At 45.9% G+C, this 141,489-nt stretch overlaps 6 protein-coding genes across 8 annotated transcripts; 4 read left to right on the forward strand and 2 right to left on the reverse strand.

Moving 5' to 3' along the window:
* The first annotated feature begins 10,962 nt into the window (after positions 1–10,962).
* On the forward strand, positions 10,963–24,855 carry FOSL1 (FOS like 1, AP-1 transcription factor subunit). The gene is made up of 4 exons (XM_032233825.1): positions 10,963–11,092; positions 18,636–18,881; positions 20,481–20,588; positions 21,873–24,855. The coding sequence occupies exons 1-4, from the start codon at positions 10,991–10,993 to the stop codon at positions 22,365–22,367; spliced, it is 951 nt and encodes a 316-aa protein (XP_032089716.1). The 5' UTR covers positions 10,963–10,990; the 3' UTR covers positions 22,368–24,855.
* A 4,435-nt stretch (positions 24,856–29,290) lies between these two features.
* On the reverse strand, positions 29,291–32,318 carry CCDC85B (coiled-coil domain containing 85B). The gene has a single exon (XM_032233746.1). The coding sequence runs from the start codon at positions 32,114–32,116 to the stop codon at positions 31,448–31,450; it is 669 nt and encodes a 222-aa protein (XP_032089637.1). The 5' UTR covers positions 32,117–32,318; the 3' UTR covers positions 29,291–31,447.
* Positions 32,319–37,892: 5,574 nt separating this feature from the next.
* Positions 37,893–55,276, forward strand: FIBP (FGF1 intracellular binding protein). 2 transcript variants are annotated; one of them, XM_032234096.1, is made up of 11 exons: positions 37,893–37,945; positions 39,319–39,465; positions 41,394–41,592; positions 44,916–45,042; positions 45,339–45,439; positions 47,655–47,788; positions 48,468–48,576; positions 50,072–50,135; positions 51,740–51,826; positions 53,374–53,471; positions 54,923–55,276. In XM_032234096.1, exons 2-11 carry the CDS (start codon positions 39,381–39,383, stop codon positions 55,014–55,016), a joined length of 1,098 nt encoding a protein of 365 aa, XP_032089987.1. In that variant the 5' UTR covers positions 37,893–37,945; positions 39,319–39,380; the 3' UTR covers positions 55,017–55,276. The 2 variants fall into 2 exon arrangements, with proteins under 2 accessions (XP_032089987.1, XP_032089988.1); XM_032234097.1 differs by having other exon boundaries at positions 54,947–55,276.
* EFEMP2 (EGF containing fibulin extracellular matrix protein 2) lies at positions 53,388–75,233 on the forward strand. Of its 2 annotated transcripts, none has more exons than XM_032234094.1 (12): positions 53,388–53,471; positions 61,842–61,927; positions 62,959–63,007; positions 63,974–64,207; positions 65,285–65,407; positions 66,381–66,497; positions 66,595–66,714; positions 67,662–67,781; positions 70,421–70,547; positions 72,018–72,213; positions 73,473–73,680; positions 74,864–75,233. In XM_032234094.1, exons 2-11 carry the CDS (start codon positions 61,850–61,852, stop codon positions 73,632–73,634), a joined length of 1,326 nt encoding a protein of 441 aa, XP_032089985.1. In that variant the 5' UTR covers positions 53,388–53,471; positions 61,842–61,849; the 3' UTR covers positions 73,635–73,680; positions 74,864–75,233. The 2 variants fall into 2 exon arrangements, with proteins under 2 accessions (XP_032089985.1, XP_032089984.1); XM_032234093.1 differs by lacking the exon at positions 53,388–53,471 and adding an exon at positions 57,719–57,857.
* Positions 75,234–77,799: 2,566 nt separating this feature from the next.
* Positions 77,800–97,320, reverse strand: MUS81 (MUS81 structure-specific endonuclease subunit). The gene is given in 17 exon segments (XM_032234461.1): positions 77,800–78,313; positions 79,403–79,486; positions 81,039–81,142; positions 82,482–82,604; positions 83,747–83,842; positions 84,038–84,154; positions 85,859–85,971; positions 86,091–86,218; positions 87,723–87,827; positions 89,387–89,578; positions 90,785–90,873; positions 91,658–91,738; positions 93,222–93,233; positions 93,235–93,321; positions 93,513–93,643; positions 94,696–94,867; positions 96,467–97,320. Coding segments are annotated over 17 exon segments (1,815 nt in total). The 5' UTR covers positions 96,581–97,320; the 3' UTR covers positions 77,800–78,246.
* Positions 97,321–111,705: 14,385 nt separating this feature from the next.
* On the forward strand, positions 111,706–121,613 carry CFL1 (cofilin 1). The gene is given in 6 exon segments (XM_032234147.1): positions 111,706–111,890; positions 116,443–116,750; positions 118,480–118,555; positions 121,130–121,138; positions 121,193–121,261; positions 121,263–121,613. Coding segments are annotated over 6 exon segments (501 nt in total). The 5' UTR covers positions 111,706–111,887; the 3' UTR covers positions 121,299–121,613.
* Positions 121,614–141,489: the final 19,876 nt, after the last annotated feature.

Genomic DNA, 141,489 nt, shown 5'->3' on the forward strand with positions numbered 1-141,489 from the left:
AAGGAGAGAGATGACACAAGAAGCAAAGGGAGGGAAGAAGTGTTAAAGGAATAAAACACTGAAAGAATAAAGGATTAAAAAAAGGAAAAGGAAAATCATTAGCTCTCTCTGCTCAGTCCTTAGATGTTTCATAAAATCATCCCAAATAGAGTGTGGAGTTTCTCTCTGCATTAACTTCCTTTAACAGAAGCTCCAGACAGAAATTCCACCTAGCTCTTTAATCTACAACACCCCCTCCTCCCTGCTCTTTGTGGATCCACTTGCTCTCTTCGATCTGTTGCGAGTGAAGACCGTAGCCAAGCCCCGTCCCCAACACTCCTTGGCATGTCATTGCCTCCTTCCTAGGGCTGAGAGAGCGCGGCTGGCCCAGGATCAACCCAGCCACCTCCCTGCGTAAAGTGGGACTAGAACTCACGCCTTGTTTTTTACCCTTCCCCTAACCTGCACTAAAACCACAGTTAAGCACCACGAACCCAATGAGGAAGGGTCTCAGGACCCTCCCCCGGGGACAATGAAGCATCTTCAAGCGTGCTCGGCACGCTTCGCGGTTCCACCCCCGGCCAAAAACGCAGGGTTTTCATAACACGGCTGATGAAAGAGGGAAGCAAAAGCGTTGACTCACTTTCCCCCCATTTCCTCTACGGCTGGTGGGTGGGCAGCGGGGGGGGGGGAGGAAGGAAATTAAGGCACCGATTGGCAAGTCCTGTTTCCCCCCCTCCACACACACACACCCCGTTTTGTGCACTTGTGGGTGATTCAGACGCCAAGAATGGCATCTCTCTGATTCTCTTGCCAAAAGGATGAACAACTAAGTAGAAATGCAGAATGAATCACTAGCAAAAGTTGGTGGTCGGGAAATGGGGGGGGGGGATTGGATGCCTTGGTGAAGTCCAATTGGGGGGGGGCTCTCTGCCCCATTTATTCGGCTTTCCTGGGCGTTGGAAGCTGGAAATTTGAACCTGGAAATTCCAGAGAAATAGCAATAGCAGTTAGACTTATATACCGCTTCATAGGGCTTTCAGCCCTCTCTAAGCGGTTTACAGAGTCAGCATATCGCCCCCAACAACAATCCGGGTCCTCATTTTACCCACCTCGGAAGGATGGGAGGCTGAGTCAACCCTGAGCTGGTGAGATTTGAACAGCCGAACTGCAGAACTGCAGTCAGCTGAAGTAGCCTGCAGTGCATCCTCCGACTTTGAAGGGGAGGGGGCATGACCAGAGCCTTCCGATATTTGGGGGGGCTGCCCCAAAGAAGTTGGGGTTCACCCTCTTCTCCAAAGCACCTGAAGGCAGGACATGAAGCAACGGATGGAAACTAACCAAGGAAAGAAGCAACCTGGAATGAAGGAGGAATTTCCCGACAGCAAGGACAATTAACCGTTGGAACTGCTTGCCACAAGAAGCTGTAGGCACTCCAAAACTGGAGGTTTTTGAGAAGGGATTGGCCAATGAGCGGTGAAATCACTTGGCTTTTGGCAATTTCACACGGGCAACGCCTGTTTGATTAGCTTTGTGTGTCTGTGTGTGTTTTGTGACTTAGAAGCCAGTTAGAACTAAGGAGAAATTTCCTGACAGTGAGAACAATTAATCAATGGAACAACTACCTACCTATGATATATTGGAGACTGCAGGAACTAGATATATTTAGTACATCATTTTTAAAAAAATAACAATAATACAAGGCCAGGCAGCGAACAAAAATTCCTCTTTAAGCAACTTCCAGATTAACTGTGGAACTCTCTGCCACAAGACACAAACTTTGCATATCCGTACATCCAGTACTCTAGGTACCTTTAAAGAAAAAAAAACACCTTTTGCTGGGCTCAGGAAAAAAACTCACTGAAGGTGTTAACTCTTCCCTGGAAGGATTACTCACCTTTATAACATGGAGCCTCCCCAACCAGGAGCAGGCTACCTGCCAGGAACATCTAAGTAGTTTGTTGTTGGAGGATTAGATGAAAGGCATATCCAAGGCTGTTTCTGTAAATAATTTATTAGGAAAGCTGAACTGGGAGGAAGTTTAGAAGTGGGAGGAAGGATAACCCCAGCGATCTCCCCCCCCACACACACACACAAAAGTCAACAAGGTTGAATCATTTTGTGTGGATAGGAAGAACACTGACATAAGTCACCCTGTGTCTAATTTTGTTTGAGTTGAGTAGCGACAACTCCTCCTGGGGAGGAAAGCGATGGCGAATCTAGACAGCATCCTAAAAAGCAGAGACATCACCCTGCCAATCAAAAGTGCCTCTAGTCAAGGAGATGGTTTCCCCAGTTGCCATGGACAGCTGTGAAGGTTGGAGCATAAGGAAGGCTGAGGGCCAAAGAATGGAGGTCTTTGAACTCTGGTGCTGGAGAAGACTCCTGCATTGAGTCCCTTGGACTGCAAGGCCATCCAACCGGTCAGTCCTAGAGGAGATCAACCCTGACTGCTCTTTAGAAGGCCAGATCCTGAAGAGGAAACTCAAAGACTTTGGCCACCTGATGAGAAGGAAGAAGGACTCCCTGGAGAAGAGCCTCATGCTGGGGATGATGGAGGACAGAAGAAGAAGAAGGGGACTTCTATCTACCTATCTGTCTATCTGCCTGCCTGCCTGCCTGCCTGCCTGCCTGCCTGCCTACCTACCTACCTATCTATCTCCTGAGAATCCCTTGGACTGCAAGGCCATCCAACCGGTCAGTCCTAGAGGAGATCAACCCTGGCTGCTCTTTAGAAGGCCAGATCCTGAAGAGGAAACTCAAAGGCTTTGGCCACCTGATGAGAAGGAAGAAGGACTCCCTGGAGAAGAGCCTCATGCTGGGAACGCTGGAGGGCAAAAGAAGAAGAAGGGGACGGCAGAGAAGGAGGGGGCTGGATGGAGTCCCCGAAGCAGTCGGCCTGAGCTTCAATGGACTCCAGAGGATGGGAGAGGACAGGAAGGCCTGGAGGAACATGGTCCATGGGGTCGTGATGCGTCGGACACGACTTCACAACTAAGAACAACAAAATGACAACTTGGCCAACTGGATTGATGGAGCAAAATTGTGTAGTGGCAAAACCCAGCAGCAGGTGAGTGTGTAATCCCAGGTACGGGGCATCTGTGGTCCCCCAGGTGCCAATCCTGCTCTCTCCTCCCTCTCTTCCCCCCTCTCCGATGGGTGCTGGGAATTGTAGCTGCAGCTCTACAGGTATTCCTTAATTTACACCAGTTCATTTAATCGACATCTTCATTTAACCATCCCCATATTCGCTAGGGATTCGAACCGCTGAACTGCCGACCTTTCTGATTGACAAGCTCAGCATCTTAGCCACTGAGCCACCGCCTCCCTGGTACTGTTCAAGTAAGTCCTTGACTTACAATGATTTGTACAGCGACTGAAGTTACATCATCACTAAAAAAAAAGGGGGGGGAAATTATTACCATTCTTCACACTTATAATATTTGCAGAATCCCCAGAGTCAGTTGCTCAAACTTTGGATCCGACCAGCGAAGTCAATGGGAGAAATCCGATTCACTTAAGGACCCTGCGACTGACTTAGCGGCCGTAGCAATTTGCTTAACGGCGGTGGCAAAAAGGCCCTCAAATTGGACCCAGCTCATTTAACAACCGTCTCATTTAGCAATGGACATTCTGGTTGTAAGTTAAGGGCTGCCTGTACTTCAATGAATCAGGGCAGCGTCTGCAGGAAAATTACCTTGCTATTCTAGATTTTTTTAAAAAAATGTTTCAGCCTAAATCAGTGGTTCCCAAACTTGGCAACTTTAAGACTTGTGGACTTCAACTCCCAGAATTCTCCAGCCAGCTCCCACAACACTGTCAAGCTGGCTGGAGAATTCTGGGAGTTGAAGTCCACAAGTCTTAAAGTTGCCAAGTTTGGGAACCACTGGCCTAGATCAAAAAGTTTCAACCAGGGATCCAGTTGCTCTGGCTCGTAAACCCTGATTTTCATTTAAAATGTTCTTTCGGCGCCAACTCAAGAAGCTCAAACTGTCCAAGGAGCTGCTGGTTCAGTTCTACAGAGGAAGGATGGAGTCTGTCCTCTGCACCTCCATCACTGTCTGGTTTGGCTCTGCAACCCAACAAGGCAGACGGAGACTTCAGAGGAGAATCAGAACTGCAGAAAAAACCGTGGCTACCAACCTGTCTTCCATTGAGGATTTGCACACTGCAGGAGTCAAAAAGAGGGCTGGGAAAATATCTACAGACCCCTCGCATCCTGGACATCAATTGTTTCAACTCCTATCCTCAAAACGATGCTAGAACAAATAGACACAAGGACAGTTTTCCCCCGAACGCCATCACTCTGCTAAACAACTAATTCCCACAACACTGTCAAACTATTCACTAAGTCTGCATTATTATTACTACTATTCTTCTCATCCTTCCTATCGCTCATCTCCTCTCTCTTATGACTGCATGGCTGTAACTTTGTTGCTTGTATCCTTATGATTCATATTGATATTGATTATTTCCTGATTGCTTATTTGTACCCTGTGACTCTCATTAAGTGTTGTACCTTATGATTCTTGACGGAATGTGTCTTGTCTTTCTACGTACACTGAGACCAGATGCTCTAAAGACAAATTCCTTGTGTGTCCAATCACACTTGGCCAATAAAGAATTCTATTCTATTCTATTCAGAATTCTCCTATTCTATTCTATTCTATTCTGTTCAACATTCTCTTATTCTATTCAGAATTCTTCTATTCTATTCAACATTCTATTATTCTATTCTATTCTATTCTATTCTGTTCTATTCAGAATTCTTCTATTCTATTCTATTCAACATTCTCCTATTCTATTCTATTCAACATTTTCCTATTCTATTCTATTCAGAATTCTTCTATTCTATTCTATTCAACATTCTATTATTCTATTCTATTCTATTCTATTCAGTATTCTCATATTCAACATTCTCTTATTCTATTCTATTCAGAATTATTCTATTCAACATTCTATTCTATTGTATTCAGTATTCTCATATTCTATTCTATTCTGTTCAACATTCTATTATTCTATTCTATTTTATTCAACATTGTATTATTTTATTCTAGTCTATTCAGAATTGTTCTATTCTATTCAGCATTCTATTATTCTATTCTATTCAGAATTATTCTATTCTATTCAGCATTCTCTTATTCTATTCTATTTTTATTCAACATTCTATTATTCTATTCAGGATTATTCTATTTTATTCTATACTTATTTATATTCTGTTCTATTCTATTCAGAATTATCTTATTCTATTCTATTCTACTATTCAGAATTATCTTATTCTATTTTACATTCTATTCTATTCTGTTCTATTCTATTCTATTCTATTCTAAAACCATAGGAAACCAGCATGAACGGAAAGTGCCAGCTGAATGCCGGGCTACCCTTTTCTGCTCGGAGGTCAGTGCCCACTTCCCTATTTTTCGTCCTTGGCTGACCTCCTGTTCCCACTTCTGGTTTTGGTTACAGGAGGAAAGAGACACAATTTCTGTAAGAGAAGATGGCTTGGATTGGATCCAAGCAACATACTTTGCAGTGTGAGTGAAGTGACTCCAAGAAGAAAGGATGGATGACTCAGCTCTGAAGTTAAGCGAAAACGCTGCCCCAACCTAGCTTCTGAGTTTGGCCCATCATCCTGGCCTCTCTCCACACGTGAGCCCTTACGATTTCCCCAAAGCCAGCGGCCCTTCGGAGTCAGAATTTCTCCATCTCTGCAACTTTAACATGGGTGGACTTCAACTCCCAGAATTCCCCAGCCGCACTACCGTGGGTGACAGGATAGCAGTCATCCAATGTTTGTGAGGCTGCCCCAAAGAAGAAGGGGTCCAAAGCACCTGAAGGCAGGACAAGAAGCAATGGGTGGAAACTAATCGAGGGGAGAAGCAACCTAAAAAATAAGAAGAAATTTCCGGACTGTGAGAACAATTAACCAGTGTAATAACTTACTTCCAGAAGTTATAAATGCTTCAACACTGGAAGTTTTTAAGAAGAGATTGGACAAACATTTGTCTGAAATGGCATAGGGTCTCCTGCTTGAGCAGAGGGTTGGATGAGAAGACCCCCAAGGTTCCTTCCAACTCTGTCCTTCCTTCCTTCCTTCCTTCCTTCCTTCCTTCCTTCCTTCCTTCCTTCCTTCCTTCCTTCCTTCCTTCCTTCCTTCCTTCCTTCCCTTCTTTCCAAAAAGGAAGGTTTTTAAGAAGAAACTGGAGAACCATTTGTCTGAAATGGTAGAGGGTCTCCTGCTTGAGCAGAGGGTGGGCCTAGAACAAGGGTCACCAACCTTTTGGACCTCGGGGACCACTAAATTCATAATTTTAAATCCGGTGGACCATTCATATGATTTTTTTTTAAGATAAATACTATTTAGTGCAATATAAAAAATGCAAATAATTGTTCTGCAGACCACCATAATTTTCTCGCAGACCACCAGTGGAACTGGACAACCACTTGTCTGAAATGGTAGTGGGTCTCCTGCTTGAGCAGCGGGTTGGACTAGATGACCTCCAAGGTCCCTTCCAACTCTGTCCTTCCTTCTTTCTCCTTCCTTCCTTCTTTCTCCTTCCTTCCTTTCTTCCTTCTCATCTCTTCTTTCTTTCTCCTTCCATCCTTCCTTCCTTCTTTCTCCTCCCTTCCATTCTTCCTTCCTTCCTTCTTTCTCCTTCCATCCTTCATTCCTTCTTTCTCCTCCCTTCCTTCCATCCTACCTTCCTTCTTTCTCCTCCCTTCCTTCCTTCCATCCTTCCTTCCTTCCTTCTCCTTCCATCCCTCCTTCTTTCTCCCTTCCTTCCATCCTTCCTTTCTCCTTCCCTCCCTCCAAAAAAGAAGGTTTTTAAGAAGAAACTCGAGAGCCGTTTGTGTGGAACAGTAGAGGGTGTCCTTGGTTGAGCAGGGGGGATTGGACTAGATGACCTCCAAGGTCCCTTCCAACTCTGTCTTTCCTTCCTTCTTTCTGCTTCCTTCTTTCTCCTTCTTTCCATCCTTCCTTCCTTTTCATTCCTTTCTTTCTCCTTCCTTCCCTCCCTCCCTCCCTTCCTTCTAGATGACCTCCAAGGTCCCTTCCAACTCTGTCTTTCCTTCCTTCTTTCTCCTTCCTTCTTTCTCCTTCCTTCCTTCCATCCTTCCTTCTTCCATCCTTCCTTCCTTTTCATTCCTTTCTTTCTCCTTCCTTCCTTCCCTCCCTCCCTCCCTTCCTTCCAAAAAAGAAGGTTTTTAAGAAGAAACCGTTTGTGTGGAACGGTAGAGGGCCTCCTTGGTTGAGCAGGGGGGATTGGACTAGATGACCTCCAAGGTCCCTTCCAACTCTTGTTCTTCTGTATTCAGAGCTCAATCACAGGGAGAAGCCGAAGCTGGCTGAGTCCTAGGTCCTTTCCCCTAGGTGAATCACCAAAATCCTATATGGCTGTGTCACATCCTGCCGGATCTTAAGAGAGAAAAAAGTTTTGGTTAACCCTTTACAGTTCAGAAGCAAATCCAGGGGAGTTTGGATGGAGGGGAAATTAGCCTTGGACGGGTGATAGAAAACCTAATGCAGCCCCTTAACTCCCCCCCCCACTTCCCCATTAAATGCAACCAGGGGATTCAAATTTTACAATTTCAATTCTGGATCTTTTTTTTCCCCTCTTTGAGACCCAGCCTCAGTTTCCCCACCTGTATAATGGGAGCAAACTTGGTCATTCCATTCCAGAGTAAAGAACGGATTGTGAATGAGCTAAAAGTTGTATTTTTTTAAAAAAATAAAATGAGATTACTCCCCTTCAAAGGGTGGTTTTCTTTTTAACAGATCAGTTTCCCCTTGTGAGAAGGAAGCCTTCAAAAGTTCTGGGGGTGAAACTGAAAAAAAAAAATCTTTATAAGAAAAAAAATTTTCCCCCCACCTCGGTCTGAATTTCAAATAATTTTACAGAAGGAGAGCCCCCCCCCCACACCTTAACTAACTTTTCTCATCTGCAAGGATGGGGGGATTGTCCTATCATCCACACCTGTCCGCCTATCGGTCAGGGGCTGATGGGTGTTGGAGTCCCGCCGCTTCCAAAGGACCCATGGTTTTCTCCTTTTTTTTTCTTATTTCAAAGTCCAGAGAACCTACGTTACTTTCTATTTCTCCTTCTTCTCTTTGAAGCAGTTTCCTTTTGAACTGCTTTCTATTCCTCATTCAGCCCTGTCAAAATCTGAATGCGAATCTAAAAAAGAGGAAAGTTTGCAGCTCACATGCTCACCTCACCCTTGGGGTTGAAACCCCTTCCTATGCTCAGAGGAGAGCTTGAAAAATAGTATCTTGATCTAAGCAAATAGGGGGGGGGGGAACAAGCCCAAATAACAGAATAACAAGGATTGGAAGGGACCTTGGAGGTCTTCTAGTCCAACCCCCTGCTCAAGCAGGAGAGCCACTACCATTTCAGAAAAATAGTTGTCCAGTTTTTTTCTTAAAAACCTTCTTTTTTGGAAGGAAGGAAGGAAGGAAGGAAGGAAGGAAGGAATAACAGAGCTGGAAGGGACCTTGGAGATCTTCTAGTCCAACCCCCTGCTCAAGCAGGAGACCCACTACCATTTCAGAAAAATAGTTGTCCAGTTTTTTCTTAAAAACCTTTTTTGGAAAGAAGGAAGGAAGGAAGGAAGGAAGGAAGCAAGCAAGCAAGCAAGCAAGCAAGCAAGCAAGGAAGGAAGGAAGGAAGGAAGGAAGGAAGGAAGGAAGGAAGGAAGGAAGGAAGGAAGGAAGGAATTACAGAGTTGGAAGGGACCTTGGAGGTCTTCTAGTTCAACCCCTTGCTCAAGCAGGAGACCCACTACCATTTCAGACAAATGGTTCTCCAGTCTCTTTTTGAAAACTTCCAGTGTTGGAGCACCCACAACTTCTGGTGGCAAGCCGTTCCACGGGTTAATTGTTCTCACAGTCAGGAAATTCCTCCTTAGGTCTACCTTTCCTCTCTCTTCTCTCCCCAATTTCCACCCGTGGCTTCTTGTCCTGCCTTCTTGTGCTTCGGACATTCAAACACTGCTCTCCCGTCACCCCCTGGTCCACCTTCTCATTAGCCAAGGCATGCCTTAAATCCAGGTGGAAGCCAAAGGACATGTAGCAGTAGTAGTAGCAGTAGACTTATATACCGCTTCATAGGCCTTTCAGGCCTCTCTAAGCGGTTTACAGAGAGTCAGCATATTGCCCCCAACAATCCGGGTCCTCATTTTACCCACCTCGGAAGGATGGAAGGCTGAGTCAACCCTGAGCCGGTGAGATTTGAACCGCTGACCTGCTGATCTAGCAGTAGCCTGCAGTGCTGCATTTAACCACTGCGCCACCTTGGCTCTTGGGGACAAAAGGAATAGAAATAAATAGAGCTGTGCTTCTAAAGGATCTTGTGAAGGGGATGGAGACAGGTGAGACATCAGTTTTGATCTGAACTGCGAATAAATATTTGATCTTTAAAGGTGTGGGGGGGGGGAGACAGGAAACCAGGTTTGCCCCCCCCCTTTTTTTTTCTTCAATGAAACCAGAGTTCAAGACGTTTAGCTTCAGGATTGCAAACTGGCTCAATTCCCACTGGGGAGAAGTTAGGGGATTTCCCCATTTCAGGCGCCTGGGGTGGGATCTGAGTCACCTCCCGTGAAGAATGCACCGAGACCCTTTGGATGAGACAGAGAAGTTTGACACGTGCCCAACATGAAGAAGAGGAAGCAGGGGAAGGGACGTCGGAGAAAGTTGTTACCCCCATCGCTCCCTTTATTCCCAAGACCACCTGCCCCCCACTCCCCAATTTCCACTACAAGTAGTTAGTCCTCAATGTACGACCACGACTGAACCCCGAAAACTTCTGTTGTTAAGCCGGATGGTTGTAAAGCGAGGTTCGGCGGTTCGAATCCGCAGTACAGGTCCCCTGCATGAGCAGGGGGTTAGACTAGATGACCTCCAAGGTCCCTTCCAACTCTGATACTCTATTCTATTCTCTATGCTATGCTATGCTATTCTGAATCCTATTCTATTCTATTCTATTCCTTATTCTTTTCTGGCTGCCGCCGTTAAGCGAATCCCTGCGGTCGTGAAATGAGGAACCCAGTTGCAAAGCGAGTCCGGCGTTCCCCGTTGACTTTGAGGTCGCCAAAGAGGGAAATCACGCGACCGCCGGGACATTGAAACCGTCGTAAAGATGAGTCAGTTGGCCGAGCGTTTGAATTTTCATCCTGGGGATGTTGCAACGGTCCTAAGTGGGGGGGGGAAATGACTCTTTTCAGGGCGGTTGTAACTCTGAACCGGTCACTAAATGAACTGTTGTAAGTTGGGGACCACCCTATGCAAACAGCTCCATGGCCTAGAGTTGGAGCTCACAATCAGGAGGTTGTGAGTTCAATCCTAGGTAGAGGCAGATGTAGGGTTTCCTGCTTGGGCAGGGGGTTGGACTAGATGACCCCCCAAGATCCCTTTTAACTCTGTCAATCCGTTATCCTTTTCTGTTTCCAGCAAGAAGAGCAGCCTCTGGGCATGTGCAGAGTGTAGAGAGCACTCAAAGCCTCTTCCCCCACCCCCTCTCTTCTGAGCCCCCCCCAAAGCGTCCAGTTTTTGTATCCCCCCACCCCAAAAAACACGGTTGGCCAAGCCCGCACGTGCGAAGCCGGCACGAGAGGGGAATCCTTCAGGAAGAAACCAGCCCATTTAAGGGCATCTGCGTCATCGTCTCGTGATTCACGGTTCGGGAGAAACCAACCTCTTCCGCTCGTAGGGGGGGGACGCGTGTTGGGTGAAACCCTTCGGATTTCCCTCGGGAGGGCGTGGGAGGGCGTGGAAGGGCGGCTTGGATGTGAAATAGTTTTTTTCTCTCCCATGAGCTGCTCGGGACGGGGTTCCCCCCTCCGGTTCGCGGGTGAGAAAGTTTAAATCCCCTCCCTCGGCCTCCCCTCCCTTTGGAGACAAGTGGAAGAGCCCGCGCCGGGAGTCCCCATTCATAAAAAAAAAAGGCCAAGGTCGCCGCCGCTTGGCTTCTTTCGGGCATCGGAGCGTCGGCGGCGGGGCTGAGGCCGGCTAGACATGTTCAAGGGTTACGGAGGAGGAAGGCCACCTCCGCCCGCAGCTCCGCGGCCGCGTTTACCCGCCTTGCCCTCCGCAGTCCGCCCGGGATCTCAGCAGCAAGTAAGTTTCCCTTCGCTTTCGCTCTCTTTGGAACTCTGCACATGCTCTGGGGATGGAGGGGGGGGAGTCTGGACTCCGCGGTCCGGCTGGGATCGCGGCGGCAAGTAACTTTCCCCTTCCCTCCTCCCTCTCCCCCCCTCTCTCTTTTGAACTCTGCACATGCTCTGGGGATGTGGGGGGGGGAGTCTGGACTCCGCGGTCCGGCTGGGATCGCGGCGGCGAGTAACTTTCTCTTTCCCTCCTCCCTCTCCCCCCCCTCTCTCTCTTTTGAACTCTGCACATGCTCTGGGGATGGAGGGGGGGGAGTCTGGACTCCGCGGTCCGGCTGGGATCGCGGCGGCAAGTAACTTTCCCCTTCCCTCCTCCCTCTCCCCCCCTCTCTCTTTTGAACTCTGCACATGCTCTGGGGATGTGGGGGGGGGGAGTCTGGACTCCGCGGTCCGGCTGGGATCGCGGCGGCGAGTAACTTTCTCTTTCCCTCCTCCCTCTCCCCCCCCTCTCTCTCTTTTGAACTCTGCACATGCTCGGGGGTACTCTACACTTCGTAGTCTGCCGGGATGCCAACAGCAAGGACGTTTCCCCTCTCCCCCCTCTCTTTTGAACTCTGCACATGCTCTGGGGTGGGTGGGAAATCTAGACTCCGCTGTCAGCCTGGGATCGCGGCGGCAAGTAACTTTCCCCTTTCAATTTTTTTCCTTTTGAACTCTGCACATGCTCGTGGGGCGTGGGGGGGGGAGTCTAGACTCCGTGGTCCGCCTGGGATCGCAGCAGCAAGGCCGTTTCCCCATTTCCCTCTTTCTTTTGAACTCTGCACATGCTCGGGGGGGATTCTAGTCTTCGCAGTTTCCCCGGGAACTCAGCTGCGAGGAAGTTTCGCCTTGCGCCCCCCCTCTGTCTTTTGAACTCTGCACACGCTCAGGCGCCTCTAGACTTCGCAGTCTGCCCGGGATGGCAGCAACAAGCAAGTTTCCCCCATTCCCCACCCCTCTCTCCCTCTCCCTCCCTCTCTCTCTCTCTCTTGAACTCTGCACATGCTCTTGGGACTCTGGACTCCCCTTCTAGCCCAGCTCTTTGTGTATGCTCAGAGGCACTGGTCAGAAGGCTTCGGGGAAAACCCACTCTCAAATAGTGGATTTTGGAATATTTCAGAAATCTGGGGTTTAACAGTAACAGAGCTGGAAGGGAACCTTGGAGGTCATCTAGCCCAACCCCCTGCGCACGCAGGAGACCCTGGACTAGGGATTCTAACCGCCAACCTTTCGGATCCACACGCTCAAACTGTCAAAGCAGGAGTCAAAATCTGGATTTTTCACGTGTCTTGAAGTTGATCCTTGTCAGGGAATCCAGCTGCCAATCAAACACGGGGTCTGTTACTTAATCCCGGAATCCAGATGTTGTGGGAAAGGGGGCCTCTCCCCCATTTTATCCGCTGTAAGAAAGAGAGTAGAGTTAATCTGAGATTATTTGAGATTTAAATTTGAAAGATGATCCTTCTACCTTTTGGGGCAAAAAGTGTGTCAAGATCCAATTTAAAAGAGAGGGAGGGGGGAGCATTGATCCAGGAAAGATTTGCTTGCTGATCTGGGGGTTCAGCTAACCAAACCAGAGTCAAACCAAGGTTTGTGAAGGGGGTTCAGTTATTTCCTTCCTACGCTGGCGTGGAGGAAGGAGCCAGCTCTGCAATGCCACCAAGTGAATATTTTCAATTATTTTCAATCTTAAACCTCTTCCTGCCCTATTTCTCAACCTTGGCAGCTGTCAGCTTGGGTGGACTTCAACTCCCAGAATGCCCCAGCCAGCGTGTGGAATTCTGGGAGTTGAAGTCCACTCATCTAAAAGCTGTCACTTGAGAAAAAAAAATTAAAATAATAGGATTCGGTGATATTCAGTGGCCTTTTTCCTATCTCATGGTTTGCTGGGAGATTTGGGGAACTTTGAGAATAAATTCCTTTTACACTCTTTAAAAAAAATGCTGGATCAGGTTGGAAAAAAACTTCTTATTAACATTAACAGAGTCGGAAGGGACCTTGAGGGTCATCTAGTCCAACCCCCTGCCCAGGCAGGACACCCTACATCTGCCTCTACCTAGGATCGAACTCTCCCCACCCCCTCCAAATCTTACAGAGCAACAAGCTCTTTCTTCTAACGTCCACTGCTCCTAGCAATGGAGGTTCTCCTAATCTGACCCCTCTCCTCCTCGTGCCCCATCTCGGCTGCTCTTCGAGACTTCTAGTGGCAAGGAGTTCCCTGGGCTCAAACTTCCTTCCAGAGCTTGTTTTGCAACGTGTTTTCCTGCAGCCAGGATTTCGTTCTGCGTGGGTTTGTAAGGGGGAGAAATCCTCATTTTAACAAACAAGTTGCTGAGTAATGGGGTTTTTTTACCACACTTTTAAAAGGTTGCTTTCCCACTCTCCCCCCCCCCCCCCCAAATACCTGAGTCATCGGCTTCAGGCAACGAGGTTTGATTCCTTGTCTTGAAGGGCTGGCTGTTCTTTGTGCTGCGTCATAAGTGTGAGTCATGGCCAGATTTGTCAGAAGAGAGTCACCCGTCCTCCAGACGGAGCGTTAAGAGTTGGCCACGCCCTTGTGGGACCCAGTTTCCAAATGGCTGGGGAGTTTTCCTTTTCTCATCCTTTCCCTGGCTGGTGAAATCTCTCTCCCCACCCAACCCCCCCCCCCCAGGGCATGGCTACCTGGGCCTGCCCGAACAGGCCTACCTCGCAAGGGGATTGGGTTCCCAGCCCTTTGAAGTCTGACATTAATACACTATAATACAATGCAATAACTTGGCAGGAGCTAAGGATTTTTAAAAAAAAAAAATTCGTTCTGATTTGGATCCTGCTGGTTTTAAAATCTCGACTTTTTTTTTAAGTTGACTGCCATTTGTCTGAAATGCTTGGGCAAGGGGTTGGACTAGAAGATCTCCAGGGTCCCTTCCAGCTCTATCATTCTGGATTCTGATGGGGGTTGGATTAGAAGACCTCCCAGGTCCCTTCCAATTATGTCATTCTGTATTCATACACGGGGTTAGACTAGAAGACCTCCAAGGTCCCTTCCAACTCTGTTATTCTGGATTCTGATGGGGGTTGGACTAGAAGACCTTTAAGGTCCCTTCCAATTATGTCATTCTGTATTCATACATGGGGTTAAACTAGAAGACCTCCAAGGTCCCTTCCAACTCTGTCATTCTGGATTCTGACGGGGGGGGGGACTAGAAGACCTCTAAGGTCCCTTCCAACTCTGTCATTCTGGATTCGGACAGAGGGTTGGACTAGAAGACCTCTAAGGTCCCTTCCAACTCTGTCATTCTGGATTCTGACGGGGGTTGGACTAGAAGACCTTTAAGGTCCCTTCCAATTATGTCATTCTGTATTCAAACATGGGGTTGGACTAGAAGATCTCTAAGGTCCCTTCCAACTCTGTCATTCTGGATTCGGACAGAGGGTTGGACTAGAAGACCTCTAAGGTCCCTTCCAACTCTGTCATTCTGGATTCTGACGGGGGTTGGACTAGAAGACCTTTAAGGTCCCTTCCAATTATGTCATTCTGTATTCAAACATGGGGTTGGACTAGAAGATCTCTAAGGTCCCTTCCAACTCTGTCATTCTGGATTCGGACAGAGGGTTGGACTAGAAGACCTCTAAGGTCCCTTCCAACTCTGTCATTCTGGATTCTGACGGGGGTTGGACTAGAAGACCTTTAAGGTCCCTTCCAATTATGTCATTCTGTATTCAAACATGGGGTTGGACTAGAAGATCTCTAAGGTCCCTTCCAACTCTGTCATTCTGGATTCGGACAGAGGGTTGGACTAGAAGACCTCTAAGGTCCCTTCCAACTCTGTCATTCTGTATTCAAACATGGGGTTGGACTAGAAACCTCTAAAGTCCCTTCCAACTCTGTTGTTGTTGTTGTTATTGTTGTGATGATGATGATGATGATGATGATGATGATGATTCCTATAAAATCCTTGGGGGGGGGTTCTTTGGTCAGCTTAAAATCCAGGATTTTAACCCCCCACCCCAAGTCTGCTTTCAGCCAGCCAAGCTCTCCAGAGAAGGGCCTGTCTGCCAATGGCTTTCCTTTCTACCAAAGTCTAGAGAGGTAGACTTCTCCTGTCCACGGAGGATCCATTTTGCCTCAGGGCGAGCAACGTCCTCTGTGAATCAGCCATTCTTCCCCTTCCCCCCCCCACACCTCCCATGGATTCTGCCTCTGTTGAGAACGGACATCTTCCTGCCCCGGTAGAGTTTGTCATGTTTGACTAAGTGCTGTTGTCGACAGAGGTGTGTGTGTGTGGCTCTAACCACTCCACTCCCTTGTCCGTCCAACCTGGAAGCAGCTGCGGAACGGACTTGCCCCTAGCGGAAGCTAAATTAATTCCTACCCTCCCGTGGCTGAAATCCTCCACAATCAAGCCGGAAAACATTCCTTTCCTGTTGTGTTTGCCCACAACAATTGTGGAGTCATGTAAATACCTGGTGATTGCACAACCTGGGGAAACAAAATGAGTACACGCTCCTCGTTTGTATCGGTGGAGAGGAAGAGAATAGAATAGAAATAAGAATAAGAATACCATGCAATACACGAGTAAAATTAATAGAATAAAATAGAAATGAGAATGAGAATACAATACTCATTCTAAGGAATAGACTAGACTAGACTCAATAGAATAGAATAGGATAGGATAGAATAGAATGGAATAGAATAGAAAATATAGAGAATAGAATAAGGAATAGTGTAGGATAGAATAGAATAAGGAATAGAATAAGGAATAGAATAAGGAATAGACTAGAATAAGGAATAGACTAGAATAAGGAATAGATGAGATTAGAATAAATAGAATAGAATGGAATATAAAATATAGAGAATAGAATAAGGGATAGGATAGGATAGACTACAATAAGGAATAGACTAAACTAGACTAAATAGAATAGAATAGAATATAAAATATAAAGAATAGAATAAGGATCAGAATAAGGAATAGAATAGAATAAGGAATAGAATAGAATAAGGAATAGAATAAGGAATAGAATAGAATATCAGAATAAAGAATAGGATAAGGTAGGATATCAGAATAAAGAATAGGGTAGAATAAAATATAAAATATAGAGAATAGAATAAGGAACAGAATAAGGAATAGAATAGAATAAGGAATAGAATAGAATAAGGAATAGAATAGAATAGAATATCAGAATAAAGAATAGGATAGGGTAGGATATCAGAATAAAGAATAGGGTAGAATAAAATATAAAATATAGAGAATATAATAAGGAACAGAATAAGGAATAGACTAGAATAAGGAATAGACTAGATTAGAATAAATAGAATATAATAGAATATAAAATATAGAGAATAGAATAAGGGATAGGATAGGATAGGATAGGATAGGATAAGGAATAGACTAGAATAAGGAATAGACTAAACTAGACTAAATAGAATAGAATAGAATATAAAATATAAAGAATAGAATAAGGAATAGAATAGAATAAAGAATAGAATAGAATAGAATAGAACAGAATATCAGAATAAAGGATAGGATAGGATATCAGAATAAAGAATAGGGTAGAATAGAATATAAAATATAGAGAATAGAATAAGGAATAGTGTAGGATAGAATAGAATAAGGAATAGAATAAGGAATAGACTAGATTAGAATAAATAGAATAAATAGAATATAAAATATAGAGAATAGAATAAGGAATAGAATAAGGAATAGAATAGAATAAGGAATAGAATAGAATATCAGAATAAAGAATAGGATAGGATAGGATATCAGAATAAAGAATAGAATAGAATAGCAGAGTTGGAAGGGATCTTGGAGGTCTTCTAGTCCAACCCCCTGTCGGAATACAGAATGACAGAGTTGGAAGGGACCTGGGGGGGGGGAGGGAGGGCTTCCATTCTTGTTTTGATCCTGGAAGGCATAAAAACACATTTGAAGAGGGGAGACCCCTATCCAGGTTTGGGTGAAGCAATGGCAGCTTGATGGTCGCTTGTCGGAAGGTCTCCACCCCTAGGGAAGCAGGTCAAGGGCCATGGCCTTTTTACGCCACTCAGAAGGCCTCGCCCAGCGAAATGACGCCAGCACCCCACGCAAACAGCCGGGCGTGACCCACAAGCGTGCCAAGAGCCTCCAGGGGAAGGCAGAGGCTACCGGGGAACTAGGTCAGGGAGTGTATGGCAAAGGGTTGCAAGCGGGTTGCACATTCTGGAACGTTTCACCTCCCATGCACCCGATGGCTGGGGACGCCCTCTGAACATGTGCAGAGGGCTTCCCCCTCGCCTAGGGAAGATGGGAGAGGCTGATAAGATTAATTTTGAAGGCTCCTGTGTTACTTCGGGCCTCCTGGGCCTTTTTGCAAAAGTGAATTTCTCTTAGTTAAGCAACTGGGGAAATATTTATCACTCAGCCAGAAGGCAGTAATATAATTTTGGTCCTTCCTTCCTTCCTTCCTTCCTTCCTTCCTTCCTTCCTTCCTTCCTTCCTTCCTTTTCTCCTTCCTTCTTCCTCTTCCCCTTCCTCCTCCTCTTTGCTACACCTTACTCTTCTCCCCCTTTTTTCCTCTTCCTCCACCATTCCCTTCTCCTCCTCCTTTTCCTTTCTTCTTCCTCTTCTTCCCCTTCCTCCTTCTCTTTGCTACTCCTTCCCTTTCCTCTTCCTCTCCCCCCTCCCTCCTTTCCTCCCTCTCTTCTTGTTTCTGTCTCCTACCTTTCTTTCCTCTGTCCCTCCTTCCCTTTCCTTTTCGACGTCTTCCTCTTTCTTTTCCCGTTTCCTTCCTTCATTCTTCCCTTCCTTTCCATCCTTCTTCCCTCCCTCCTTCCCTTCCTTCTTGTTTCTGTCTCCTACCTTTCTTTCCTCTGTCTCTCCCTCCCTTTCCCTTTCTTTTTGACTTCTTCCTCTTTCTTTTCCCCTGTTCCCTTCCTTCTCTCCTTCCTTTCTATCCTTCTTTGATTCCTCCCTCCCTCCTTCATTGCCTTCCTCCTCCCTCCCTTCCTTCTTGTTTCTGTCTCCTACCTTTCTTTCCTCTGTCCCTCCCTCCCTCCCTCCCTTTCCCTTTCTTTTTGACTTCTTTCTCTTTCTTTTCCCCTGTTCCCTTCCTTCTTTCCTTCCCTTCTATCCTTCCTTCCTTCCTTCCTTCCTTTTTGTTTCTGTTCCTACCTTTCTTTCCTCTGTCCCTCCCTCCCTTTCCCCTTCTTTTTGACTTCTTCCTCTTTCTTTTCCTGTTCCCTTCCTTCTCTCCTTCCCTTCTATCCTTCCTTCTTTCTTGTTTCTGTTCCTACCTTTCTTTCCTCTGTCCCTCCCCCTTTCCCTTTCTTTTTGACTTCTTCCTCTTTCTTTTCCCCTGTTCCCTTCCTTCTTTCCTTCCTTCCGTCCTTCCTTCCTTCTTTCTTGTTTCTGTTCCTACCTTTCTTTCCTCTGTCCCTCCCTCCCTTTCCCCTTCTTTTTGACTTCTTCCTCTTTCTTTTCCCCTGTTTCCTTCCTTCCTTCCTTCCTTCCTTTCTATCCTTCTTTCCTCCCTCCCTCCCTTTCTTCCTCACACAGAAATTCCAGCCAGATCCCACAGCCGGCACCAGTGCCACAACTGCCCCTTTTGTGCCCAACCTCAATACCATCACTACCAGCCACAACCTGCAGTGGATGGTACAGCCGTCCCTCATGGGTGCCTCCCCAGGACTCCCTCCGTTCCCCCGGCCGTATCGCTGCCCGCATTACCCAGCTGGCCTCCGTCCTGGCGTCATTCGCACTACGGGCCCCGGCCTAGTGCCCCGTCGGCGTCACTCCGAGCACGTGAGTATCTGGGAAGAGAAAAACTCCACCACAAGCATTCAAGGAATATTTCATTTCTTTACACCTTTTGCTATCCTTGTTTTTAATCAATAAAAAATATCATGCTTTAAAAAAAAAAAAGATATCCGGGCAGAGTTGAAGTCCTCACAAATTAAAAGTTGTCAGGTTTGGGGGAAACTCTCCCTTCCAGCCCCTTTTGTGGCACTTCAATTTGCACAAGTTGTGTCAAATAAATTTTAAAAAGGAAAAAAGTTTGGAGAGATAACAAAAAAAAATTTTCCTGGTGTTTTGCACCCCCTGCTGGCCATTAGGTGACATAACCATCCAAGGCAACCATAACGGGAATAAGAGGGCTGGAAGGGAGCTTGGGGGGTCATCTAGCCCAACCCCCTACTCAAGAAGGAAGTACTATATACCAATTCAGGCCAATGGCATTCATGCAGGGGTGGGTTTCAAATTTTTTTACTACCTCTTCTGTGGGCATGGCCTATTTTGTGGGTGTGGCTTGGTGGTCATGTGACTGGGTGGGCGTGGCCAAATTCACTTAACAACGCTCTTGCTTAGCAACCAAAATTTTGGCCTCAATTGTGGTCATAAGTTCTCCTTCCTTCCTTCCTTCCTCCCTCCCTCCCTCCCTCCCTCCTTCCTTCCTTCCTTCCTTCCTTCTTTCAACATTGGATGGAGAAGCATCCCTTGTTTTAGCATTGAAAAATGCCTGGACCAGAGGTGGTATTCAGCAGATTCTGACCAGTTCTGGAGAACCGGTAGCAGAAATTGTCGAGTAGTTTGGAGAACCGGTAAATACCACCTCTGGCTGGCCGCGCCCCCATCTATTCTCTGCCTCCCAAGTCCCAGCTGATCAGGAGGGAATGGGGATTTTGCAGTATCCTTCCCTTGCCATGCCCACCAAGCCATACCCACAAAGTGGTAGTAAAAATTTTTTGAATCTCACCACTGGAAGATTTCTTGAAACAAGCCTGTCTTTTTCATTACGAAGTTAGGAGAGGGCTTCATGGTCAATAACACCGTAATCTTGGTTTGCGATCTGGAAGTTCAGTCTCAAATCAACCAGAATTGGTCTTAAGAACAGTTTTGAAAAATTGGCGTGTGCCCCCCCCCCTAAACAAATACTCCTCCACTTACAACCACAGTTAGGATCAGATTTTGCGCTGCTAAGCAAGGCGATTGTTAAGCGAGCCGCACCCAATTTTACGAACTTTTTGTGCCACAGCTGTTCAGCGAATCCCTGCAGATGTTAAATGAGCCACAGTCGTTAAGTGAATCTGGCTTGCTTGCTTGTCAGGAGTCGCAAAAGGGGAACTACGTGATGCTGCGGCCGTCATAAATATGAGCCAGTGGCCAAGCACCCGCAGTGGTCAAAAGTACGAGGAACGGTTGTAAGTCACTTTCAGTGCCGTCCCAAGTTTGAACAGTTGCTAAATCAACGTACGTTGTAGGTTGAGGACTACCTGTATCTTGGTTTCCTGGAGGGTGTGTGTGTGTGTGTGTTGCATGCAAGGTTGTGTTGTGCATTGTGCTGTGATGGAAACGGTCGATTTGCGATTGTGTAGTTGTGAACTCCGGAATTCTCCTTTGCAGCTGACTCCGGAAGAGGACGAGCGACGGAGATTGCGGAGGGAACGCAACAAACTAGCCGCCGCCAAATGCCGCAATCGGCGCAAAGAGCTGACCGACACGTTGCAAACGGTACGTTCGAGGCAACATTGAAGGGCATTCGCACAGCGGTCCGCAACAGGCTCGCTGGGGTCAGTCTGGATGACTTCTGAGGTTCCTTTCCGGGCCTGGCAGCCTGGGCTTACAAAGGGTGGGCGGGGGTCGTCCCAAGGAAGGGCTTTGTTTTCATATGGGGGATTTGGGGAAGGGGGCCCTGAGTCAGTTCCTGGGGTTGGGAGGGGGCTGGTATAATTCTGGTTTGCAGTCCCGGTTTGCGAAACGGGTTCCTTTGGTAACCAGGTTAATCTAGGACAGGCAACAAGTGAGCAGTAGCCATTCTTCTTGTGAATGTCGTCTTTCTTCCAATGGCACCCTAACCCTAAACTCCAAACTAAGTAATCTGAACCTAAAAAATAATATAGACTTTCCTGCCTAAGCAGGGGGTTGGACTAGAAGACCTCCAAGGTCCCTCCCAGCTCTATTCTATTCTGTTCTATTCTATTTCTATTCTACTCTGTTTCTATTCTATTCTTTCTATTGAATTCTATTCTATTTCTATTCTACTCTACTCTATTCTAATTCTATTCTATTTCTATTCTATTCTATCTCTATCGAATTCTATAATAATAAAACCATAAACCATAAACCATATTCTATTTCTATTTATTCTATTTCTATTCTATTCTATTTTATTTCTATCGAATTCTATTCTATTCTATTTCTATTCTATTTCTGTTCTATTCTATTTCTATCGATTTCTATTCTATTCTATTTTTATTCTATTCTATTTCTATTCTACTCTATTTCTATTGAATTCTGTTCTATTCCCTTGAATTCTGTTCTATTCAATTCTATTCCATATTCTCAATTCTATTCTATTTCTATCGAATTCTATTCTATTCTATTCTATTCTATTGAATTCTGTTCTATTCCCTTGAATTCTGTTCTATTCCCTTGAATTCTGTTCTATTCAATTCTATTCCATATTCTCAATTCTATTCTATTTCTATTCCATTCCATATTCTCTATTCTATTTTTTTTCTATTCTATATTATTTTCTCTATTCTATTCTATTCTATTCTAATTTTACTATCGTATTGTTTTCTTATTCTCCATAGCACCTTTGAAAACACTCACTCAATGAAGTCCAAGAATACAGGTACATCCCGGTCCAACAATTATCCGGCCTTTTTTTTTAAAAAAAACCCTCTTCGCTAGAAAGGCTCCCCCCCAAAAAACATCCAAAAGGATCGGATCTCCTTCCGGATCCAAATCTAAGCCCCTTCCCCTCTTTTCTTTATTTCCCCCCCTCCCCAGGAAACGGACCAGCTGGAAGCTGAGCAATCATGTCTCCGGAAAGAAATTGCTGAATTACAGAAAGAGAGAGATCGTTTGGAGTTAGTTCTGGAAGCCCACCGTCCCATCTGCAAGATCCCGGAAGAATCCTCCAGAGATGAGGAGGGGGACTGCTACCGCCGCCCGGACGCCCGTTCCCAATCGCCGGAGAAGCAGGCGCCAGCCCCAGGGCCCCAGTGTGGCTCTCGCCGGGCGGCCCCGGTGCCCCCTAGCATCATCCTGCCCCCCATGGGCCTGCTGGAGCCGGAGTCTTTGCATACCCCTACACTCATGTCCACCCCATCATTCACTCCCTTCACCCCAAGTTTGGTCTTCACCTACCCAGTGCCGGGGGACCCCGACGGGCCCTCGGGGTCCGGCTTCCCCTCCGAGCCCTGCTCCTCTGCCCACCGACGGAGCAGCAGTGGAGACCACTCCTCAGATTCCCTCAATTCCCCCACACTGCTGGCACTTTGAGGAAACGGCCTTGGGTTGGGCTGTCTCGAATCTTGTCCCCGTTTTGGGGAGGGGGGTGTTGTCAAAGGATTAACCGTCCTTCCTGGCTACCCCCAATTCCCTTTGGATTCCCTTTGCGACCCCGGTTTCCAACCGAAGTCACCGGACTCCTGCTTTCCCCGCCCAGACGCAGGCATCAGGTTTCTAGTCCTCAAGACCAGCCGGGAGCCTCTTTTTCCTTTGGTCTGGAAAAGCCCTGCATTCCAACCAGGGTTTCGCGAAACACTAAAATATCTCTTTACTCTTGCCCTCGCCCTCGCCTTTATAAGGGCCAAGTGGCTAGTCCTCAAGACTGACCTTTTTTTTTCTTTTGACATTTTCTTTCTGGAAAACAAGCGGGAGTTTTCAGGTCCTTGGATCATGTTCAAGAAACAAAATATATATATATCACCGTTTTAAAGTCATTTTTCACTTTAAATGGCCTGTATTTTTAAAACCAAGAAGAGAAATTTAAGACGAATATAGATTTATTTTTCTACAATGACCGCCGGGATGACGTGGGACGTAGATTGTCCAGAACTGAAGCTGGTTGGATATACTGTATATTGTTATAAACATACACATTTTCTTTTCTTTTTTTTCCCCTGATGCCTCATGAAAGTTACATTACAAGGGACGTTTGGACGAAGCCGTGATTGCTTTGTGCCGTTTTAAATGCTGCTGCTTGATTTTTGATACAAAAATACATATTGTCGTTTCTTGGTGTCTTCAGACCTCATGGGAATTAATTGGAGTTTAGGGTTGACATTTAAATATAAATAAAAAACGGCAAAGCACAGAACTTAACCATCAGAGATCAGCGAGGGATAAATTCATCTGTTTTTTAATTCTGTAAACTTTATTTTTTTTAAACATATGCTGCAGTGATTCACAGCGCTGGAAACAATCCCAGATGTGTTATTTTAGATGGGTTGGGTATTCCCCCCCCTTTTTGGCTTAACTTTTTCTTGAAAATAAACCAAATATTGCTGCTAGACCTCATGAATTCTGTCGGTTTGTCAGGAATACTATCTTAAGCGTAGGACGGTCATTTTGGAAAATGGAAAGACGTAAAGATTCCACGGAGAATTGCATCTAAAAACGGTAGTTTTTCAACTTATGACCGCAGTCTTCATGGCTAAGGAAGGCAGCGGTTAAGTAAGTAACCCCCGATGGGGTTGATAAGCCAATTGCTGCCCTTGTTAAATGAATCGTGCGGTCATTAAGTGAACCCAGCTTCCCCGTCGATTTTGCCGGCGAAAAACCGGCCAGGAAATGAATTAAATTGAACTGAACTTTAAATATGGCCAAGTACGATTCGACACGCAAGGAATTCCCCGGCGATCCTGTGACTCTGGAAACGCTGCAACCATCATAAATACACACCAATTGCGCCAAGCACCTGAATTCAAATCACGGGGATGACGGGAACATTGCCACGGTCATTAACTACGAGAACCAGTCCCTCTTTTCAGGGCTGTCGTAGCTTCGAAGACTTGCCGAAAGGATGGCTGCAAACCGAGGACTATCTGATTAACCGCCAAGTCCAGTCCGATCGGCGCTTTGCCTCTGCCAATTTGAGCCTAAAAACCTCATGAGGACTAGCTGCCCGCAGAGCTGGCTGCCGTAAATTGGTGACACTTTAATGCCCAAGCAGGCTAAACAATATTCCGTCTTGCGTAACCCATTTCAGCCTCGCTTCCGGAAGCTGTAAAAGGAAATTTCAAACAGAGAAGCAAAAACAAAAAAAAAGAGCATTTTGACTCATTTGTCCATGGTAGAAATCATCTTTTTTTTCCAAGGAAAATCACAGCCAGGAACCAATGCCGTAATCCCAGCTGAGTCGAAAACTTTTGTTTACAATCTGGGGTTAGGTTTCCAGCATTGCTAAAAAATAAAAAACAGCACGTTTCCCATCTCTTGCACGCCTTTTCCCCTGTCTCTGTTGGGAAACCTTTCTTTTTTTAAAATTAAAAAAAATCTGTACAAGGCGCTTTAGGATTAAATGTTTATTTGGAAAAACGGGACTCATTAAAAACAAACACTATTGCAGCAGGAGTGTGTTGTGTGTGGTTTTTCAGCTTCGGTGAGCATTTTCAGCTCAGGGCGATCAAGCAGAGAGAGTGGATTTCTTGTGGGGGCCAGCCGAGGAAACAAAGTGATGGATAAAAGCCAGACATTTTGCAGAAACTTTTCAGAAACTTTATCCGCTCAACGTTCCCTGTTTCTGGTCGCATTCGCACAACCAGTTTCCCCGAGCAGGTAGAAAATGTGAGTTAGTTCTAACTACGTAACAAATGCTCTGTCCTAACCACTGGCAATAAAAATTTCACCAGATATAAGCTGGGAAGATACGACCTGGTAAACTCACTCTGTCAAGGACTTAAGAGTCCTCATCTCAAATTATCTAAGCCCCAGAGCTCACTGTAACAGCATTTCCCAAAAGGCATTAAGAGTTGTTAACCTAATTTTGCAAAGCTTCTTCTCCGGTAACATTGCATTGCTAACTAGGGCATACAAAACCTTTGCCAGACCAATCCTCGAATACAGCTCGTCTGCCTGGAATCCACACTGTATATCGGACATTAACACCATCGAGCGAGTCCAGAGGTATTTGACAAGAAGAGTCCTCCACTCCTCTGCTCACCCTTATGCCACCAGGCTCCAAATTTTGGGCTTGGACAATTTGGAACTACGCCGCCTACAGTGTGACCTAAACACAGTACACAAAATTGTCTGCTACAACGTCCTACCTGTCAACGACCACTTCAGCTTCAACCGCAAATAACACACGGGCAAACAATTGATACAAACTCAAGGTAAACCGCTCCAAACTCGATTGCAGAAAATGCGACTTCTGCAACAGAGAGGTCAACGCCTGGAATGCTCTACCCGACTCCGTTGTTGCATCCTCACCCCCCCCCACAGCTTCAACCTCAAACTGTCCACCATGGACCTCACCCCGTTCCTAAGAGGTCCGTAAACGGGGCCGTGCATAAGCGCACCAGCGTGCCTTCCGTCCCTGTCCTACTGTCCCCATTTATTTGTACCCATTTCTTTCGTTCATATCCATGTTTCTATATATACCTGTTCTCCCCTACATGGTTGACAAACTAAAGAAATAAAATAAATAATAGTTCAGATTGGGGGCGAGAATCCAACCCGTTGGCCTAGATTACAATTTGTGTGTTGTTTTGCAACGATGATCCCTGGGTCGAACAGGTTGTGTGAATGCGGACTCTCACAGGTCGAGGGGGGAAAACACAAACACACAAACACACTTTCTGCTGCCTTTAATCTGCCGCTTCTCCTTTTCCAACTCAGATTAACCGCTTTCGTTTTGATCTAACTACGTCAGGAATCCCAAAGGGCAGACCAAGGAATCTCTCCATCCGGTCACGTTGTTGACGGTCAAGATTTCCTTTATCCGAAACTAGGATCCGGCCACCTGTTTCCTGGCTGGGAGACCCTTTGTCTCCATCCAGGCTGGGCAGGAAGTGTCAGGAAGGCCTGTTTGTAACCCTGCTCAGTTGTGATTTTGCAAACAGCCATGGTTCCCGCTTTTGCCATCCCCCAGAGCAGGGGTCACCAACCGTTCGGACCTCAGGGACCACTAAATTCATAATTTTAAATCCCGCGGACCACTAATATGACCTGCCTAATGAGCGGCTGGGTGGGTGTGGCTAGGTGGTTATGTGACTGGGTGGGCGTGGCCAACTCAATGTCACTCACATTGAGGGGCGCCTCATCGTCCTCTACTCACCCCTCCCCTCCCCGGCACTCCTCGCCTGCCCGCCCGGGCTCCTTAGGACCCCCACAGGAAGCAGTTGCTGGAGCGAAGCAGCCTCCAGGAGAAAGAATTGGCAAAAGAGCTCAGTTCAAATTGGATCTGGCCGAGAAGGAGGCTCAGCAGAAGCACCTCACTGAGAACTAGGAGCATAGGCTTCCCAAGCAGAGGAAAGACCTGCAGAAGTGCAAGGCCAGGTGCCGGCGCCTGGAGGCTCAGCGGGCTGAGATGGTCAGCCAGTTCCAGGCCATGATGCAGCCCCACTGGAACGAGGCCCTCCGGCTCTTCACCACCAGCGAAGCTTCCCTCCAGCCTTCGCCCAAAGCCCCCCACCAGGAGGCTGAAGCAGACCCCAAGTTGAAATTTCTGCCCCCCTCCGACCCCCACAAAAAGACCCCGAAGGGGGAGACTCTCTGCAGCAACACAAGCATTCATTGCACGTATCCGTCCCAGGGGCCGTAGTTTGAGGACCCCTGATTGAGTGCAATATCAAAAATGCAAATAATTTTTGGGTGGACCACCAACATTTTCTCACAGACCCCCAGTTGGTGATCGCTCTGGTGCCGAACAACACATCTTGGGCTGAACCAAGATTCTGAACAAACCACTCATAAACCCTGTTGTGTTCGTTAAATGGGGGGTGCCCAAACCAAACCCCCATTTCAATTCGTACTGGCTAAAAATGAAGGGGGAAGGGACCTTAAGGTTCCTCTCGCACATATGTGCTAGTCGTTCCCGACTCTAGGGGGCGGTGCTCTTCTCCATTTCAAAGCCGTAGTCATGGGGCCGGCATCCGGAAGATATGGGGAAACCTACCTGGCCCATCGAATTGCCAGGTGTCGGACACAACTGAACTGATAACATCTCCTCTTCCTCAATCTGCCAAGGTTGGACATATGTGGTACAGGGTCTCCTGCTTGAGCAGGGGGTTGGGCTAGAAGACCTCCAAGGTCCCTTCCAACCCTGTTCTTCGCTCGGAATAATAGAGTTGGAAGGGACCTTGGAGGTCTTCTAGTCCAACCCCCTGCTCAAGCAGGAAACCCTACACCATTTCAGACCAATGGCCGTCCAATCTCTTCTTAGTGTTGGAGTATTCACAACTCCTAGTGGCAAGCTGTTTCACCGATTAATAGTTCTCACTGTCAGGGAATTTCTCCTTAATTCCAAGTTGCTTCTCTCTTTGATTAGTTTCCATCCATTGCTCCTTTTTCTGCCTTCTGGTGCTTTGGATAATACTTTGACCCTCCCCTCTTCTTTGGAGCAGCCCCTCAAATATTGGAAGATGCTCTCATGTCCCCCCCTAGTCCTTCTTTTCATCAAACTAGCCATACCCACTTCCTGCAACTTTTTAATATGTTTTAGCCTCCAGTCCCCTAATCCTCTTTGTTGCTCTTCTCTGCACTCTTTCCAGAGTCCCACATCTTTTTTTTTAATATTGTGGCGACCAAAACTGGATGCCACATTCCAAGTGTGGCCTTATCAAGAGATATTAAACACTTACAAGAATAAAAGAATACAAGAGCAGATTTTGAAGGGACCTTGGAGGTCTTCTAGTCCAATGAGAGCATCGGACTCCATTTTTCATATCAGTAGAGTTGTGTCCTTTTTTTTATATTCGATTGTTTCTCCATCATGGGACAAGTCTTTCTGCAACGGAGAAGGGGGGGAAAAAAGAGACCAATGGGATTTTCACGCTCTGAACTAAATTTATTTTGTCATTGTAGAACCTGACATACAGGGACAACAGTTTGCCTCCAGAAGTCACAGTGGCTCCAGGCTTAAAGAAGAGACTGGACAGCCAGTATAGAATAACAGAGTTGGAAGGGACCCTAGAGGTCTTCTAGTCCAACCCCCTGCTGAAGTAGGAAATCCTATATCATTTCAAACAAATGGCTATCCAACACCTTCTTTAAAACTTCCAGTGTTGGAGCATTTACAACTTCTGGAGGCAACTTCTGTTCCAATGATTCATTGTTCTAACTGTCAGGAATTTTCTACTCAGCTTCTCTCCTTGATTAGTTTCCACCCATTGCTTCTTGTTCTGCCCTCAGGCGCTTTGGAGAATAGCTTGACTCCCTCTTCTTTGGGGCAACCCCTGAGATATTGGAAGACTGCTATCATGTCTCCCCTGGTCCTTCTTTTCATTAAACTAGACATCCCCAGTTCCTGCAACCGTTCTTCATATGTTTTAGCTTCCAGTCCCCTAATCCTCTTTGTTGCTCTTCTCTGCACTCTTTCCAGAGTCTCGACATCTTTTCTACATTGTGGTGACCAAAACTGGATGCTGTATTCCAAGTGTGGCCTTATCAAGAGATATTAAACACTTACAAGAATACAATAGCAGAGTTGGAAGGGACCTTGGAGGTCTTCTAGTCCAACCCCTGCCTAGGCAGGAAACTCTATACCGTTTCAAACAAATGGCTATCCAACATCTTCTTAAAGACTTCCAGTGTTGGGGCATTCGCAACTTCTGGAAGCAACTTCTGTTCCACTGATTCGTTGTTCTGTCAGGAAATTTCTCCTCAGCTCTAAGTTGCTTCTCTCCTTGATTAGTTTCCACCCATTGCTTCTTGTTCTGCCCTCCAGTGCTTTGGAGAATAGCTTGACTCCCTCTTCTTTGGGGCAACCCCTGAGATATTGGAAGACTGCTATCATGTCTCTCCTAGTCCTTCTTTTCATTAAACTAGACATACCCAGTTCCTGCAACTGTTCTTCATATGTTTTACTCTCCCCTAATCCTCTTGGTTGCTCTTCTCTGCACTCTTTCTAGAGTCTCCGCATCTTTTTTACATCGTGGTGACCAAAACTGGATGCCGTATTCCAAGTGTGGCCTTACCAAGGCCTTATAAAGTGGTATTAACACTTCACGTGATCCTGATTCTATCCCTCTGTTGACGCAGCCTACGATTTTGTTAGCTTTTTGGGGAGCTCACTAGGACTCCAAAACCCATCTCCACGTTACCGCCGCTGAGCCAAGTACCTCCTCTCCTATACCTTGCCTGTGCGTTTGGCTTTTATCTTGTCTAAATGCTACACAGCGACCATCCCCCATTATCTGTGTCCATTCCAGGGGGAATAATGCAAATCCACCCGCACAGAAATTCTCCCTTCCAGCCGGTCAGTTTTAAAGAGATTTATTAACATTCTCAGTTTTTAAGGGGAAGAATTGGGACCTTCCTTTGTTTTTTTTTATTTTCCGAAAAGATTTAAGGGGCCTCTTTTTCCTTTGTCCCAGCTCGGGATTCCAGGCGTTATCAATTCAACCAGATGTTGTTTCCTCTTAAAAAGAAAATAAATCCTGCCACCCGGCTTCGCTTGGGGCTTGTGGGGGGGGGGGGAAATTGGCCATACAACAAGAGGAATTTTGGCAATCAGCCTTTCTCATCCTATTATTTAATTTCGGTTTTAAAGTGGGGAAAAAAACCCCATTCAGGCCTCTTTCGCGGACACCAACGTTCTGTGATTACAGGCTCACTTAGCGACCGTTCGAAGTTACGACGGCACTGTACAAAGTGACTTACGATCGTTTTTCACACTTATAACCATTCCAGCACCTCTGCGTTCACGGGTCAAAATTCAGAGCCTTGGTAACACTCATATTTACGACGGTTGCCGGGAGGGAGTCATGTGAAAGGGAGGGGGGGGATGTCACTCAGCATCTGCGCCCAGATTAATAAACCCCATACCATCATCTGCATTAAAAAAAATTCCATTTTGGCACACCAACCAAGTGGCAAGGAGTTCCTCAGACCACCCTCCTTTAAAGCTCCACCTTTGAGGTTCCCAAAGCTGGATTATTATTATTATTATTATTATTGAAATATTGCTCATCGGAAAGAAAGAAGGAAAAAGGGTGGGACCCCCTCTCTGCATATATTCTATCGAAATCCAAAGCCCCCCCCTACTCCTCCCTTAGTTTTCCCTGGGTAGGAAGGGCAAGAAAAACAAGGAAGATTTGAAACGCTAGCGATCAGAACTCCATTTCACAGCCTGCAAAACTCAGTTTAAGAGAAGGCCCAGCCACCCCACATATTCTTAAAACTGGGGGGGGGGTATCTTTGCATCACAAAAGGCACCCATAAAATTCCCATTTCCCTCCACCCCGTTTGACGTTCAAACCTCGGCATTGTCAGAAAGAAACTGGCTCAAATCTTTTAAGCCACGGAATTACATTTTGAAATAAGTTTTTTTTTTTTTTTTGGCAATTTTTCTGCCCCCTTCAGTCGCCTTTAAAAAGTCCTTTTTGGAGTCCGGGATCTCTTGGTGGGGTTCCTGGGATCTTGTTCTTGCGGGAATTAAAACGCGGAATCAAAAAACAGGGAGAATTGTCCCAAGGGAATCGGACACCCCTTTTTCCCGTCCCTCCTCCCCCCTCCCTCCGCCAATCCTGTCCAAATTCAGGAAAGAACTACATTCGTTGAAACGCCCAACTCAGGACAGCGGGAATCAAACTACAAAATAGCGGTTCCTTCCTTTGCAAAACCTCTCCCCCCCAAATTTGCAAGCTTGTTCGGTCGTCGGATGTCGAGCTCGGTTTTTCCCCTGCAGGAAAAATGCAGAGTGCAGGCCGATTTCTCCTCGTCGGTTTCGCCTTCCCCCCCCCCAACGACCGCCCTGCAGGGTAGGCCATCCGGAGGATGTGCAACAGCATTTCCGATCTCGACGGAGGAAGTCGGGAAAGGCGTGGCGGAAATGTCACAATCCAAACCGCTTGTGTTTCCATTCGGATGAGGAGGGGGGGGGCAAAAGGCCACTAGCAGGCCACGTTTAAGCCAAGGGGTGCTTTTCCAAAGACTCCTGCGAGACCCCAAACCTTGCTACTTTTCTTATTCAAAGGGGAGTGATTTATCCACCTGTAGAGGAGTGAAGGAGGACTGATTTCCTTCTCTGCTTTTTCTGCCCAGCCGCCTTTACCCCATCCAAGCGCGGGTTCGAATGATCCCCAGATTATTTGAATGATCCCCTTTTTTTGGGGGGGGGAGGAAGATTAGAAACCGTAGAGGTTAACCAGCCTGCGGGTGCCAGCCTCCCCCAAACGGCCTTGCTTATGCTATGCCTTCTACATTCAAAAAATCATCCCCGTCGAGGAGTCCTGTGTGATCCTGAAGCTGGCTGTGTTGGCAGCAATCCCGCCTTGGGATGGGGATTAAATCCGGGAAAATTGGGGTCGGCGGATCGGCTGGCTGGCCACCCCCATCTCCTGCCTTCCATCCTTCTCTCTCTGCTTCTTCCCACGCTCCCTCCAGGCTGCCATCCGTCCGGGGCAGCCCCGGCTTCACTCGTCGGGCGAGCAAGCGGGGTGAGGCTGATCGGGGCTGCCCACGCTGCCCGTGCTGGAGCTGCCGTCGCCCAGATCTCGGGGTCCGCAAGGCAAGCTGAGCTCCGACGAGCCTCCTCCGGGGCTGGGGCTGGCATCGGGCCTGGCGGCGTTGGCAGAGGAGGAGGAAGAGGAGGCGGCCGAGGCGGCGCAGTCCTCCAGGGCCAAGCAGAGCTCCTTCAGCTCCAGGTTATCCTGCGCCAGCCGCTCCTGCAGCCCTTCCAGGCCTGCCAGCTTGCGGAGACAACCGGCCACCTCGTCGCGGAGCCCCTGCGCCGCCTGGTGCCCGAAGAGCTGCCAGTGGCGGGCCAGGCGCTTGGCTTTCAGCCGGTCCTCGTCCAGGAAGCAGCAGAGGTCGCGCAGCTCCCGGTTCTCGCCCTGCAGCCGCCCGTTGACGGCTTTGAGCTCGCGGATCTCGCGCAGGTGCTCCTGCAGCTGCCGGTTGACGCCCTGGATCAGCCGGCCGCGCTGCACCAGCGCCGCCAGCTTCTCCGCCTCCTCCCGCCGCAGCCGCCGCACCAGCTCTTCCTTGCTGCAGCCGGTTAGGTCCTCCGCCTCCTCCTCCTCCTGGGCAGCGGCGGCCGGGGCATCGGAGGGCGGAGGAGGCGGCGGGGCAGCCGGGAGCATCGCTGGGCTTCAGCCCCGGCCGGTGCAAAGCGGAGGGGAAGCCGAGAGCTCAGCCCGGCCGGGCAGCGGCATCTTTGCAAAGGCGGCGCGGGCGGAGGAGCCTCGGGATCTCTCGCCAGCCTCCTCTTCCTCCGCCGGCACCGGGCGCTGCGCCTCCGCCGGCCAGAGGCAGGTGCAGCGGAGGGAGAAGGGCGCCTGCGCGGCGGAGGAGGGGGAAAGAGGGAGGAAGGAGGAGGGGATTGGGGGATTTGAGGGGGGGGGGTGGAAAGTGGGTGGGTGGTGGGTGGGGGAGAGGAGGGGGAGGACGACGGCGGCGGGGGTGACGGGGTGGGGAAGCATCGCTGGGCTTTTCCAAGGTGGGGGAAATTGGGGAGTGGGTGGGTGGGAGGGAACGGAATGGCATAGCTTAGCATAGAACAGAACAGAATAAGGGGAATAGAATAGAATAGAATAGAATAAGGAAAACAATAGAATAGAAATAGGAGAAATAGGATAGGATAGAAATAGAATAGAATAATAGAATAGAATAGGAGAATAGAATAGATTTCAGAATAGAATAGAATAGGAGAATAGAATAGAAATAGGAGAAATAGGATAGGATAGAATAGAAATAGAATAGAATAGAAGAATAGAAATAGAATAGAAATAGGAGAAATAGGATAGGATAGAATAGAAATAGAATAGAATAGAATAGAATAGGAGAATAGGAGAATAGAATAGATTTTAGAGTAGAATAGAATAGAAATAGGTTAGGATAGAATAGAAATAAGAGAATAGGAGAATAGAATAGAATAGATTTCAGAGTAGAATAGAATAGAAATAGGAGAAATAGGTTAGGATAGAATAGAAATAGAATAGACTAGAAGAATAGAAATAGAATAGAATAGGAGAATAGAATAGAATAGAAATAGGAGAAATGGGATAGAATAGAATAGGAGAATAGAATAGATTTCAGAATAGAATAGAATAGGAGAATAGAATAGAATAGAAATAGGAGAAATAGGATAGGATAGAATAGAAATAGAATAGAATAGAAGAATAGAAATAGAATAGAAATAGGAGAAATAGGATAGAATAGAAATAGAATAGACTAGAATAGAAATAGAATAGAATAGGAGAATAGAATAGAAGAGAAATAGGAGAAATAGGATAGGATAGGATAGGTTAGGATATGAATAGAATAGAATAACAGAGTTGGAAGGGACCTTGTGCCCTTTCCCCAGTTGCAATCCCGATTAAAGTTTCTCCTGCACCCACCCACCCACCCACCCACTCCGGGGTCTGGGACCCCCGAGCAACCTTCTGCAGCTTGGCAAGTGGGAGGGGGGGGCGCGTGCATGCAAAGAGGGGCGGGCTTGATGCGGGGAAAGCATCGCTGGCTCTTCCAAGCTGGGGAAAATTGGGGAGTGGGTGCGTGGGTGGGTGGGAAACGGAGCTGCCTTGCGCTCTTTCCCCGGTTGCAATGCAGATTGGCGGTTCTCCCGCACACTCTGGGGACTGGGACCCCCTGGGACCCCCCCCCCTGCCAGCCTCCAGCAGCTTGGCAAGAGCCGGGCAAATGGATTCCTCCACCACCACCACCACCCTCGTGGTTTCCACGCAGGGATGCGGGGTTGGGGCAAGGGGCGTGGGTAGGTGGGGGAAAACGGAGCTGGCTTGCATGCAAAGGACGGCGGGAGGAAAAACCATCGCCGGCTGGGAAAATTGGGGAGTGGGCGGGTGGAGGGAAACGGAGCTGGCTTGCAACCTCCCCCCCGGTTGCAATCCGGATTAAGGGTTCTCCCGCCACCCACCCACCCACTCCGGGGTCTGGGACCCCCCTTGATTTCTTCCCATCAGCTTGGCAAGCGGGATTCCGTCCGCCCCCGCCGTGGTTTCTGCGCAGGGATGCGGGGTTGGGGCAGGGGGCGCGTGGGTAAGCTGGAAACGGAGCTAGCTGGCACCCTTTCCCTTGGGTTTGCACGCCGGATTAGGGGTTTCTTTGGTGCCCACCCAGTGGGCACCCATCCGCTTGCCAGGCTGCAGAAGGCTGCGGAAGGCGCGCAGACCCCGGAGTGGGTGGGTGGCACCCACCCACTCCGGGGTCTGCGCGCCTTCCGCAGCCTTCTGCAGGTTGGCAAGCGGATTCCGTCCGCCCCCGCTGTGGTTTCTGCGCAAGGATGCGGGATTGGGGCAGGGGGCGTGGGGTGGGGACGGAGTGGGAGGGGGTGTCATGGGGGGTGCTGTAGAACGGTTGCCCGAGTGCAAAAAGGACAATCGGAGGGTTAGGATTCCGTTTGCGATGGAAGGAAGGACTGGCAACAGTGGCCTGCCTGTGGTTGCGGGCAAGCGAGTTTGCTTGAAGACACGGGGGTCTTCTGGATGGGCACAATGGGGTGGGGAAACATCCAGGGGTCGTGGCTTCTGGGCTTGGGTCTCCGAAAGAGGCTGGAGAAGGGGCGAGGTTGCCACGTTCTGCTGTTTGTGGCTTGGCCCCTGTAGCTTTGGGTCGTGTGAACTCTGCCAACGGGTTCAGGAAGGAGGTTGTGAGAATCAAGGCCCTCCGCCTTCGTCTGGCTCCAAGGAGGAGTAATTTCCTTTGCATTTCGTGGGCTCCGAATCATTGGCGCCACATTTGGCTGGCTCTCACACTTCCTGCCTATCAACCTTTGTGTTAAGTGAGCCTTGTCTTGCTTTGCAGGATTCGATCCCAGATCTTGACTTCTTAAAAGCCAGGGACCATCATAAACCAGGTTTAGCTTGATGGGCCAGTCGGTCAGAAATAAATTTCCCCTTAAACCCAATTTTCTATGGGTCTGTTTGGAGAAGCAATAGCAATATATATACCGTTTATATACTTATATACTTATATACATATACCGCTTCATAGTGATTTACAGCCCTCTCTAAACAGTTTACAGAGTCAGCCTCTTGCCCCCCAACAATCTGGGTCCTCATTTTACTGATCTCGGAAGGACAAAAGGCTGAGTTCAAACCACTGGGAAGGAAGGAAGGAAAGGAAGGAAGGAAGGAAGGAAAGGCAATAGCACTTATATACCACTTCATAGTGCTTTTACAGCCCTCTCTAAGCGGTTTACAGAGTCAGCCTCTTGCCCCCCAACAATCTGGGTCCTCATTTTACTGACCTCGGAAGGACAAAAGGCTGAGTTGACCTTGAGCCGGTCAGGATCAAACTGCTGGCAGTGGCAGAATTAGCCTGCAATGCTACATTCAAACCACTGGGAGGGAGGGAAGGAAGGAAGGAAGGAAGGAAGGAAGGGAGATAGCAATAGCATTTAGACTTAAAAGCTTCACAGTGCTTTTCAGCCCTCTCTAAGCAGTTTGCAAAGTCAGCCTCTTGCCCCCAACAATCTGGGTCCTCATTTTAATGACCTCAGAAGGATGGATGGAAGGCTGAGTAAACCTTGAGCCTGTCCGGATCGAACTGCTGGCAGAATTAGTTTTCAAAAATGCATTTTAACCACTGCGAGGGAGGGAGGGAGGGAAGGAAGGAAGGAGGAAAGGAAGGAAGGAAGGAAGGAAGGAAAGAAAGAAAAGAAAGAAAGAAAGAAAGAAAGAAAGAAAGAAAGAAAGAAAGAAGGAAGGGCCATAGAGGTAGCTTAGACTTATATATCACTTCACAGTGCTTTACAGCTCTCTCTAAGTGGTTTACAGAGTCAGCCTCTTGTCCCCAACAATCCGGGTCCTCATTTTATTGACCTTGAAAGAATGAAAGGCTGAGTCAAGGTCATAAAGTGGGACAACAAAACTCACTTCTCAACGGTCTTGTTTAACAACAGAAACATCGGAAACATCCATTGTGGTTGTGAGTTGGGAGTTTTCTGCCACACGCTGAAACCTGAACTCTGCCCTGGGCTGGCTCCCTTGAGGTTTTGTCCGTGATCCTCCAAAATGTGGCATTGATTCTTAGCACGCCTCCAACTCTCTTTCCAAATTTCCCAATTCCACCCCACCCCTTGTCAGGGAAAAAGACGGATCAGCAAGATGCTTAAGCCAAGACGCCTTTCAATTGTTTTTCCTCCGGAGTTGGCAAGATTCAAAAGGATGCGAGCCAGGCCAGGAACCTTAAAAGATTGAGAGAGAGAGAGAAAAAAATCCAAATATTTTTATTTTTGACATGACTGGGGTAGAACTCGGTGTCTTCCTGGTTGCTTGGTTTTTTTTTTTGACAGTTCTGGTATTAGAAGGAAAACAGAAAGGAATTCCTGGATGGATGGAGTCTGCAGGCAGAGACCCTGGGGGGCTCAAAGCAGGGAGACCCCAATTTTGCTGTGGAAGAGAGAAGGCACCAGATGGTTCTACCAGTGGAAGGCCTGGGGTGTGTTTATTTAACATGCCCCTTCCCACTCCATCAACACCCTCAATTGACAACTAAAAGCCACACACAACCAGGCACCGCATAAATACAGATAGCCGTCGACTTATGGCAATTCACTTAATGACCGGAGTTATAACAGCACTGAAAAAAAAGTGATGGCCATTTTTCACACTTAAGACCATTGCAAGAATGCCAAGCCCCCCCCCCCCCCAAACAAAATGGAGAGACTTGGCAACTGCCTCCGATTGATGATGGTGGCACTGTCATTGTACACGGTGTACATTGGCTGAGGATGATGGTCGTTGCACTCCTTACCTGGATGATAATAAGAGTTCAGTTATAACACTCCTGCTTTGAAAGTTAACCCTTCTGTTTCAGGCTGACTCCATCCGGGTCCACCCAGCATGTTGAGTGGCATCTCTCATTGTTTTATGCCGGCCGCTGGGGATGAGTGGTGTGGTAGTTAGAGAAATCCCTATTTGGAAAGAAAGGTGCTTATTTTGTGGATTAACAAAAACACAAATGCAATACTTGGTTATAATGTGAGGAGCCAAAACTCTGGATGTGCCCCATGCTGAGAGGTGGCAGAATAACTGATGAATAAATGAGATTTTGTTTAAAAGCACAAAGGGATTGATGTTCTTCAATGGTCAAAACAGTGAATTAATCATGCTTCTAGTCCTCAGTTTCTAGCCCCAAAGCCCAAATGGACCCACTCTTTTATATGCACAATGAATTAATCATCCTTCTAGTCCTCAGCTTCTGCACTATTTCCAGTCCCAAAGCGCAGTCCCAAAGCCCAAAGGGATCTGCCTTTTAATATCCACAAAACAATGAATTAATCATCCTTCTAGTCCTCAGCTTCCGCACTATTTCCAGGCCCAAAGTGCAGTCCCAAAGCCCAAAGGGACCTGCCTTTTAATATCCACAAAAGAATGAATTAATCATGCTTCTAGTCCTCAGCTTCAGCACTATTTCCAGGCCCAAAGCCCAGAGGAATCAATTTTTTAAAAGTGCACAAAACTCATTAATCATGTTATTAGTCCTTAGTTCTGTTCTATTCTATTCTATTCTTGTTATTTTCCAGTCCCATTTTAGGGCTCAAAATGTGTGTGTATACTTTTTAAATTTTATTTTATACTACTCCTTCCAAAAGACTTAATCACCCTAGGGAAGCCTCCTCTGAAATGCATCGGATCACAACTCCCATAAGCCCCATCATAGGCGTATTAACATGACCCATATATGAACTATACATAGGGATGGGGTTTGCGCATGCGTAGTCTGTTTTCCCCGCCGTAGTCTCGGCTTTCATCTTTACCCCTGGCAAGGGCCGCCTGACAGGCCTTCATCAACCCGCCGCCCATGCCAGTGGTAAAGATGGAAACCGAGAACACGGCGGGGGAGGAAAAAAAAGAAAAGAAAAGGTAGCGCATGCGCAAATCCAATCCAGGCAGGCGGCAACCCGGAAGAGATTCTGCCTAGAGCGGGTCACGTGAAAATGGCCGCTGGTGGGATTTTTTTGCAGCTGGAAAGGGGAGAAATGGATGGATATCGAGGGAGGCCGTTTGGGGCTTGGGGGGCCGGGCTTTTTGTGCGGAGATGGGCCGCTGAACGAGCCGGGAAGAGACGGGAAGGCTCTATCCAGCATGGGGGGGTGTCTGTCTTCCAAGGCTTGGGTGCCTCTGAGCATGCACAGAGTGCCTCGCCCCGTCCCTGGAGCAAAATGGCTGGACAAAGTCTGTAAAGCGAGGAGGGGAATAATAATCAAAGCACAAGAAGGGCGTTCAAGAAAAAGAGGGGGGGAATTATAAATATGATAAAATTATATGTTATAAATATTAATCAGATTTTTAACCCCTCCTATAAAATAGCATTTTAAAACTAAGACCTGCACCTTTCCTAGAACGCATTCTTTCATATATGATTGAATCCCCATCCCTTTCTTTGGAAAAAGGTGTTTTTTTAAAAGGGTCCATCCCCCCCAAGGGTGTAAAAATCTAGCAGGATTTTGATGACTCTCATTCTCGGCTGTGAAAATGCACAATTTTAAATTAATATTAATATATTAAATATAAATATTATTATTATTCGCAACAACAGAATTTTATCACAGCGTCCAGTTGTTTCGCCGGATTTGGCATTGATTACTAGTCGGGCCCCACCCAGGGGCCTAGGACGTCGTATAATAATAATAATTATTATTATTAATAGTATATTTTAAGAAGGTACTTGGTTGATACCTAGGACGCTGGCAGCAACCCATATCAACCATTAGCATCAGTCAATTGGCATAATTTTGTGCTTCATGAATAATATATATATAATAATAATATAATAATATAATAATATATTTATTTTATATTAATAATAATAATAATTTGCAGCATCCTGGAATAACACCAGCGGAACTGCAAAAAATTGCGCTACTAGGAATATCATATATTTAAGAAGATAGGTACTTGGTTGATACCTAGGACGCTGGTAGCAACCTGTATAAACCATTAGCACCAGTATTTGTGACGCATCTTTAAATGTTCACTTGACTGAGTTTAATTTTTAATGAATAAAAGAAATAATACTAATAATAAATTTAATACATTTCGACACCACTTGTGCTTGCTTTCGGGTGCGTGTTCAAACCATCCTCTTCCTTTCTGTGGAGACCTAGAGTGGTTTTATTTGAAAAAAATTCCTTCCCTCAGTTCAATATTTGCGGGGGCATTTGGCCCGTTGAATTCCATAAAACACAAGAACTTAACAACCAGGCTGAGAAATCTCCAAATGTGGGAAGAATTCTTGGGTGCTGTGGCTGGGAAGGTCTCCGAAGTGGAAAAAAGAGAGCTTGTGGACTAGAAACTTAATTTCTCTGCTTACCTTGCAGGCTGAGGTGCACCTTGATGCTAGCAAGAGATTCTGTGCCTGAAGAGTGGGACTCCATTAATCATGACCAGCAATCTGGACATTTTTGTGGGGAACACCACCTTGATCGATGAAGAAGTCTATCAGCTGTGGCTAGATGGATATTCTGGTAAGTCTCGGTCCTTCATGTTTCTCGTGAAAAAGACAATATGCAACGATGTTTCTCAGCCTTGGCAACGTGAAGATAAGAAGGACTTCAGCTCCCAGAATTCTTCAGTTGGTTGGGGGAGCTCTGGGAGTTTAAATCCACCCATCTTAAAATACCTTAGCTGGGGATTTTTTGGGAGTTGAAGTCCATCTATCTTAAAGCATGCTGGCTGGGGGATTCTGGGAGTTGAAGTCCACCCATCTTAAAGCTGCAGGGGTTGAGTAATCCTGATCTAAGACAGGAGTCCCCAACCTTGGCAATTTGAAGATGTGTTGACTTCAACTCCCAGAATCCCCCAACCATCATGCTTTAAGATGGGCGGAGTTTATCTCTCAGAATTCCCCATCCAGTCTTCCTATCTTAAAGCATGCTGGGTAGGGATTTCTGTGTGTGTGTGTGGGTGTTTGAAGTCCACCCCACATTTGAGAAACTCTGAAGTAGATGATCTCTACTAGCAACCTAGGAGAACATGAACTGAATTCTTGCATGTTTGTTTATTTATTGGCATTTGTCAAACAAAAATGATAGGAAGAGTAAGAGAATAAAAAAACAATGACAGGGATCATAGGCACATTAGTGCAGTGTTTTTCAACCTTTTTTGTGCAAAGGCACACTTTTTTCATGAAAAAAATCACGAGGCACACCACCATTAGAAAATGTTAAAAATTTTTAACTCTGTGCCTATATTGACTATATATAAAGTAATTTTCCCACGGCACACCTTACACTATGTCACGGCACACTAGTGTGCCGCGGCACAGTGGTTGAAAAACACTGCATTAGTGCACGTATGCACACACGCACACCCTCTACTGATCCCTTAAGTATGAAGTAAGGTCCACGAAAGTCCATTTGTGATTGAAACTCTGAAAATTTGTAGCTGAGACAACTGAATCAGGTACAGCATTCCGGACTTTGACAACTCTATTACAGAAATCGTATTTCTTACAGTCAAGTTTAAAGTGATTTACGCTGCGTTTAAAGCAGTTATTTGCACGCGTATTATTGCAATTAAAACAGAAAAAGTCATTTACAGGTAAAACATTACTACATATAATTTTGCATGCAATACATACCATATTTTTCGGCGTATAAGACGCACCGGAGTATAAGACGCACCAAGATTTGGAAGAGGTCAATTTTAAAAGAAAAGGTTTTTGCACTTTGCAGAACTCCCAAACCCTCTGCACGCCTCATTTTTTTTGTGAAAAATGGGGCATGCAGAGACTTTGAGATGCCTGCAAAATGCTACTGGGGGCTGGGGGGGGGGGCGAGCAAAAAACGGCTCGTTTTTCACTCTTTTTGCCCACCGCAGCCTTCAGGAGCACTTTGCAGGCCTCCCAAACCCTCCACACCCACTTTTGTGAAGGGGGCGGGGTTTCGGGAGGCCAAAAATGTGGTATTCCGTGTATAAGACGCGCCCAGATTTTCACCCTCTTTTTATGGGAGGAAAAGGTGCGTCTTATACTCTGACAAATACGGTGGATCTGACCGCAAGCTCTTAAGTTATCTAAACCGAGAATTTCGAGCCTAGTAACATAAGAAATTCTATTGTGCCCAGAAGAGTGCAAGATTTTTCTCGTGAAATACTTCTGAACCTGCCCGATTGTACTGATATCAGATATGTGGCAGGGATTCCAAACAGTTGACCAGTACTCTAACATAGGTCTAGCATAAGTTTTAAAAGTTCTAATTAACAGTGCAATGTTTCCAGGAAGAAAGTTTCACGAAATTAACGTGATTCACTGTGGCTCTGTGCATGCTTTTTCTTGGCTGCGATTGGTGACATGAGTCTTAAAGCCAGGCACAGATGTTTACGCTCCAGGAATCTTCCCACCATGTGAAATCTCATTTCTTGAGACAAACCTTCCCCTCTTGGTTTTCCCCAGTCGACGATGCCGTCTCCCTTCGGCTGCGTTCTGGCATCTTGGAGCAGACGGGCGCCACGGTTGACGTCCTCCAGAGCGACACCATGGATCACTACCGCACCTTTTACATGCTGGAACGCCTCCTCCATTCTCCCCCCAAGCTGCTAAACCAGCTGCTTTTCCAGATCCCGCCTTGCCGGCAGACGATGCTAATCGAAAGGTGAGCTGGCGAATCTATATCTATAAAAATGTGTGTATGTGTCTGTGTGTGTGTGTACCAGCATAACTCTGGAACGCCTGGAGCAATTTCAACCAAACTTGGTACACAGATGACTTACTCTCTGGAAACAAATACTGTGGGGGTAAGATCCTCCCTAACACTCCTCTCCTGTGTGTGTGTGTGTGTGTTCTGTTAAGAGACATCCTGTTGTGCCTCAAAACAACTTCTACCATACTGCCGTAAAATGGCTTCTACTGTACAGCGCACTGGAGTTGCCAGCTTCACAGTACTCCACAAGGGGGCTCCCTCTGGTAAGGGGGAAAATCCAACATGAGAAATTACGGACATTTTCCCCCTATAAATAAATACCCGGGCAACGCTAGGTCATTGGTAGTGGATAAAATGGCCCCTGGGTCCTCATTTTACCAACCTCAGAGGACAGAAGTCTGGTCAGAATTGAACGCCTGGCAGTGGGCAGAGTTAGCCTACAATATTGCATTCTAACCACTGGGAGGGAGGGGAGATGAGGGAGAAAGGAAGGAAGGAAGGGGAATAGCAATAAGTCTTATATATCGCTTCACAGTGCTTTCTAGCCCTGTCTAAGCAGTTTACAGAGTCAGCCTCTTGCCCCCAACAATCTGGGTCCTCATTTTAATAACCTCAGAAGAACGGAAGGCTGAGTCAACCTGGAGCTGGTCAGGATCGAACTCCTGGCTGTGGACCTCTGCGTCACCACGGCTCTTTTACATATACACCCTATAGATAGTCTACCTCACATTCCAGTTGTAAGAATAAAACTTGGAGATTAAGTCTTGCTGCAATAACCTGGGGCAAAAAAAAACCCCTATGTAATATAGTTTCTTTACTACAGAATAACATATCTGAGGTTTGAAAAGCAAAATCAGGATTTGTTTATTTGAGAATGCTAAGGGAAGGTTCTATCATATGAAGAACGGTTGCAGGAACTGGGTATGTCTAGTCTAATGAAAAGAAGGACCATGGGGGATGTGATAGCTGTCTTCCAATATTTGAGGGGCTGCCCAAAGAACAGTTTCAGTTTCAGTTTAATAAAATTTGTATGCCGCCCACTCCCATTGGGACTCTGGGCGGCTCACAGGCAAGATAAAAAAGCATTTAAAAAAATTAAGATAAGAGATACAATTATTAAAATTAACACATCATCCATTCTGTCTAAGTGGGACTGGATAGTAATCAACAGCCCCAGGCCTGCTGGAACAGCCAGGTCTTGGTGACTTTACGGAAGGCCGGGAGAGTGGTAAAGGTCCGGATCTCTACGGGTAGATCGTTCCACAGGGCCGGCACAGCTACAGAGAAGGCCCTCCCCCGGGGGACCGCCAGCCGGCATTGTCCGGTCGACGGCACCCGGAGGAGGCCCAACCTGTGCGATCTTACAGGGGGGCTCAAGCTATTCTCCAAAGCACCAAAAGCAACAGATGGCAACTAATCAAGGCGAGAAGCAATCTAGAACTAAGGAGAAAATTCTTGAAAATAAGAACAGTTAACCAGTGGGACAGCTTGCCTTCAAAAGCTGTAGGTGCTTCATCACTGTAGGTTTTTAAAAAGAGATTGGACATAAATCTGGAACGTTTTATCATATGTGGTGGACATGTCCCCCCCCATGCCAGGAAATATTGGTTTAAAATTAAGGATTGGCTGGAAGGAATTATAGAACAAAGGATATCATTGAAATGATGTTTACTAGGTATATTATACCCAGAGATGGATAAGAAATATCAATATATATATAACATTATATCAGTGGTGGGATTCAGCCAGTCCGCACCTATTCGGGAGAACCGGTTCTTAACTTTCTAAGAGGTTCAGAGAACCGGTTGTTGGAAGAAATCTTCTTTTGGTTTTTCCCCGCTTTACAGGGCTAATCCTGTAAGGAAGGCAGGAAGGAAACATTCTGGTGTTGTTTCTAGCTTAATCTTTATTGCCCTGCTTACAGAAACTGCCTCTCCGGTTAACCCTTATAACAGCTAAGGCGAAGTGCCCATCGACCTGAGTAATGTTGAGTTGGCCATGCCCACACGGTCACATGACCACTAAGCCCCACCTACCCACCTGGTTATTAGGACAGAGAACCGGTTGTTAAATTATTTGAATCCCACCACTGCATTATATATATAACAATATATCACTAACTGCTGCTAGAATTGCCTTTGCGCAAAATTGGAAACAAAAAAACTACCTCCTCCCCACACACCAGAGGTGGGTTCCTACCAATTCGCACCAAACCGGTTCGTCAAATCTACCGAACCAGTTAGAAGAGGTTCCACCAGTGGACCCGGAAAGCAGGTCACACCCACAGAAGAGGTTCCTAAATTTTTTTAAACCCACCACTGGTCCTTGGATATGATTATTCTACACTATCATGCCCATATTTATAAAACTCAGTGCCTCTGTGAAAGGTAAGGATGACTACTGCGTTTGTGGTGCAATCAGAACATTGCGTGTGTGGAAGTTGTTTTAACGCAAACCAAAGATGCCTTTTAAAAAACAAGTTTACATCATAGCCTTATTTATGCCAGTGCTGCGTGTCAGGTAATTTTAGGTGATTCTGACAAGTGTCGTCGGCATCTTCATATCGGGTCACATGGGCGGCAAGCCACTCCCATCCAGTCACATGGGGTGGCAAGCCACTCCCACAAAGGAGGCCACACCCACAGTAGGTTCGAACAATTTTTGAAACCCACCACTGCCACACACGATATGGTAATTAGGAAGATACTCAAATGTGCTGAAATGAACAGGATGACCATGGAATTAAGAAAAGAGTCGGACTATTATAAAATTTGGAATGGACTGTACAAACGGCTAGAGAATAGAAGCCAAAACAAGAAATAAAAGTTTTGAAAACTATGGATTATACAGTATGAAGAAAAATGTATATACGTAGAGATGTAAAATTTGATCCTATGCTCCGTACTTTCAGACTATAATATAGCTATATTCAGTACTATTAGAATTGTTAAAATTGTTAAAAAGTATAAGAAGGTAAGAATTGAATAGTAAACTACAAAAGCAGAACATACATGCCGATACGGGAAGCTTTAGAAGTATATCATATTGGTTGTGTTTTTATTTGTTTTGTCTTTGTATTGTTTTTCCTGTTCTTTTTTAAACATTTAATAAAAACTATTAAAAGAGAGAGAGATTGGACAGCCATTTGACCAAGATGGTGGAAAGTTTTAGACTAGGAGACCTCCCAGGTCCCTTCAAGCCCTAGAATTCTATTTCTTTGTCAATTTAGAAGGAAGCAATTAAATAAACGGTAGTCATGTTTTATTCCTTCCCAGGTATTATGCCTTCAATGCTGCTTTTGTCCGTGAGGTGCTGGGGAAAAAGCTATCAAAAGGAACCAAGAAAGATCTGGATGATATCAGTGCCAAAACTGGGGTGACCCTTAAAAGTTGCCGCCGACAGGTGAGTTGAAAAAAAACTAGCTTTCAGTAACTCTTTGACAGACTGGCGTGAAAAGCAAATATATTTTCCAGGTGCTTGATGATCCAGAATCTTGTAAATACAGTTCGTTTGTACTAAAGATGGGATGGAAATAAAATTAAATTGGTTAGTCGGACAAGGTGCAACCACACCCCTGATGATGAGGAGGAGGAGGAGGAGGATGATGATGATTATTATTATTATTTTGCAACCCCAGACAAGTATGGTTTGTCTCCCACGATGGCATCAAGTGTTGGTTTTTTCCCCTTCCGTTTCAGTTTGACAATTTCAAGCGGGTTTTCAAAGCCGTGGAAGAATTACGCGGGTCGCTGGTAGAAAATATTCAACAGCATTTCTTGCTTTCCGATCGGTTAGCCAGGTACGGAAATAAGCATGGGGGATGTAATGTGCTCAAGGTAGAGTTATTAGGATTCTTAACTTTGGCTGGGGGGGAGGGGGAATGGACTAGAAGATCTCCAAGGTCCCTTCCAGCCCTATGATTCTATGAATCCCAGATTCTGGGCAACCAGTCCACCAGAGAATTCTCTGTTTCTTGCACGTTCTCCCTCCTTCCCTCCCTCAAGTTTACCTGCAGAATTTTGTGCAATTCAAGATACCTCTGTCTCTCTGTCTCTCTCTCTCTCTCTCTCCTTCTTTCTCTCCCTCTCTCTGTCTCTCTGTGTGTCTCTTTCTGTCTCTCTGTTTCTCTCTCTGTCTCTCTCTGTCTCTCTCTGTCTCTGTTTCTCTCTGTTTCTCTCTCTGTCTCTCTCTGTCTCTCTGTCTCTGTGAGTCTCTTTCTCTCTGTCTCTCTGTCTCACTCTCTGTGTGTCTCTGTCTCTCTGTTTCTCTGTCTCTGTCTCTCTCTGTCTCTGTCTCTGTTTCTCTCTGTTTCTCTCTCTGTCTCTCTCTCTTTCTCTGTCTCTCTCTGTTTCTCTCTCTCTCTCTCTCTGTCTCTCTCTGTCTCTGTGTGTGTCTCTTTCTCTCTGTCTCTCTGTCTCACTCTCTGTGTGTCTCTGTCTCTCTGTTTCTCTCTGTCTCTGTCTCTCTATCTCTCTGTCTCTGTTTCTCTCTGTTTCTCTCTGTCTCTCTTTCTCTGTCTCTCTCTGTTTCTCTCTCTGTCTCTCTCTGTCTCTCTCTGTCTCTGTGTGTGTCTCTTTCTCTCTGTCTCTCTGTCTCACTCTCTGTGTCTGTCTCTGTTTCTCTCTCTGTCTGTCTCTGTCTCTGTTTCTCTGTTTCTCTCTCTGTCTCTCTTTCTCTGTCTCTCTCTGTCTCTGTGTGTGTCTCTTTCTCTCTGTCTCTCTGTCTCACTCTCTGTGTGTCTCTGTCTCTGTCTCTCTGTTTCTCTCTCTGTCTCTGTCTCTCTCTGTTCTCTCTCTCTGTTTCTCTCTGTCTCTCTCTCTCTCTCTCTGTTTCTCTCTGTCTCTCTCTCTGTTTCTCTCTCTCTCTTTGTCTCTCTCTGTCTCTCTGTGTGTGTCTCTGTCTCTCTCTTTCTCTGTCTGTCTCTCTCTCTGTCTCTCTGTGTCTCTGTCTCTGTCTCTCTCTCTCCGTGTCTTTCTCTGTCTCTCTATCTCCCTCCCTGTCTTCTCTCCATCTTCTCTCCACTCCATCTCTCTCTCTCTGTTTCTCCCCCTCCTGCTCACTCTCCCTCCCCCCCCTCTCACACAAACATGCTACAGCAGTATCCCTCAACCTTAAGATATGCAGACAAACTCCCAGAATTCCCCAGCCAGCACGTGAGTTGAGGCCCACCTTTCTTAAAATGTGTCAGCATAATGTTTCTCAACCTTAGCAACTCTTAAGATACACGGACTTCCAACTCCCAGAATCCCAGCGCTAGCCTTGCTGGCTGGGGAATCCTGGGAATCTCAGTCCCACGTATCTTAACATTGCGAAGGTTGAGACATGCTGATGTAGAACACTCAGTGGTGAAGTGAGATCTCAGTGGCGCAGTGGTTAGAATGCGGTACTGCAGGCTACTTCTACTGACTACCAGCTGCCTGCAGTTCGGTAGTTTGAATCTCACCAGGCTCAAGGTTGACTCAGCCTTCCGTCCTTCCGAGGTGGGTAAAACGAGGACCCAGATTGTTGGGGGCAAGAGGCCGACTCTGTAAACTGCTTAGAGAGGGCTGTAAAAGCACTGTGAAGCGGTATATAAGTCTAAGGGCTGTTGCTATCTCAGAAAAAGAATAATACAATTTTGTCCACATACCCCCCTTCGCGGTGCGATGTCCTCTGTCACAACAGAAAATCTGGGGTGGAGGGTTCAGAGATTTGAACCCAGCGGGCACTCTTGCAAGAGGAGGTGCTCCTGAGCACGTGCAGAATGCAAAACCACCCCCCTAGTGAGTCGTGAGCAGGAAAAGGCCCACTGCCAAAGAAATAGAAAATCTTTTTTTTTCCAATCTAAACTGCAGCTTGAAGACAAGCCGTTTTGGTCTCTTAAGCAGAAACGCAGCCTTTGTGCGCCATGGACCCACAAAACACAAGACTTGGGCCATTAGGTCGAGGCCCTTCCTTTGCTGACCAGCTGTCCTAGTGGTTAAGCTGTCCTGGCTTAAACCCCCCAATCTTCTCTCCCCCCCCCCCTTCTTTAGGGACTACGCCGCCATTGTATTCTTCGCCAACAGCCGCTTTGAAACCGGGAAGAAGAAACTGCAGTATTTGAGCTTCGAGGATTTCGCCTACTGCGCTGAACAGATGATCGAGAATTGGACTTTGGGGGCGATGGGTAAGAGGGCAGATCCTTCAGGATATGGGGTGGGGCAGGCCCCCCGGAGGAGACCAGGCCCTTCTCCAGCGGGAATTCAGGGACTGTTGCACCCGCAGGGATGGTTTGTTGTAGACTTAACAGCAGCGCTGACCCAGTGGTGAAATCTATTTTTTTTAAACTACCGGTTCTGTGGGCGTGGCTTGGTGGCGGTCATGTGACTGGTTGGGCGTGGCTATGTAGCCATGTGACGGGGGGATCAAAAGACAGAAAGTCACTTTAACAGTGTCCTGCTGGAGCAGCGGGTTGGACTAGATGACCTCCAGGTCCCTTCCAGCCCTGGATTATCCTCTGAAGCTGAGTCTAATGCCAGGTTTGTTGTCCTTCCTTCCTCTCCTTTTTCCCTCCCTCCCTTTCTTTCTTTTTCTTCCTTTCTCCCTTCTTTCTTCCTTCCTTCCTTCCCTCCCTCCCTCATTCCATCCCTCCTTTCTTTCTTTCTTTTTTCTTTCTTTCTTTCTTTCTTTCTTTCTTTCTTTCTTTCTTTCTCTGCACCCCCCACCCATTTTTGGCCTGGGGAGCAAAATGGACCCCCACCCCCACGTTTCCAGAGAATCTGTAATAAAAAAAATGCTTAAAAAGTAAAACAACAACAAAAACTTCGAAGCTCAGGTGTGCAACAAAATGACATTTGTCCCGGCAGACACCAACGTAGACGACATGGACGTCGATTTGGATAAAGAATTTTTACAGGGCCTGAAGGAGTTAAAAGTTCTGATTGCCGACAAAGATCTACTAGACCTGCACAAGAGGTATACCGACAGGGGTCCTGGGATGGCGGGGGGGGGGCACCCTTGCCAGAATCCAAACTTTGGTTAGGGCACAAGACATATTAGAGTTTTGCGCTTGTCCTGTAAAAAAGCAGGCGAATAAGGAGCCAGCTGGAGTCGGCTATGAATTAAATATTAATTTTACAATTTTTTCATTCCCAAGACTTTTTTGAGTGGTTAATCACAACCATAGAGGAAGTCAACAAAACTCCTTTGGGTGAGGTACAGCAAACTTCAGGGCAGTCTCATTCCTCGGAGAACGCTGAGGACTAGCTCCTTGTCCCTAAGTTTGAGAGAGAGAGAGAGAGGACAGAGAGGACAGAGAGAGAGCAGAACGCCGGGTTGAACTCCTCAACTTAACAACTGGTCCTTTTAGCAACCCGTCGTCAGGGTTCCAAATAGCATCGAAAAGTAAATCAGAGTCCAAGGCAAAGGATTCCTCAAAGTTCCAATTTATCAAGAGAGCCATGTTGGCACAGCTGGAAAAACCCGAATCCAAAAGCTTCCCGGTTTTCCCCACCCAGTTGAAAGTTCAAGATCTTGCCCCCCACCCCCACCCACAAGTCCATCCCATGGTCCAATCTCCCACTGCCACGCTGGCAGCTTCCACCCATCCACTTCCGGTCAGTTGCAGAAGTGCAAAGAACAAAGGATGACCTTGGCTTTCTGGAAGGAATGTTGTTATGGCTACATCGCATCTAACTCCATACAATCTCCCCTCCCATTTTCCCACAACAGAAAATGCCTAGTAGAATAATGGTGTGGCAGGCCAAAGATCCAAAAGAAAAGATGGCTGCAGGCCTGACACCTGTTTCGGAGTTATGACCAAGGGACTTACAACTTGGGATCTTGCCATTTCACACACTTACCCTTTGAATCCTGAGCAACAAAGTCTGTTTTTATAGACATTTGCTTCCTCCGGTATTCGCGCCACTGTGTTTTATCACCGTTTTTGCCAAAAATCAGAATCCATTTCCAAATTTTTGGCAAAACCATGCTGCAGGAAACAGTGGCTTCACTCAAAAGACTGTCACAAACACATTGTAAAATTGGGGCCGGCTGTACCTACGGCCAGCCCCGTTTTGCGACTGTTTCGTCTTCCATCCGAAGCGGACAGCCTCTGTTACAGTCGTAACTTGAGAATTCCCTATATTTTTCACTTCGGGTTTAAACATTTGCTGGGGGAGAATTGCCACCTCGGAGGGTTACACGTTTCGGGAGGGAGCGCGTCACGTTTTAAAATCTTTTTAAAATCATGAGCCAGCGGAACAGCTCGCCACCAGAAGTTGCAGGTGCTCCATCACTGGAGGTTTTTAAGAAGAGATTGGACCGCCATTTGTCTGGAATGGAATAGGGTCTCCTGCTTGAGGAGGGGGTTGCACTAGAAGCTTGGAATAGGCACTTGAGGGGGGGGCTGTTTCTCTAAAAATTTCCCACATTCTTCCTACTTCTTCCTTTTTTATACTTAACTCCACAGCCTGGTTTGCACAGCACTGCGGGGGAAAATCTCGGTCTTCAGTGAGATGGAAGCCAATTTTAAGGTGGGTCCTGCTGGGACTCAGGCCCATCAGCGGCCTGGGAAGCTGGCAGCCGATTCGGACAGTGAGGAGGTTGGGGAGGAACCTGGGCCAGTCCTGGAGTCTGGAGAAGGCTCTGTGTCAAGGCAGAGAGGGGGCCAGGGCCGTCTGACAGTTATCAGCTGCCTTCAGAGTCGGACATCAGTGGGGCAGAAGAACAGCTGGAGCCTGTTCCCAGTGTGTGCATGTGCAGAGCTGCCAGACGAAGGGAAGAGCTAAAGAACAGGGGTTGATTTGAGAGTAAGGCCACAGGTGGACAATGAATGGCCCCTCCCAGAGGAAATAAAAGAGGAGCGAAAGGGGAGTGGAGTTTGCAGGAGACCATTAGTTCGCTTCATTGGCTCGTGACTCTCCGAGACCCCTGGCCAAGTTTTGCAGAGATCGGCCTGGCAGCTCTCCAAGCCAGATAAGGTCTGTGACCATAAATCCTCCCTCGAAAGACTTTGCTGGATGTGAATGAGCAGAATTCACAGTCAATTAATAGAAGGGGTTTTTGTCGGGACAACAAGGAGTTTGTTTCATGCTCTTGAGAGGCCTAGGTCAGAACACAGAGTTTGAATCCTGACACACACCTCCTTTTGTTCCCACAACCTCCTTGTTAGGTAATAGAGAAAAAAAATTGAGCAGGATCTGAACAGGCCTCCTCCGTATTCCATCGGCCAGCCAGTGCCGGCTGGCAACCACAAGGAGGAGGGCCTTCTCAGTAGTAGCCCCGACCCTTTGGAACGAACTCCCCGTGGAGATTCGTACCCTCACCACCGTCCAGGCCTTCCGCACAGCCCTCAAGAACTGGCTAGCCCGTCAGGCCTGGGGACATGGATAGTTGCCCCTCCCGAATGATGAATGTATGTTGCTTATTACTTTTATTATATGTGTCTATGTCACTGTTTGTACTTCCCCTCCCTGATTTTATGTGAGCCGCCCTGAGTCCCCTCAGGGAAAAGGGCGGCCTACAAATGTTAATAAAATCAAATCAAACTGTTCTCCAAAATCATTATAAATTGGGAAGTGTTTGTGAGCTGTTATTTACTGGCTGGCCACACGGAGGAGCCATTGTGCCTTTTGGGGGGGGGAGGGGGAAACACCAGTTAAACCGCAAAATGTGGATTTTGTAGAAAAGTTTTTTTTTAAAGGATTAAAAGTGTTTTCAAGGTGTAATGGGTCAAGATGAGTGGACTTCAACTCCCAGAATTCCCCAGCCAGCAACACTTCATCCAACATAGCATTTCTTGACCCTTCAATTTAAAGCAGTGTTTCCCAACGGCAGCCATTTTGAGATGTTGCTGGCTGGCGTTGCTGGCTGGGGAATTCTGGGAACTGAAGTCCACACATCTCAAAAATGGCTGCCGTTGGGAAACGCTACCTTGTGATTGCTGTGATTGGCAATCTGGGTGTTGGAAGTCCACAGATCTTTTTAAATTGCTACGGTTGGGGAATACTGTCCCTTGTTGACGTTTTACTTTATTTCATGTCTTTATTTTATAGGTTGTTTTATTTTTTATTTGACTTTACTTTCTGTTGTTTGATTATTTTAATCAAATTTATATAGCCGCCTATCTCTCTTGCAGAATCTCAGTCGGGCTTTGATCAACATCGCCTCGAAGCTCACCCACACCAAAGACGTGCGGGATTTTTTCATTGATCTAGTGGAAAAGGTAGTGTGAGCCATTTCCCGGTCCTGGGAATGTGGGTTTTCAGCTGCCTAACATACTTTTAAAAACTACAGCTCCCAAAATTCCCCAGCCAGCAGGCTTTAAAATCAAAGACTTCAACTCCCAGAATTCCCCAGCCAGCATGCTTTAAGATGGGTGGACTTCAACTCCCAGAATTCCCCAGCCGGCATACTTTAAAATCAAATTCAACTCCTAGAATTCCCCAGGCAGCTTGATTTAAGATGGGTGGACTTCAACTCCCAGAATTCCCCAGGCAGCTTGATATAAGATGGATGGACTTCAACTCCCAGAATTCCCCAGCCAACAGGTTTTAAGATGGATGGACTTCAACTCCCAGAATTCCCCAGCCAGCGTGCTTTAAGATGGATGGACTTCAACTCCCAGAATTCCCCAGCCACCATGCTTTAAGATGGGAGAACTTCAACTCCCAGAATTCCCCAGCCAGCATGCTTTAAGAGGGTGGACCTCAACTCCCAGAATTCCCCAGCCAGCATGCTTTAAGATGGATGGGCTTCAACTCCCAGAATTCTCCAACCAGGACTGTTGGCTAGGGAATTGTGGGAGTTGAAGTCCACCCATCCTAAAAGTTGCCAAGATTGAGAAATATTATCCTGGAGTACCACAAAACCGAGGCTCCCTCAAACTCATCCAGGAATTAAATATTAATATTAAAGCAAGAGAACAAGGTTAACCCAACGGAAGGTCCCGTTAGGCCCTGCGTGGAGTCCACTCAGATTTTTTCGACCCACCTCTGATTTTGTGGGATCTGGGATCTTTCTCCAGTCCCCCTCCTCCTTCTGGGAATGCAGCCTCTGCCCCTTTTCCAAAGCTCACCGGGGTGATGGTGGTGGTCCTAAGCCCAATCACTCTTTTCCAATGCTTGTAAATTGTTCTGGCCCCCTCCTCCATCCAGTAACGAAAGCCGAGAGAAGAGTAAAATGGAATGTCCTTTAATAACAAGACCAGAATCTCGGTGGCTGAAAGCCAAGTAAACAAACAGATAAGGACCTTGGCAGCAAGTCCGACAAACCTTGGCAGCAATTCAGACTAACTCTGGCAGCAATCCAGCCTGCCAAGTTAGTTTCTCTTTAGTCAAAGTGTTGACTTCTACAAGAAAGGCGTGGCACAAGCAGTCTCTTTTATAGTCTGGAGAGGAGCCTAATGACCATCAGCTGAGCGTAATTCCCTCCTGTAATTACGTAGTTCTTGACGCCGAGTAGCTCTTCGATGGCGTGCATCCAGGAACAACTCACTGTTGGCGTCCGGCTCACTCTCCCTTGCCTCCTCCCCACTGATCCAAGGCTCAGGCGCCACCTGGTGGCCAACCAGTCTCTCTGCGCCCTGCTCGGAGTCGGAACCTTGTCCGGGGTCCTCCACATCCTCCAGGGCCAACTCATAGGGCTCCTCGCTGTCGGAGTCTGGTGGCAGCTCCAACGGCTCCTGCTGGGCCACAACAGTAAATTATCACTTTTCCTACCAGGAGAACTTGATTTTTTTAAAAATATTTGCTCTCTTTTATTTTTCCGAAGTTTGTGGAGCCGTTCCGTTCCGACAAATGGAGCTCCAACGATGTGCAGCTTTTCCTGACCCACTACACGGCCAGCGCACACTCGTTGGAAGTGTTCAGGTGAGTAAAAAGGCTTTCGCACACGGCTTGCCTGCAGTACGGGTAGTCCTCGACTTACGACCTCCATTGCGCCCGAAATTTCCGTTGCTGAGTGAGACCTTGGTTTAAGTGAGTTTGGCCCTGTTGTACGCGAGCTGACCTAGGCTTCCGAAAAGCACGAAGCCGACTCCTCGTCCCAATAAAACCCCTTTTATTTAGGTGAAAGGGAATTCCAAGAGCCGAGGTGGCGCAGTGGTTAAATGCAGCACTGCAGGCTACTTCAGCTGACTGCAGTTCTGCAGTTCAGCGGTTCAAATCTCACCGGCTCAGGGTTGACTCAGCCTTCCATCCTTCCGAGGTGGGTAAAATGAGGACCCGGATTGTTGTTGGGGGCGATATGCTGACTCTGTAAACCGCTTAGAGAGGGCTGAAAGCCCTAGGAAGCGGTAGATAAGTCTAACTGCTATTGCTATTGCTATCCTCTCCAGCCAAGTCCCGGCCGACAGTCTTTCCGAGGGATTTCACAACTACGGACTTTAATCAGGCTTGGAGAGCTGCCAATATCTTTTAAACGCCACGCTGTAGCAGCAATTACTTGGCAAGAAGTCAGGAAGAGATCTTCACGCTAATGAATTGAACTAATAGTCTCCTGCAAGAAGCAAACTCCTTGTATCCCAACAAAAAAAACCTTTAATTTACTTTATTATTTACTTTATCCAGCCAAGTCTTTCAAGGGAGGATTTACAGTCACAGACCTTATCTGGCTTGGAGAGCTGCCAGGCCGATCTCTGCAAAACCTGGCCAGGAGAGTCACGAACCAATTAAGCAAACTAAGTGTCTCCTGCAAACTCCACTCCCCTCTCGCTCCTCTTTTGTTTCCTCTGGGAGGGGCCATTCACCGTCCACCTGTGGCCTTACTCCCAAGTCGACCCCTGTTCTTTCGCTATTCCCTTCATCCGGCAACTCTGCGCATTCGCACACTGGGAACAGGCTCCAGCTGTTCTTCTGCCTCACGGATGTCTGACTCTGAAGGCAGCTGATAACTGTCGGACGGCCCTGGCCCCCTCTCTGCCTCCCACACAGAGCCCTCCTCAGAGCCTTCCCCAGACTCCAGGACTGGCCCAGGTTCCTCCCCAACCCTCCTCACTGCCCGAATCTGGGGCCACAGCAGTACCACCGTTTGTTGTGAAGCGAATTACTGTTAAATTAGTGACACGTTCGTTAAGTGAATCTGGCTTTTACCGTGGACCTGTCAGAAGGTCGCAAAAAGGGGATTGCGTGACCCTGGGATTCTGTGACCGTCATAAATACGAGCCAGGGGCCAAGCTTCTGATCACATGACCACAGAGATGCTGCAACGGTCTTAAGACCACTTTTTCCCCAACGCCATTGCAACTCTGAACAGTCACTAAACGAATGGTCGTAAGTCGAGGACTGCCTGCGTTTATTTTCAATCCTCGTGACTTTTTCAGACCTCTGGCTTTCTCCTCTTGCAGGCATCAAGTACTTTGGGAACGATACATGGGTACTCTCAAGGCCTGCCTGCTGAAGATATACCATGATTAAACCCCCACAATTTCTGTTTTTAATTTAAAAAAAAAAACAGATGTTAATAATTTATTTCGGGAGAGACTCCCTCAAGGCCAAAGTGCCTGTTCCTCCAGGACAGATCTCCTCTCATTTGTGACCCAAAGCTCATCCTTCACCTCCCCTTTACCTTTTTTTATTCCCCTTCATTTTGACACTGAGGACTAGTCAATTAGTTTGAGTAGTTGTTTTGCTTTTTTGTTTTGCTCGGATGAAATAAAGAATCCGTTTCGTCCCAAGCTGGAGCGTGGCTTGATTTTGGCTGCCTGTCTGAATTAGGAGTCTTAAAAGACCAAAGGCAGGGGATTATGGGGGTTGTTGTCCAGCCGATCCAGCAAGGGAAGAGGGATTTCGGCTGTCTGAATTAAAACTGGGGCGACTGGCTGTCTTTTGGGGGGGTGTTTTTGCTGAAAATCTCTGTCCGCAGGAAGGCACCGGTTCGATTTGGCTGGTCCGTTGATTGAATTAGAGCAGGGTTTAATGGGGAGAAGGTGGGGGATTATGGGAGTTGTCATCCAATACCCTGTTTCAGACTCAACTGGAAAATAAGCCCTGGCGTGATTTTTTCCAGGATGCTCCTAATATGAGCCCTACCCCAAATATAAGACCCAGTTAAGATCATCAGCCAGACGGACAGATTTAGTACCGTATTTCCCTGAAAAATGAGACCTAACTGGAAAATAAACCCTAAAGCGTCTTTTAGAACAAAAATTAATATAAGATCCAGTCTTATTTTCAGGGAAATACAGTACAACTGGCAAGGAAACAGGAACTGTGAAGTGTCGGAATTAAAATTGGGTTTATCGCTCGTTGATGGTGTTGGTTTTTGGTTCTTGGTGGTGTGAGGTGTTGTGGTCAGCCGGCGGCCTGCTGAGCTGGCAGCAGATTCGGTTGGGGAGCAACATGGGCCAGTCCTGGAGGCTGGGGAAGGCTCGGACGAGGGCTCTGCGTCGGAGGCAGAGAGGGGGCCAGGGCCACCTGGGAGTTATGCGCTGCCTCCGGCGCCTCCAGAGTTGGACATCAACGAGGCAGAGGAACAGGGGGAGCCTGTTCCCAGTGCACGCATGTGCAGAGCTGCCAGAAGGCAAGAACAGACAAAGGGGTGACTCGGGAGTAAGGCTTGGAGTTGATTGGCCCCTCCCATAAGACATAAAAGAGAAGCAAACGGACGTGAGCTTTTGCAGGAAGCAACTTTGTTCATGCTGGTCGGCTTACATTCTGAAGCTCTGTTTTGACTCTGCAATCCGTTTCAAAACTAATTGCCAATTAGGTCTTTGGCAACGTTTCAAGGGAGATAAAGGTGGGTGCTTATCAGCCTTATCCCGAAAGACTTTGGCAGACTTCTGTCGGACTCTTTACAAACTATTTGTGACTCATTACGGGCTGTGAATGAACATAATTCGCAGCCGTTGAAATAAAAAGAGGGTTTTGGGGACTGAAAGCTGGATGGGTGGGAGAGGCGGTGCTCTGCTTTCCTAAAAATTATAATGGCGGGATAGGAGTTTGTGCGAGAAACCCGGGAATGCAGATTTCAGACGTCAGGCGGAGTGCCCCTGATTGATCCAGCATGGAAGAATGGAGGAAAAATTGTGTTGGATAATCAAAAGAGAGCGAAGACAGTTGGAACAGAACAAAACAGGTATTCCTCGTTTTACAACCATTCATTGAGTGACCGTTCAAAGTCCCCACAATGAAAAAAATGGACTTACGACTGGTCTTTGCACTTACGACTGCCGCAGCATGCCCAGTCACATGATCAAAATTCAGGGGCGTATTTATGACAGTGCAAGGGACGCGGTGGCTCAGTGGCTAAGAGGCTGAGCTTGTCGATCAGAAAGGTCGGCAGTTCGAATCCCTAGCACCACGTAACGGAGTGAGCTCCTGGTTACTTGTCCAAGCTTCTGCCAACCTAGCAGTTCGAAAGCAGGTAAAAAATGCAAGTAGAAAAATAGGAACCACCTTTGGTGGGAAGGGAACAGCGTTCTGTGTGCCTTCGGCGTTGAGTCATGCCAGCCACATGACCACGGTGACGTCTTCGGACACCGCTGGCTCTTCGGCTTTGAAACGGAGATGAGCACCGCCCCCTAGAGTCGGGAACGGCTAGCCCACGTGTGTGCGGGGAACCTTTACCTTTATAATAGGACAGGATCTCCTGCTTGAGCAAGAGGGTTGGTCTAGATTGTCGGGCTCTGCAACCCTGCTTCAGCACCGATCTGCAGCATGCCAGAAACCAGACCCACGCGAAGAAGCGAAGACCCATCCACGGGACGCAAACCACGTTCCCTCCGCCCCGTAGAGAAACTCCTCTCCACGGAAACCGGCCCTGGTGTCCGAAATTATGGGGACCACTGGACTAGAAGATCTCTAAGTTCCCTTCGAACTCTGCTACGCTGTTATTCTCTTAAATCATTTTAACCCTCTGTCTTCCCCTCCCAGAGAGGGGGCAGCAAATGGGGTGGGGGGGGTCTGCAGCCAATGGAAAGGGGAGAAAGGCTGATTTGGCGAGGGGCCAAGCCCGCTCAACGGATACAAACAGCTGGCTGGTCCGTAAAGGGTGTTGACTTGCGAGCTAAGTGAAAACAGATGTTGGCAGCCAGCCTTTAACAACATCTGCTTGTCCCGGGGCCAAGAATTCAGGGTGGGGGGGCCTGAGTGTGTGTGTGTGCGTGGGGGGGGGGAACCAGCCAGCGCACTCTGCCAGGGCACACCCGCCCGTCACTTCTCTCTCTCCCTCTCTCTTGCTCCGAGCCCCCGGCCAGAATTGGGGGAGAGACGTGTTAAGAAGGGGTGCCAGAGACGGCGCCAAGCGCTTGTCAAGGGGTGAGTGATGGGAGCTTTCTTTCTGGGGTAGGTCTGGGGGGCTGGGAAAAGGGGCTGAGAGGGGGGATAGAGGAACAGGCCAGGTCTGGGAGAAGGAGCAGGGGAGGGGAGGAAGGAAAGTTGGGCATAAGTGACATGAAAAGGGGTGCCATTTTTCGAAAGCAGCACAATGTTGCTCCAAAGGGAGTTTGCTCCATCCTGGGGGGGGGGGTACAGGCCCCGAAGGGAAAAAAAATCTAGGGGTGCCCCTGCTCAATTCAAGAGGGGGGGGTTGTTTGCACCAGAGAGAGTTAAGCAATTTTATTTCCGGTGCCCCTTAATTTTGTGCCCAGCCGTTCTAAGCCATGATCTTTGCCAATCTTGGTTTGTTCTGCTGCTCAAACACTCCAGCTGAGTCATCGGAGAACTGACCTGGTTTCCCCCAAGGCTCTCTTAAGGTTTTTTTTGGGGGGGGGGGAATTTAGTAGATAGTCCTACAGAAGAATCCTTGGGTGCTGGGTACACCCCCCCCCCTCAAGAACCTCTGAAACCCGCCAGCAAAATGGAATGTGTGTCGTTGCAAGAAAATGTTTATAAATCTGCAATGGATGTTCGTTCTGACTCTGCTCCGGGCCACTTTTTCCTTCTCGCTGGCATGTTGGTTCAAAAACCTAGATAATTTGACGGCTATCAAAAGTTTACTCATCTCTGCCATAAAGAACAAGATATTCATATTACTTTAGGTTTATATCCCAACACTGTTTTAGTTCACCTCATCTGCACCTCAGAGACCCTTTCCAGATTATTTAAGCTTTTAGTCATACATGGACAATATATAAATGCATACATGGAGGGAGAGAGAGAGAAAGTGAGAGAAGAAGAGAGAGAAAGAGAGAGAAAGGAAGAGGGAGAGAGAGAAAGAGCAAAAGAAAGAAAGAGAAAAAGACAGAACGCGAGAGATAGAAAGTGAAATAGAGAAAGCGAAAGAAAGAGACACAAAGAAAGAGAGAGCAAAAGAGAAAGAGAAAGAAATCAAAAGAGAGAAAGAAAAAGATACAGAAAGAGAAAGCAAAAGAGAGAAAGTGAGGGAAGAAGAAGAGAAAGAAAGGAAGAGGGAGGGAGAGAAAGAGCGAAGGAAAGAGAAAAAGAACGCAAAAGAGAGAGAAAGAGACAGTGAAAGAGAGAAAGACACAGAAAGAGAAAGAGAGAAAGACAGACAGAGAGAAACAGAAAGAAAAAGTGACAGAAAGAGAAAGAGCAAAAGAGAGAAAGGGAAGAAGAGAGAAAGAAAGGAAGAGGGAGGGAGAGAGAGCGAAAGAGAAAGAAAAAGAGACAGCAAGAGAGAAAGAGCAAAAGAGAGAAAGCAAGGGAAGAAGAAAGAGAAAGAGAGGAAGAGGGAGGGAGAGAGAGAGAGAAACCAAAAGAGAGCAAAAGAGACAAAGAGAAAGAGCAAAAGAGAGAAAGCGAGGGAAGAAGAAAGAGAGAAAGGAAGAGAGAGGGAGAGAGAAAGAGCGAAAGAAAGAAAAAGAGAACACGAAAGAGATAGAAAGAGAAAGCAAAAGAGAGAAAGCAAAAGAGACAGAAAGAGAGCGCGAAAGAGAGAGAAAGAAAGACAGAAAGAGAGAGAGAGACAGCGAAAGAGAGGGAAAGAAAAAGAAAGAGACAGACAGAAAGAGAGAAAGGGCGAAAGAGAGGGAGGGAGAGTGAGCTCAACATACATACTATGTTTAGTGACCATTGGAAGTTACAATGGCACTGAAAAAAACTGGCTTAATGACCATTTTTCACACTTATGACCATTTCAGTGTTCATGTGATCAAAATTCAAATGTTTGGCAACTGGCTCATATTTATGACAGTCGCAGTGCCCGGGGGGTGGTGGTCCCCTTTTGCAGCCTTCTGGGAAGCAAAGTCAATGGGGAAGCCAGATTTGATCAATGACGTATAAAGGCAGATATCTCTTCAATGGTAGTTTTTACACTCTTGACGATGTTAGCAGAGGCTAACGAAAGCTAAGTGGCTAATATATTTTAAGTTCTGGAAATTGCGATGCCTGTCATATGTGTGTGTGTGTGTGTGTGTGTAGTCCACAACTTATGACAATTGGAACCAGTATTTCTGTTGTTAAGCAACGCAATGATTAAGCGAATGACTGCAGTTGTTGTGTTAAGTGAATGGCGATCCCTTTATCATGGGGACGCTGCAAAGATTGTAAATACGAGGACCGGTCACAGGTACGCCTTTTCAATGCTGTTGCACCTGTGAACGGTTGCTAAACAAATAGTCATAACTCAAGGACTGCCTGCCTAGCTTCACCTTTGGCGTGGTCCAGCTGCTTTGAGGCAGGGAGGATTGGATGGCAGGGTTTTAAAAATAAAAATAATAAAAACCTTGGATAAACTTAAGTAGCAGGTGTGACTTTGACATATAATTGTGTACGTTTGTCTAACAAAAGGCTGTATTTAGCCTTCCTGGGAGACAGTAGCTCATTTGTGTAAGTATACACACACACAGAGCTTCATCCGTCCCCCGGAGGTGTTTTCTTGCCGTCAAAATCCTCAGGTTCGGAAAAACGAAGAGATCCCTACTGCCGAGAAGGCGATTAGGAAAAGAGTAGAATGTGCAGAGATGAATAGATTAACATTAGCAATGAAGGAGAAAGAACAAACTGATTATTATATGATACGGGAAGCGTTTTGTCAATGGTTAGAGCAGGAATGGGTAACTTTTTTGTCGTCGTGTGCCACCCATAATGACACACACAAACTGTGCCCCGCTCCTGCACATGCGCGTGGGACCCCCCCTGCTTCTCCCGTTCTCTCCCATGCATGCGCACACGACCCCTGCGCCCCCGTTTTGGGCCTAGTAAGCCTCCCTGCAGCCTCCTAGGACCAAAACCAGGCCGTAGGTGGCGTGCTTCCCCCCCGCTCCCCGTCGCCCCCCCATACATGCGTGTGTGACCTCTGCCCCGTGCATGCACATGTGACCCTCCACCTCCCCCAAGCATGTGTGCGTGCCTCCCACATGCGCCCCGCCCCTGGGCATGTACGGTGGAGACCTGGAAATCAACTGGCTGGCAGGAGGTGCACGGGCATGCGCGGTGGAGCTGAGCTGGGGCAACAACCCGTGTGCCCACAGAGAGGGCCCTTCGTGCCACCTGTGTCACCCGTGCCACAGGTTCACCATCATTGGGGTTAGAGAATAAAAAAGGAAATGGGAAATAAAAGGAAAGGGGAAAAAGAAGAAGGTTAAAAGAAGAACAGAAAATATATTAAGAGAGAAATGAGAATAAAATGATAATTGTTAATATTAGCATGATGAGAATAACTGTGTTTACTGTTACTATGGTACTTTTATTAGAAAATATATTAAGGAAGGGAAGGAAGAGCAGTACAATGTTTAATTGTTCAATGCATTATAATTTGTGGAAGCACAAAAATATTTGCACTCCGACGACACATTGCTTAAGGAGAGATGGGATGTTTATATTTAAAATTTGGAAAAATAAATAAAAACACTTTTTTAAAAAAAGTCCTCAGATTCATCCAGGCGTGGGAAACAGATTTAAAACAAAATAAATCCCAGCGTTTTGGAAGAAAGGTGTCCCACCGTTATCTCTTTGGCCAAAGCCAACACCCCTCGGTGTGTGTGTGTCTCTGTGTGTGTGTTCCAGCATAACTCTGGAATGCCTGGGCCGCTGAAATAAAAAGGAATGAATTATATTTATAGTGTCAAATCACAGTACCTTTTGACAGTGATAGTGCTTTTTGGATTCACGTTCATGTGTATGTGTCTGTGTGTGTGTGTGTGTCCCAGCATAACTCTGGAACGCCTGGGCCGGTGAAATAAAAAGGAATGAATTCTATCTATAGAGAATTACTTTGACTTGACGCTATAGATATAATTCATTCCTTTTCCTGTCTAGTACAGTGCTGATAACCAGGCAACGGCAGGTTATCAGCTAGTTTTTAAATACATTTTTAATTGCTTGTTCTTCCTCTCCCAGGTGTGAAAATGAAGGTGGTTTCCTGCATCTTCCTGGCCACCCTGCTGAAAGCTGCATTCGCACAAGAGGACCCCAACGCTTACACGGTAATAAAGGGTCTGAATCGACGCTCAGAGGGTGCCTCTTCGAGTCATTTATTTAGAACTAACTGATAACCTGCCGTTGCCTGGGTATTTATTTACAGGGGGAAAATCTCTGGACCAAACATAATTTCTAATGTTGGATTTTCCCCCTTACCAGAGGGAGCCCCCTTGTGGAGTTCTGTGAAGCCGTTACCAAGGCAACTCCACTGCGCTGTACAGTAGAAGCCATTTTACGGCAGTACGGTAGAAGCCATTTTAAGGCACAACAGCCTGTATCTCAGCAGAACACACACCCTAAGGGTTGTTAGGGGTGTCTTACCCGCACAGTATTTGTTTCCAGAGAGTAAGTCATCTGGGTACCAAGTTCGGTTGAAATTGCAAGAGGTGTTCCAGAGGTATGCTGGAACATACAACACAGAGAGAGACAGAGAGGGAGAGACAGACAGACAGACAGACAAACAGAACTCAGAGACAGAGACAGAAAGACAGAGAAAGAAAACAAAAGAGAGAGTCAGAGAGAGACAGAGAGAGACAGAAAGAAAGTGAGAGACAGAGACAGAGTCAGAGAGAAAGAGAGACAGAGAAAGCGAAAGAGAGTCAGAGAGAGACAGAGAGACAGAGAGAGACAGAAAGAGAAAGCGAGAGAGAGAGAAAGAGAGACAGACAGACAGACACTCAGAGACAGAGATAGAAAGACAGAGAGAGAAAGCGAAAGAGAGAGAGAGAAAGAGAAAGCAAGAGACAGAGACAGAGAGACAGAGTCAGAGAGAAAGAGAGACAGAGAGACTGAGAGACACAGAAAGAGAGAGAGTGAGAGAGAGAAAGCAAAAGAGAGACAGAGACAGACAGAGAGACAGAGACAGAGAGACAGAGTCAGAGAGAAAGAGAGAGAAAGCGAAAGAGAGAGACATTTTTATATATAGAGAAGTTTAAAAATGCTTTAGTTTCAAAGGATAAAAATGGCTGCAATCCCATCCTAGATCCGGTAATCTGACCAGTTTCTTTCAAACTTTTCCAATTTCTCCCCGTCGTAGGAATGCACCGACGGCTATCAGTGGGACGCCGAAACCCAGCACTGCAAAGGTAAAACACAGCCCCCAAACCAATGAAAAACAGATGCAATTACAGATTAACAGAGTTGGAAGGGACCTTGGAGGTCATCTAGTCCAACCCCCCTGCCCAAGCAGGAGACCCGACACCATCTCTAACAGATGGCAGTCCATTCTCTTCTTGAAAGCCTCCAGGGATGAAGCTCCCACAACTTCCGAAGGCAACTTCTGTTCCATGGGTTGGTTGCTCTCCCTGTCAGGAAATTCCTCCTTATTTCCAGGTTGAATCTCTCCTTGGTCCGTTTCCATCCTTTTATTTCCATCCATTATCACAGCATTCAGGCTACGTTCCACTCCCCCCCTCCCCACTTTCAATGATTGGGTTAAGCGGTTGTATGAATGAGACTTGCGAATCCACGGCGGGGCGGAGGTGGGGAAACAATGGAAAAGAGTTGGGTTTTTCAAGATTTCCAATCTGCCTGGATGGAAACTAATCAAAGAGAGAGGCGACCCAGAACTAGGGGAATAGTTTCCCGACAGAGAATTAACAATTAACCGGTGGAACTGCTTGCCACCAGAAGTTGTGGTTGCTCCATCAATGGAGGTTTTCTTTCTTTTTAATTGAGAATTTTGAACAAAAAAACTTTTACAAATAGTCAGCCTTGAGCCAGTCAGGATCAAACTGCGGATTATGGGCAGAGTTAACCTGCAGTATTGCATTCTAATCACAAGGAAGGAAAAAAGGAAGGAAGGAAGGAAGGAAGGAAGGAAGGAAGGAAGGAAGGAAGGAAGGGCAATAGCAATAGCACTTAGACTTATATACCACCGAGTTCGGAAGGCTGATTCAACCTTGAACCGGTCAGGATCGAACTTTTGGCAGTCGGCAGAGTCAGCCTGCAATACTGCATTCCAACCACTGCGCCCCCTCCCTCAAAGGCGGAATCATTGCAACTGGACACCTTTTTACTTTTTAATTTCAGATCTCTTTCTTCCTCTCTAGATATCAACGAATGCGAGACCATCCACCATGCCTGCAAAGGGGAGATGAAATGTATCAACCATTACGGGGGATACCTCTGCCTTCCGCGTTCCGCCTCGGTCATCAACGACGTGAATGCCGAACGGCCGCCTCCTGGCAATCCCGACAGGTCGGTTCGCCCACCGGACCAGCCCTCCGGCCGACCTCACACTTGCTCCCAGGGCTACGAGCCTGACCACTACGGATCCTGCGTGGGTGAGTTGGTGGGTTGGCCTGAATTCCAAGAATAAAAAGTTTAATACCCTTTTTATAAAATTAAAAAAAAAAGTTTATTTGTTTATTTATTTATTTATTTATTTACAAACATATCAATGCGTGAACAGTGTGGCACCAAGGTGTCATATTTTCTAATACAAATAAAAGTAATATTTTAATACAAATAAAAGTAATATTCTAATACAAATAAAACTAATTCTAATAAAAATAAAATTAATCTAATACAAATAAAAGTAATATTTTAATACAAATAAAAGTAATATTCTAATACAAATAAAACTAATTCTAATAAAAATAAAATTAATCTAATACAAATAAAAGTAATATTTTAATACAAATAAAAGTAATATTCTAATACAAATAAAAGTAATATTCTAATACAAATAAAAGTAATATTCTAATACAAATAAAACTAATTCTAATAAAAATAAAATTAATCCAATGCAAATAAAAGTAATATTTTAATACAAAAAAAGGATTTTTAATACAAGAAAAGTAATATTTTAATACAAATAAAAGTAATATTTTATTACAAATAAAAGTAATATTTTAATACAAATAAAAGTAATATTTAATACAAAAAAGTAATATTCTAATACAAATAAAAGTAATATTCTAATACAAATAAAACTAATTCTAATAAAAATAAAATTAATCCAATAGAAATAAAAGTAATATTTTAATACAAATAAAAGTAATATTTTAATACAAATAAAAGTAATATTTTAATACAAATAAAACTAATATTCTAACACAAATAAAACTAATATTCTAATACAAATAAAACTAATTCTAATAAAAATAAAATTAATCCAATACAAATAAAAGTAATATTTTAATACAAATAAAAGTAATATTTTAATACAAATAAAAATAATATTTTAATACAAATAAAAGTAATATTCTAACACAAATAAAAATAATATTCTAATACAAATAAAACTAATTCTAATAAAAATAAAATTAATCCAATACAAATAAAAGTAATATTTTAATACAAATAAGTAATATTCTAATACAGATAACCCCCCCCCCCGCCTTTTGTGTCCCGTGTAGACATGGATGAATGTGAATACGATTTGCACGACTGCCAGCCAAGCCAGCAGTGTATCAACACCATCGGGAGTTTTCACTGTCAGTGCCCGGAGGGCTACCGGAAGATCGGGACGGAGTGTGTAGGTAAGGGAGTTGCACAAACACACTGTCCTTGCCTGAAATGGGGTGGTGTCATTCAGCACTTAGTGCGTTGTTGGGCCTCAGGTGTCGCCTATGTAAACTACAGCTGGGGTCTCCAACCTTGGCTGCGGCCCGCTACCGGAATGTCTGGAATGGTATAGGGTCTCCTGCTTGAGCAGAGCGGTTGGACTAGAAGACCTCCAAGGTCCCTTCCAGCTCTGTCATTCTGGATTCTGACAGGGGTTTGGACTAGAAGACCTCCAAGATCCCTTCCAATATGTCATTCTGTATTCATACATGGGGTTGGACTAGAAGACCTCTAAAGTCCCTTCCAACTCTGTCATTCTGGATTCTGAGGGGGGGGTTGGACTAGAAGACCTCCAAGGTCCCTTCCAATATGTCATTCTGTATTCATACATGGGGTTGGACTAGAAGACCTCTAAAGTCCCTTCCAACTCTGTCATTCTGGATTCTGAGGGGGGGGGGTTGGACTAGAAGACCTCCAAGGTCCCTTCCAACTCTGTCATTCTTGATTCATACATGGGGTTGGTCTAGAAGACCTCCAAGGTCCCTTGCAGCTCTGTTATTCTCTATTCTGATGGGGTTGGACTAGAAGACCTCCAAGGTCCCTTCCAACTCTGTCATTATGTTACTGTAACGTTGTTTAGGGTACCATCACATTTTACCATACATTTTACTGCATGGACAAAAAACTAGGAAACGTAGTTAGATTTTAAACTAGCTTCATTCCTGATTCCTTCATATGTTGTGCAGGCCTAAACCTTGCTTGTTTTCAGCATAAACTTGCGTGTATATTCACCAGTTTAAAAAAACAAACCCAAATCTGAAAAGAATCAGGTCAGTTTCTCAGAGAAGGCGACAAAGCCTTCTGTGCATGCCCAGAGGCTGAGCAAGGTGGATATACTTTTATAATTCAGAAATTCCTTCTCATTTCCCCCCCTCTTTTCTGCTACAGACATCGACGAATGCCATTACCGTTATTGTCAACACCGTTGCGTCAATTCCCCAGGATCTTTCACCTGTCAGTGTGAATCTGGATTCCAGCTCTCAAGTAACAACCGCTCGTGTGTAGGTAAGAGGAAGTATTTTAGCAGCGTACAAACCCTCGGGGTGAAGTATGCAAAGCCTGACTTTTTTTTTTGTCAACTCCCCCCGCCTGCCGCCGCCAGATGTGAACGAGTGCGAGATGGGAGCCCCTTGCAAGCAACGCTGTTTCAACACCTATGGCACTTTCATCTGCCGTTGCAATCAAGGATACGAGCTGGACCACACCGGCTTTACCTGCAAAGGTAGGCAGGGCTAGCTCAGCCCCATCCCCTTATCCTTCCCACCCCTTGTGGGAACCTCTCCTCTCCTCTGCTTCTTTGCTCTTTGCTGGCTGCCGTTGTGGGGAAAACAGGAGGAGAATAGAATAGAATAGAATAATTGAACAAAATAGAATAATATAGAATAGAACTAGAATAGAATAAAATAGAATAGAACAGAGAAAATAGAATAGAACAGAACAGGGAAAATAGAACAAAACAGAATGGAACAAAACAGAATAGGGAAAATAGAACAGAACAGAACAGGGAAAATAGAACAGAACAGGGAAAATAGAACAGAACAGAATAGAACAGAAAGAATGGGGAAAATAGAACAGAACAGGGAAAATAGAACAAAACAGAATGGAACAGAACAGAATAGGGAAAATAGAACAGAACAGAACAGGGAAAATAGAACAGAACAGGGAAAATAGAACAGAACAGAAAAGAATAGGGAAAATAGAACAGAACAGAATAGGGAAAATAGAACAGAACAGGGAAAATAGAACAGAACAGAATAGAACAGAAAGCATGGGGAAAATAGAACAGAAAAGGGAAAATAGAACAGAACAGAATAGGGAAAGTAGAACAGAACAGAATAGGGAAAATAGAACAGAACAGGGAAAATAGAACAACAGAATAGGGAAAATAGAACAGAACAGGGAAAATAGAACAGAATAGAACAGAACAGAATAGGGAAAATAGAACAGAACAGAATAGGGAAAATAGAACAGAACAGAATAGGGAAAATAGAACAGAACAGGGAAAATAGAACAGAATAGAACAGAACAGAATAGGGAAAATAGAACAGAACAGAATAGAATAGAATAGAACGACCGCCTTGCTTAGCAACTGGAATTCTTTTCTCAGTTGCGGTTATAATTTGAGGATGACCTGTAATGATCCTGTTTTTTTTCCCTTTTCCTGCTCAGACGTGGATGAATGCAGCTATTCGACTTACTTGTGCCAATACCAGTGTGTGAACGAACCCGGACGCTTCTCCTGCGTTTGTCCTCAAGGTTACAACCTCGTGAGCACCCGGCTTTGCCAAGGTAACCGGCGGGAATTCTGGGTTGGCACCAGGAAACAGGGGTGGTTGGAAAAAAAACCCCAAACCCAGGTACCGTCAGGTTGGAAGAATAGAAGAAGAAGAAGAAGAAGAGGAAGAGGAAGAGGAAGAGGAAGAAGAAGAAGAAGAAGAAGAAGAAGAAGAAGAAGAAGAAGAAGAAGAAGAAGAAAGTGGAATGGAATGGGAGATAGCGAACAGAAAATAAGAGCAGAAAGAACAGAAAATAGAATGGAATGGAATAAGAACAGAACAGAATATAGAAAATAACAGAAAATAGAGAATAGAATATACAATAGAACAATAGAACAATAGAATAGAATATGGAATATGGAATGGAATGGAATAAGAACAGAACAGAACAGAATATAGAAAATAATAGAAAAAAGAGAATAGAATAGAATATAGAATAGAAGAATAGAAGAATAGAATAGAATAGAATAGAATATAGATATAGAATGGAATGGAATAAGAATAGAACAGAGCAGAACAGAATATAGAAAATAATAGAAAAAGAGAATAGAATATAGAATAGAACAATAGAATATGGAATATGGAATATGGAATGGAATGGAATAAGAACAGAACAGAATATAGAAAATAATAGAGAATAGAATAGAATAGAATATAGAATAGAATAATAGAATAAAATAATAAAATAATAGAATAATAGAATAATAGAATAATAGAATAATAGAATAATAGAATAATAGAATAATAGAATAATAGAATAATAGAATAATAGAATAATAGAATAATAGAATAATAATAGAATAATAGAATAATAGAATAATAGAATAATTAATAGAATAATAGAATAGAATATAAATATAGATATAGAATGGAATGGAATAAGAATAGAACAGAGCAGAACAGAATATAGAAAATAATAGAAAATATAGAATAGATAACAGAACAGAATATAGAATAGAATAAAATAGAATAGAAAATAGAATTGAATAGAAGAGAATATAGAATATAGAATGGAATAGGACAGGACAGGGTAGGACCTTGGAGGTCTTCTAGTCCATCCCCTGTTCAAGCAAGAGAACCTATATATACCATTACATTTTTGGGAAGCAGTGCCTGAAGTTGGCAAAAACCCATTCGAAGGGGATTCTTGTGTGGGTCGGGGAGGAGGGAAGGATTCTGGCTGGCGGGTGTTGCTGGCAGTTTGGGGTGCCAAAGCAAGAAAAGGGAATTTGGGGCGGGGCAGAGAATGCCCCCTTTGAGCCAAATCCACCCTCATTTTTATTTGGGGACGTTGCCCAGCCTGGCTGGGGTCTGAGGTGTGAAAGGCGCCTCTTGGTTTTTGCAAGGGAAAAAAATCTTTCTGCTGCGTATCGAAACCTTTGTGATCCGTTCTGCCTGAGCGCTCAGCTGGATCGGAACCACTTAGGGAACCACCAAGAGAAAAATCCCAGAATGGGGAATATTTGTGGAGCAAAGGCCAAACAAAGGCAGGGCCAGAATAATTTTGGCATCGTTCTGAGGCTGGGTTTTTAACATTCCTTCCTTCTTTTCTCTCCTCCTTTCTTCCCTTGCCCTCTTTTCTTGTTCCCTTTCCTTCCTTCCTTCCTTCTCCTTTGTTCCTTCCTTCCTCCCCTCTCCCTCTCTTTCAATTTCCTTCCTTCCCAATTCTTGCTTTCTGTCTTTCTTTCCTCCCTCTCTTCAATTCCTTTCCTTCCTTTCCTCTATTTCTTCATCCTCCCTTCCTTCTATTTCTTCACCCTTCATCCCTCCCTTCCTTTCTCTTTCCTTCCTTTCTTCCTTTCCTCCCCTTCCCTTCCTTCATCCTCTCTCCCTCCATTTCTTTCCCTTCCTTCCTTTCTCCCCCATCCCTCCTTGTTTCTTCTTTTCCTTCCTTCCCTCCTTCCTTCCCTTCCCTTCCTTCGTCCTCCCACCCTCCCTTTTTCTTCTCTTTTTCTAATTTCTTCTCTTCCTTCCTTCCTCCCTCCCGCCCTGTCTCTTCCTTCCTTCCTTTCTTCCTTCCCTTCCCTCCTCCTCCCTCCCACCCTTCCTTTTTCTTCTCTTTTCCTAACTTCCTTCCTTCCTTCCTTCCTTCCTCCCTTCCTCCCTTTTTCTTCTCTTTTCCTAACTTTTCTTCCTTCCTTTATTCTCTTTTCCTAATTTCTTTTCTTCCTTTCTTTCTTCCTTCCCTTCCCTCCTCCTCCTTCCCTTTTTCTTCTCTTTTCCTAACTTTTCTTCCTTCCACCCTTTTTCTTCTCTTTTCCTAACTTCTTTTGTTTCTTCCTTCCTTCCTTCCCTTCCCTCCTCCTCCCTCCCACCCTTCCTTTTTCTTCTCTTTTCCCAACTTCTTTTCTTCCTTCCTTCCTTCCTTCTTTCCTTCTTTCCTTCATCCCTTTTTCTTCTCTTTTCCTAACTTTTCTTCCTTCCGCCCTTTTTCTTCTCTTTTCCTAACTTCTTTTGTTTCTTCCTTCCTTCCTTTCTTCCTTCCCTTCCCTCCTCCTCCCTCCCACCCTCCCTTTTTCTTCTCTTTTCCTCGTCTTTTCTTCCTTCATCCCTTTTTCTTCTCTTTTCCTAACTTCCTTCCTTCCCTTGCCTTCCTTCATCCTCTCTCCCTTTTTCTCCTTCTTTCCTTCCTTCTGTCTCCGGTACCCACAGATATTAACGAATGCGAATTAGACAGCAATCAGTGCACCGAAGCCCAGAACTGCGTGAACTTTCACGGAGGGTATCGGTGTGTGGAGAAGAAGCTGTGCCAAGAACCTTACGTCCACGTCTCTGAAAAGTGAGTGGGGACAGGTCCGGAGGGTTGAAAGGAAAGGAGGAAGGGCATTGTAAACAGACCACGTTGGGCTTGGATTGAGGCACAAAGGCTCCTTTATGCCACCCGGAGTCGATCTGGTGCAGCAATTTGTAAACGCCGTTCAGTCCTTAACTAACCTGCAGAATGAGGAAGAAGAATCTTCTGACCCAGCCTTAGCAGAAACAAGAAACAGACTCCTTGTCCCGAAAAAACCCTTTATTTCTCTCCCGTGAATTAAAGGCATTCACAAACCAAAAAGTCCAGGCAAGAGTCCTTCAAATAACTGCACTAACAGACTTTATGATGTTCCTTGTGATAATTGCAAGGCTGGGTGTAAATTAAGTTCTGGCAAGCAGTCTCTGTGGCACAAAACACAATGAGCAAAATCTTCAGAAATACAAACTGTTGTCTCCTATGATCAACACTCCCCTTTTCCTTCTATTTATTCCTCAGCCAGGGAAGGGCCGTTCAGCGTCCATGTTTGCCTTGCTTCCCTGAGTCAACTCCTTGTCCTCCGTTGTTCGCCTCTCCTAACAGCTCTGCGCATACGTGCATCTGGCACAGGCCCCAGCTGTTCTTCCCCCCCACTTATCTCAGCCTCCAAAGGCAGCTGCCTCTCTGGCGGCTGGGAAATGTCAGATGGCCTGGGGTCTATCTCTGCGTCCAACGCAGAGCATCCATCGGAGCCTTCCCCAGACTCCAGGACTGACCCAAATCCCTCCCCAACATCCTCATTATCCGAGTCTGGCAGACCACAAGAAATAACTCCTACATCCCATAAAATGGGTTCACACAGCCTTCTAAACCCAGGTTCAGAAAACTGGGCACTTACGTAATAATCTGCCATGTTCATATGAAGGACCACCGTTAGAATGAAATCACGTGGGCTGCTTTAAGCCATTCTTTCTCATCCTCCGCAATCGTAAGATGGACGGACTTCAATTCCCAGAATTCCCCCACCAGCAAACTTTTAAGATAACGAGACTTCCACTCCCAGAATACCAGAGGCAGCAGGCTAGATGGCTGGGGGATTCTGGGAGTTGAGACCCACTCATCTTAAAACAAGCTGCCTGGGGGATTCTGGGAGTTGAAGCCCACCCATCTTAAAGCAAGCTGGCTGGGGGATTCTGGGAGTTGAAGTCCACCCATCTTAAATTTAAGCTGGCTCAGGGATTCTGGGAGTTGAAGTCCATCCATCTTAAAACAAGCTGGCTCAGGGATTCTGGGAGTTGAAGTCCACCCATTTTAAAGCCTGCTGGCTGGGGGATTCTGGGAGTTGAAATCCACCCATCTTAAACCCTGCTGGCTGGGGAGTTCTGGGAGTTGAATTTCATTCATCTTAAGACAGCCATGGTAGATAAACCCTGGTTTAACAACAGCTGAGACGAAATGGTGCTCACAGCGCAGCTGGACCACAACCAACCTTCTTCAACCAGTTTATTCCTGTTGCAGCCGCTGTCTGTGCCCGACCTCAAACCCCCTTTGTCATGAGAAGCCTTCCTCTGTCATCTACCGGTATATGAGCATCTTGGCCGATCGGACGGTGCCCTCGGACATTTTCCAAATTCAAGCCACCACCTTCTACCCAGGATCCTTTAACACCTTCCAAATCCGTTCAGGCAACGAGGATGGAGAATTTTACATCCGGGTAAGTCCGTATCCTAGCAACAGCCAATCGCAGCCATTTTTCTATAAAGTTTACTCTGGCACCGGGCTTCCTAACACTGATGCTTTCAGGTCAGGGGGTCTCTAAACATGGAGTTTGGAGTTGGAATAAAATACTTCAATAATTAAATATACATTTTCTTTACAATAAGTTTCTGGTAAAATCCATAGCAGGAATATTTCCAGTTTTTTTATATATATAGTAGTATGCTCACACAAGCACACACACACCCACACACATATAATACATTTATATCATCTTGCAACACTTCTACATCTTTTAGATATTCTTATATCCATATTCTTATATCTATCTATCTACAGTCTGTCTATCTATCTATCTATCTATCTATCTATCTATCTATCTATCTATCTATCTATCTATCTATCATCTTCTCTCTTATCTATCCTTCCTTCCTTCCTTTCTTCCTATCTATCTATATCTATCTATCTATCTATCTATCTATCTATCTATCTATCTATCTATCTATCTATCTATCTATCATCTTATCTCTTATCCATCCTTCCTTCCTTCCTTCCTTTCTTTCTATCTATGTAGGGCTTTAAAGGTTGAATCGTGCTCGGAGACCGATGGGAAGCCAGTGCAGCTCGCGGAGGATAGGTGTAATGTGCGTGTACCTTGGTACACCCAGTATCGCTCACGCGGCTGCATTCTGGACTAATTGTAGTCTCCGAACACTTTTCAGGGGCAGCCCCATGTAGAGCCCAACACATATGATGAAATGTTGCATGTGCTTGGTTAAGAGTTGGAATAAAATACTTCAATAATCAAAGATACATTTTCTTTATAGAAAATAGTAAACCGGAAATATTCCTGTTGGGGATTTTTACCAGAAACTTATTCCCCAACAGGAATATTTCCGGTTTTAAGACTTATGTGTTATTGTATCATCTTTTCAAGCCACCTGTGTATTTTAGTCCAATATTTTCTCGCTTCTCGCTGAATCTGGTCCGCGGGCCTTGAGTTCGACACCGCTGACTTAGAGCAGTGGTTCCCAAACTTGGCAACTTTAAGACTTGTGGACTTCAACTCCCAGAATTCTGGGAGCTCTGCTGGCTGGAGAATTCTGGGAGTTGAAGTCTTAAAGTTGCCAAGTTTGGGAACCACTGACTTAGAGGGTTGAACTGACGTCTGTGAGCTTCAGTTGGTTGGATCATTGAAACTTAAATTGCTGTTCCTGGAAATCACAAAAAGCTTTTCCCATCTGTTTTCCTCCGCAGCAAATCAGCAACATCAGTGCCATGTTGGTCCTCTCTCGGGCTGTTGTGGGTCCCCGTGAGTTTGTGCTAGATTTAGAGATGGTGACCGTCAATAACTTGATGAGCTACCAAGCCAGCTCGGTGCTCCGCCTCACCGTCTTCGTGGGCGCTCATCCGTTTTAGGGGGGGCATATCTCCCCCCCCTTACCTGGCGTGGCAAGGAAAGAGGGTACGTTGGCTTTGGGAATAGGATGGAAAGGGGATTGTGGGTGTCCAGTGGAGTGGAAAAGATGCACAGCGCTGGGGTTAGAGTCTGTGCTGAATAGAAGAGCAGAGAGAATAGTATAGAATAGCATAGAATAGAATAGAGAATAGCATAGCATAGAAAATAGAATAGCATAGCATAGCATAGCAATAGCAATAGCAGTTAGACTTATATACCGCTTCATAGGGCTTTCAACCCTCTCTAAGTGGTTTACAGAGTCAGCATATCGCCCCCAACAATAATCCGGGTCCTCATTTTACCCACCTCGGAAGGATGGAAGGCTAAGTCAACCCTGAGCCGGTGAGATTTGAACAGCCGAACTGCAGAACTGCAGTCAGCTGAAGTAGCCTGCAGTGCTGCATTTAACCACTGCGCCACCTCGGCATAGAAAATAGAATAGCATAGCATAGAAAATAGAAGAGAGAATAGAATAGAGAATAGAATAGCATAGCATAGAAAATAGAATAGAACAGCTTTGCATAGCATAGAAAATAGAAGAGAAAAGAAGAGAGAAGAGAATAGAGAAGAGAATGGAGAATAGAATAGAAAAGAACAGAATAGCATAGCATAGAATATAATAGAGTAGAATAGAGAATAGAATAGCATAGAAAATAGAATAGCATAGAAAATAGAAGAGGGAATAGAATAGAATAGAAGAGAGAATAGAATAGCATAGCATAGAAAATAGAAGAGAAGAGGGAGTAAAATAGAGAATAGAATAGCATAGCATAGAAAATAGAATAGAATAGCATAAAATAGAAAATAGAAGAGAAGAGAGAATAGAAGAGAGAATAGAATAGAATGGAGAATAGAACAGAATAGCATAGCATAGCATAGCATAGAAAATAGAAGAAAAGAGAAGAGAGAGGAGAGCGGAGAATGGATAATAGCAGAGAATAAAGAAAAGAATAGAACAGAATAGAATAGAATAGCATAGAATAGAATAGCAAAAGCATAGCATAGAAAATAGAAGAGAAAAGAAGAGAGAATAGAATAGAGAATAGAATAGAATAGAAGAGTTGGGAGGAACCTTGAAGGTCTTCTAGTCCAACCCCCTGCTTAGGAAGGAAAGGTATAGGACAGAATAAATTTAGTTCAGAGCGTGAAAATCCCATTGGTCTCTTTTTCCCCCGCTTCTCCGTTGCAGAAACGCCTGTCCCATGATGGAGAAACAATCGAATATAAAAAAGGACACAACTCTACAGATATGAAAAATGGAGTCCGATGCTCTCATGGACTTCCCCAGCCAACGGTCCACCAAGAATCGCCAATTGCCAGATCTGGACAGGTCCCGCACAACCGGATCCATAGCTCATCCTGGATGAAACCCACCCTTTCTTAGCATCAGTTCCTTGACCCGTAACGCCAGGCCGATGACTCCACCTTGTCTCCTTATCCATAACACCAGGCCAATGACACCACCTTGTCTCCTTATTCCCCCGGGGGAGAGAACAACTTGGAAATGGGATAGAATAACCCTCCCCTGTCCTTGGGATGGAGGGAGGACCTTGTGAACATTTCAGCAGAATTCCATTTTTTTTTTATTTCTCTGGTTGGAAGAGAGAAATGAGAGAGAGAGAGAGAAAAAAAGACTGTGGTTTAGTAAAAAGTTTGTTTTCTGGAAAAAAGAGAGACAGCGAACAAGGGAATTTTTGGGGTCTGGCTGGTTTGGGGAGGGCTTGAAATGGGACCACAGGTCTGGTAAATGTTCCCCTTGGGGAAAAACGGCTCGGGCTTAGTTGTCAGCCGTGGAAAGAGTAACTTTACTCAAAAGAGCAATTGTAGACCAGTGTTCTGACCTAAGCTTCCCAAGAGGATGAAGCAAACTCCTTGTCCCGACAAAAAAAAACCCTTTTATTAATTTACTTTATTATTTACTTTATCCAGCCTTTCAAGGGAGGATTTACAGTCACAGACCTTCTCTGGCTTGGAAAGCTGCCAGGCTGAGATCTGCAAAACTTGGCCAGGAGTCTCGGAGAGTCACGAACCAATGAAGCGAACCAATTGTCTCCTGCAAACTCCACTCCCCTTTTGCTCCTCTTTTATTTCCTCTGGGAGGGGCCATTCACCATCCACCTGTGGCCTTACTCCCAAGTCGACCCCTGTTCTTTAGCTGTTCCCTTCGTCTGGCAACTCTGCGCATGCGCACACTGGGAACAGGCTCCAGCTGTTCGTCTGCCTCACTGATGTCTGACTCTGAAGGCAGCTGATAACTGGTATACAGCCCTGGCCCTGCCCCCCTCTCTGTCTCCTACAAGGAGACCTCATCAGAGCCTTCCCCAGACTCCAGGACTGGCCCAGGTTCCTCCTCACTGTCCGAATCCGGCGGGCCACAACAATCGGGTGGCTTTTGGAGAAGTTTGGGTAAAGTTAGCAGGGTTTTAGGGAAGGGGAGAGTAGAAGAACAAACAGGAGGGGGACCTACGAGGTCGATCTTGCTCGGTGTGGGAGCCGAGTAGGATGAGGCTTCTGTTCGTATGGCAGACGATCAGAAAGAGGCTCCTTAGTTCACGGGGTCTGCAACTATGGCAATTTTACGCCTTGTGGAATTCACAACTGGCTGAGGAATTCTGGGAGTTGAAGTCTACAAGGCTTATAGGTTGCCTTCTTAGCAACCTATGTTTCTCAAGCATGGCAGCTTTAAGAGGGGTGGACTTCAATTCCCAGAATCCTCCAGCCAGCTTGTTTTAAGATGGGTGGACTTCAACTCCCAGAATTCCACAGCCAGCATGCTTTAAGATGAGTAGACTTCAACTCCCAGAATTCCCCAGCCAGCGTGCTTTAAGATGGGTGGACTTCAACTCCCAGAATCCTCCAGCCAGCATGCTTTAAGATGGGTGAACTCCAACTCCCAGAATCCCCCAGCTAGTGGGCTTTAAGATGGGTGGACTTCAACTCCCAGAATTCCCCAGCCAGCATGCTTTACGAGGGCTGGGCTTCCACACACCATGATGGCTGGGGAAATCTGGGAGTTGAAGTCCACCAATTTTCAACTTGCCCAGGTTGAGAATCCTATCAGGTCGCCTTCATCTTACAGCCGTTCAAAAGTCCAACAGCATTGACGAAAGTGACGTACGACTGATCCTCGGACTTGTGTCCATCCCTGCATCCCCGTGGTCATGTGATCCGAATATGACTGCTTGGCAATTGGCATGTAGCCTCCCAGGGCGACACGGTCCCGCTGGATTCCCTTAACGATTCACTTAACAACCGCAGAAATTCACTTCGCAACCAGAGTGAGAAAGGTCATAAAATTGGGCACAGCTCCCTTCAATTTCGGTGTTTTTTTTTTTTTTTCAAAAGAATAATAATCATCCAGTTCCTTCCTAATGTTCTTTTAAGCCCCAGTTCCAATCAAAGAGGGTTTGTTAAAAAAAAATGGCTTATTGGAATCCTAAAACATGGAAAAGATGGTTTATTAAAGAAACCGTAGTTGACTGGCATCACCCATGATGGCTTGGGAGAGTATAAGAAATTGGAAAAAGGCCCACCTGTATTAGACCAGGAATTTTCTTTTCCTGCATTTGTCATCTGTAGGTAATCCTTGATTTATGACCAAAATTTGCAATTGGGAGGGAGGGAAGGAAGGAAAGATATTGTGGGAAGGAAGGGAGGAAGAATTTGTGGGAAGGAAGAGAGGAATGGACAGGAAGGAGGAAGGAGACATTGTGGAAAGGAAGGAAGGGAGGAAGGAAGGATTGTGACAAGGGAGGGGGGAAGACTGTGGGAAGAAAGAGAGGAACGGAGGGGATGAAGGAAGGAGACATTGGGAGAAGGAAGATATTGTGGGGAAGGAGGGAGGAAGATATTTTGGGAAGAGAGGAATGGAAAGTAGGAAGGAAATTGACATTGTGGGAAGGAGGAAGGAAGATTGTGGGAAGGAAGAGAAGGAGGGAGGAACACTGGGAAGGAAGAGAGGAACAGGGAAAGAAGGAAGGAGACATTGGGAAGGAAAGGAGGAAGATTGGGAAGGAAGAGGGGAAGGGAGCGAAAGAAGGAAGGAGGCATGGGAAGGAAGGAAGACACAGAGAGAGGGAGGAAGGAAGGAAAGAAGCAAAGAAGGAAGGAGGCATTGTCTGAAGAAGAGGGAGGAAGGGAGGAAGGAAGGAAGGAAGGAAGGAAAGGGGAATGGAAGGGAGAAAAGTGACAAGTCTTGTTAAAAACCATTAGAAACTTTATTGGAGTATTAAGACAATTAGGATTTTGTTAACGTGTGAGGTCATATATTTTCTTCGGTTCTTCAATCCAACAGGACAGAGGTAGGCAGCTCTGTGTGTGTGTGTGTGTGTGTGTGTCAGAGATGGAAAAACTCTTCCCTCCCTGGTTGTGCAAGAAAGTGCAAGCTGGGAAAAACAACTTGCCAAGTATTGTGGATGCACACGCCTTTCCTGTTTTACCAAACGGTGACAAATTGTGGGAAATCTTTCTCTTCATCGACAGCACAGTAAATGCCATTATTTTATTTTTCTCCCAAACACACCCTGACACACAAACACGCACAATGCACACTTCTCACAGCCTCTCCAGTGTTCAAGGCAGCGGTCCAGGGGTGCAGTACAGCTGAGCCAAGGTCTTGCTAAGGGAAGGGCCCAGATTTCTGTAGGAAAAACAAGGAGAACAAGACTTAAGGATGGTTGCAAAAGGCAATAATTCAATTCAAGTATTCATTAATCCGTCCAATTTACAGGGCGCAATTCTCCTTAACGATCCCCCATTGGCTGACGGCTAGTCCTTGATTTATAACCACGGTGGAGTTGATGCATCGTGGTCGTAAGTCAGGATGGTTGCACAAGGGGTCGGACACATACGCGGCCCGATTATAGAATAGAATAGAATAGAATAACAGAGTTGGAAGGGACCTTGGAGGTCTTCTAGCCAACCCCCTGCTCGGGCAGGGCATTTTATGACTTGTTTTTTTGCAGTGGTCGTTAAGTGGGGTGGTCGTTAAGCAAACCATGTTCATGATTTGGCTGGAAACCAGAAGTCCCATGATCAACACTTGGAAACTGGCATGTCCTTGTGACAGTTGAAACCTCCAGTTATTTATTACACAATTGCTACCTTCCCCGCCAGCTTCCGACAATCAAAGCCAATGGGGGAAACTGGATTCTCTTAATAGCAACTGCAGTGATTTGCTTAACAACTGCAGTGATTCGCTTAACAACCAGGGCAAAAAAACAAGTCGTAAAAATCAGGCACGGCTCACTTAATATGCCCCTTGCTTACTTCAGGTAGTCCTCGCCTTAAGAACGGTTTGTTTAGCGACCGTTTGAATTTACAACAGCACTGAAAAAAAATGGAATTTGTTAGGACCATTTTTCACCCTTAATGACCACTGTGGCATCCCTGCAGTCAGGTGATCAAAATCCAGGCGCTCGGCCACCTCGGTCTCACATTTATGACGGTGTCAGCTGTGTCATGTGATTCCCCTTTGGTGGCCTTCTGGCAGTCGGGGGGGCAGATTCACTTAACAACGGTGTCCCTAACTTGACAACCGCAGTGGTTCATTTAACGACCGTGGCAAGAAAGGTGGTGAAATGGAGCAAAACTCCCTTAACATAAATTTGTCAGAAGCGACAAATTTGTGGTCGTAAGTCAAGGACCACCCATATTTTGGGGTGGGGGCTGAGGGAGCTTGTGTAAAGAGGGGGAGGAGAGAGGAAAGACCACCAGCTCCGGTCCTCACCTCTGCAGCTGGCCACACTTGATGGTACTCAGAAGATGCTCTTGGGTTTCTGCATCTGGACACGCAGCGTAAGCCCCCATCAGGCTGAGAAGGAAGAAGAAGTCATCAGCCCCCAACCGCTGAAAAATCCCTCCATGTTTCATCATACATGTGAATCTTTCTCTTCACCATGTAGGATGCGGCTTTAAACTAGGTTACATCATGGTCTGTTCCGCCGGCAACCAGCCTCTAAGACAGGGATTGGCCATGTGCGGCTCTGGAGCCGCGTGGGGCTCTTCATCCCTCTGCAGCGGCTCCCTGCCACCAGTTGGCACCACAATTTTGAGAGGAGCTTCCGGTTTGGGTGGGGGACAGAAGAAGCAGGACACGCCAGGAGGAGGGACTATGGCAAGTTTTACAGTCAGCTCCACAATTGATAGGGCTTTCGGTTAGGACAGGTAGAGGAAAAAGGACGCTGCGCTAGGAGGAGACTCTATGGTGGGGAAACCGGACTTCCGGTTGGCTCCAAAATTGAACGAGGGAGTGGGGGGGGGGGTTCGTGTCCCTCAACCTGGGCAGCTTGAAGATTTCTATGGTGATCTCCACAACGTCTTCGTTTGACAAGCCCATAATCCCTTGCATCAGCTTGGAGTCTGGGCCCCTGAATGCAGCTTGCAGAGTGTTTTACTGGCCGGATGCCCATCCTGTCGCCAATGAGGAGTTATATTCAGCAGATTATATCCTCTTTGTGCCCAGAGAGAGAAATATTTGCCTCTAGCTAGGACCGAACTCGCAGCCGCCTGATTGTGAGGCGAGAGCACCACCTCTAGGCCACCACACCATCCAGAATAAATAAAGGAATAATACAGAACGTTATCGCTCATATCATATCCTGCTTATGTTATATTATTCTATTATTCCTTCCCTGGAATGAATAAAACAATAGAACACAAAAATATACAATGGAACTACCATTCTAAGGGAGAAGTTGGTTAAACTAACACAACGTTGACATCCACACGTATTTAGTTAGTGTTGAAGTGTTAAATTAGTTAGCCAGGTTTATACCGTATTGAGGGTTGCGGATTAAGTCACCTTGAATTGGCTAGCAGAGGAATTCTGGGAGTTGAAGTCCACCCATCTTAAAGCATGCTGGCTGGGGAATTCTGGGAATTGAAGTCCACCCATTTTAAAGCATGCTGGCTGGGGAATTCTGGGTGTGGAAGTCCATCCCTCTTAAAACATGCAGACTAGGGAATTCTGGGAGTTGAAGTCCATCCCTCTTAAAACATGCAGACTAGGGAATTCTGGGAGTTGAAGTCCACCCATCTTAAAACATGCAGACTAGGGAATTCTGGGAGTTGAAGTCCACCCATGTTAAATCAAAATAAACTAGGGAATTCTGGGAGTTGAAGTCCACCCATCTTAAAGTTGCTAAGCTTGAGAAACACTGATCTAAATTCGTCATCACAAACTCATCTTTCCTATCATCCAAATGTTAACCTTCGATAAGTTAAGAACCGGAAGCAAGCTATTTTCACTACTCCCTGCAGGGTGGGAAATTGCAGGTATGGCCTTAGTTCCCACATTATGTGAAATCCGGGTTAACAAAATTAACCAGCCCCCCCCCCCCCCGCCCTCTTCCCAATCTTCATACCTGTCGGGTGTTTTGTATTTTTCCAAAATGGCAGCCGCCTTTTCTCCGCTGAGGCCGCTGACCTGCATTAACTGCCTCGCGAAGACTTCGTACACCGTCTGGGCCTGGGAAAAACGAATAGAAGCGGGAACGGGATTCAAAAGATTGTGTGAACGCAGCTCGCGGCCTGGTTCGGCAAGAGGGAATCTTTCTTCCCTTGGCTTTTAGTGAAATACCTGGACTAAATTGTGCAAGGGGCTTAATCAGGCCACCAGACCTGGCCTATAAGAGCCGAGGTGGCGCAGTGGTTAGGGTGCAGTACTGCAGGCCACTTCAGCTGACTGTTATCTGCAGTTCAGCGGTTCAAATCTCACTGGCTCAAGGTTGACTCAGCCTTCCATCCTTCTGAGGTGGGTGAAATGAGGACCCAGACTGTGGGGGCGATATGCTGACTCTGTAGGCCGCTTAGAGAGGGCTGAAAGCCCTATGAAGCGGTATATAAGCCTAACTGCTAACTAACTGCTAGTGAAAGAAAATAAAATAAAAATAAATATATGCACCCTGGAAAAGTTGGAAATGTCTGACTGGGTTTGTACATAGTGCGAATTGGAAGAGCAGGCAGAGAATCGGTTTTGCTATTTGCAATTTTGCTACTCATAGGCCAGATTCTGACTAGTGAAGAGAAGGACCAGGGGAGGCAGGAGAGCATCTTCCAATATTTGAGGGGCTGCCACAGACAGAAGAAGGGGGTCAAGCTATTCTCCAAAGCACCAGGAAAAAATGGATGGAAATGGAACAAGGAGAGATTCAACCTGGAAATTAGGAGGAATTTCCTGACAGGGAGAACAATCAACCCATGGAACAGAAGTTGCCTTCGGAAGTTGTGGGAGCTTCATCCCTGGAGGCTTTCGAGAAGAGACTGGACTTCCCTCTGTCAGAAATGGTGTAGGGTCTCCTGCTTGGGCAGAGGGTTGGACTAGATGACATACAAGGTCCCTTCCAACTCTGCTCATCTGCATCTATCTAAGATGATCAAAGGCCTGGAGGCTAAAACATCTGATGAATGGTTGCAGGAACTGGGCCTGGCTGGTCTAGGGAAGAGAAGGACCAGGGGAGACAGGAGAGCATCTTCCAATATTTGAGGGGCTGCCCCAGAGAGGAAGGGGGTCAAGCTATTCACCAAAGGACCAGAGAAGGAATAATGGATGGAAACTGAACAAGGAGAGAACCTGGAAATAAGGAGGGATTTTCTGACAGGGAGAACAATCCACCCATTGAACAGAAGTTGCCTTCGGAAGTTGTGGGAGCTTCATCTCTGGAAGCTTTCAAGAAGAAACTGGACTGCCATCTGTCAGAAATAGTGTAGGGTCTCCTGCTTGGGCAGGTGGGGTTGGACTAGATGACCTACAAGGTCCCTTCCAACTCTGTTAACCTGATTACTTGTTTGTTTTCCAGATTCCTCACCTTGTTCTTTATAGCTCCTTCGTTAAATTCAGCAAATGTCAGAAGCCTGCAGGTACCCTCCCTGGGCTGCAGGGGGCGCTCGTCCTCCAGTTCCTGCTTGGTACAGCTCAAAAGCGTTTTGTCCTACAGCGGAAAAAAAGTTAATATTAATATTGATATTGATATTAACGATATTAATGATAATGATAATTCTTAGAGGGCAGCTCCTATCTTTAACTTGTCTTTTCCTCCACCTTTGCTCGGTGTCTTTACAAGCAGTTGAGAAATACTGTTTTATACAGAAAAATAGCTTAACTTCAGGGGTCTATCCCCTCCTTTCTCTGAATTTTGCATTTATATTAAAAGCAATTGATAATTGAGATGGGGCTGGAAGAAAATAAAATATAGTATAGGGTTAGGGTTAGGGTTAAGTATAGGGTCTTCTGCTTAAGCAGGGGGTTGGACTAGAAGACCTCGAAGGTCCCTTCTGATTCTGCTATTCTATTCTATTCTATTCTATTCTATTCTGAATTCTATTCTATTCTGAATTCTATTCTATTCTGAATTCTATTCTGAATTCTATTCTGAATTCTATTCTATTCTAAATTCTATTTTATTCTATTCTATTTTATTCTATTCTGAATTCTATTGTATTCTATTCTATTCTGAATTCTATTCTGAATTCTATTCTGAATTCTATTCTGAATTCTATTCTGAATTCTATTCAATTCTAAATTCTATTTTATTCTATTCTATTTTATTTTATTCTGAATTCTATTGTATTCTATTCTATTCTGAATTCTATTTTATTCTGAATTCTATTCTGAATTCTATTCTGAATTCTATTCTGAATTCTATTCTGAATTCTATTCTGAATTCTATTCTGAATTCTATTCAATTCTAAATTCTATTTTATTCTATTCTATTTTATTTTATTCTGAATTCTATTGTATTCTATTCTATTCTGAATTCTATTTTATTCTGAATTCTATTCTGAATTCTATTCTGAATTCTATTCTGAATTCTATTCTGAATTCTATTCTGAATTCTATTCTGAATTCTATTCTGAATTCTATTCTATTCTAAATTCTATTCTATTCTGAATTCTATTCTATTCTATTCTGAATTCTATTCCATTCTGAATTCTATTCTATTCTAATTCCATTCCGTTAAAATGATCTCATATTTTAAATATTGCTTTAATCAATGTAATATTAAGCTTAAAAAAAAAAGGAAAGAGGCTAGTCGTCATGAAGGTCAAGGAATTCATATTGCTCCAAACTCACCCCATACTGTCTGCTCAAATGACGGGTCATGATGGTCAGATAGGCAGCAGATTCCCGAACGTCACCGGTACGTTTGACAAAGAAGCCATCTATCACCTGTGAGAAATGAGGATGATTGATGATCCTGGGCATCTCCTTGATGTCCCTCAAAACCCTTCCGGAGACGCCACTAATGCAGCTAAAAGGAACAAGTTAAAAGGAGAAGCAAAATCTGGGGCCCGTCCCCTAATCGTCTTCGTTGCCTCTGGAGTTTGAGACGCAAGGAATCCCATCTGCAGGGGAGCCTCTCACCTGAGTATTGACAATGGCTTGTTGCAGAGTCTTTTCGGGGAGGCTCAGGTGCTGCGCGGAATTCGCATCTTCTACCAGGTAGATGGGATGGGAAAGGCCGCACTGTCGCAGGCGGAACTGAATTCGGGATCATGACCAAGGAAGGAGGGAGGGGTGGAGAGATGGTTAGGAACCAGAGATCAAATCACGAAGGGAAGACGAACAGGTAACCCTCCCAACCTGACTTGGCACTGGAATATCTATTACTAAGACATGTTAAGACAGTTATAATGTGACTGTGCCTGCATATCTATCTATCTATCTATCTATCTATCTATCTATCTATCTATCTATCTATCTATCTATCTATCAGATAATTACAACCCCCGGTATGCCCAAATATGGGAGGAAGATCACTACTTTCAAATCCCAGTAAGGGTATGGCTAGCTGATGAGAGCTAAATAGCTTGAAATAGATCTATACTAGTCTCCCTTTATTTATTTATCAGCACAAATACAAGAAAATGTAACAAAAAGGCAACAGTAAAAATATTGGGTTTCTGCCTGGATGGTCTCTTGTGACCAGCCGAAGGACAGAGAATGGAAGTAGTGCTCTTCCTCCCATATTTGGGCATACCGGGGGTTGTAATTATCTAATAGATACCTTTCACCCTGGCTTCGCTGATAACGGATAAGAGCCTGTGGCCTAATGGCTAAGATGTTTGCCTAGTATGTAATATAGCTCAGGTTCAAATCCCAGTAAGGGTATGGCTAGCTGATGAGAGCTAAATAGCTTGAAATAGATCTATACTAGTCTCCCTTTATTTATTTATCAGCACAAATACAACAAAATATATATGTGTGTGTGTGTGTTTTCTGAGGTTTTCGCGGGTGGTTAGTATGTAGGTCTTTGGTTATTTGGGTTTTCTCCCGCGTAAAATTGGAAGTGTCTTGGCGACGTTTCGACAAAGTCTCATTCATCATCTTCAGGCTTGTTTGCTTGGCTTCGTGCTTCCAGGAGCAATCCTTCTCTGGCCTGGAAGCACGAAGCCGAGCAAACAAGCCTGAAGATGACGAATGAGACTTCGTCGAAACGTCGCCAAGACACTTCCAATTTTACGCGGGAGAAAATCCGAATAACCAAAGACCTACACACACACACACACACACACATATGCATACATACATACACATACATATATATATATGGTTGTTAAGCAAATCGCTGCAATAAACGGAATTGACTGGAGCCTGTTCCCAGTGTGCGCATGCGCAGAGCTGCCAGACACGAAGGGAAGAGCTAAAGAACAAGGATCGACTTGGGAGTAAGGCCACAGGTGGACGGTGAATGGCCCCTCCCAGAGGAAATAAAAGAGGAGCGAAAGGGGAGTGGAGTTTGCAGGAGACCATGAGTTCGCTTCATTGGTTCGTGACACTCGGAGACTCCTGGCCAAGTTCTGCAGATGTTGGCCTGGCAGCTCTCCAAGCCAGATGAGGTCTGTGACCGTAAATCCTCCTTTTAAAGACTTTGCCAGCTATGAATGAGCAGAATTCACTGCAGATTAATAAAAGGAGTTTTCGTCAGGACAAGGAGTTGGTTTCAGGCTCTCGGGAAGCCTCGGTCAGAACAGGGAGCAAAATTCACTTAAGTGTCTCGCTTAACAACATAAATTTTGAGCTCCATTGTGGTCGTACGTCAAGGACTACCTGTACTGGAAATCTCATTTTTTGATAAAACTGAGCTATAGATTTTTGGAATGGGTTTCCAGTTCGAATTGAATTCGAGGTTAAATTTAACATTCTCCCCTTGCTCTGTAAAACCCAGAATTAGGAGGCCGCTACCTTTTGTTCCCGAAAGCGACCGTCAATGATGCTACCACATAAATCCGGCATCCGTTTCCGTTCGACCACGTAGTCCAAAACCAGCTCGCGAACCGTGGTTGGCGGCAGCTCCTCTGAAAAAGGGAGATTCGAACGGGAGTTTTAATCTTAAGGGAAGCCGAGAGCGGAGTTCGCCATTCAGGAAGAAATGTTTAGGGTCCACCTACCCTCCCCGCCAGGAATTCTCACCCACCTGCTCCGCAGGGACCCCTCTCTCTGGCCACCCAGAGGAAATCACCGACGTGGAGCTTCCGGATGCTAAACGGGACGTTGTGACGTTGAAGTTCGCGCACCAGCTCCTGTTTACGGGACGCGGGGCCGCTGAAAGCGAGAAGGGGGGAGGGGGAAACGCTTTTCACAATCTATTTTAAAGGGGAATTACTTTTTACTTTCCCTTCTTTTCTTGCAGACATTTCACGACCGATCTAGAGAACGTCATCAGTGCTAAAAGGGAGAAGGAGGAGGAGGAAGAGGAGGATGACAGTGGGGGGTCCCTGGTGCTCTCGGAGCTTGGTGCTTTTTTTGCAGGCGTTTCATTACCCAACATTTTACCCAACATGACCCGTACATGTTACATATAGGTAATCAGGTTCACAGTTGGGAGGAACCTTGGAGGTCATCTAGTCCAACCCCCCCTGCCCGAGCACCATTTTTGACAGAGGGCAGCCCAGTCTCCTCTTGAAAGCTTCCAGGAATGAAGCTCCCACAACTTCCAAAGGCAACTTCTGTTCCATGGGTGGATCGTTCTCCCTGTCAGGAAATTCCTCCTTATTCCAGGTTGAATCTCTCCTGGATCAGTTTCCATCCATTCTTCCTTCTCTGGCCTTTGGGTGCTTTGGAGAATAGCTTGACTCCCTCCTCCTCTCTGTGGCAGCCCCTCAAATATTGGAAGATGCTCTCCTGCCTCCCCTGGTCCTTCTCTTCCCTAGACTAGCCAGGCCCAGTTCCTGCAACCGTTCATCGTATGTTTTAGCCTCCAGTCCCCTCATCCTCTTAGTTAGATTCAGATTAACAGAGATGGAAGGGACCCTGTAGGTCATCTAGTCCAGCCCCCGCCCAAGCAGGAGACCTTACACCATTTCTGACAGATGGTAGTCCAGTCTCTTCTTGAAAGCTTCCAAGAATAAAGCTCCCACAACTTCCGAAGGCAACTTCTGTTCCATGAGTTGATTGTTCTCACTGCAAGAAAATTCCTCCTTATTTCCAGGTTGAATTTCTCCTTGGTCAGTTTCCATCCATTCTTCCTTGTCTGGTGCTTTGGAGAATAGCTTGACCCCCTTCCTCCTCTCTGGGGCAGCCCCTCAAGTATTGGAAGATGCTCTCCTGTCTCCCCTGGTCCTTCTCTTCCCTAGACCAGCCATGCCCAGTTCCTCAACCGTTTTTTGTATGTTTGAGCCTCCAGTCCCCTCATCCTCTTAGTTAGATTCAGATTAACAGAGATGGAAGGGACCCTGTAGGTCATCTAGTCCAACCCCCCGCCCAAGCAGGAGACCTTACACCATTTCTGACCAATGGCAGTCCAATCTCTTCTTGAAAGCTTCCAGGGATGAAGCTCTTCTCTTCCTTGGGTTGATGGTTCTCACTGTTAGGAAATTCCTCCTTATTTCCAGATTGAATCTCTCCTGGATCAGTTTCCATCCATTCTTCCTTCTCTGGCCTTCAGGTGCCTTGGAGAATAGCTTGACCCCCTTCCTCCTCTCTGGGGCAGCCCCACCAATATTGGAAGATGCTCTCCTGTCTCCCCTGGTGCTTCTCTTCTCCACATCAGCCATGCCCAGTTCCTAAAACCACCATATGATGTGGTTGTAGCGTCGCAGCTGCTCACCCCGTGGTCTCGATGAAATCCACGCAGAGGATCACCTCAAAGTGCCCAGGATGCAGAACAAACTGGGGTTTCGACAAGTCAGGGTTAGGCCCTTCGCAGCGCGATCTAGAAAGAAAAAGAAAACAGCAGAGATGACAGCTGGGCCAGGTGAAATTTTAAGTAGTCCTCGCCTTACAACCGCAATGGAGGCTGCCCACTAGGGTCGTTCAGTCATGACGACGGCAAAATGGCTCCTCGCATCGCTGGCCCAATATTATGGGTCTTTTTTGTGGTCATTGTTCAGCAAATCGCTACCACAGTGAGGTGAATCTGCCGTCGTTAAGTGAATGCAACGGACGTTAAAGCAAAGGCGTCACGGGGGGTTTTGCCAATAAACTGTGGAAATTTTTGGAATGGCATTTTTTAACAATCCTAATATGGAAATTGTTTGCAGTGGAAATTTCGGTTCCTTCCTTCCTTCCTTCTTTCCATCCTTCCTTCAAGCCATTCATTCATCCTTCCTTCCTTCCATCCAATATTCCATCCATCCATTCATCCTTCCTTCCTTTCTTCCATCCATCCATCCATCCTTCCTTCCATCCATCCTTCCTTCAATCCATTCGTTCTTCCTTCCTCCCATCCTTCTATCCATTATTCCATTCATCCTTCCATCCATCCATCCATCCATCCATTCTTCTATCCATCCATTCATCTTTGCTTCCATCCATCCATCCATCCGCTTCCATCCATCCTCCATCCTTCCATCCATCCTTCCTTCCATCCATCCATCCATCCTTCCATCCATCCTCCTTCCATCCATCCTTCCATCCATCCATCCATCCATCCATCCATCCTTCCATACATCCATCCATCCTTCCTTCTCTCTCTCCTTCCATCCATCCTTCCATCCATCCATTCCATCCTTCCATCCATCCATCCATCCTTCCATCCTTTCATCCATCCATCCATCCTTCCATCCATCCATCCATCCATCCATCCATCCCATCCATCCATCCATCCATCCATCCTTCCCATCCATCCATCCTTCCATCCATCCATCCATCCTTCCATCCATCCATCCATCCTTCCATCCTCTTCCATCCATCATTCCATCCATCCTTCCATCCATCCTTCCATCCATCCATCCATCCTTCCATCATCCTTCCATCCATCCTTCCATCCATCATCCATCCATCCATCCATCCTTCATTCATCATCCATCCATCCTTCCATCCATCCATTCTTCTATCTTTCCTTCCATCCATCCATCCTCCATCCATCCTTCCATCCTTCCATCCTTCCATCCAGTCCATCCTTCCATCCTTCCATCCATCCTTCCATCCATCCTTCCATCCATCCTTCCATCCATCCATCCATCCATCCATACATACATACATACATCCTTCCTTCTGTCAGTCGTGACGATGGTAAAATGGCTCATTGCGTCGCTGGCCCAACGTTACGGCTTTTTTTGTCATTATTTTTCAGCAAATCGCTACCACAGCGAGGTGAATCTGCTGTCATTAAGCGAAGGCCATGGACATTAAAGCAAACGCGTTGCGGGGGGGGGGGGTGCCGATAAACTGTGGAAATTTTTGGAATGGCATTTTTAAACAATCCTAATATGGAAATTGTTTGCCGTGGAAATTCTGTGTCGTTTGTGGGCGGTTAAGTCGAGGAATGACCTGTATTTGTTGGCGAGGCTGCTGTCCGAATTTTCACACTCCGATGAGCTTCCGTTGTTTTCCTCCAAAAGCACGACGGTTTCTCCACTTTGGGGCGCTGGGGGTTTTGGGGTGCTGGAATTGTTTTCCTTCGGTTCTTCGGAGGCCCACAACTCCCGGGCTACAGTCAGTCCCGCTTCGGTCAGAGAATATCTGAGTTGGAAAAGTTTGCAAGTCCAAATAGTTTCTGGGGCCCAGTTCTCTTGAAATCCCTTCTCTCAACCCCCGCTGGCAATGGTAGCCCTTCTGAATGTTGAAACTTTGGTTTTCGCTTCTAACGTGTTACATTGGTATTTTTGTTCTTAAGTCTGATTTTAAGTGTGCTTTTAACCGTGGGCTTGCGAGATTTTACGTGTTCCATTAAAACTTTAATCAATAAATAGTTAAATAAAAAGGGGGAATAAACATAATCCTAAAGCAAATTTAACCCTAGATTGGTGCTTCTCTCATGATGAAACCTTTTAAATAACTTCTTGGGGATTTGAAAAGCTCCATCCTTCTATCCATCCATCCACCCTTCCTTCCATCTATTCATCCTTCCATACATCCTTCCATCCATTCATCCTTTCACCCATCCATTGGTTCTTCCTTCCTTCCTTCCTTCCTTCCTTCCTTCCATCCATCCATCCTTCCATCTTTCCTTTCCTCCATCTTTCCATCCATCCATCCTTCCTTCCTTCTTTCCATCCATCCATTCTTCCATTCATCCCTCCATCCATCCTTCCATCCATTCATCCTTCCACCCATCCATTCATCCTTCCTTCCTTCCATCCTTAGTTCCATCTTTCCTTCCTATCTTCTTTCCATCCATCCATCCTTCCTTCCTTCTTTCCATCCATCCATCCATCCTTCCTTCCACCCATCCAATCATCCTACCTTCCATCCTTAGTTCCATCTTTCTTTCCTTCCTTCTTTCCATCCATCCTTCCTTCCATCCTTAGTTCCATCTTTCCTTCCTTCCTTCCTTCTTTCCATCCATTCATTCATCCTTCCTTCCATCCTTCCATCCTTCCTTCTTTCCATCCATCCTTCCTTCCTTCCTTCCATCCATCCATCCTTCCTTCCATCCTTAGTCCCATCTTTCCTTCCTTCCTTCTTTCCATCCATCCTTCCTTCCTTCTTTCCATCCATCCTTCCATTCATCCATCTATCCATCCATCCATCCATCCTTCCTTCTTTTCTTCCATCCATCCATCCACCCACCCACCCATCTCCCCATTCTCTCTTGGATGTACAAGCATAGATTGTCAACATCTGGGCCAACTCTCTTAAAACAGGACCTCTCTCCAAGTTCAAGAAAACCAATCGGGTGCAGGCAGATTCTCCCCCCTCCCAACTCTTTAGTACAACATAATCAACCTGGCTGGAATGTTAGTCTTGAGGACTAGCTCCTTGCGAATCAGAGTGCTGACAGCAGACCAGGCGCTGTTCTTACTTCCAGGATCGGCCTATAATGGAGGAATCAGCAGGAGAATTGTTAGCCTAAATACCAATAGAATTATTAATACAATATCATACAATAATGCTATTGCTGCCATCAATCAAGTCAGTTTGGTTAAGTCAGATTAAGGCATTAGGTTAGAAACTGGGAGACGGTGAGTTCTAGTCCCGCCTTAAGCATGAAAACCAACTAGGTGACTTTGGGCCAATCAGCAGGAGAAGGTGAGTTCTAGTCCCACCTTAAGCATGAAAACCGACTAGGTGACTTTGGGCCAATCAGCAGGAGACGGTGAGTTCTAGTCCCGCCTTAAGCATGAAAACTGACTGGGTGACTTTGGGCCAATCAGCATGAGACGGTGAGTTCTAGTCCTGCCTTAAGCATGAAAACTGACCTGGGGTAACTTTGGCCAAATCAGCAGGATACGGTGAGTTTCTAGTCCTGCCTTAAGCATGAAAAACTGACTGGGTAACTTTGGGCCAATCAGCAGGAGACAGTGAGTTCTAGTCCCGCCTTAAGCATGAAAACTGACTAGTGAAACTTTGGGCCAATCAGCAGGAGATGGTGAGTTCTAGTCACGCCTTAAGCAAGAACACTCTCTTTGAGCCAGTCACTCTCTCTCAGCCCTAGGAGGCAGGCAAATGGCAGAAAACTTTGCCAAGAAAGTTACCGGGACCAGGAGACCAAAACGATTTGAAAACACACACCTACACACACACCCACTCTTCAATAAATTGAATCAATTAATCATTCATTAATTGGTTGCAATAACAACAGGGAGGGAATCAGCTTACCAGAAAAAAAGATCTATCACACAGAGGCTGTGCAGTTTTTTGCAGTTCTGGTTTGCTCAGATAGCCCCGGGACTCAGGTTTCTAAGAAAGAATCCCAAAAACAAACACTCAACACACACCTCCAGCGCTGCTTCCTTGTTTCTATAATCGAGCCTAAATTCACCCCGTTTAAACTTCTTGAGCTAAGAGCCGGTGCACAATTATTCTCAGCCGATTGAAGCCTAAAATGTTTCTGTGCATCAAAAGCACAGAGGCCCGTGAAATTATTTACAGACCCCTCACATCCTGGACATAAATTCAATTTCTACACTCAAAACGAGTATAGGGCACTGCACACCAAGACAACTAGACACAAGGACAGTTCCCCCCCCCCCCCCAATGCCATCACTCTGCTAAACAACCAATTCCCTCACCAATGTCAAACTATTTACTAAGTCTGCATTATTATTACTTTTAATCTTCTCATCCTATTTCCACTTATGACTATAATCTTGTGGCTTGTACCTTTATGATTTATATTGTTTTATTTGTTTCCTAGCATGATTTGATTGTTTATTTAGTATCCTATGACTATCACGAAGTGTTGTGTGTTATGATTCTTGATGAATGTATTTTTTATGTACACTGAGAGCTTATGCATCGAGAACAAATTCCTTGTGTGTCCAATCACAGTTGGCCAATAAAGAATTCTATTTTATTTTGTTCTGTTGTTCTGTTCTAGTCTATTCTTCATTATTCTATTCTATCTTATTCTATCCTATTCTTCATTATTCTATTCTATTCTATATTATTCTATTCTATCCTACCATCCTACTCTCTATTCTGCCCTATCCTATTCTTCATTATTCTATTCTCTTCATTATTCTATTCTCTTCTCTTCATTATTCTATCCTATCCTATCCTTCATTATTATTATATTCTATCCTATCCTTCATTATCCTCTCCTATCCTATTCTATTCTATCCTTATCCTATCCTATCCTATTTTTCATTATTCTATTCTATTCTATCCTATGTTATTCTATTTATTATTCATTATTCTTATTCTATTCTATCCTATTCATTTCTATTCTATCTATCTTTCCTTATTATTCTATTCTATCCTATTCTTCATTATTTTATTCTATTCTCTACATTATTCTATATATTCTTCATTATTCTATCCTATCCTATCCTTCATTATTCTATTCTATTCTAACCTATTCATTATTCTATTATATTCATCCTATCCTTCATTATCCTATCCTATCCTATATTATTCTATTCTATCCTATATTACTATTCTATCCTATATTATTCTATTCTATTCATTATTCTATTCTATTCTATTCATTATTCTATTCTATTCTATCCTATCCTATCCTTCATTATTCTATTCTATTTATCCTATCCTATATTATTCTATCTCCTATCCTAATTATTCAATTATATTCTATTCATATTCTATTCTATCCTATTCTATCCTATCCTTCAATTCTGTTCTGTTTTATTCTATTCTATTCTATCTCTATTCTATTTTATTCTATTCTTCATTGTCCTATCCTATCCGATCAGCTGTATCTTACCTTGGTGTTGTGATAGAGTGCCAACAGTACAGCATACGCTGGAGATCGCCGAGTGGGCATGTAACCCCGGGGCCGATGCCGTGGGCACAGTCTGCTTTTTCTGCAAATGAAAAAAACAAAAATAAAAAATCAGGTGTGTCTCTTTTGCTGCCCATCTCGGGCTCCAGGCGACTCCAAGTTCCCTCCCCTCCCCTGTCCATCACGAATCGCCCGCAGGCACCAAATGTTACAAACACCACCCCCCCCCCAAAAAAAAAAAAAATGGCTGAACCGACGTTGCGACGTTCTCACCTTTGAGCATTGCTCTTGACGTTGGACTGGCTCCCGGGAAGACAGGGCAGGTGGCAGCACTGGCCTATAGCTGGACGTTGGATCATCAACGCCTTCCCAGCTTTTGCAAGAAGATGCCGGGACGGCCCCACCTGGAATGGGTGTTACAAAGCCTTCAGAATAGAATATTGGAGTTGGAAGGGACCGTGGAGGTCTTCTCCTCCATACTCTTTCAACCGAGCCTTCTACTGAGCCTTGAGGTGGCGCAGTGGTTAGGGTGCAGTACTGCAGGCCACTTCAGCTGACTGTTATCTGCAGTTCAGCAGTTCAAACCTCACCGGCTCAAGGTTGACTCAGCCTTCCATCCTTCCGAGGTGGGTGAAATGAGGACCCAGACTGTGGGGGCGATATGCTGACTCTGTAAACCGCTTAGAGAGCCCTATGAAGCGGTATATAAGTCTAACTGCTATTGCTATTGCTATTGAGGTATGTCAATTTTTATTCCAGCTTTTAAAAGGAAAATTAAAAAATTAACACAAACTAATTCAGGTAGTCTCGACTTACTAAAGGTTCTGTCACTAAGAGAGACATTGGTTAAGGGAGCTTTGCCCCCATTTTCTGGCCTTTCTCGCCCCGGTTGTTAAATGAATCATTGCAGTTGCTGCGTTAGTCACATGGTTTAATTTCATGGTACGAGGTACAATGACAATAAAGCAAACTAAGGGGGGGGGGTTGGGGTTTCTTTTGCCAGAAATACAAAATTAAAGCTAAAACTCCGTCCGTCGCGACCAAGCGAGGCTGCAGACAGCCATAAATGTGGAAGGTTGCCGAACAACGCCCTGAATGCAATCGTGTGAACCAGTGGTGAGTTCCGAGCGGTACGGCCAAAGCCGGGAGCAGTGGCCATCATAGCGGTACGGTGGCTCGCTTGGCCCACCCACCCGCCTGCTTTCCATAGCTTGTGCAACCTCCACCGAGCAGCTGGGTGTCGCAGGGTGGTGGCGTGTGCATGCGCGCACAGCGCCCAGGCCCCATCTAGGATGCCTGGGTCTGTGTGCAGCGTATTGTCTGCACTGGGGTCCGGAACCCACCACTGGTGTGAACATGGGTATGGGACCCTCCTATCTGAACCTGGGTCATAAGTAGCCTGGGGTGGGTCCTAGCGAACGGTCGCTAAGCAACCGGTCGTAAGTTTGAGAACTACCTGCAGGGAGCACAGGACTCTCCCCTTCTAGTGCTGTACCGTCCTGGGTGCTGCGGTGTCTCTCCAGCTGTTCATCCAGCTGACGGCAGATCTTCTCCCCGAAATACATGAGGATCCGAGCCTCACGGCCACTGCGCAGAGGAAGGGGATATTTGCGGAGGGAGCTTAGGGCCTGCAAAGGACAAAGAGAGACAGATAATTGTGATCAGTTAAGCATCACTGAAATTGTTCCTAGTGAGTGGATTGAAGGAGCTGGCTTCCTTAAACCATCAATGAGGTGTAAGAAGAGAAGAGAGAATAGAATAGAATAGAATAGAATAGAATAGAATAGAATAGAATAGAGGGTAGGATAGAACAGAATAGAGTAGAATATAGAATAGAATAAATATAGAAAGAACAATACAGAATAGAATATAGAATAAAAGAATAGAATATGAGAATAGAATATAGATAAATAGAATATAGAATAGAATAAATATAAAATAGCATATAATAGAGAATAGAATAGAGAATAAATAGAGAATAAAATGGAATAAATAGAGAATATAGACTATAGAATAGAATTGAATTGAGAATAGAATAGAATATAGAATAAAATAGAATAGAATATAGGATAGAACAGAATAGAATAGAATATAGAATAGAATAAATATAGAAAGAACATAATACAGGATAGAATATAGAATAAAAGGATAGAATATGAGAATAAAATAGAGAATAGAATATACATAAATAGAATAGAGAATAGAATACATATAGAATAGCATATAATAGAGAATAGAATAGAGAATAAAATGGAATAGAATAGAGAATATAGACTATAGAATAGAGAATAGAACAGAATATAGAATAGAATATAGAATAAAATAGAATATAGAATAGAATGGAATGGAATAGAATAGAATATAGGATAGAACAGAATAGAATATAGAATAGAATAAATATAGAAAGAACAGAATACAGAACAGAATATAGAATAAAAGAATAGAATATGAGAATAGAATAGAGGATAGAATAGAATATAGATAAATAGAATAGAGAATAGAATAAATATAGAATAGTATATAATAGAGAATAAATAGAGAATAAAATGGAATAGAATAGAGAATATAGACTATAGAATAGAATAGAACAGAAAGAGAATAGAATAAAATATAATAGAATATAGAATAGAATAGAATAGAATAGTTAGAAGGGACCTTGGAGGTCTTCTGGTCTAACCCCTGGTTAGGCAGTAAACCCTACACCCCTTAATACATGAAAATTTTAATTTCATGATTCATAAGCAGTCATCTAGGTATCACTATTATTACATTAGCCCCGCTTTCCGATCCACACTGACACTGGTATGATAAATAATGAACATGAAGACATTATAAATTATTGGCTTAACGGCATTAATATAGCCATGATGACCCATTCTGACCGATCTAATTAATATACTAATTTAAAAAAACAAATAGTTACGCTAATCTCACTTACACTCAAAATTCTGCTCTTATTAAGCGAATTGTACTAATACATATGCTAATTCCTGCATAATTACATTGATTTCTATACCAACAATTCTTGTAAAGGGCCTTGTACCAAACGTTGGGCTAATTATTGCATTTTTATTATAATTAATTTCCTAGTAATTATTCTAATTGTTATATTAAGAGTTTTCTTCATTACTCTACAGACTTAATAGGAAATTTGGTCACAAGACAGACATTCATTGGAGGCGGGGCCTGCCGCGGTGGGCGGAGCTTGCCGCGTGGGCGGGGCTTACGCGTTCATAAGCGCGTTGGCTCTTGAGGCGTCCGTTCTCCGCAGCCTGGTTGCGCCATTCCTCCAGCCATCGCGTAAATAAAGGATTCGGGCCTTCCTGCGGCGGTTTCGGCATTTTTTTCCAAAGGCCGGCGGCGACTTTTTTCCCCCCCGATTTCTTTTCTTTTCGCGCTCTCGTTCTTTTAAAAACGGGAAACCATCGAGTTTTTTTGCACCAAAGAGTTGCAGGCGGGTAGAGCGGATGTCCGCTGAAGCAACGGCGCAGGCGCAGTTTGTCCGCCGATTGGCGCGCAGGCGCAATTCGTCCTCTTGTTCCTCTTTGGAGGAAGCTATAGAGATAGAAAAATAGAGAGGTCCTTGCTGATTTCACACATGCTCCAAATTGCTCTTTGCAGTGAATATACTAAAAAATCAGTATTTTACTGCACTTGGCCATCTTACGCTGTATATAAATCAAACTGTAAATATGAAGCATCACAAATCCCTCTGTCCTCTCCAGCCTTACCTGGAATATTTTAAATCAGTGTTTTTCAAACTTTAGGATGTTATAAGACTTTAATTGCTAGAATTCCCAATCCAGCATGTCACACTAAAGCAGGGCATTCTGGAAAAACAGACACTTGGTAATTATTCCAGGTTCTTCAGTCAGTGTTTCTGAACCTCTGCAACTTTTATGATGGGGTTTGACTCCCAGAATTCCCAAGCCAGCGTGGGAATTCTGAAGTCTGTTCACACTGTTCTTAAGGCCTGTTGGCTGGGGAATTCTGGGAGTTGAAGTCCTTAAAGTTGCTAAGTTAAACACTAGCCTAGAGGAATGTACAATATTTACGATAGGCAACTGTGTTACAATTTGTAGGAATGGAATAGAATTCCTAATAGAATAGGGAATAGAGTAGAATATATAGAATAGAATAGAGAACAACTAGAATAGAGAGAATAGAATAAATAGAAGAAATTAGAAGAGAATGACTAGAATAAGGAATGGAATGGAGTAGAAGAGAAGAGACAATAGAATAAATAGAATAGAGAGAATAGAATAGGATAAATGGATTTAGAATGGAATAGAATAGAATAGAATTTATTAGCCAGTGTGCTTGGACAACAAGGAATTTGTCTTATCTAATCTGGTAACGAAACGTTTCATAAACTAAACAAGCTTGGAAAACAATCCACTGCCAAAATCTAATACCCGAGCTACTTTGTATTATTTCAAATGCTAAGATTGCATTAAATGTTGCTCATATATTTTCAAAATACTGGTGTATTTGTCACAGAATTAGCCATATTCTGGACAACAAGTAGTAACTGTTTGATAGAATCAGAAGTTTTTTGGAGAGGTGGCTTGGTCTCTAGCTAAGCTTCTTACCCTGCTTAAAAGCGTAGCTGCTTGTTCCTGTTTATAATAATAGCAAATCTATTTATACCCTGCTTTTCAGCACAGAGGTCTCTTTCCCATCACCTGCTGAAAGGTCCTTTTCACTGAAGAAATCACAAATCCATATATATAAAAGCCAAATACCACTCACGCATCATCACGAAATCTCCAGAACCGTAAAGCCTACAAATGTGAAATTTGGCACGTAGCAGCTTCTCGCTAAGAAAGGATTTTTCAAAATGACCACCAGATCATTCGCATTTCTTATGTTATGATTAACACGCTCTGGTGCTAAGGAGTGAAGACATTCTACTCCCCCTCCCCACCTGAAAAGAACTCTGTTCCAACTGCCACTTGAATTGGCGTGGCCAGTTCGTGACTCAACCAGCCTGACGGCTGACAGTTTAAATACTCTACTCCCCCTTCCCACCTGAAAAACATTCTGATGCTAAGGAGTTAGACTGAGGGAGAGAAGGGGATAAGATAGGAGAGGCCTCTGTGGGGCAAGCCTGAGGGAGAGAAGGGGATAGGAGAGGATCAATGGGGCCAGCCTGAGGGAGAGAAGGGGAGAGGACAGACCGATCGTAACTACTCATTCATTTTCAAGCTGTAAGTGTTGATTTATCAAGCCCGATCACATAATTTTGTAGCAGAGCACAGGTATCCAGTTAGAAAGAAATATTATTCCAAGCATTTCCACTCTTCCGGCTTTCGCGCTATGGATTAGTTAGGCTTTAACCAGCTTTTTAAACTAATTCTCCCACTGTTTACCGAAGCCGCATGTTAGTCTTCTGCCTTTGATCTGATTTAATGCCTTAAGCTCTGCCAATTTGTACTTTGGGAGAAAAGGCTGGCATTTAAAGCCACAGCCTGGAATTAACGTTAAGAAAACTAAACCTTTGTTGACTGACACAAGGAAAGGAGGGGCACCCCCTGTTTTTTCCCCCCTCCTTCCTGCTTTTAACTCTTTCACAGCCACGCCCAACATTTGTAGAATTTCCCCATATTTGGCCTTCTCGCCCTGTTTTGATTTGAATCTGTCTTGTTTAAAAAAAAAAACACCTTTTCATCGGTTTGGGCAGTGACTAAGGTTTAAAGGTTTTGTGGGAGGGCGTTGCCAGAAATCACGTTTATCGTGGTCTCCTGGCATCCTTGCTTCCGTGGTGTTTAATCTGCTTAACCCTGGAAATGATTTTTTGGGGGGTGGCGGGGGGGGGGGAGGGGGGGGGAAGGGGGTTACATCGAGCAAAGAGGAAAAGGAAAACTCCCAAGGAGGAAAGAATGAAAATCTGCTTGAAAAGATGGACGGGTTTATGGAAGCAAAGAATGGAAGAAATGCCCTTCTGGGTTCAGTTCGACACGGGAAACATGGGGCTGCTTGGAAAGATGGTTTAATGGTGGGCAGGACAGGATCACACGGCTTGAACGGTGTTGGGTGGAGAGAGAGAGAAAAAAAACGGGGAAAGATGCTGAGAGTGTCTCAGTTTTATGCCCTTTCCGGGCTTTTGAATTTGAGCTTGCATTCTGATTGGTTGTCGGGCTCCCACGGGGTCATTGCAGGGGCAATGTCCTGAGTCCCAGGCTTGGTTGATTCTTGCTGGGTGATGATGTCATGAAAGAGCTTTGGGTTTCCTGTTGTGGCTCTACCTGAAGGAGGGAGATCTTCGTTATGTAGTGTTGGAAGAAACGTCTTCTGAGTTCAATTCCAGGTGGGGGAAAAAAACACAGGAAACATGGAGGCTGCTTGGAAAGATGATTTCATGGGGGGACAGGTTTTAACTTCTGCAGGTTTCCTTTCAAGTTTTGAGTTTTATCAGCCTGGGCCCCACATGGCCTGTGGCTGGGGATCAGAAACAGGTTGGAAGGGACCTCAGAGTCTTCTAGTCCAGCCCCCTGCTCAAGCACAGGAAACCCTAAATTGTTCCATACAAATGGCTGTCCGATCTCTTCTTAGAAACCTCCAGTGTCTGGGTGTGTGTGTGTGTCTAAGGGAATCTTTGCAAGGCTGTTAATAAGTCGTGCCCCATTTTATAACTTTTTGTGCCTCGGTTCCCAGCAATTGTTAAGTGAATCAGGTTAAGCAGTTTGAACTCCACCCATCTTAAAGCATGGCTAGGGATTCTGGGAGTTGAAGTCCTGCCCACTTAAAGTGGCATCCCTCCCTCCTCTCCCTCCTCCGTCTCCATCCATCCATCCATCCCTCTCTCTCTGTCCATCCATCCATACATCACCCTCCATCTCTCATCAATCCCTCTCTCCAATCCATTTCTTCCCTTCATCCCTCTGTCCATCCCTCCATCTGTCCATCCATCCATCTCCCTTCCTCTCTGTCCATCCATCCATCCATCCATCTCCCTCCTCTCCATCCATTCATTCTCCTTCTTCATCCCTCTCTCCCTCCCTGTACATACATCCATCCTCTCCCTCCTCCCTCTCTCCATCCATCCATTTCTCCTTCCCTTCATCCCCTCTCCATCCCTCCATCCCTCTCTGTCCATCCATCATCTCCTTCCCTCTCCACCCATTCATTTCTTCTTCCCTCATCCCTCCCTCCCTCCCTGTCCATCCATCCATCTCCTCCTCTCCCCATCCATCCATTTCTCCTTCCCTTCATCCCAATCTCCATCCCTCTCTGTCCACCCACCACCCACCCACCCACCATCATCTTCCTCCCTCTCTCCATCCATCTATTTCTCCCTCCCTTCATTCCTCTCTCCATCCCTCCATCCCTCTCTGTCCATCCATCCATCCATCTCCCTCTCCTCTCTCCATCCATCCATTTCTCCTTCCCTTCATCCTCTCTCCCTCCCTGTCCACCATCCATCCACCCATCCATCATCTTCCTCCTCTCTCCGTCCATCCATTTCTCCCTCCCTCCATCCTCTCTCCCTCCCTCCATCTCCCTCCCTCTCTCCATCCATTCTTCTCCTCATCCCTCCTTGTCCATCCACCCATCCATCTTCTCCCTCCACCCACTCTCCCTTCCTTTTGCAGCTCCGCCCCGTGCGCTGCCCGCCCTCCCGACTGCGGTACCCGGGCGAGGCGGCCGGAGGGCGCCCGTGTGCCAGGCGCTGCGCCTCCTCCGCGCCCTCGCTCCAAATGCCCATATAAGGCAAATCGGGCTGCGGGAAAGGAGGTCGCTGACGGGGCTCGATCACACCTTATTGGACTCGCTTCGCAGCCTCGCGGAAAGGAAGGAGGGGGAGGCGGGCGCGCGGCTCTCCTCGCCCGGCCCCGCTTTGTTTTCCGCTCCGGCGCTTCAGCCGCCTTGGCCCGGCTGGGCTGAGCGGTTCCCCGCTTCGCCTGCCCGCTCTCCGCGTTGCAAGCAGCCGCGTGCCCGTTGCACAAGCCCCCTCTCCCCCCCTCTCTCTCTTTCTCCTTCTCTTTCTCCTGTCTCTTCTCTTTCTGACTTTCTCATTTCTCTCTCTTTTTCTCTCTTTCTCATTCCCTTTCTTTTTTCTTTCTGCCTCTCTCTTTCTCTCTCTCATTCCCTTTCTGTCTCTCTCATTCTGTCTCTCTCCCTCTTTTTCTCTGTCTCTCTTCTCCCCCTCTTTTCTCTCTCTTTTCACTCAATCTCTCATTCCCTTTCTGTCTCTGCCTCTCTTTTTCTCTCTCATTCCCTTTCTTTTTCTCTTTCTGACTCTCTCCCCCTCCTTTTCCTCTCTGTCTCTTTCTCCTCTCTCTCCTCTCTCTCTTTTTCACTCACTCACTCATTCTTTCTGTCTCTCATTCTTTCTCTCATTCCCTTTCTTTCTCTGTCTCTCTCGTTCTCTCTATTACTCTGCCACTCTCTTTCTCATTTTATCTCTCCCTCTCTTTCACCGTCTCTTTTTCTCTTTCTTATTCTCTCACTCTCTTTTTCTTTTATTCTCTCACTCTCTTTTTCTCTTTCTCACATCTCATTCTCTTTCTTTCTCTTTTCTCTCTCTCATCTCTTTCTTTCTCTTTCTCTCTCTCATTCTCTTTCTGCCTGTCTCTCTTCCTCTCTTTATCATTGTCTCTTTCTCATTCCCTTCCTTTTTGTCTGTCTGTGTCTCTTTTTCTCTCATTCTCTGTCTCTCCCCCTCTCTCTGTCTTTCTTTTTCTCTTTTCCTCTCTCTTTCTCACTCACTCACTCACTCTTTTTCTCCATCCCTCTCTTTTTTTCTGCCCCCTTCCTTTCACCCTTCCATACATTCTCTCCAAGCCTGCTTTTGCACAACTGCATTGAGGAAGAGTGCGAAGAAGTGGGGGAGGGGAATGGAAATCCGGCTGGCGTGTCAATAAGAGCATTTGAACAGAGAAAGAGCAAGTTAAGAGTTGAGCATATTGTGTGAACCCAGCCTCCACAACACCTTCCTGCCTATTGAGCATCCAAGGAATCAGAATAGAGCTGGAAGGCACCTTGGAGGTCTTCTAGTCCAGCCCCCTGCTCAAGCAGGAAACCCTATGCTGTCTAGTCTATTCTTAATAAACTTCCAGTGATGGGGCGCCTACAATTTAGGGAGTTAGGATAGGGCAGGGAATAAATGAAGCAGCCTGGGGGGGGGGTGTGTGAGGTGTGTGTGTGTGTGTGTGTGATGCTTGAGACTCACAACTCAAAAGAGTTGTGTTGCTTTTGTACAAGAATGGAAACTGAATTCCCATTTTGCAGGAGGGGGCTGGAAACTTATCAAAGAGATACCCTCCTTCTTTATGGCTCGGCAGTGAGGGGGGAAAACTTGCATTTTTGCAACAGACAGAGAGACAGAGAGAGAGAAACAGAGAGAGACACACAGAGAAAGAAACAGAGAGAGAGAGAGAAACAGAGAGAGACAGAGAGATAGAAACAGAGAGATAGAGACAGAGTCAGAGAGGTAGAAACAGATAGATAGAAACAGAGACACAGAGAGAGAAACAGAGAGACACAGAGAGACAGAGAGAAACACAGAGAGACAGAGAGAAAGAGAGAGAGACAGAGAGAGAGAGAAACAGAGAGAGAGAGAAACAGAGAAGCGGAGAGAAACAGAGACAGAGAGAGAAACAGAGAGAGACAGAGAGAGAGAGAGAGAGAGAAACAGAAAGACAGAGAGACACACAGAGAGAAACAGAGAGAGAGAGAGAGAGAGAGGGCTGGTGGAAGAGATCCGTATGAAATAATCCAGCACCACCAGAAAACCCAACACACTTTTAACCGAAAAGTGCTGGGCGTGTGTTTTGATTTTCTTATTTTGTTCAGCTCCTTCGTCGGTGGCGTCTGTTTGTTCTATTTTTATTTTTAGCGGTGTTTCGGGAAGGAAAAGGCTGAGCGAGCCGCAAGATTCTCACTGAGAAACACCTTCGCGGGCATGCGCGATGGGGTGCCCGAATCAAGGAACGAATGGAAGGAGAAATTAAAAAGTTCCTTCTGCCTTTCTCCACACAAAAGTACCCTTTCTCACAAAGGCACAAGGCAGCTCGCCGAACGCCTCCGTTTCGCTGCGGCGCACAATGGGGCAATTCATCGGCCCACAACGGGGCTGGCTTTACCCCACATGCCCAAGGTTTGCACATGGGACACCTTTGGATGCTTGGCCAGTTGGGTAGAGTTGCTACGGGCACGATGGGGAGGCTGAACACGCCCTCCAGCTGTCAGTCAGAGAAAAAGGAACTTCATACGGCTAGTCCTCTTTAACAGATTAACAGAGTCGGAAGGGACCTTGTAGGTCATCTAGTCCAACCCCCCGCCCAGGCAGGAGACCTACATCTGCCTCTACCTAGGATCGAACTCCCCACCCCCTCCAAATTTTATGGAGCAACAAACTCTTTCTTCTAACATCCACTGTTCCTAGCAATGGAGGTTCTCCTAATCTGACCCCTCTCCCCCTCGTGCCCCATCTCGGCTGCTCTTCGATGGCAATCCAGTCTCTTCTTGAAAGCCTCCAGGATGAAGCTCCCGCAACTTCCGAAGGCAACTTCTTCTGAGATTTGTAGCTCAGGGTTGGAATGAGGGGGTCCTTGGCGGCTCTCTGAGCTTGCTTGTTTTATTGAGGACATCTCTTGACCCAACTTGGTAGCATTATCAGTGCCCGCCCTAACTAAATAATATCATAAGTGCGGTGATGGTTTTACCTGGTTAGGATAATGAAAGAAACCAGCAAGCTCAGAGAGCACCAAGGCCCCCTCATTCTTTTATTTTATTTATATTTTAGCTTCCAGCTCCCTAATCATCTTGGTTGATCTTCTCTGCACTCTTTCCAGAGAGTCTCAACATCTTTTTTGTAGAATAGAATAGAATAGAACAGAATAATATAGAATAGAATAGAAAATAGAATAGGTAGAATAGAACAGAACAGAACAGAATATAGAATAGAATATAATTTTTCATTGGCCAAGTGTGATTGGACAGACAAGGAATTTGTCTTTGGTGCAGATGCTCTCATGTACAAACGAAAAAAAATACATTCATCAAGAATCATAAGGTACAATACTTAATGATAGTCATAGGGTACAAATTAGCAATCAGGAAACTATCAGTATCAATATAAATAGAATAGAAGGTAGAATACAATACTAGAATAGAATAGAATAGAATAGAATAGAATAGAGCAGAACACGATACTAGATAATGGAATGGAATAGAGGAGGATAGAAAAGGAGAAGAAAGAGATACAGAGTCGAAGAGGAATGGAATGAAATAATATAGAATAGAATAGAATAGAAAATAGAATTCTTTATTGGCCAAGGTGACTGGACACACAAGGAATTTTTCTTTGGTGCAGATGCTCTCAGTGTACGTAAAAGAAAAATAAAATACAATACATTCATCAAGAATCATAAGGTACAATACTTAATGATAGTCATAGGGTACAAATTAGCAATCAGGGAACTATCAGTATCAATATAATAGAAGGTAGAATACAATTCAATACAATATAATACTAGAATAGAATAGAACACAACAGATGAAATAGATAATGGGATGGAATAGAGGAGAGAGAGAAGAGGAGAAGAGAAGAGATCAGAGTCAAAGAGGAATGGAATGAAAATAGAATAGAATAGAATAGAATAGAATAGAATTCTTTATTGGCCAAGTGTGATTGGACACACAAGGAATTTGTCTTTGGTGCAGATGCTCTCAGTGTACATAAAGAAAAATAAAATATATTCATCAAGAATCATGAGATACAACCGTGATATTCATAGGTTGCTAACAAGCAATCAAATTTTACTAGGAAACAAATAAAGCAATATAAAATGGAAAGATAGAAGCAACACGGTTATAGTCATAAGTGGGAAGAGAGAGGTACTAGGAAGGAAGAGAAGAATAATAGTAATACAATCTTAGTAGATAATTTGACAGTGTTGTGGGGATTCGTTGTTTAGCAGAGGGATGGCATTGGGGGAAAAATTGTCCTCCTATCATGGTGACCAGAACTGGACGCAGCATTCCACGCCTGGCTGGTATAAAGCGGTGCTATTTCTCCCCCTTTGGGACAGTCAGAATTCTGCTTTTTAAAAAGAAAAACATACAGTATTTGATTTCTATTCTGTGTTCGGATTCCGTGAGCCAACGTGGGAAGAGCAGGGATGCTAACTAATTTCTCCATGGGGAAGACTGCAGTGATGGTTAAAGGGGAAGGGGATCAGGGCTTCCTTCCACCCACTCTACCCCCTCCCTTCTTTCTTTGTGCAGCAGCAAATTAAAAATTAATTGCAGGATGCATCCCTCTCTCCCCCTCCTCTCCCCCCCCTCTCTCCTTTGTGCTCAACCTTGGGGAAGTGTGCAAGAAGATGGGGGAAGGTTGATTTCTCCTCTTCCAGAAGAGTTGCAAATTGTTTACCTGTGGCAAAATCCCCAACCTCTAAATGCTTCCCCTTGAAAATACAGGCTGCTGAAACAAAGGAAGCATGGGGGGAAGGGAGAATAGGAGCAGGTTGAATGAAATGCGGGAAGGGAAAAAAAACAGGAGGAAGAAGGGAAAAAGACAAGAGGAAAGGGAGGGAAAAAGACAGGAGGAAGTGAATGGAAAAGGATAAGAGGAAAGGAAGGGAAAGGGGGGAAAAAAAAAGGAGGAAGGGAAAGGAAGGGGGAAAAGACAACAGGAAGGGAAGGGAAAAGGACAGGAGGAAAGGGAAGGAAAAGACAGGAGGAAAGGAAGGGAAAAAGAAAGGAAGGGAAGACAAAGGACAGGAGGAAAGGAAGGGGAAAAGAACAGGAAGGAAGGGAAAAGGACAGGAGGAAGGGAAGGGAAAAAGACAGGAGGAAAGGAAGAAAAGACAGGAAGGGAAGAGCAAAGGACAGGAGGAAAGGAAGGGGAAAAGACAACAGGAAGGGAAGGGAAAAGGGACAGAGAAGGAAGGGAGGACAGGAAAAGGGAAAAGATAGAGGGAAGAAGAAAAAGGGAAAAAGTGGAAGGGAAGGAAAAGGACAGGAGGAAGGGAAGGGAAAAGACAGGAGGAAAGGAAGGGAAAAGATAGGAGGAAGGGAAGGGAAAAAGACAGGAGGAAAGGAAGGGAAAAAGATAGGAGGAAGGGAAGGGAAAAAGACAGGAGGAAGGGAAGGAAAAAAGACAGGAGGAAAGGAAGGGAAAAAGACAGGAAGGGAAGAGCAACAGACAGGAAGAAGGGGAGGGGAAAAGATAGGAGGAAGGGGAGGGAAAAAGACAGGAGAAGGAAGGGAAAAGGACAGGAGGAAGGGAAAAGACAGGAAGGGAAGAGAAAAAGAGGAGGAAGGGAAGAGAAGGAGAAGGAAAGGAAAGATCGTGGGAGGAAATGGAAAGAAGGAAGAGGAGAAAGAAAAGAAGAGAGAAAAGTGTAGAGAAGAGAGAGAACAGAGAGGAGAGGGGGAGAAGAAAAGAAGGCATAAAACGTATGGAAAACCCCAGACTCCTAAACTGTGCAGAGGCCATCGCTTAGGAAATAAATGATTGCACAGCAGAGCTCAAGTACCTTAACTTGGTTCCTGAATTACCCCACTTCCTGGTTTCACAGTACAGCCTGAACCATCAAGGAACCAAGCTTTGCAATAACAGCTCAAAAGGACCAGGATTGAAACCCTGCAAAGTTTTAGCCCTTGGCCGGCTGAGCCTCAAACCAGGTTAAAAGCACAGGGAGATCTTGGTCAAAAGCCCCATCTTCGATGCTCCCCCCACTCTCTTCTGTCTTGGTTCAAAGAATGGTGGAGCGTCAAAGGAGGAAAAAGATAAGTAACTAAGGGAACTCCAACAGAAGGATGCTGCTGGATGGATGTTAAGTGGTTTTTTTTTTTGTGAATTCGGGCAGAGCCACAATCAAAACATTTAAGGGTATGCTTGTTTCTGCTTCACGCTCTTTTAAGCTGGGCAGTTTTCCTGCTGGCAAACTAGAACTCGTTCTCTGTCAATTTCCCCCACCTAAAAAGGGCATATATTTATGAGTGCCTTCTCTCTCTCTCTCTCCCTCCCTCCCTCCTCCCTCCCTCTCTCAAAGAATGCCTGTTGCTTTCTTTTTCCAAAATAAAATATGATGAACGGTTGCAGGAAACTGGGCATGGCTGGTCTAGGGAAGAGAAGGACCAAGGGAGACAGGAGAGCATCTTCCAACATTTGAGGGGCTGCCACAGAGAGGAGGAGGTGAAGCTATTTCCCAAGGCACCTGACAGCCAGAGAAGGAAGAATGGATGGAAACTGGAGACAAGGAGAGATTCAACCTGGAAACAAGGAGGAATTTCCTGACAGGGAGAACCATCAACCCACAACTTGCCTTCAGAAGTTGTGGGAGCTTCATCCCTGGAAGCTTTCAAGAGAGACCGGACTGCCATCTGTCAGAAATGGTGTAGGGTCTCCTGATTGGGCAGGGGGTTGGACTAGATGACCTAGAAGGTCCCTTCCAACTCTTCTGTAGTCTGCTCTTCCTATTCTATGATTGGGAAAAGCCAGCCTTAGGTAACAACAGATTTTGTGGGTGTGTTAAAATCTAGTAATTCTATTTCTCTCTCTCTGTTTTTTTCCCCCTCTTCTTTTGGCCGGCTGCGGGGATTTTGCAGAAGGGTTTAAAACTGCAAAGCTACGGTCTTTATTTCCATATCTTTCAACTTTCTCCTCTGCAGCAATAGTGAGCTGGAGAGCTGGTTTAGTTGCCTCTACTGGATTCTGATCAATGCTTGTCATTGGGGCAATCTTCTTGGCTTTTCACCCATTATTCATCTTTAGGAAATCCGGTGGAACTTGCTTGCTCTGGTCCAGTTTAGCATTATTTACCTTTCATTTTTATTTTTTATTTTTTTCAAATTTAGGGTGAATCATACTCAGTCACTGTTAAGAGTCCAGTTCCCGCTTTGGTCTTCCCCCTCTCCAAAATGTACAAGGAGCCCTTGTGCGCCGCCAGTTCGTTTAGTGACAATTCATAAGTTACAACGGCGTCCCAAACAGTCACTAAGTTAGGACGTTTTCACAGTTACGACCTCTCCAGCAACCCCCATGGCAGTGGTGGGTTTACCTACCTATCTACCTGCCTGCCTGCCTGCCTGCCTGCCTGCCTGCCTGCCTGCCTGCCTACCTACCTACCTACCTACCTACTACCTACCTACCTACCTACCTACCTACCTATCTATCTATCGCTCTATCTATCGCTCTATTATCTATCTATCTATCATCTATCTCTCTCTATCTATCTATCTATCTATCTATCTATCTATATCCATCTATCCATCTATCCCTCTTTCTATCTATCCATCCTGCGAGTCCCTTGGACTGCAAGGCCATCCAACCGGTCAGTCCTAGAGGAGATCAACCCTGGCTGCTCTTTAGAAGGCCAGATCCTGAAGAGGAAACTCAAAGACTTTGGCCACCTGATGAGAAGGAAGAAGGACTCCTGGAGAAGAGCCTCATGCTGGGAAGGGGAGGGCAGAAGAAGAAGAAGGGGACGCAGAGAAGGAGGTGGCTGGATGAAGTCACCGAAGCAGTCGGCCTGAGCTTCAATGGACTCCAGAGGAGGGTAGAGGACAGGAAGGCCTGGAGCAGTGGTGGGTTTCAAAAAATGTTGGAACCTCTTCTGTAGGTGTGGCCTGCTTTCCAGGTCCACTGGTGGAACCTCTTCTAACTGGTTCGGTAGATTTGATGAACTGGTTCTACCGAATAGATGCGAACTGGTAGGAACCCACCTCTGTCCCATGGGCATGTGATCAAAATTCAAGACACCTGGCAACTGGCTCACATTTATGACGGTGGCAACACCGCGGGATCGATTTGATCCCTTTTTGTGACCTTCTGACAAGCAAAGTCAATGAGGCAAGCCAGATTCACTTAACAACTTAACCGATCACCTGCAGTGATTCACTTAGCAACCGTGGCAAGAAAGGTTGTAAAATGGGATCAGATTAAATTGGATTGTAGCTTGTTGGCCACATCAAAGCACGAGGTTCAAACACGTATCACCAATAAAATCCTACAAACAATTTAAAACAAGAGTAGGGTAAATACAATAGTTATAGGATAAGATACAATTTAATGCATGAATATGTAAAATAGAATAAAATGACATAACTGTGTCACCCATACAATCTACTCCAATCAGTCCCATGTATGCAGATCTCAACCGAACTATTTTGTTTAAGGACTGTGCTGTGTTAAATTATTTTCAGGTTCTGGCTGCATGTAAAATATGTTGTTTTGATATGGGGATCCCAAAAGGTCCTTCGTTTGGTATATAGACCAAGGTACCCATCTCTTAGCCCCTTATACAAGCAACAATCAAATAGGATGTGAGCCAGGTCTTCTACCTCTCCTGCTCCGTAAAACAGGGGGGAATCCAGTTAACAAATGACACATACATTTTGGTCTCAATTGTATGTCAAGGCCGAGTAAGTCAAAAACATTCACTGCTAAAGACCTACAAATGCATTTTGTAAATCATGCTTTTGGTTACGGTTATCTTGATCAAGGTTTCCCCACCCCCCACCCACCTCTGCCAACCCAGCTGTTTTCTTTCATTTACGCTGCGAGGCAGCCTAGAAAACTATTTAATTTGGATTAAGTATTAGCTTAGCGCTTTCCTTCTGAAGCAATGATGGGCCAGCGCAGAAACTGGTTTTTTCGGGTGCTGCTGCAGTGTGGGAGTTGTGGTAGCGATAAAAATTGTTAAGTGGGTTGTTTTGTCTCTTGAGGTTGCTGGTGGAAATATAATCAATCAGCCGATCAATCAAAGCTGACATCCTTTTGACATTTTTTTTTAAAATTTTTTAAAGATTTTATTGGTAAAAAGAAATACAACATCCATAACTTGTAACAAACAATACAACTACATTTCGAGATATTCCCATATATCAATCATTATAAACATCAAGGTAGGTACTTTCCCTCCTTTTTTCCCTCCCCCCTTACTCCTTCTCCCTGCCTTCCTCCTTTCTTTTTTCCTTTCCCTCCTTCCCCGTCCTTTCTCTCCCTCGGTCCACTCCTTTCAAATACTTTCCTCCTTCCCATGCCTCTTTCCTCCTCTTCCTTTAACTCCCTTTACTCCTCCTCCTCCTTCCTTTCAACTATCTTCTCTATTTCTTTCCCTCCCTCTTTCTCTTACGACCCTTTCTCTTCCCTCCCTCCTTCCTTCCCCAGTTTTTCCTCTTTCTCCTCTCCTTCTTTTCTTCCCACCTTCTTTCCCTTCTCTTCTTTCTCTCTCCTCTTTATCCTTCCCCCCTTCTTCTGCCTTTCCTATTCCTCTCCTTTCTCCTCTCCATCCTGACTTCCCTACTGCCCTCCCTCCCTCCCTTCTAACCTTTATTACATTTGCATATTTCCCTCTGCTGAGGACAACCTGGTTTTCTTTCCCTTGACATTTAATGTTAAAAATAAAAAGGCTCTTCCGCTTTTGGAAGCAGAGAAGACATTGCTTTAGGCTCAAATCCTGACGAAATGATTTTCAGGCCGAAATAAAGAAAAGAATAAGTAACTTATAAGTAACTTTCTTATGTACAAAAAGCCCTGCACTGTTCAGAAGCTCAACCTGGAAGCCTTCAGAAGTGGTGGGAGCTTCACCCCTGGAGGCTTTCAAGAAGAGACTGGGCTGCCCTCTGTCAGAAATGGTGTAGGGTCTCCTGCTTGGGCAGGGGGGGGTTGGACTAGATGACCTACAAGGTCCCTTCCGACTCTGTCAATCTGTTAAAGCTAAAAAAATGATTTTTGAAACTGCCTCCCCCCCCCTTTTGTGTTCTAATTCCTAGTATTCTTGCAAAATCAAGTTGGGGGGGAAAAGTGAACAAAGATCTGGGAGAAAAATAAAATATTTCCACCCCTTTTTTTTCTGTAAGGCTGGATTTGCATCAGATCAAGCATTATTTAGCAAGGGAAAAAGAAGCACTTATGTTCTGCAAAAGCTTAGCAGGGCCTCTTACATGAAGATTTGGGAATTAAATTGTCATATAATCGGGAAAGTCTTTTAATTTCAAAAATAAGCCTCGAGTGACATCTTTCCCCCCTTAAAAAATAAAAAAAAATCTCATTAAATCGCTTTCTCCCCCAGTTTCTCTTCTTCCTCCCTTTTCAGTGTCTTAAAAAAAACTACATTTCCCATATAGCCCCGGGACTTCCTATGAGCTTTTTCAAGCGCCCACGAGGCGCGGGACAAAAGACATATTTTGTTTTTTAGTGATCCCCGGCGGAACTAATAGAATGATTGATTTTATTTTTAAATAATAATTATTGGCCTTTGTGTGTGTGTGACTGGGAATGAAGAGAATGACAAGGCCAGAGGGAGGGGGGGGAAATGGCTTCCCGTTGCTATGGCAACGAGCGGCCGCACGCGCTCCCTTTGCCCCGCCCAAAACTCCATTCAACAAGAAGCAAGGCGGAGGGGACTCTGTGTGTGTGGGGGGGGGGGAATTGGACTCGCTTTCCCGACAGGCTCCGCGGCGCCGGGCCGGAAGCGGCTCCTCCTCGGGTGGTGCCTTAAAGCGGAAGGGCCAAGGCGGGGCGGGGCCGCAGTTCCTTTCGGGCCTCGCCAGTCGTGCACCGCCAGTCGAAGCCGCCGCGGAGCTGACTAGGCGACAGAGACGCGCCTGCCGCCTCAGCCCGGACCTCCGAAAAGCATCTCCTCCTCCTCTTCTTCCTTCTCTCCGCCGCCTCAACCGCCCGGCGCCATGGTAAGGCTCGCCGCTTCGCCCCCCCCTCTCCACACACGCACCCCCCCTCCTCACACGTTAGGCCGCCATCTTGTCTCCCGGCCGCCATTTTGTGGGGGCTTCCTCAGGGAGGCGGAGGGGGGGGGGAGGCCGTTGCAGCCCCACTGTGAGGTGGGGGGGGTCCCTATTTTGGTTTTGCTGAGGTATTTCTCCTTCGTTTCATTCTCGGGGCTTTTTTCTCCTCAAGACCCCCCAATATTCCCTTTTTTCCCCTCTCCTTTCTCCCCCCTCCCCAAGAGCTGCTTCTCCTTTCTCCCCCCCCCCCTCAAGAGCTGCTTCTCCTCCCATTTTTTAAAAAATTAAATTCATTTTATTTACAGTGTTCTTTTCACGCCATGCCTATTTTGTGGACTGGGTCAAATCTTTTTTAAGCAATGCTAAGATTTCTTTCCCTCTCCCGCAAGTCAGAGGGCTGAAGGGTGTCTGTCCTCCCCGCATCTTCTTCCGCATCATTGCTATCCCCCCCCTTTTCTCCCCAATTTTGGGGAGTTTTCCCCCAAATATGAGGGGACATGGCTATTTTTATGTGCCGCCCCCACGTTAGAAAGAACGAGTCCTTCCCCCCTCTCCCTCATTGACACCTCCCAATTCGTGTGTGTGAGGGTCTCGTTTCCCTCCCCCCCCGCAAGTAAGGGGGCTGAAGGGTCTCTATGCCCCCCCATCTTGTTCCTCAGTGCCCTTTCTCCCCAATTTGGGGGGATTCCTCCCCAAATATGAGGGAAATGAAGTTATCCTCTGTGTGTCCCCCCACCTTGGAATGATTCCTTCTCCCCCCTCCCCATTGAGGACTCCTCCCAGTTTCTGTGGGGGGGTCTTCCTTTCTTTCCCCCCCCCTGCAAGTCAATGGGCTGAAGGGTCTCTGTTCCCCCCCCATCTTCTTCCTCCGTCCCTTTTTCTCCTCAATTGCTTTTTTGGGGGGGTGTCTCCTTCCACCCAAATATGAGGGGACATAAAGTATCCTCTGTGCCCCCCCACCTTAAAAGGAACATTTTCCTCCCCCCCCTTTGAGGACTCCCAGTTTCTAGGAGGTGGGGGGTCTCCTTTCTCCTCCCCCCCCCTATAGCGCTATAGGAGTTTCCTCATAGCCTTTGTGCACACACCCCTCCATCTTTAGTGCCTTTTCTCCCCCCCTCAGCTCAGTTTCAGATGTTTTTTTTCCAATTTGGGGGTGAGGGTCTCCTTCCCTCCCCCAAATGTAAGAGAGGAAGCATCCCCATGGCTTCCTCTGTGCCCCCCTCCACCTTAGAAAAAACCATTCCTTCTCTCCTCCCCCCCCCAAGCTCTTGGTAATGCCTTCCTGGCAATGGGGAGAAGCCAAAATGCAACCCCATCTTTCTCCCCCACCTTTCCCTATCATCTTTCCCCTCCTCCCCGGGGGGGAAAGTCCCCCTAAACCTGACCCCCCCCCCAAAAAAAATCATATTTACTGCTTGCTTTCATTTCCTGACCCAAAGTTACCCTATTTTTACCCTTTTTTGCCTTGCCCCCCCTCCCACAATTAGCAAGAAAAACTGTGAACCCCCCAGTGTACCCTCTTGATGGCTTCATTCCCCCCTCCATCCCCTGGTCTTTTCAAATGGGAAGAAAGGGATCTACTATTTCTCTCCCCCCCCCCCCATTTTTCTCTCTCCTCTCTTTTTTGCCTGGTTTTGTCGACTTGGCCAGTACGTTAGCCAGCTTTTGGGCAATCTGGTGGCTTTTGGGGGTGCATTCACACCCCCCCCCCCAAAAAAAAGTGCTGTGTGTGCTTTCTTCCAACAGTCATTTCCCACTTCCATCCCTGGGATTCACTGGCCTCCTTCCTCAAGATGGCTGGTGGAAGACAAGGGGCTCATTATCCCCGGCCACACATGGCTGAGAAGGATGGGCCCTTGTGTGTCTTTGCACGGCTGCGCCACTAAAGGGCTGTGTGCGGTACAATGGAGGGGCAGGAGAGGAACATGGGCCGCTGCGTTCGGGACTTCTTTCTGGTCAGGGGATGATGGGAACTGTAGGCCCAGTCACAATTGAGGGACGTAGCCCTTCGCTATGATGTGAGCGCCAGAGTCCTTCCCCAGTTCTCCGCTAGCGATGGGGAATCACCGCAACATCCATATATGGGAAGAGACAATAAATGCAGAATATCCATCTGTGTTGGGGGTATATTTAGGAAAACAAAGAGTATGGAATTGCCATCTACCTGTACTATTGTTTCAGAAAGCCCCCCCCCCACCTGCCAAAAGACCCCTTAGGGTGGTTCCCAGCTTTTCCCTTTGCTCGATCTTCCCCCCCCCCCCAAATTTTTCTGTCTTTCCATGCTTCTTCTGGGTTGAGTAAGGGGTTGGATTGGAAGACCTCCGAAGGCCCTTCCAACCCTCTGTTCTGTGGTTAGTTAATCCCCCCCCTTCCAACTCTGCCATCCTGAATTCTTTTCTTCCATCTCGACATTTCTCCTTTGCAGCCACCCGTTCAGCAGCCTCCCCCCCTCCCCCTCTCTCTGCGGCAGGGCGCCACTTCCCTTTCTGCAGCCCAAGCACCATCTGGCAGCTTCAGGCCACCTGCTCTTTTCGGCCTGTACTTTTCCCCCCTCCCCAGCTACGATTCCTCCCAGGGAAATCTGGAAGAGGGGATTGCCAAAGGCAGTCCTTGCTTCCCTTCTTTTCTCTCTCTCTCTGGGCTGGTGCCACGCCTTGCTCTCCTGCCTTCTTTGGTCGGAGCTTGAGTTTGCCTCCGGATGGCTCTTCTCGCGAGGGTGGGAGCTTCCTTTTCAGCCGGCGTCCTTCTGAAAGGCCTCCTTTTTAATGAAAAGCTTGGAGACTTTTGATGCAGCCAGCTGGAGGAGAAGGTGTCCCTTTCATCCTGCTGGTTTTTTCCCCCCTCAACAGACTCGTCAAACTTTCCCTGGCCTCTGTAATCACGATTTTATTCCCCCTGGGATGGAGAGCTGCCATGACATGCAATGCCGAAACCCACAAACCCTATTTTCTTGCTTCTTGGTTGTCGCAATTGGCTGGGCTCCTGGCCCAAACAACGAATAACCCAATCCTGCTTTAAAAGCCCAGCCCAACAACACGTTGTGTGAAAATGAGTCTTCTACAGAGAGACTTCGCTCAGTTCCCTTTTTGCAGCCAGCGTTTGCACTCTGAGGTTGCAGAGATGGGCGGGTACAGCCTTTTATGGCAATCTATTCCTTGTCTTGATATACCAGAATCAGAAGGGACCTCGGAGGTTTTCTAGTCCAACCCCCTCCTCAAGCAGGAGATCCTACACAGTTCCAGACAAATGGCTGCCAATCTTTTTGTAAAAACCTCCAATGATGGAGCACCCACAACTTCTGGTGGCAAGTTGTTCCACTGATTAATTGTCCTCGCTTTCAGAAAATTTTTCCTTAGTCTTAAGTTGCTTCTCTGCCTTGATTAGTTTCCATCCATTGCTTCTTGTCCTGCGCTTTGGAGAATAGGTGGACCCTCTCCCTCTTCTTTGTGGCAGGCCCCCCCCAATATATATATATATTGGAATATCATGCAAAAATAGGGTAGAGCATCCCGGCAACTCATTTGTTTAGCTGTGCTTTCTAGTTTAGCATATTATGTGAATCTGGTGATTGGCAAACCTGATTTAACAAACGATGACTAATAAAACTTAGCATGTGCCTGGAATCTCCCACTCCTTTCTTACCTGTCATAATCTTGTACAGGGGTCACCGACTTGGGATCACAGTTAAGGCTAGAATTTCCATTGTTAAACAAAGATGGTTTTTAAGCGGGTCACATCTGATTTTATAACCTTTCTCTCTGTGGTTATTAAGTGAATCACCACAGGTGTTTAAGGGAATGTGGCTTCCCCCATTGCTTCTCAGAAATCAGCCGGGAAGGTTGCAAATGGCAATCAGGCGACACCACCCACCTACCCCCCCCCCCCATGCCACAACCATCATAAGTACAAGTCAGTTGCCAAGGGCCTGAGTTTTGATCACATGGTTTGTGGGATGCCACCTTGGTTGTACTAGTCATAAGTCATGGGGGATGGTGGAAGAAGGGCTAACCTGGGGAATTCTGGGAGTCGAAGTCCACCCGTTGCTCAGGTTGAGAAGCAGCACTAGGGCATTCAGTACAGGTTGTCCTCGACTTACAACAATTGGTTTAGTGACCGTGGTTAGAAACGACAGTGGAAAAAGTGACTTTGGACTTTTTGTTCACACTAATGACAGTTGCAGCATCCCCACTGTCATGTGATTTACATTGGGATGCTTGACTCCTGACTTGCATTTGTGACTGTTGCAGTGACCCCCTTTTGCGACCTTCTGACGAGCAAAGTCAACAGGGAAAGCCGAGTTGGTTATTTAACATTAACACTTGCAGTGATTCACTTAACAGGTGTTGTAAATGGGGCAGAGGTCACTTAATAAATGCCTCCACTTAGCAGCATAAATTTTGGGCTCTATTGTTGAAAATTGAGGACTTCCTGTGATTGTGGCAATCGTGTTGGGGGGCCGTTGCTGAGCGTTTCTCCCCTTGTTCCCCCCCCCTTTCAGGCCTCTGGGGTCACCGTCTGTGACAAAGTCATCCAAGTGTTCAACGACATGAAGGTGCGCAAACATGCCCCCCAGGAAGAGCAGAAGAAGCGCAAGAAGGCTGTCATCTTCTGCCTGAGCGAGGACAAGAAGAAGATCATCCTGGAGGTCGGCAAGGAGATCCTGGTGGGCGACCTGGGAGACACCGTCGATGACCCCTACCTGCACTTCGTCGCCATGCTGCCCCCCAGCGACTGCCGCTACGCCCTCTATGACGCCACCTACGAAACCAAGGAGAGCAAAAAGGAAGACCTTGTCTTCCTCTTCTGGTGAGGCCCCCTTCCCTCCTCCTTCCTTGCTCTCTTCCTTCCTCTATATCTTTCTCCTTCCTTCCTGTTTCTTCTTTCCTTGCTTGCTCTTTCTCCTCCCTCCCTCTTTCTCTTTCCTTGCTCTTTTTCCTCCCTCCCTCCATCTCCTTTACTTCCTCCCCCCTTCCTTGCTCTTTATGCTTCCTTCCTTCCTCTACTCCCTTCCTTTCTCCCTTTCTCTTCCCTTTCCTCTTTACTCCCTTCCTTGCTCTTTGTCCTTCCTTCCTTGCCATGTTTCCCCCCCCCCTCTTTAAAGACCCCTTTCTCAGTGACTAAAGGCTGAATTACTCTTGATCAGAACAAGCTTCTTTCTGCCACTATTCCGGGAGTTTTTCTGGTGATCATTAAACCAAGCCTGCTTTCAAAGGCATGAGTTGCCTAGGCTGCCCCCTTGCTGGAGGTGTGTGCGCGCGTGAGGACTGGCGTCTTTTTACCACCTCTTGTCTGAATTGTTGGCTTCATCCTTCCGTAACCAAAGCTGCTTGGCTGTGTGCCATTAAGGAGGTGATTTTCCTCCCATCAGCAAGTGAGTTGGGATACGGCCACGACTGGCCCCTCCCAGATTGGTACAATGTGTGTGTGTGGAGAGAGAGATTGAGCTCCCCCCCTTTAACAATCACTGTAGGAAGGAAGCCCCTTATCCTGCCTGATCTCTCCCTCCCTCCCAACCTCTAACTGGGGAATAGACTTCTAGACGGCTGCTTCATTCCCAGTGTGTTAAGCTGGGGCGAGAAAACAATAATTAACTTGGGATGATCTGTATAATTGAGGACCAGGAGACAGGGGGTCTGGGGCTGGCTTGGCTTGTAGCTTGTCCATTGCAGTTGGGCCCTCCCTGAAAAGCAGGGGAAGGTCCTCAACCACATCCTGCTGTCCTCCAGCCTTCCTATAAGCAATTTAATTTTAAAGGTGCGCCTCCCGTCACCTTGACAGCAGGTATGAGGCCTGATGGGGGAAGCTTCTCAACTCCCCAGCAGGCTCTGCTGGGTTAGTGGGTGATATAGGATATAGTGGAAGGGTTCCTTCTGAGAATTGTTCCGGTTTGAGCCATGGGGGCGTAGTTCTTAGAGTGTAGCATGGCAGGCTAAGTCTTGCTGACTGCCAGCAGTTTTGATCCTGAACCAAATTATGTTGATTTCAGCCTTCCATCCTGTCTGAGGTGGGTAAATGAGCACCCGAGATTGCTGGGGCAAGATGTTGACACTTAACTGGTTAGAGAGGGCTGTAAAACACTGTGAAGTGGTATATAAGTCTATGTGCTATTGGCCCTTCCTTCCCAGTGGTTAGAATGCAATATTGCAACCAAATTCTGCCCACTGCCAGGAGTTTGAATCTGACCAGCTCAAGATTGACTCAACCTTCTGTCCTTCTGAGGGTCTGTAAAATTGGGGGCCTGGATTGTTGAGGCAAGAGGCTGATTCTGTAACCACTTAGGGCTTTAAAGCACTATGAAGTGGCATATAAGTCCTTAATTGTTATTGCTGTTTTGGGGGATTATTAATGAATGACCTCTGCTTCTTTTTGAAAACCCTGCTTTTTCCGTGGCATCACTACAGGCACGATTCTCGTGTAGGGAGATGCGGGTAGCATAAATAAATGGCAAACTGGCTGTGTAATGGTGGTGGGGAGGAGGCCAGTAACATACCCGGTGTGTGAAACCTGCTCTCTTTCTCTCTCTCTCTCCCTGCAGGGCGCCCGAGAGCGCTCCTTTAAAGAGCAAGATGATTTACGCCAGCTCCAAGGATGCCCTCAAGAAGAAATTCCAGGTGAGAGCTGCAAGGTGTCAGCACAGGTAGAGGCAGGGCTTGTACCACCAGGCTTCTGGCTGGGGGCCCAGGATGACCCAGCTGAATGCCCGTAGTCATGACTTGCCCTCAAATCGATCCCTCCCTGGTCATTTTGGCATCTTACTTGACGAATGCCCAGTGTGAGAAAAGTTCTCTGCTGCTCCCATTGGCTGGAGGGAGGCTCAACGCCTGCCGGTCGAAATAGGAAAGCGAGTTGAATGAAATACAGGTCGCCTTCAAGGGTACAAACAGTTCATTTAGTGACCGTTTGCGGTGGCACTGAAAAAAAAGTGCCTTTGGACCTTTTTTTCACACATTTGCATTTCCTCCCTTGGTCACCTGATCAAAAATTTGGACCCTTGGCAAAGGAACTCCTATTTTGTCCCGCGATCCCCTTTTGCGATCCTCGGACAAGCCAAGTCAAAGGGGAAGCCAAAGTTCACTTAAACAACTGGTGTTATTAACAAATGCGGACGTTTCCCTTAACGGCGGCAAGAAAAGTCATAAAATGGGGCAGAGCTTGCTCAATAAATGTCATAAATTGGGGTCTCCATTGCGGTCCTAAGTCGAGGAATACCTGTAATATCCCAAATTGGGTTGATCCCTCTGGACTTTTAAACCCCCTAATTTTAGAAAGGGTTCTGGATAGAACTGAAAAAAGACCTAATTCTGAATCGGCTGTCTTCCCAAAACTTCAGGGTCGTCTAGCACCTCAGCTGTCTTACTTTCCTCCCTACCCTATGTTGAACTGCTACTGCAAGTAGTCCTCGACTTATAACCATTCGCTTAGCGACCGTCCAGAAATGACACCGGCACTTGAAGTCACTTAAGTGCCAGTCCTCTCATCCCATCATGCGATTGCGCAATCGGGTGCTTGGCACACACTGCGTTTATAATTGATTTACAAATGTTACGTGGGCCCAAGGCTGCAAGATCGCTGTCCGCGGATTCCGACAAAGTGGGTTGAAGCCAGATTTGCTTAGCGACTGTGCAATTCACTTTGCAGCCATGGGGGGGTTACCACTGTGGCAAGAAGCATAGAATCGGGCGCAGCTTGTTTAGCAGCGGCCTTGCTTAGTCATGGAAATTCCTGGTCCCAGTTGTAGTCGGGGACTAGCTGTACAGCAAATTTGGGTCTTTTCAACCACCCCCCCCCCTTTTCTACCTGTCTGAACGGGGGACTTCCCCTTTTTCCAGCATCAAGGAGATGCTGGGGAATTATAAAAGTTGGAGATGAGTTATGATTGGCTCCTTCAGTTCTGGTGGGGGGATTCTGGGGTACATCAGTCTCCCCTTTTCCCCCAGCAGTTCAATCTCCCAGTGCACATATCGGGGGGGGGGTTGTGACATGGTAGGAAAAGGGGGCACATCAAAATGTTTTTGTTTTTCCAGCATTTAAATATTTTCTGCAGCCAGGATTCTGTTCTCTGCTATGGGGGGGGTGGGCGGGGGCAGAAGGAAGCGGTCAGCAGCCAGTGAGGGATTGGACATAACGGTATATAAGGCAGACCTGGGTATTTACGCCTCCCTGGTCAAATCCGGCCCTTTGGCTTGTCTCCGTCCGTCACTGGCTGACATTGCAATGGTTCACAGGTACTCCTCAAGTTACGACCACAATTGGGCCCAACTGTTAGCAAAGTAACATTGGTGAAATGACTTTGGCTCTCTCTTCCGACCTCTCTTGCCCCAGCTGGTTAACTGAATCACTGCCATTGTTCAGTTAGCAACTCCGGTTGTTAAATGAGTCGCTTTCCCCCATTGACTCTGTTTGTCAGAGGTTCACGAAAGGTGGTCGTGGCCACTGTCATAAATACGAGTCGGGTGCCAAGCGCCTCAATTTTGATCACAGGGAAGTATTTAAAAAAATATGGTCATTGCTCACTTTTTTTAAACTGCTGTTCTAACTGAACGGTCACTCAATGAACTGTCATAAGTTTGACTACCTGTACTTTAGTTTTTACTAAAAGTAAAAAAAATTACTTAAAAAAATTTAAAAAAAAGAATTTTTATGGCCCCAGGCTACATGCAGCCCTACAGCTCTCCCTATCTGGTCTGCATGGATGACTTGTATATGAAGGGCACTGCTAATTGTTTTTTTTAATAATTTAATCTATCTGGTCTGCATGGATTGCTTTTAGGAAAACACTGGTATTTTTTTTAAAAATAATTTAGTATGTGTGCATACATGATGCCTACATACCATCTCAGCCCTATTGGTGTGGCGCTCTGCCACAGTCCCAGTTTGCTCACGCGGCCCCTTGGGAAAATAAATTGCTCGTCCCGGTATCCTGCCTTTAGCAGGGGGGTGGGACTAGAAGACCTCCGAGGTCCCTTCCAGCTGTATCATCATCATAATTCCTTGCATCGGGGGTGGAGTCTGGGCAGCTGAATGGAGCTAGCAGAGTGTTTGAATGGCCCGATGCCCTTCCTGTCGCCGATGAGGAGTTTGTTCTGCGGATCTATCCTCATCGTGCCCAGACAGAAAGACCTGCCTCTACCTAGGATCAAACTCCCTTCCAGCTGTATTCCAACTAATCTTAGACCCAGCCTTAGGGGCCGGAGGTGGGGACAACCACCCTCAAATCTCACCTTCCTCGCTCTCCCCGCAGGGATCAGCACGAATGGCAAGCAAACGGCCTAGAAGACATTAAAGACCGCCAGAGTCTAGCGGAAAAGCTGGGAGGCCAGCTGCGTCATCAGCTTGGAGGGCAAGCCCGTGTGAGACCCCCCCTCCTCCCCCCCTTCCCGGGTCCCCTGTCGTGCCAGTGGACTCTGGAGCTTCCATGTTAATGGCCCCATGCTACTGTTGGGGGTTTGGGGGGGGTTCCTCCTTTTCCTCAGTTCCATTCCAATTATTATTATTTTTCCCTGCCTTCCCATCTTCCCTGCCTGGTGCTTTCTCTCTCTCTCCCTGTCTCTCTCTCTCTCCCTGTCTCAGCAGCCGCTTGTAGGCTGCTGTTCAAATTTGCCAAACGGCTACAGCTTATTTCTCTCCCCCTCCTTCCACTTTCCTTCCTTCCCCTCTTTCTCCTCCTCCCTCCCCACCTTTCAAACCCTTGAAGGCGACCTTCCTAAAGATGGAGTGTGGGTCCCATGCCTCGTCCTCTTCCTTGGTTTTCTTTGGTCCACCTGCTTCCTCCAGTTCTCCACCTCCTCCTCTAAAGGTCTGGGGGCGTATGGAGGTAAGCAGCCAATGGTTGGGATCAACAAGGACCCTAATTTCCAGAATCGGTCCGTTTTTTTCCAAGTGTACAAAAACAAAAGTGTATTTTTTTAAAAAAAATAATAATAATGATGGTTCTTCGTAGCCGTGTTCGTTTTTTTCGAGAAAGTGTGGAATGGCAACTGCGGTCCCCCACCCCCTTTTCCTCTCTGTGATGACCTCCTCCTCTTCCTCTCCCTCCCCTTACTACTACTGCCATAGTAGCTCTGTGCTTGTCTGTAGTACTGTGTACAAATAAAATATTGGGGGAAAACAGTTCAAACAACCATCTCTACGTTGGGGGTGGAATTAACAATACTTTATGGAAGCAGCACCACCAAGAACCTGATTCAGTAATAAAAAAAAATGCTAACTTTGGTGTCTTCACCCGTTTTATTTGCTCGGGAGCTTTTTTTTGGAGGGGTGGGTGGGAAGAGGCCGCCGTCGAAATCCAGGGTGGGTTATCTCTGTCGTGGAGGGAAATACCTTTAGCTCGGGGTTGAACGGTGGTGTCGTGCGGCTCTCTGAGCTTGGGGGTGTTTCATGACCCACTAGGGAACATCACAATGCTACCCTGTTTCCCCGATAATAAGCCCAATCGGGCTTTTGGAGCGCTAAAATAATCCCCCGAAAATATTTAAACACATTCGCAGACGTCCTGGGGGACACATGCCCGGCATGCACCGGCCATCCATGTTGAATGGCCTGTGGAGGCTGCTCCCGCAAACATGGCTACTGGGGGCCCCTTCTCTTATGACAGCGGGCAGAAAGAGTGGCAGACCCAGTGACACCAGGGCTGCTGGCAAGTGGTGTCCCATAACAGACTAAACTAACTTAACATGGTTAAGTGGCAAGTAAGGGGGCAAAATGGGGGGGCAAAACAACTGTGTCGCTTAGGCCACGCAATGTTGGGCTTTGTCTTGCCCCCCCCACCCTTCTGAATTGTGAGCCACCCTGAGTCCCCCCAGGTAAAAGGGCGGCATACAAATAAAGGAAACTAACTAACTGTTGTAGTCGTACGTCGAGGCCCATAAAGTGGATGGCCATAAATCACACTAAAGGAGACCGGGGACTTCTAAATGTTGCAAAGAGTCTGTTCCGACCGAGGCTTCCCAAGAGCCTGAAGCAAATTCCTGGTCCCAACACAAAACCCTTTTATTAATTGACAGTGAATTCTGCTCCTTCATATCCAGCAAAGTCCTTCGAGGGAGGATTTACAGTCACAGACTTTACCTGACTTGGAGAGCTGCCAGGCCGATCTCTGCAAAACTTGGCCAGGAGTCTCTGAGAGTTACGAACCGATTAAGCGAACTAATGGCCTCCTGCAAACTCCACTCCCCTTTTGCTCCTCTTTTATTTCCTCTGGGAGGGGCCATTCATCGTCCATCTGTGGCCTTCCTCCCAAGTCGACCCCTGTTCTTTAGCTCTTCCCTTCATCCGGCAACTCTGCGCATGCGCACACTGACAACAGCCTCCAGCTGTTCTTCTGCCTCACTGATGTCTGACTCCGAAGGCAGCTGACAACTGTCAGACGGCCCTGGCCCCTCTCTGCCTCCGACACAGAGCCCCCCTCAGAGCCTTCCCCAGACTCCAGGACTGCCCAGGTTCCTCCCCAACCCTCCTCACTGTCCGAATCCGCTGGCGGGCCACAACAGAATCGTGGCTGTCAGAGCCACCCATTTCTATTTGCGAAAGGAGGGTTCCTTAGCCTGGTGTGACTCACGGCACAGTCTCCCAGGGACACCCTGAGTCGACCCTGGTCCTGATGAAATAATTCAGTTTCTGGGAACGCCGTCAAGTTCTCAGCCTATCTGCTTCGTCTCCTTTTGGGTGCGGCTAATCCGCAACCTCCCCGGTGAGACCAAAGTCCTGCCTGGGGTGGTCCCCCGCAATCTGGGATCATTCATGGCGCCTCGGCAGCCTGGAGCTGAATCACCTTGGCGCAGCCCGGCTGTTCCACCTGGTACGGCAGCGAGGCACCAGAAGAGGAGAAGCTGGGTCCGGCCATCCTGAACGATGCCCTTGGAATGGAAACCACCGGCAATCCCTGCAGGAAGAAATCCCGCCTCTCAAGGCTGGTCTGGACATCTCCCTTCAGAAGGGAATCTGTTTGAACTGGGAGGTCCTTCGTGCTCTGAGTTTTTCTCGCAGGCGTTCACGACCAAATTAGGTAACATCATCCGTGATTGAATAAGCAAACTCCCCTTCTTTCTAGCACTGATGATGTTACCTAGTTTGGTCGTGAAAACATCTGCAAGAAAACCATCAAGCTCGAGAGCACCAAGGAACCCCATAGATGTTCCTTCTCCCACTACTACCTCTTCCTCCTCCCCTGCCTTCTCAAGCTCCAATCTTCTAGCACTGATGATGTTCCCTAGTTGGGTCATGAAATGTCTCTGGATTGACCGAAGTCTCTACCCAGTATTCTCTCAACTGCCCACCTTCGTGTTCGTAACACTGAACTATTCCAAAATGTTTTTCTCCGTTCTATCTTCTCAACATCCTGCGAGGTAGGTCTTAAGAGTTCACCAGTCCTTTCCATAGTCTGAAGCAGGAGTCACCAACCTTTCAGACCTCAGGGACCACCAAATCCATATTTTTAAAGCCTGCGGGCCGCTAACCTGATTTTTTTTAAAAAAAAAAGATAAATAGTATTTAGTGCAATATAAAAAAAATGCAAATAGTTTTTCTACGGCCACGCCATTTTCCGCGCAGGACCATCCATGGTCCACGGACCACATCAATTGGGACCGCTGGTCTGAAGGATAAGTTTGCCTTTAATGAGGTGGAATAATTCCTAGGGGAAACATCCCATTTAAATCAGAGACTGGACTCCTGGAAGCACTTAGCAATTATTGCTTGGCTATTTCATTAGACTTTTATAAATTGCAAAGGTGTTGTGCTTTTGATGGGAATAAGTTAGAGCACACAAATGAAATGGAAAACATATATTTAGGACAGCGCAAAGTGACTTTAAAAAAGGAATGGTAAGAAAGGTAGTAACACGATTTTATTTTCCTGGGCTCCAAGATCACCGCAGATGGGGACTGCAGCCAAGAAATTAAAAGAGGCTTGCTCCTGGGGAGGAAAGCGATGGTGAATCTAGCCAGCATCCTAAAAAGCAGAGATATCACCCTGCCAATCAAAGTGTGTCATAGTCAAGGCATGTGGTTTTCCCGTTGCAATAAATGGCTGTGAAGTTGGACCACAAGGAAGGCTGAGCACAAGGAATGGAGGCCTTTGACTCTGGTGCTGGAGAAGACTCCTGCATTGAGTCCCTTGGACTGCAAGGCCATCCAACCGTTCAGTCCTAGAGGAGGTCCAACCTGGCTACTCTTTAGAAGGCCAGATCCTGAAGAGGAAACTCAAAGACTTTGGCCACCTGATGAGAAGGAAGAAGGACTCCCTGGAGAAGAGCCTCATGCTGGGAACGATGGAGGGCAGAAGAAGAAGGGGACGGCAGAGAAGGAGGTGGCTAGATGGAGTCACTGAAGCAGTCAGCCTGAGCTTCGATGGACTCCAGAGGATGGAGAGGACAGGAAGGCCTGGAGGAACGTGGTCCATGGGGTTGCGATGGGTCAGACGACTTCGCAAAACAGCAACAAAGAAAGGAATTCTTATACATTGCACTAAATGCGTAATGTGGATGATTTAAGTTTTGGGTGGGCATAACATGGAGCCCCAGCCAATCCTGGTTTGTTCAATAAACTGATTAGGCAAACACAGCTTTGATAAATAGGCAAGCTAAATCAGCATGCTGCATTCTGATATATTACTGTAGGCAGAACAACTACTCCAATAATGTGATTATTTGTGGCTTATTTATGATAAAAAGAAAACCTTGGATTCCTGTATTTTCCCACTTTGATATCCAGTGCACAGGATGGGCATGCAATGAGTTCAACCAATTTACTAGAGCGGCCTTATCTTGAATCTATCCGTATGTTTACCCTAACGGAATAATTAACTAAGAATCTAACCAAAAGACAAAACCAAGAGCTGGAGGAGAAATTGGGAATTTCAAGAGCGAAGAAAATTAAATACTTGGGAATATGGTTATTGGCAAAATGTATTACAATAAAAGGAGACAATTACAATAAATTGCAACGAAAAAGATCTGGACAATTGGACTAAGCTACAGATATCACGAATTGGCAGAATTCCAAATATCAAATTTCAATTTTTAATAGATTTGTATGCCGCCCAATCCCGGGGGACTCCGGGCGGCTTACATAAAAACAGTTTAAAAAAGAAGATATTAAAAATAATACAGAGCAAAATGAATGTACTACCCAAACTACTTTATCTTTTCCAAACAATACTGATTAAATTAGAGGAAAAATTTTTTTTGAAGAACTAAATAAAATGGCATCCAAATTTCTGGTATGGGGAAAAATCTGGTAAATACAGACTTTTGCAAGATAGCCCAAGATGCCATATTTTGAATCTATCAGTATGTTTAGCTTAAGGAAGGAAAGATTTAGGGGTGATGATAGCGTGTCTTCTAATCCAGGAGAGAAGCAATTTAGAATTAAGGAGAAACTTCCTGATAGTGAGAACAATTAATCAGTGGAACAGCTTGCCACCAGAAGTTGTGGACACTCCATCATTGGAGGTTTTTAAGAAAAGACTGGACATCCACTTGTCTAAAATGGGCATGGGGTCTCTTGCTTGAGCAGGGGGTTGGACTAGAAGACCTCCAGTCGCCCAACTCTTTATTATTCTGCATTCTGTTATTCAGGGCCCTCAACTCTTAACCCCCACAGCCCTGCGGGGTAGGCTACATGACCTCACTTTTTCCTCTTTAGCTAAACCAATTAGCTCAAGGGACTTAACCGAGCCTTCAGGGCAGGGCTAGCTAGCCCTTGGAAAGCTATAATAATCATTTTACTCTCATGAGTAAGGTTATTTTCCTGCCGCTCATTCGTCAGCCGGGAAATTCCCGTTGGAATTCAGCTTTGCAAAAAAAAAAAAAAAGAATTAATAATTCCTGTTTCACGCTGACGTCATCCTTTCATAACAGTTCCTAACCGCTGGAGTTCCTATAACTTGCTGCAGGGTTTCGTGCGTTGTTCGAACTCATGGCAGCTTCTTCAGGAAACCAGGATTAAGCAGACCCTGATGTGGTAGATCTAGCATCATGTGCTATTCTCCAAAACCTCTGAAGGCAAGACAAGAAACACTAATCAAAGGGAGAAGCAATCTGGGATTAAGGAGAAATTTCCTGACAGAGAGAACAATTAACCAGTGGAACAGCTTGCCACCAGAAATTGTGGATGCCCCAACACTGGAGGATTTAAGAAGAGACTGGACAACCATTTATTCTGGAATGGCATGGGGTCCCCTGCTTGAGCAGGGAGATGGACTAGGAGACCTCCAAGGTCCCTTCCAACTCTACACTGATTGATTGATCAATCTGATTGATTGATAGAACAATTAACCAGTGGAACATCACTGGAGGATTTTAAGAAGAGACTGGACGACCATTTATTCTGGAATGGCATGGGGTCCCCTGCTTGAGCAGGGAGATGGACTAGGAGACCTCCAAGGTCCCTTCCAACTCTACACTGATTGATTGATTGATCAATCTGATTGATTGATAGAACAATTAACCAGTGGAACATCACTGGAGGATTTTAAGAAGAGACTGGACGACCATTTATTCTGGAATGGCATGGGGTCCCCTGCTTGAGTAGGGGGATGGACTAGAAGACCTCCAAGGTCCCTTCCAACTCTTGCTAATTTTTTTTGTAAATTTTTTTTTATTTCAAAACAAACATACAAATCCTCCTTCTTTACATACTGTAGAAAGTGTATCAGTTGGTTACAAAAGGCTTTTGTGCATCTCTTCCACCGTCATCAAATATAATTCATATTAATTCAAATATCTTAACTCAAATACTTATTATTTACCATCATCATGCCTCCACTTTTATTTAACTATAGTTATTTAAACGTCCTTCATCCTAAAATATACCGAGATTTAATACAGAACCCATACTGGCATTTCATTTACTTATTTGTAAAATCTTCCATTAACATTAAATCCTCATGATCCTGTTTCGGCTAACATGCATAAGATTTTAATACCAAAAATTTTCTAATCCTCCATGTATATATTTATTAATCATTATCCTTTCTTTATTTAACTATATCCTATATCATAAGAGCCGAGGGTGGCGCAGTGGTTAGAGTGCGGTGCTGCAGGCCACTTCAGCTGACTGCTATCTGCAGTTCGGCGGTTCAAATCTCACCGGCTCAGGTTGACCTCAGCCTTCCATCTTCCGAGGTGGGGTGAAATGAGGACCCGGATTGTTTGTTGGGGGCAATATGCTGACTCTGTAAGCTGCTTAAGAGGGCTGAAAGCCCTATGAAGCGGTATATAAGTTTAACTGCTATTGCTATTGCTATAACATTTTCCCCCTATTAGTTGAAACTTAACTGTGTCTTGCTATTTTATTTATTTTGTCAAGCATGGATTAGATAACAGATATATGTATCAACATGATTATGAATACACGAAATGGATATGAATAGAAGGGAATACCAGGACAGGGACAGAAGGCACGCTGGTGCTCTTATGCCCTTACAGACCCCTTAGGAAGGGGTGAGGTCGGCACCAGACAGTCTAAGGTTGAAGTTTTGGGGGTTTGGGGAATAAATTACAGTGGCAGGTAGTCCATTCCAGGCATTGACAATTCTGTTGCTGAAGTCGTACTTTCTGCACTCTGCTCTGTATTCTGAGCAGGGGTTGGACTAGAAGACCTCTTGTGTTCCCTTCCAACTCTTTGTTATTCTGCCTGCGAGTTGACACAGGCCTCGTGCTTTGTCGTTCCCACGCCAACTCCTTTGCTAAAGTGACGTGGGGGGCAAAAAGGGATGTATCGGCTTTCGCCTCAATCAAATCTCCATTTTAGGACATCTGTCCCGCTCGCTCGGAGTACAAGGGGTGTTGAAAGAATCCACTTCCTTTCCCCACGCTTTGTCCTGAGCTCGTGGTCAAAGCCTCCACAACCTAAATTGGTTTCTCTCTTGATGTTGCATGCCCAGATTCGGTTCTCTGCAGCTGAGCTTCTCAAATGAGTCACGCACCGCAAGGGCCCACGGAAAAAAACCCGGGGTGTTCCTTAAAAAAAGATAAAATTAAAAAAAAAATGTTTAGAAGGTGCATCAGAGCATGCACAGAGTTCTTCCCTCCTCTGTTCCCCTGCCTCCCCCCCCCCCCCCGAAGGGAGACTCAAATATCTATAGCCTTTGATGCAAAATATATTTATCGGTGTCCAGCAGGAGCCTGGAAGTGAACGGCAGTTCTCCGGTCTGGAAAATGTAGGAATTATTTGAATTGAGGAAGGTTGAAGGCTCAAAAATTGTCTTCTGCTGCCCTCTTGCGGGATATGCAAAAGAGCTCCCTATCCAAATTCCACCACCACATTTGCTTTTTTTTAAAGTTTATTTATTTTATTTAAATACAATAATGCAAACATCACACCTGCCAACAAAGTGCGTCTAGTCAAGGCTGTGGTTTCCCCAGTTGCAATGGACGGCTGTGAAGGTTGGACCACACGTGACCCGTCAAAACCGCGGTCCACTAAAGCGCGCCCGATCAAGCGCGTATGTGACGTCATCAGCAGCGCGACAAATAAAATTAAAAATAAATTAAATAAAAATAAAAATAAAATTAAAGCAAGACGATTCCACGTAAAGGTAAGGGTTAGGTTTAGGGGTTAGGTTTAGGGTTAGGTTAAGGTTAGCATTAGGTTTAGGGTTACGTTAAGCGTTAGGGTTAGGTTTAGCGTTAGGTTAAGGGTTAGTGTTAGGTTTAGGGTTACGTTAAGCGTTAGGGTTATGTTTAAGCGTTAGGTTAAGGGTTAGGTTTGGGTTAGGTTTGAGGGTTAGTTTAGGGTTAGTTAAGGGTTAGGCTTAGGGTTAGGTTTGGGGGGGTTAGGTTTAGATTTACGCGTTAATTTTAAGTTTACCACTCACAGCGTGCTGTTTCGTCGCGCTGTGATGACGTCACATACGCTCTTTCGTCGGCGCGCTTTAGTCTACCGCGGTTTTGTGGTGGAACCGGACCACAAGGAAGGCTGAGTGCCAAGAATGGAGGGCCTTTGAACTCTGGTGCTGGAGAAGACTCCTGCATTGAGTCCCTTGGACGCAAGGCCATCCAACCGGGTCAGTCCTAGAGGAGATCAACCCTGACTGCTCTAGCATCTACTATCTATCTATCTATCTATCTATCTATCTATCTATCTATCTATCTATCGATCTATCTATCTATCTTCATCTAGCTATCGATCTATCTATCTATCTATCTATCTACATCTATCTAGCGATCATCTAATCTATCTATCATCTTCTATCACTACCTACTACCTACCTACTACATATTATCTTATCTATCTATCAATCTACCTACCTACCTACCTACCTCCCTGTGAGTCCCTTGGACTGCAAGGCCATCCAACCGGTCAGTCCTAGAGGAGATCAAGCCCTGGCTGCTCTATCATTCCATCCATCTTATCTATCTATCTATCTATCTCTATCTTCTAGCTATCTATCTATCTATCATCTATCTATCTATCTATCTATCTATCATCTATCTATCTATCTATCTATCTATCTATCTATCTATCTATCTATCTATCTATCTATCATCTACCTACCTACCTACCTACCTACCTACCTACCTACCTATCTATCTATCTATCTATCTATCTATCTATCTATCTATCTATCTATCATCTACCGACCTACCTACCTACCTACCTACCTACCTACCTACCTACCTCCTGTGAGTCCCTTGGACTGCAAGGGCCATCCACCGTCAGTCCTAGAGGAGATCCCCCTGGCTGCTCTTTAGAAGGGCTGGATCCTGAAGAGGAAACTCAAAGACTTGGCCACCTGATGAGAAGGAAGAAGGACTTCCTGGAGAAGAGCCTCATGCTGGGAACGATGAGGGCAAAGAAGAAGAAGGGGACAGCAGAGAAGGAGGTGGCTGGATGGAGTCACCAAAGCAGTCGGCCTGAGCTTCCATGGACTCCAGAGTACGGTAGAGGACAGAAAAGCCTGGAGGACCGTGGTCGATGCGGTCGTGATGGGTCGACACGACTTTGCAACTAACAACACAATATGGTCTCTTGACTTGGGATTGGGGTTCGACTGATTACCTACAAGGTCCCTTCCAAAGCTTTTTTTTTTTTTTAAAATACATCGAAAATGGGGACAGAGCGGCCAGAGAATCGCCAAGTCTTGGACACAACGATATGGATAATCGCACCGACGTCAGTTCGAGGACCACCTGAAATGTGTGAAAGCAGCCAGTGTTGATTCCAGTCGGGTTTACTCGCTTTCTTGCTTCCCCTGATTTCCACAGCTGTCGTCAGACCAGATATTTCTCTCTCTGGGCTCCGTGAGAATTATCTGCTAAACAAAACTCCTCATTGGCGACAGGTAATGGCATCCAGCCACTAAATGTTCAGATCCATTCAGTTGCCCGGACTACACCCTGCAAGGGATTATGGTGTCATTAAAAAAGGATGAGATTTATTCCATTTTGAAGTTGTCCTCTTCCTTACAAGGTAACAATGGAGTTTAATGCATTCTGCATTAATATTTTTTTAAAAAAAACAACAATAAACATGGTGAGTAAACCCAAGCGACATAGCGGCTCAGTGGCTGAGACACTGAGCTTGTCGATCAGAAAGGTCGGCAGTTCAGCGGTTCGAATCCCCATTATCTGCGTAACAGAGTGAGCTCCCGTGACTTGTCCCAGCTTCTGCCAACCTAGCAGTCCGAAGAGCAGGTAAAAAATGCAGTAGAAAAATGGAACCACCTTTGGTGGGAAGGGAACAGCGCTCCGTGGGCCTTCGGAGTTGAGTCAGCAGGGCCACATGACCACTGTAGACATCTTCGGACAGTCCTGGCTCTTCGGCTTTGAAACGGGATGAGCAGCGCCCCCTAGAGTTGGAACGCTAGCACAGATGTGCAGGGGAACCTCTATCTTTACCTTGGTTTCCTTTAAACCAAGTGGGCAGTTTTTTGTGTTGGTTGTTCGATCTGTTGTTTTTTTTAAGCACATTTTTCTAGATATTTTTTTTTGCAAACTGGACAATTAGATCACCCCCCAAAAGATTCTGCTGCAATTAGAGGCAACGCCTAGATTAGAAGGAAAGTTGCGCCATTGCAAACAGAACAAGCGCGACACTCTTTGTCAAGGATAACCAGCTGGCTTGGCCAAGCCGAGAAATGAGAGATATGGCTGTTTTTCTACCCGGCAAAGCTGACTCTGCAGTCTCGTGTCGGTAGGAAAGAGATGGGGTTCGCCCAATTGCCCTGAGCTCCTCCTTTGTCCTTCGCCGCCTTCAGTTCACACGGTGCGAAAAAGTTTGCACGGGGAGCTTCACCAGGTTAGGGCAAACCCATGGCAATTCTGCTCAGCAACAATTCCAGTGCTTGGTTAGGCTCCCTGGTTATGGGGTTGGGGTAGTATAGGGGGCTTTCTGAGCCTCTGCAGCTTGGAGAGGCAGGGACTTCGACTCCCAGAGTTGAGGTCCACCCATCTTAAAGCATCTGGATGGGGATTCTGGGAGTGGAAGTCCACCCATCTTAAAGCATCTGGATGGGGGATTCTGGGAGTTGAAGTCCATCTATATTAAAGCATGCTGGCTGGGGAATTCTGGGAGTTGAAGTCCATCTATATTAAAGCATCTGGCTGGGGAATTCTGGGAGTTGAAGTCCATCTATCTTAAAGCATCTGGCTGGGGAATTCTGGGAGTTGAAGTCCATCTATTTTAAAGCAGGCTGGCTGGGGAATTCTGGGAGTTGAAGTCCATCTATCTTAAAGCAGGCTGACTGGGGGAATCTGGGAGTGGAAGTCCATCTATCTTAAAGCAAGCTGGCTGGGGAATTCTGGGAATGGAAGTCCACCCATCTTAAAGCAAACTGGCTGGGGAAATTCTGGGAGTGGAAGTCCATCTATTTTAAAGCAGGCTGGCTGGGGAATTCTGGGAGTTGAAGTCCATCTATCTTAAAGCATGCTGGCTGGGGAATTCTGGGAGTTGAAGTCCATCTATCTTAAAGCATCTGGCTGGGGAATTCTGGGAGTTGAAGTCCATCTATTTTAAAGCAGGCTGGCTGGGGAATTCTGGGAGTGGAAGTCCATCTATCTTAAAGCATCTGGCTGGGGAATTCTGGGAGTGGAAGTCCATCTATCTTAAAGCATCTGGCTGGGGAATTCTGGGAGTGGAAGTCCACCCATCTTAAAGCATGCTGGCTGGGGAATTCTGGGAGTGGAAGTCCACCCATCTTAAAGCATGCTGGCTGGGGGATTCTGGGAGTGGAAGTCCACCCATCTTAAAGCATGCTGGCTGGGGGATTCTGGGAGTGGAAGTCCACCCATCTTAAAGCATGCTGGCTGGGGGATTCTGGGAGTGGAAGTCCACCCATCTTAAAGCATGCTAGCTGGGGAATTCTGGGAGTTGAAGTCCACAGCTTGGAGGGGAAATTCTGGGGAGTTGAAGTCCACCCATCTTAAAGCAGGCTGGCTGGAGGATTCTGGGAGTGGAAGTCCACCCATCTTAAAGCAGGCTGGCTGGGGAATTCTGGGAGTGGAAGTCCACCCATCTTAAAGCAGGCTGGCTGGAGATTCCTGGGAGTGGAAGTCCATCTATCTTAAAGCAGGCTGGCTGTGGAATTCTGGGAGTTGAGGTCCACCCATCTTAAAACATGCTAGCTGGGGATTCACACATGTTAGGAGTTGCTAAGCCTGAGAAACACATGTGGTCTTCAACTCCCAGAATTCCACAGCCAGACTGCGTTAAGATGGCTGGAATTTTGATCACGTGACCGTGAGGATACGTGCAATGGTCGTAGTGTGAAAAAATGGTCCTAAGTCCCTTTTGTTTCTGTGCCGTTATATCTTTGAAGGGTCCACTGAATAAACACTACCTGTGGTTATTATGGCAGCTGCGTCCCGGGGTTGTGTGTGTCGCGATCTCCATTTGTCCCCTTCCCAGGTGGGTTTCCATCGATGGGGGAAACTGGATTTGCTTAACGACCGTAGCGTTTCGCTCAGCAGCTTCAGGGATTACTTTAAAAAACCCTGTAAAGAGAGTAGCAAATTAGGGGGGGGGGCGCGACTTACTTAATGACCGGTCTGCCTTAGCCACGGAAATTCTGCTCCCCACTGTGGTCATAAGTCGAGGACTATCTGTATAATGATTTCATAATGGTAGCTGAAGAGAGAAGAGCTCAGCAGAAGTTGCCCCCGTGATGAACTGGTCCAGGAAAACACAAGGCGGAATCGTATTTCTTGTGGGATGAGTTCATATAGTTACAGGTCACATAGCTTAAGATAAGAATCAGGTCCTACAAAGGTTATCATTATTTATTGCCATCTGAAACAATAAATTTCAGGATAAAAGTCACCCAGCCAGCCGCCCACCCAGATATTAACAGAAAACAGATGGACAGAGTTGGAAGGGACCTTGGAGGTCATCTAGTCCACCCTCCCCACCCAAGCAGGAGACCGTACACCATTTCTGACAGATGACAGTCCAGTGTCTTCTTGAAAGCCTCAGGGATGAAGCTCCCACAACCTCCGAAGGCAACTTTTGTTCCAGAACTTGATTGTTCTCACTGTCGAAAATTCCTCCTCGTTCCAGGTTGAATCTCTCCTTGGTCAGTTCATCCATTATTCCTTGTCTGGCCTTCAAAAGTGCTTTGGAAAATAGCTTGACCCCTTCCTCCTTTCTGTGGCAGCCCCTCAAATATTGAAGATGCTCTCCTGTCCCCCCTGGTCCTTCTCGTCCCTAGACTAGCCAGGCCCAGTTCAGATTAACAGATTTGGAAGGGACCTTCATCCAGAATGGATGTGGCTGGGCTAAAAAAAAAAATCCAAATTTGGGGCGGAATATGTTCAGTCTTAGGGATGCTGTGGCTCAGTGGCTAAGACCCTGAAATTATCGATTAGAAAGGTCGGCAGTTTGGCGGTTCAAATTCCTAGCGCCGCATAATGGAGTGAGCTCCCGTGACTTGTCCCAGCTTCTGCCAACCTAGCAGTTTGAAAGAACATAAAAATGCAAGTAGAAAATAGGAGCCACCTTTGGTGGGAAGGGAACAGCATTCCTGCGCCTTTGGCGTTGAGTCATGCCGGCCACATGACCACGGAGACGTCTTCGGGCAGCGCTGGCTCTTCGGCTTGAAACAGAGATGAGCACCACCCCCTAGAGTCGGGAACAGCTGGCACATATTACCATTTAATTTAAAAATACAACCACAAAAAAATCAAAATAAATAGGTCAAAATAGGTGAGTTGCAATTTGCCTCCTGGGCCACCAGAGGGCGCATTAAACCACTTTAAAAAATAATAATAAATAAATCCAGGAATAAAATTCGGCAATTTCTAGCAATAACCCTTTCTCCTCCACTCATGTATGTATGTATGCATGCATGTATGTATGCATGCATGAATGCATGCATGAATGCATATACATATAATATACGTATGCATATATGTATACATATACGTACACACACACACACACACACACACACACACACACCCTGTGACCTGGCTTGCTGCAGCTTTTTTTTTCCAAGGGTGGAACTGGGAAACGTCCCAGGTTTGAGCGTGCAACTCTCAGCCCTCACCATCCCCAAGGAATGAAGTGTGTTTATTTTTCTAAGAGGGAAAAAAAAAAACCAGCTTCCACTTTCCTCTGGAACAGTGTGCAAAAATCTCACTCCCCTCCCCCCAGGCTTCTCAAATAAATAATTTTTAAAAATCGAGCTTTAGTGTAAACTTCTCACTATCGTGCCTCCATTCGTGCAACCTCACCATGCAAACTTGCACTCCGGCGTGAGGCCTTCCCCCCAGTGCATCTCAGATTCAGGGTTTTTTTTCCCCTGCTCTCCAAGGCCGGCTGAAAATGTCTTTATTTATTTATTGGTATCCCGCCTTTATGGTTTTTACCAATAATTCAAGGTAGCGAACTCATCCAATACACTTCGGTTTCCCCCCACAATGACAGTCCTTTGCTGGAGAGAGAGGGACTGTCCCAGAGTAAGTGAGTTGGCTTTCTTGAAAGATAATTTAATGAAGAATAGCTTTTACGAAGGATTTGCCATCAGAATAGCAGTTATAAAGAAGAAAAGTGAAACACATAAAATTATCACCACAGAAAAATGAGATATACAACAATTATCACCATGTTAGTTAATACTTAGTTGGGTAACTGTTGTAGCCCAGCAGGAGCTGTTGGAGCTGCCACCAGACTCCGACAGCGAGGGGCCCTAGGAGTCGGCTCTGGAGGATGTGGAGGACCCTGGACAGGGTTCCGACTCCGAGCAGGGCGCAGAGAAGCTGGTTGGCCACCAGGAGGCGCCTGACCTTGGACCAGTGGGGAGGAGACAAGGGAGAGTGATCAGGACGCCAGTAGTGAGTTGTTCCTGGATGCACGCCATCGAAGAGCTAATAGGCCTCAGGAACAGTTGCGCAAGTACAGGAGGTAATTGCGCTCAGCTGGTGATCATTAGGCTCCTCTCCAGACTATAAAAAGACTGCTTGTGCACACGCCCCTCTTGCAGAAGTCAACGCATTGACTAAAGTTGGAGAACTTTTGTAACTAGCATGGCAGGCTGGATTGCTGCCAAGGTCCTTATCTGTTGTTCTGCTTGCTTTCAGCCACCGAGGTTTTGGTTTCTTGCTATTAAAGTACATTCCAGTTAAGCTTGTCTCGGCATTCATTACTGGATGGAGGAGGGGGTCAGAACAGGTAACCTTGGGTAGCATGAATTACGGCCTTGCAGTGTCTTCCCACAGAGTGAACCAAGTCTTTTAGTTCTGCAGCTGTTATAATGCGAAAATGAAAAAAAGCTACCTGAGATCAACCTAAGCAAATTGTGCTTCCTTTTCCTGGTTATTTGGCTATAATTTTTCGTAGAATACAGATAATTGAACAAACATTGTTGCATTACATTCTTGATTAAATTATCTTTCCATTGATTATATGATTTTATGGTAAAGGTAAAGGTTCCCCTCACACTTATTTGCGAGTCGTTCCCGACTCTAGGGGGCGGTGCTCATCCCCGCTACAAAGCTGAAGAGCCAGCGCTGTCCGAAGACGTCTCTGTGGCCCTGTGGCCGGCATGACTCAACGCCGTAGGCACACAGAACGCTTTTCCCTTCGCACCAAAGGTGGTTCCTATTTTTCTACTTGCATTTTTTACGTGCTTTCGAACGGCTAGGTTGGTAGAAGCTGGCACAAGTCACGGGAGCTCACTCTGTTACGCGGCGCTAGGGATTCGAACCGCCGAACTGCCGACTTTTCTGATCGACAAGCTCAGCCACCGCGTCCCAATTTTATGGTACTACTCAAAAAAAAAGTGATGTTATTAGCCACCAAACCTCAAAAATATACTTTTCCCAAAAGGTTTCCACAATTTTGGCCACTACTATTTTGCATACTAACATTAGCATTTATCTTCATTTTAGATCATTTAAAAAGAAGTTGAAGGACCAGCCAGGAACCCCCCTCCCCCTTATCTTGATCCGTTTGGGCCTCCTCGCCTTCTCCCTTTTTTTTTTTGGAGAGCCAAAACTTTCTTCCTTTCTCTCTCCTTTCCGTCAACTTGTGAAACTTTAAACCTCATTTGGGATGCTGGAAACTGGCCGGGGGAAGGTCCCAGTCTCCTCCGTTCCGCGTTCTGTGAAATCCGAACTCTGCGATGATGAAAAATAGAGACAAAACTTCATGTGTTTCTCCATTCCAGGACTTTAAAAAAAAAATAAAAATTCATATAACCTCATCGGTTTGGCTTGCCGCTAAGAGACTTCTACGATGCTTTTCTGCTTATTCATGGATGTTCCCGCACACACTACATACGCCCGAGGTGAAACGTTGCCGGATCTTTGCCCCGACTTGAAGCCCTAAATCTGAAAGGACAAACTGTTTCTTCCCTTTCGCTTCCCACCCTGTCCCAGCGGTGCAGGAGTCTGCCTTATTAGGATGATATGATGATATAGCTGGGCTATGATTCATAAGACGAATCAGAAGTTGGAATTAAGATTGCCGGGAGAAATATCAATGGCCTCAGCTATGCAGACGATACCACTCGAGTGGCAGAAAGTGAAGAGGAACTAAAGAGCCTCTTGATGCGGGTGAAGGAGGAGAGTGCGAAAGTTGACATTAAGAAAACTAAGATCATGGCATCCGGCCCTCTCAATTCCTGGTAAAGAGATGGGGAAGAAATGGAGGTAGTGAGAGGTTTTATATTCCTGGGCTCCAAGATCACTGCAGATGGGGGTCTGCAGCCAAGAAATTAAAAGACACTTGGTCCTGGGGAGGAAAGCAAAGAAAGAAAGAAAGAAAGAAAGAAAGAAAGAAAGAAAGAAAGAAGAAGGAAAGAAGGAAAGAAGGAAAAGAAAGAAGGAAAGAAAGAAGGAAAGAAGGAAAGAAGGAAGAAGGAAAGAAGGAAAGAAAGAAAGATTGAAAGAAAGAAAGAAAGAAAGAAGAAGGAAGGAAGGAAAGAGAAGGAAGGAAGGAAAGAAAGAAGGAACAAAAGAAAGAAAGAAAGATTGAAAGAAAAGAAGAAGCATGGGGCTTGGTGGTTTTCTTGCAAACGTTTCATGACCCAATTAGATAATCTCATCAGTGCTAAAGGAGGTAAGGTTTGTGGAGTGGAGGCGGAGGAAGAGGAGGAGATAGGGAAAAAGAAAGGGAAAGTGTAAGAAAAAGGGAAGAACTGTGGGGTCCTTGGTGCGCTCCACACTTGGTGGTTTTCTTCCAGACGTTTCATGACCAAACTAGGTAACAACATCAGTGCTAGTGGTGGGGGTTTGTTTTTAGCATTGATGATGATGTAATAAAATCTCTGCAAGAAAACACAGAATAACACAAGGGACCTTAGAGGTCTTCTAGTTCAACCCCTCCTGCTCAAGCAGGAGAGCTCAGAGGGGACAAAGGACATCACAATCCTCCTCCTCCTCCTCAAACCCCATTCCCTGCTACAACTTATGATATTACCTACTTGGGTCATGAAACGTCTTCAAGAAAACCACCAAGCTCAGAGAGCACCAAGGACCCCCTCATTTCAACCCTGAGCTGCCACTACTCTCTTCTCAAACAAACCATATCAAATATAATCTTGAAATATTGGTAATCCCCACCCCCACCCCACCCCCGGCCACAGCCTCTCCCCTCCTATTTTGGTCCTGGGACTTCGACTTCGGCTGAAACAACGGAGACAAATCTATGGAACAAATTTGCGAAGCTTCTTCTCCGGTAACATTGCATTGCTAGCTAGGGCATACGAAACCTTTGCCAGACCAATCCTCGAATACAGCTTGTCTGCCTGGAATCCACACTGTATATCGGACATTAATACGATTGATCGAGTCCAGAGGTATTTGACGAGAAGAGTCCTCCACTCCTCTGCTCACAATAGGATCCCTCATGCCACCAGGCTTTAAATTTTGGCTTGGACAACCTGGAACTACGCCGATTAAGGTCTGAGAGCCGAGGTGGCGCAGTGGTTAGGGTGCAGTACTGCAGGCCACTTCAGCTGACTGTTATCTGCAGTTCAGCGGTTCTAATCTCACCTGTGGCATGACAAAACCGCGCTCGTCAAAATCGCGGTGATAAAATCGCGGCGCTAAAGCCGCGACATCATCACCGTGCGTCATCACCACCGCAACAACAGCGCAGCAACAGAAGGGCGCTTTAAAACGGCGCCGTGGCAGAAAGCCGACTTCAATTAAGGTAAGAGTTAGGATTAGGTTTAGGGGTTTGTTTTAGGGTTAGGTTTAGGGTTAGGTTTAGGGTTAGGTTTAGGTTTAGGGTTAGGGTTAGGGTTAGGGTTAGCGTTAGCGTTAGGTTTAGCGTTAGGTTTAGCGTTAAGTTTAGGTTTAGGGTTAGGTTTAGGGTTAGGTTTAGGGTTAGGTTTAGCGTTACGTTTAGCGTTAGGTTTAGCGTTAGGTTTAGCATTAAGTTTAGGTTTAGGGTTAGGTTTAGGGTTAGGTTTAGGGTTAGGTTTAGGATTAGGTTTAGGGGTTTGTTTTAGGGTTAGGTTTAGGGTTAGGTTTAGGGTTAGGTTTAGGGTACTGAGTGCTTGGGAATGCGCGAATTTGCCCTCCGCGATTATGTCATCGCGGTAGGGTCGCGTTTTTCCTTAGCGCTTAGAACGGCGCGAATTAGTCTTTGCGCTTATGTCTCCGCGGATAAGGGCTTCGCAGATTTGTGGTGGAACCATCTCACTGGCTCAAGGTTGACTCAGCCTTCCATCCTTCCGAGGTGGGTGAAATAAGGACCCAGACTGTGGGGCGATATGCCGACTCTGTAAACTGCTTTGAGAGGGCTGAAAGCCCTAGGAAGCGGTATATAAGTCTAAATGCTATTGCTATTGCTGACTTATGCATAGTACACAGAATTATCCGCTACAACATCCTACCTGTCAACGACTTCTTCGGCTTCAACCGCAAATAAGACACGGACAAACAATCGATATAAACTCAAGGTAAACCGCTCCAAACTCGATTGCAGAAAACGCGACTTCAACAACAGAGTGGTCAACGCCTGGAATGCTCTACCTGACTCCGTTGTTACATCCTCAACCCCCCCACATCTTCAACCTCAAACTGTCCACCGTGGACCTCACCCGTTCCTAAGAGGTCCGTAAACGGGGCCGTGCATAAGCGCACCAGTGTGCCTTCCGTCCCTGTCCTACTGTCCCCATTTATTTAATTCCTTTGTTCATGTCCATGTTTATACTTATACCTGTTATCTCGTACATGTTTGACAAACGAAATAAAAATAACGCAGCAGATGGAAAGGAAACGAAACCCATTCACCTCTTCCTTGGGACTCCCCAAAGTAAACCGCAACCAGCCGATCCCGGCGATATTTTTGACTTCCAAACCCCATCCCTCATTAGAGGCTTATGGGCTTTGTGGTCCAAAGCATTCCGGGGGGTGGGGGTGGGGCCTCTCTGCGGAGTTATTTCTCAGTCAATTCTAGGATGGACGGACGCGTCACTCAGGAAACCAAGCCGAAATTCGCCGCAACGCACACAGAGAGGTTCTTCCAACCCAGCCCCCAAAGCGGGACTGAAAGCGCATTTTGAAGTCCCTTAAACTTAACTTTCTTTTTCCCTCCTGAAAAAGAACGGGTTCTCACTGTCGACCAACTTTCACAGCCAACTGCTTGTTTAGCTAAAGATAGGCGCAGCCTAAAATGGCAGACGGTCAAAAGACGCTCCAGAAGGAGCAGTGAACGAAACGGCAGGCTGATTAAATCTGTCTGTGTTGGAAGTAGGGTGGTGAGTTCAAATCCTGCCTTAGAGATGAAAGCCGGCGGGGGTGACTTTGAGCCTATCGTCAGGAGAGGGGGAGTTCTAGTCCCGCCTTAGGCATGAAAGCCGGCTTGGGTGACTTTGAGCCAATCACCAGGAGAATCACTAGCTGGGTAAGCCTCGGCAAGTCACTCTCTCTCTCTCTCTCAGCTAGCCCACCTCACAGGGTTATTGTTGAGGGAGAAAATAGGATATGTTCACGTACCTGGTGTTATTTGTCAAAATAATAAAGGTGGGATATGAATGAATGAATGAATGAATGAACAGGAAAGAAGAAGGAAGAAAGGAAAAGGGAGGTAGGAGAAAGAAAGAGAAAGGAAAAAAGGAAGGAAGAGAGAAAGAAAGAAAGAAAGAAAGAAGAAGA

This window comes from Thamnophis elegans, chromosome 17 (assembly GCF_009769535.1).
Source record: "Thamnophis elegans isolate rThaEle1 chromosome 17, rThaEle1.pri, whole genome shotgun sequence".
NCBI classification, from domain to species: Eukaryota; Metazoa; Chordata; class Lepidosauria; order Squamata; family Colubridae; genus Thamnophis; species Thamnophis elegans.

Bases quoted from the DNA above. Each gene is read 5' to 3' on its own strand.
- FOSL1 (XM_032233825.1), top strand. From the start codon at position 10,991: ATGTTCAAGGGTTACGGAGGAGGAAGGCCACCTCCGCCCGCAGCTCCG. The intron at 11,093-18,635 runs GTAAGTTTCCCT...TTCCTCACACAG, and splicing joins GCCCGGGATCTCAGCAGCAA to AAATTCCAGCCAGATCCCAC. The intron at 18,882-20,480 runs GTGAGTATCTGG...TCTCCTTTGCAG, and splicing joins GTCGGCGTCACTCCGAGCAC to CTGACTCCGGAAGAGGACGA.
- CCDC85B (XM_032233746.1), bottom strand. From the start codon at position 32,116: ATGCTCCCGGCTGCCCCGCCGCCTCCTCCGCCCTCCGATGCCCCGGCC.
- FIBP (XM_032234096.1), top strand. From the start codon at position 39,381: ATGACCAGCAATCTGGACATTTTTGTGGGGAACACCACCTTGATCGAT. The intron at 45,440-47,654 runs GTACGGAAATAA...CCCCTTCTTTAG, and splicing joins CTTTCCGATCGGTTAGCCAG to GGACTACGCCGCCATTGTAT. The intron at 47,789-48,467 runs GTAAGAGGGCAG...TTGTCCCGGCAG, and splicing joins TTGGACTTTGGGGGCGATGG to ACACCAACGTAGACGACATG.
- EFEMP2 (XM_032234094.1), top strand. From the start codon at position 61,850: ATGAAGGTGGTTTCCTGCATCTTCCTGGCCACCCTGCTGAAAGCTGCA. The intron at 61,928-62,958 runs GTAATAAAGGGT...TCCCCGTCGTAG, and splicing joins AGGACCCCAACGCTTACACG to GAATGCACCGACGGCTATCA. The intron at 72,214-73,472 runs GTAAGTCCGTAT...TTTCCTCCGCAG, and splicing joins ATGGAGAATTTTACATCCGG to CAAATCAGCAACATCAGTGC.